This window comes from Hypomesus nipponensis, chromosome 11 (assembly GCF_054491055.1).
Source record: "Hypomesus nipponensis isolate SF chromosome 11, ASM5449105v1, whole genome shotgun sequence".
Taxonomy (NCBI): Eukaryota; Metazoa; Chordata; class Actinopteri; order Osmeriformes; family Osmeridae; genus Hypomesus; species Hypomesus nipponensis.
In genome coordinates this window covers 16,499,055-16,640,653 of record NC_140371.1, presented here as the reverse complement: position 1 = coordinate 16,640,653, position 141,599 = coordinate 16,499,055, and the positions used below count along the sequence as shown (strand labels likewise).

The window sequence follows — 141,599 nt, the reverse complement described above, 5'->3', positions numbered from 1 at the left end:
CCTTTTTCATCTTTCTCCCCTTTCCCTATTATTCAGGATTTATAGATAACAGGATGATTGGCCCTTATTAACGGGCCCTTTAGTTCTGGTTGACATAACCAAAAGAGAGGGAGTTCTGCATTATGAACACAAACAAATACCAGAGGGTAAAAGTCAGACAGCACCTTGGGGGACCACAGCACTATTGAGATATCTCTTCTGACTTTCAGCGTCTTTTAGGACGCTGAAACTCTGAACTCTGTTTCAAGTTTTAGATGAGCAGAAGTTACCGAAAAGCAATCGGAGAAGACATGTTGGCCTGCCTTAACCAGTAGATGCTATAGACAGGGGTTGGGTGCTTTGCTGGATTTTCACTCTGAAGAATAATCCAAGTGGTACAAGGATTGCGTTAAATTGAGCGTTCAAGGGAAGCACTTAAGGGTCCTAGTAAAATGTGGGTGAGAAGAAGTGATTGACAGTGATTGCACCTGAGAACACTGAGGAATGGTGAGCACAAATCATCATCTTATATTTATTTTCTCTTCTCAGCACTCTCAGGATTATTTTGTTTGTAGCATAAATTTGGTTAGAGCATTGTTTGAAAATCAATATTACACAGGTCTGAAGTCTATCTTGCAATAAAATACCATGTCTCTAGAAATGTTTAGTCAATGTCCAAAAAGGAATTAATAAAATTACAATTAGGAATATAAATTATATTAATTACATTCATACCACTTCCCCCCCCACACATACACGCACACACCACACAGACACAAAGCCCCATCTGTCTAATAAGGGCATACACAGGCCCAAATTACAGCGTATGCTATTATCATTGAAGATGATTAAACAGTTATGTTAAATTTGGCTCCATTCCCAGCTCGTCTTCACTTACAGATCTTTTGCATGTTTCTTGTCATGGAGGCACAAAAGGATCATTATCTTCCACAAAATGAAAAGCTGTGTAGCCTACGCCAATGAACTCTCCCATGAGTGCATGCTAAGGATAATTAACCATGTTGTATCAATAAGCGGCAAGCTACACCATCTTCTCAAATCTTTCACACGCAAATGTAACCAACAGTTGGCTCTGCGCCTCACTCATTCACATAACAAGCTCACTGAATCTGTGTAGATTCACCAAACCAAAGGAGAAGTGAGAAAGGCAGAATAAAAGAGAGCGTCAAAGACATAGATACAGAGGGAGAGATAGAGACACAGAGAGGGACAGACAAGAGAGGAGAAAGAGAGAAAATGAGAAAGAGGGCCAACCTCGTTTTACGCTTGATGGGTTAGCTGCAGAGAACGCGCCTCCACTAGGTAAATGATTAAGGGGGGGGGAGAAACCTTTGCTGCTCTGCCATTATGTACTTCAAAGGTCTCCAAAGGCAGGTTAAATGAAAAGCAAATGTGTTGCCCTGCTGCTCAAATACCTCAAATGTTTTAGCAGGTGCAAGCAATGAAGAGGTGGGCAGTGGCTGCACCTTGCTTGGGAAAGCTGTAGGATCCTCCTCTGTCGAGGGAGGGATAGATAGTGAGGCAACGTGACCAGGGGAGGCAGAGGAAAGATGGGTCCTGCGTCTGCAAATGCGGGGGAGGCCAGTCTCTGTTCAACGTTCTCACCACACTGACCTTCAGCAGGACACAGGTGAAAAGGCAATTGGGTGTAAGTGATATAGCTTATGTGTTGAAGACAGAGCTCAGGTCTGCTCATTTACTATCATTAATCAGTGTGATAATTGCCACATTACCAACATATTCAAGAGTGTTTCTGTCAAGGCAAACACCATTACAGAGCTAGCCTCATTACCTTCATAAAGACTGAAGATAAACCTAGTGAAAGTTCATGTTAATTAAAGAACATTTATTTTGATCGATATCATATGTAATTACATTGGTAAAAAAAAGGCAAAAGAACAAAAAAGGCACACATCAATTCACTGATTTCAACACAATACTGTTTTACATAATAATTGTTCAGCATAATAATTGCTAATGGAATTAGTTTGCCCCCAATTTATTCTGTCATTTTATACAGTACCTATGAGTTTGTTACAGAATCCACAATGTTTTGGAATTTTCAGATATATGATTCATGCTGTTCACCAACAGTTGGCACTGTTTCTCAAGTCCTGTGCTAATCCGTCAACTGAAATTATGCCAAAAGAGTTCACCTGTTCCATCTATCAGCCACGTCAATTACATTATCATGCCATTAATGCTGATTACAGGTCTCCTACTGGCAAAGTAATTACACAATTGCTCAGTAAATCCAATCAGACAAATCTCATCTATTCCCACCAGCAGTGACAACATACATTTTCTTGTAAAGTATGTAATGCTACATATTAAATGTATGGCAAGTGGTAACAATGTAATTAATTTGACCAATTACATGCTTTATCAAATAATAGATTTTAATGTGTTCAACCAATAAACCAAGTGATTTAAGGCTTTAGACAGGAAGTGCCCAACAGAGCGCATGGTTTATCAGCAACATCAACAGATCTTTATAGGATGGATCTTTTTGAGTCTCTTGTACCACTTCTTGTACCCTTTGTGCACTAAACTTGAGTAGTTTACAGTTGTTTACATTGACAACATTTTCTCAACATGCCAAAACACAGATTCTCCAAGACACTCTCACATTCTGTAGACATTGACAAATCCCTTGGAAGAACCTGATCTCATACTGAACATGACTCATACCAGTAATTTGTGAGTGATGCTGTCTACCCAACCCATCCATAAAACAACCTGTCACATCCATCTGTGTGACACAACCCTGTGCGTGGCTGGACCCATCCTTGTTTTCTTTACATACTGTACACATTAACCCTTCCTTCCTGAAGCACCTACATCCTCACAGAGGTTGGGAAAAGGATGAGTGATAAACAAATACTTTGCCCTGCTTTCCAGTCACACCCCAGCAGTTTACACTAAAGTTTGTTCACTCCATCAGCCTAATGGTAAAAAGGAGGGTGCTCTGTCTCGTGGCTGGTCTGTCTTTGTTTAGTTTGTATTAGTCTTACTGCCATTTGCAAATCCACACCCGAGGAGTACAGGTGTTGATTAATCCGCTCGACATTTTCCCAAGACATTCTTTCATTGGTATTGACATTCTTTCTGCTGCTGGACGAGCGGGGGGAAATGAAAGAGGTGGCCTGGTATTTTGGAATCCCCTCAGAAGTGGGACTTACACGGGCTAGCTGCTGTGATGGCCTACATTATGGAGTTTATGGCCAGTGGGGGGCTGCTCCCTCCTGCCAGACAGGAGGAGAGTAAAATGCCTGTTCCTGCCTGGCTCACAGCATGATAGCTTCCACATTACCGCTCTACTTGACAGTTTGTCAGACACAGAGATATCATTGTGGCTACCATATAGTGGAGACAAACAGATTATTTAATTACCAAGAAACTCTTATATCTCTGTATCACTGTGTAAGAACATAGACACCTGACAGAAACGTTACATCTTTGTGGCACAGTTCTCAATATGTAACTCTATATAATAAACTATCTAATCTCTATTTAGAATAATATGTCTTAACTTTAAACTTTCACTAGTTCTGTCCCTACCATCATTTTTAAGCAAGGTGGGTGTTATGTTGGGGTTGTGCACTGTTCTATAGTGCACTACTAATGAGTTGAAATGTGTGCAGTAGCTCTTACTTTTTGTAACTATGATGTGCCTGACTGTGGTTGACTCAACACAGAAGCTGGAAAGGAATTTCATGGTGGTGGTTCAGCCACAGATAAAGGCTTCTGTTCATTAAAAAATAAATAAATTAGGGAAGAAAATGATCTGTCAACACATTATTTATATAACACTTTTTTCTTTCTCATTACGATTCCTGAGCCGTGTTTTCTCCCAAAATTGTGACGGAACATTGTTCTTAAACTAATTTAAAAGTTTGATCGTGTGTTGTAATGGTTGCTTTGAACTTCTGAGAGAACTGGTGGAAAACAGGCACACATGCACACGCACTTACGTGGACATCTGAATATTGAGAAATTCTCATTCAGAATCATAGTTTCCAGGCTGTTATATTCATGACACCTGGAAGCATAATTCTAATATGGTGACAACAACACCACGAACAACCATGGATAAAATCTCAATTCAACTTGAACTGCAATTGCTAATGATCAGTTTCACAGTAGAAATCCAGGCGTAGCTTCTGACAGACCGAGCCATGGCTCAGTTTTAATGTACACATTCTTGATTTGCTCTTACCTTGGATTGCAAAACGTTGTTCTGTCAAGTATCGTTGTTCAAAACTATTCTGAAGGATCGATTATGTCTTCCCTGAGAAAATTGTGTGCAGTTGGAAAGAGTGTGCAGCTAGGGGCTAGATATTATGCAAAGAGGCAGCCACCCCACTAAAGTTTTTTTAGGGTCAGGTTGGGAGCTTACTGATGGAGTAGTGAGAGGAATCTTGGCTTCTGCACTTATCTAGTGTATGGAGCGTGGGGTATTTTCCTCCCTCTCTCCTCCATTTCTTCTCTATCTCTGGCACCAAACTTATCAAAATAATGTGGAGTAAGATCATTTTTGGCCTGTGCCTGACGCACTGATATAAATTTCAATCTGACTCTGACAGAAGTTTTCGTTTTGCCAAGAGTGCTAAAAAAAGCAGAGAGGAGGGGGCAGTACACTTCATTTAAACACAACTTACTATGGGAAAAGAAAAGTTGGCAGAAAATATTTTTGAATGGAATTACGTCCTAAACTGTAGCAGACATAATTTGGAGTTCCTGACAAGAGAGTTAAAACTTCAAATTCTTCCTTAATTACCCTTCACGTTAGCCAAAACTAGAAAAAAAATAGGTACGAATCTAGGAAAACATCAAGTTCACAACCTATCATATACTGTACATAATTAATTATTTGATTATTATTTGATGTTGTTTGTAAAAGATGTTTAGCATTACCACCTGTTGTAAACCTATCAAACACTCCAGAGTATTGTGAGAATATTCAGTGAATTGGATCCAGGCCCTCAGTATTGTGGCTTCGTTTCTTGATTCTGTCTTTTCAGAGAAAGTCCGTCCAGCTCAGAAGAAGAGGCAGAGTGAAACCTGTCGCGGTGGCAAACCTCTCTGGCGAGCTCGCCAGTCCATGGTGTGTGCCACTACCGTCCGGGTCCAGTTTGGCACTGGTCACAAGAGGGGGAATCTTGCACCCTCATTACACCTCAGCCACTCTAATTACAACCTGCTCAAGAGCTGTTATCCTACACCTTACGGTGACAATGACAGGGCCTCCTCTTAGAGGCCTGGCTGGGTTTGTGTGCCAGGTTCTAAGGCGCCACACAACACCTTTGTAAATAAATGAAGCTTCTCCTGGAGAGGACAGCAGTAGGCACTTTGTTTGGAGACAGGAGATTTACATCAATATGGTCTTGTCTTTGTTGATGACCGATGAGGATGATGATGATTGTCATTATCATCATCACCATCATCATCAACGTCCGACTTTCCATTCTTTTGGCTCTGGAATGTTTCATTTGACAGAGAAATCAATTTTCACAACAGGCCTGGAATTGCATGACAAACGTGTTCTGTGGTGTCCTATCACACACACATTATTGTTTGAGATCCTGTGTTATGCTGACAAATCCTCTTGTGGCAGCAATCACCTAAGCGTCTTCCATGAAAGGGATGTACGTATTCCTCCACTTATTTCGGAATTCATTGTGTTCATCACTAATCCAAAGATGGGTTCTTTATGTAATACCCGCCATCTAATCATTCTTAGCATACCAGGGGCTTGTTAGACAAGATACAGGAGACTGTAATTGTTTTGATACCCCAGAAAAGCAAAGACAACCCAGAGAATAAGCACGGTAAAGAAAATGTATTCAAAGGTACATTTCTAAATGAGGTACGCATATATGGGGAAGTGGTGCAGATGACAAATCTGTCCATTGCTTGAGTAGAATCTCCAAATCCATAACAGAAAATGTCCAAGACAGTATTTAGATGTTTTGTTTAAATAAAGTGCTGGACTTGAGTATGGTGGAATGACAGGCAGTGGTTTCCTCTGTCCTCACTGAACCTAAACATATTACACAGCATAATGTTTTTATGAGAGCCAACATCAGACTGCTCAGCTCTTAAAAGGTTTATGACGACCATTTAGCATCACGAGAGCGAAGCTTAACATGGCCATGTCAAGATAACATGCTAGCATCCGTGTTGTTTTCATTGGCTGTCAGGATAGATTTTACAGTGGCTGGAGGGAAGAGCGGCATGTGTGCTTAAGATGCTCTGGCGAGGGTTGTCACCATAGGAGGGGGTGGACAGGGACAGTGTCCCAGAAATAGAACAGGAGACAAGTTATCCTGTCTAAAAGGATCATGAAGAAGAATGGAGCCAAGAGTCAAGGATGCATCTCATGCCAAACTTTCATGTCCTTCTAGCCACCTTTCCTAATTTATCTCTGCTGATCTGATGGGACATCATAGGTGACAGCTGTATGGCTGAAACTAGATGGAGCTATTGCTTTTATGTGTGTCTGATAGTCTTACCAGATTGTTCAAGGGGAGGGAACACAGGTGCAAGGAGGAGGGAGTACTGTTCGGGAAGTGAATATAAGGTTCCTTTTTTTCTCCCTATAGGATCATGGGTGTGGATCAGGCTGGCTAGTGCCTGGCTTTTAAAAGCAAAGATAGAACATAGAATATGAAAAAATGTTGCTTTCATCTACTATCTCTTTGGTGCCCCTTTACTCCTCCTAAAGATGACACACAACAGACATTAATCTATAGGAAGATTGGGTTGCAGTAATGCTGAGTTGAAATTTGCAGACTAAATGATTACTCTTTGGCTGTATCTCCCCCATCATCCATGCATAATAAAAGAGGGTTTTGGAGAGATGAGTTATCTGGTTTCAGCATGCCTCTCCTCAGCTCCCCTCATCCCACAAAGTCGTCAGATGGCAAGGCAGCTTAGTCAACCCTGTGCTATAGGCCAGCATAATAATTGCTGTAATAATTGGTGTTGTCCAGGCTAGACAGAATATAAGAGATCCCATTGGGGCTAATAATTAATGTTTTTTTCCCTCCCTCTCTCTCTCTTTCCCGCTCCTTCCCAACCACCCCCACCCACTGCCTCCCTCTTTATGTGTCTGTGCTGTAGTATCATTAAGAGAGGGCCAATCGAGCAGTTAGTCGGTAGAGTCTCTCAAGAATATTTTTAGATAAGACATGATCAACAAGAGTACTGCCTGTACTCATTATGTTTATTTAGATTCTGTAATCTTGGGCTTCAGAATAAAAATTGATATGTGGGTATCATGTGCACCTAGCTGTTCACGGTTGTCTATGGGGATGAGGGCTACTGATAAGACCTGCTGTGGAAGCCTGCGCTAAATTAAATTATGCAGCCTTGATGGAAGCACAACTGTAGTCTGGTCAGTTACATAACTCTAATGCGAGGAAAGCTTGTGATATGGAAGGAATCACAGCTTTAGGACGGATCCTGATCCTATATTACCCTCATGTGAGTTCAATACTGCTGTTGTTGAATGGATTTCACATCATGTGTGTGTACACTTTTACAGGAGTTCTTGTCCTTCCCATACAGTAGCATGCCCATGAACATTATTAGTGGAGAGTAGAGACAAGAGACTGTCGTTTCTGCAATCAAGCTGCTTAATTTGCTTAGGTAAGAAGGATCCAGCTGGGTAAATCGGTAATGTGGAACTACAGTATAAGCTTGGTGAGTCAGTCTGAGCGAGTGTCTGCCAAGGGAGAAAAAAAGACAAACATTATGAAACCCATACAGAAGCTCATGGCATTTATGGGCAACCCACCACCTTCAGGAAATGGATAATTACATACTGTATCATGAACTGTAGCATCATGTTTAAAAGGAAAGTGACTGCACAGTGTTACCAAACATACTATTAGAGTGTATGTTCCAACAGTAAATTATAATTATACTGTAGGATCTTTTTAATGTCAGATATGGGGATTTTTTCCTTATCTTGTATTAAGCACACATCACAGCATGGAGCACATGTCTTTCTACTTACTCAATCTCAGGAATTATCATCACAAATGGCACACTTGAGTATATATTTAACAAAAACTGCATGGAGTGGGACAACATGGAGTGGTAATGTATTATATATTAAGTATGTTAAGTAAAACAAATGACGTGAACAATAAACCGATTTAGTTACCTTTTCTGCATAGGAAATATGTAATCCCGTACAATCAACATGCACACTTGTTGTGCAGTAACAATATAATTTAGCAAACTAACATTTAGGTACCCAGGGACCTAAAAGTCTTGACATTTTGGGTAATGATTGCAGGTCAGTCAAATCACCACCCTTAATAACAAAGATTAAGTAGAAGTAATTAACAAGCTTCTTTACAAATCATTTGAGGTCATATCTGCTGTTGAAGAGACATGTTCCTAAATGTCTTCCTCTCCCAGCAGTATATAATAATAGGACATAATTGTACTCACAGCCCTAATAATGCAAAATCAAGCCTGTGTAAAATAACAACTCCTCTGTAACAACGTGCACAGGGAATTGGCCCGAGGAACACAGGTACACTTGGCTTTCCCTCTGAAATAGAGGGGGGAATTAGGACCTTGTTCTGATCCCACTTTGTTAACAGTCTTTCCAGGGTTATTTGACCATCTGGCTTAATTACAGGTACTGACACACTCACAAGCTAATGCCTAGGTGTCACCCATACAGAGGTGCAAATGAGTTTCCACTTGAGTGGAACTAGGGTGTACTGCAAATCAAACTAATGGTATTGATGCCCCTCAGGCATCACATAATCAACTAAAGTGACCATGCCAATCCCTTTTTAATTTCTAGTTTCATCATCATCATCTTTCATCTGAATCACCCTTCTGATTTACTACTATATTTTTGACAAACATTGTAGATTTTTCTAACAGGGTAAAATGTAAAAAAATAAAATAATCTAACCACCCTTAAAATAATCTGAATTTTGGGGATCCCGGTGGCTCACCACAGAGGCAAAGTACCTTACCACAGTGGCCTGGGTTTGATTCCAGCCCAGGCCCTTTGCTGCATGCCATCTCCTATGTCTTTGATACTGTCATCATCGTTAATAAAACAGAAAGGCCTTTTTATTTTGAACGTATGTAAGAATATTACACCATACATAAAAATAAATATTTACATACTGCATATAATTTACTAACTTCAATAGAAAATGTCTACATCTTGTGCTGTACATATCAGCCTGCTTTGAAAAGTTAAGTTATGCCAACTTCAGACTAAGTTTGTTAGCAAGATAAACACGTGCAAATTTAAAATATGTGTAATAAACTTAGGTTTATATGTGAACACATGCACACTGTGTTACCGTCACACTTGGTATTGCAGAGATCAAGATTTATGAAGCCCAAAAGCCAAATCAAAATGCTGCATTCCCAGCATGCCTTGTTTTGCTACATACTGACATTTATGAGACTAGATCGGAGGGAGGGCAGGATTCTTCATGTGTGCTGACCTACCACCTCAATTCAGACCAACTTGACAATGAAACTACAATCACACTCGCCTGTGAATGTTTTGTTTAGGTGACACGTATACAGTCCTCCTTTAATAAAAAAGCTAGGTTTCCATCCCCTCAATCTACAGTGACCTAGTACATCTGCAGACATCATGCCTTAAAGAAGACATACAGTATTACTTTCCACATTTCACCCCTACTCACCTCAGACTTCTGAGCGCAACCACTAAAACATCATCAGGTATCAATCTACCTTTAACACATTTCTGTGCTAACTGTTTCAGTTGAGGAGTCAGTCAGTCTTTCAGTATGAGGTAGGTCTATAGAAAGGAGTCACCTCAATGGCGTAAGGTCTAAAATCAACCAGTCATTAGCAGATGAACAGACTGTCCTTTCTTCCAGCTCCTCTGTCATTCAGATAAACAAGCCTGAGTGCTGACATATGAGCCCCTTAACTCACACAACCTGCCCAGAACTGAGAACTAAAGGCAGGCATTGTAATTAGGGAGGAGGAGTCACATGGATGCGTCCCTATACCACATGTCAAATGTTACATTGCACTTTAGAAACTACTTAAAGATTTTTCTAGCAAACTGCACAAAAAATAATTATTAAGAAACAAAAAATCTAATAGACATGTATGTTGGAAAATATTTCCTTATAGTCGATTTTCATCAAAGCAAAACAATGTCTTTGTGATCTGTTCCTGCAGGAGTCTGGTGTTCTGTCAACCGCCCAACCCAGGCAATAACTGTCATTAATTAGTCTGATAAATTACGTTCAAAACAATGACATGTTTAAATAGTCCAATTTAGCTCAAATCCTAAATGAGATATTACATCAAAAGCCAACCATTTTTCCCTTTTCCCCTATTTAAAAGGCACACTGCCTTCCTGAAAGCATTTTAAAGGTTACGATTTCCTCAGATGATAAAGCAGTACCTTTTAATGAAATTCTAATTAGTAATTTCATGGACTTTGTTACCAAGCGTATCTGATTAGCGCACATTTTCACAGCCCTGCTTTAATTAAGAACACTTACAGTACAGTTTCAAATAATTTCCCTTTCAAAGATGGAGGAAATGCGTCAAAACCACACTTAGTAAACAACAAATGTTGCAGTTTCAGATTTAATTAAATCTAATTTGACCCCATCAATTTTTCCCCAACAAATTTGTATTGTAGTTTATTATGCTTGTCTGTGCACATTAACGCAGTCCCAATTGCTCACCTAAGATTTAACACTAATAAGAGCCACAATTTTGATCATGTATTCATCATGTGCTTTATACATCATGGATATGGCATATGCATGGAGGACTCATTAGATATATTTCTTAGGGGTGAAATACTGTTACAATGTCCTTTAGCCTTTCAGATTTATACCAGTTGTTTTTATTGAATTAAGTTGAAGTGTATGTGGATAGTCAGGACAGTTTGCATTCTGTCTGGCAAAGTTGGTCTTAAATCTGAGATAATTATGCATTGGCTTGCAGTGGCTTTAAGACTCAACCACAGCCCCAAGACATAATCTGATTTCACTTTCATTCAAATCATTTTCCAGTCTGAGATTTTATCCTGGTTTCTCAGAATGAACTATGGCCCTGAATATGAACTGGACTGGAATTAGTATTACTGTTCATCAGACCTCTATGTGGGAGTCTTTCCCTCACACTGTAGTGCTTTTGACACAAGCTTCACCCACTGGCCCCAGAGTGGGCCTCAGTGGAGCCTCTTTGGTCCCTAACCACAGAAGTGTTTCCACGGTGGCGAAACGGTTTGAGTCTGACTGACATCCTAGTGTTGGGGAACACATTTAAAAAGTGCTAAAAGCGTGACAGAACACCTCAGCCCTACCTCCCTGCCCCATCTCTCTTTTTAAGCATGGAGTCCACCTTGTCAAGTCACATGCTGGGACCATAATTTGGACTAATAATTACCAGACATCACCACAATGAAACATCAGTGTCTGAACTTCTTTGGGCCCAACTGAATTTTAATACGTTTGGAAAAGGTTGGCCGGAGGCAGGAACCCTGCACACTAGGAAAAGGAGCGCACATGTGGAAGCACTTTGGGAAGTGATAAATGATTTGAAATCCACAGCGTCCCCCAGAATGGAAATTAGGGCGAACAGGTGTTAAATGGGAACCACTGGTGCATTTTGAACAGGGAAAGAAAACGTCCTGGGTCTTTGGGGCCAGATGTGGGCTGGGCTGGGCCGGGGATGGGGCTAAGTTGGGAGTCGGTGAGTGGTCATGGCCTGAGGTGTGTGATGTGTAGAAGCCCTATGTTCCTGACCTCTCCACTATGAAATAACGGATCACTTGTGTCAGCTGTTCACCCTTGGAAAGCTAACCCGTCCTATCACCTCGACCACACTGCTCGAGTGCTGCGCCGTAATCAGATCACTTTTACTTTATTTAGTTACAATGGAATTATGTGTAAACTAGTTTCCAGTCCTAATCCAGTTCTAGCTAGTGTTTTAAGGCTAAGATTATGATAATAAGAAAGTCTCTTCTAGCTCGCTCTCATCACCTCGGGCAGTATTACTAATTTGTATTAGTATCGTCCATAACATGGATAATTGCCATAAATTGGATCTTTATCCAGAGGGTCAGGAAATGGCCAAGTATAAATTATCTACTATAGTTTTCCCACTAGTGAGTCCTACTTAACTGGAAATCTCAGTCTGGAGAACTTGACCAATACCTAAATGTCTATGATTTCAATCTGTTCATGCCCAGGGTCTATGTTAACCTCAGGGAGCTTTTGAGTTTGATGACTCATTTACGTTGTCAGAGATAATGAAGAAATAACAAAAAGGCAAATGTTACTGCCTTTACCGAAAATAATTCAAATGTTTGAGAAAAGGAGAGGAAAATGGATCATGTTTCGTTGTTAGAGGCTCAATAAATGTTCTCTAATTTTGGACAGCCTCAATCCAAGGATTGTTAGATTTGACAGTACAGCCTCCCTATAATTTCCACTGATTGTTTGGTCACATTACACCATCACCAAATTTTAAGAATCTCTCTCCTTCTCTCTGTCTCTTTTTCACGCTTCAGCTCTCTCACTCTGTCACCCTCTTGCTTATTCACTGCCATTTTATCTAGCTTACCACGCGCACACACACAAACACAAACACACACATACAAACACACCCGAACAGCACATTTTCACTTTTTCTTGGTAAATGTTCCTGCGTTTTCCTCCCTACCCTGTCAATCTCACTTTCACTATTGATTTCATGGAAAGTTTCTCAGCCATTGCTGAATTGTCCACTTGTTTTAGGTCGAAATACTCTCAGGTTGTTTGGTCCCAGCTGTCAAAACAAGAGGAGCCGACATTAGGCACGTTTTGGGGCTGGACCGAATGATGTTTCTGCGTTCTGTATTGCTTCATCCAGAAAGGATCCCAGAATGCATCACTTGCTGGTCCTTTATGTTCAGCTTTAGGTCTGAGGGAAAATAGCCAGCTGCTGAGACTATCTGTTGTATTTCAAATGACTTGACATGATACCTGTCGGATGGCATGGTGCTCAGATGGGGACTTAATCCTATCTTTACTCATACATACGTTAACCATTTCATTAACGGCGGATGACCCTCCAGCTCTGCTCAGTGCTTGGGAAGGCTGTGTATCTGTATTGTCTTGCAACGACACTGCTTTATGGGAGTCTAATTGGCTGTTCCGTTAATAACACGGACAAACTAATTTAGCAGAACCTGTCCTCTTAAAACCTGGGAACAAAGAGTAGGAGGGTGGAAATCAATCTTAGCTTTATGCTGGAGCTGCTGACCCGTTCATGCTTTGAAGATTGTTGCTATAAAAAAAGCATCTGAGAAGTTATTTAACTACAAACAGAGCCCACCTTCCCCATTCCAGCTGCATAATCAGGCATAATAAGTGGCTGCAAAGGTCCACTTAATGTATTTCTAACACTGGAGAGCTGCTAATCCTGTCAGGGGGAATGAAATGGGGGGAGAACGTGTGGAAACCTAGCCAGAGCGCTGAGCGTTTAACTCCATAACCATGCAGGCAAATGCCTGGGCGCCTTTCACACAAAAAGAGAAAGAGAGGAAAATAAGCCCAGCTTCATATTTCAGCCCAAAGTGGGGATCCATTTTTCCGCTTTAGTGGCCATCGAGGAACAGTGGCAATAACAACAACAGAAGCTCCGGTAGTAACAGCCCCTCTCATTGGGCTGAGGCCTCATAAACCTGTGCCATTATCACACTCTTTATGGGCCTTTAAATAGGCAGCCCTTCAAATCAGCCATGTGTGTTCTGCAAGGTGAAGCCACCTTAGCCTCACACGTTTCATAGATTTAGCAAGCTGCTCTTCATGGGATTTTGGGAGGATTGCTCCTCCAAATGTATGATGATTTTAATGTTCCCTAATGTGCTGAAACAGATGGTGCATGTGTCTGAAGAATTGATCCATAATATGCCTGTGATTTTGTTTGTTGTTGGTCAATATTAGGTAATGGCCATCTGCTTTAAATCTGTTCAGAATTTTCTGTTTATGTTAAGCATTGTCATTGTGCAAGAATTGTGCAAGAATAAGCAGTGGTTTGCCATTGTATTATAAGGCTGTAATTTGACATTTAAAGTGAACATTCAAATGGCTTTCATTCTGGACAGATTATGTTGTGCTTTGTGTGCCTTTAACCATGCCAAAATAAATATGAGTCATTTGTGTAAAAAAAAAAGCATAAAAAACTTGCTAACATATTTTTGGGGGATTATCTAAGCAAGCCCACAGACAGAACCCCTGAAGGGCAATAAAACAAACATAAAGCCACAGATCAACAAACACACTCAAATTCTTCAGGTATCACATTTTCCCTCATTGTATGTGAAAAAACATAATTTACTGAGGTCTTTAAATTTCCGAGGCCCATTAACAGTTCAAGCATATAATCACATCTCCGTAATGAGGTATTAATTAAGCGAGGGCTATCTATTGGCCCACTAAACAGCCTCATAAACAATTGACAGGAGATTTGTGATTTTTGACTCCCTGACACTATTAAACAAATCAATATTGGGTTTTGCAGACGTGTTCTCTGGCTGGCTCTCCACAGTCTTTGCCAATCAGCCCTGTGGAATACTAATGAGGGAATTAACGGCCTCATATTCCGCCTGTGTCCCATCAAATAGATCCTTATCAAGGGGGAGTTGAAGTCTCATTTGCATGGAAGAAGACTCTGCTTTGTAGGTAAAGATTTCACAATATGTCACTCATTATGCCCACTCCCTCCCTCACCCATCTCTACTCCCCCCACTCACACACGCAAGCACACACTCTCCGACACAAGTACTGTAGTTTAGACAACATTCATGAGGCCTTACGAGCTGTATTGTGCTGTAAGGAATCCCTCTTGATGATGCATCATAATGCATCAGCTTTATTGCAGGCACTGTGTTTATCACGCGTTTACCTTTTTTTTCCTGAGGTAATTTTTTTTACTTTTATGTCACATTACTGTGATTTCTTTAAAATATTGCTGTCTGTTTGCTGAGAATCAGGCTACCTTTCATGGCATTCTGCTCCTTTTGATTGTCGTGGTAATCTCATTTGATGAATATTGCTCTTAGGGTACTTAATGATGTTTGCTGTTCAAATCACAATTGTGAGCCTTCCAAGCCTGCCTTTGAGTCAGATATAATACCACTGAAAATAGTGTCAAACATCACTGAGACTGCCTTGTGTGCTGAAGAGAAGCAACGCCTGATTAATTACCTAGACACCAGCAAGCTCAATGCAATATATAACTTATAGGTTTTGGCATATTGGGAGTAGAATTGTTGTCATGGGCATAATAAATTACATTTCATTATTCAAATGTTGCATTGATAATAAAATTACTATTATGCCTGGGACTTGACATCCCAAAAGAAAAACAGAGGTTAGTGATATAAAAACATACTAACTCCCCAGATCCTGACAGTGTTTTATTCCCCACGGTTTCAGTTTCACCAGGTGAACCCAGAAGGACAGAACGTCTCATTTAATCTATCTCAGGAGTGCTTCCCTCACTGAGCCTCTCACACTGATCACCCCCAGTGAAATGAGTGACAGGGGACGGCCTGTTGTCTTTGTGCTGTGTGTGTGGCTGGGGGGCGGCGAGTTAATGCAGGAGATTGACTCTTAATTGCGGTGGGGAACGCTCATCTTTTCTCATTAATGAGACGGAGTGGGAGCCTGGAGATTTTCTCATCACACAAAAACGCTCCTCCATCGGCCAGGTTAAGTGCTGTTTAGATTATTGGCTTCCCCCACATATAATTTTTCCATGTGCCCCGTCTTAAATTGTTGAACTTGAGGAGAAGGTGGGGGGCTGGAGAGTCAGGCAGGGGTTAAGGGCGGAGGGTGTGTATGTGTGTGGGGGGGGTGGGGGTGTCTCTGAAGTGAGGCAGTCACATGTGTGATAGGTCTGGGAGGCCAGAAGGGGCAGGGCCCAACCCACAGGCTATAGTGAGACCTCTTCATAGCAGCTAACGAGGCAGATGAGAAGGCCATTTATGATATCGTGTTTCAATTGCATTTTGTCCAGCCTCTAGATCAAAAGACAATCTTTATTTGAGGGCTGCTCCAATAGAAACCGAGTTTCTCCTGATGAATACAGATGATGTGTGTGAGGCAGAGAGAGAGGGGGCTGAGGACTGAAGTGGAGTGGTGCTGTCTGTGTCTGTCTGGAGGTGGGGGTTCACCTCTGTGTGAGGAAATGACCACTGGCTCCCCATGATGCATAACCGTAAGGGATTAGGGAATACAAAGCAACAGACTGTTTGGTGGAGCACTAAAATGTGCTCCTCTGGGGCTCATTGAAAAATGATTGCCGATTAAGTGTTTGAAGTCTGCCAAAGACGAGTGTGCGTTTTTAGTGGGATGACGATGAAACTCTATCTTTCCTGCTTATGCAGGCAATTTTCCTTCGCTTTTTTCCACTAACTGTACCATGATGTGTGTTCTCTTGTCGCGCCTGGAGTTGAGGTTGCCAAACTAATTTCACCTCTTGGACCCCAGCTTGACTCCAAGCCAGACAACCAAAAGTGATAAGAGTGAATTAAGCTGCTACTCTCCTGCGGGAATGTTATTATACCGCCAGAGAGAGGCATTGATTTCCTTATGAGAACAACAGGTGAGGTTGTGTAAAATAACTAGGGAGCCTACCTAAATGGTAGGTAATACTGAGTGTTTGAAGATAAATTATGTTTATGGAAATAAAGAGGATTATGTTTCCCCCTTCTATTTGAATTGGAAAAATTGGGTCATGTCACAATGTTAAGAGCATCATTATCATGACTTGGAAACCACTACAGTATGTAAATAACTGCTAGTCCAATTCAATCTTGTGTAGTATTCCTATGTTTTCCTAGCTCGCTTGATTAGCATTTGTGCACTGGTGCCGACAGAACAAATGTATTCAATGTAGCATTCTGTATTGAGGTCATTTAGTTTTGGCTGGCATTAATGTTAGTGACTGTCCTGAGACATCTTGGTTGTTTCCTATTAATCTATTTTAAGATAATTTTTTTCTGAGAACAACTACATACATAGTTTCCTCTGGAGACCATACAGGGAGTGATGACAAGCATAGCTTAGTGCTTCCTTGGTTGCACCTCAATTCCCTACCATGTCAGCTTTGAAACTGCTGTCCTCCCCAATATATTATCATGTTACACTCATTTGTTTTCATTATCGCATCAAAGAAGGACTGGTCATGTGGCAGCCATTTTCCACCACACAGCGCATGCAGGCCTACAGAGAACAAATGTGATTCTGAAGTCATTTTGGGGTTACGTAAACAACAAGGAATCTGCACTTTAATAAAAGGTTAGAATCACATTCTAATGTTACGACCTAAAGAAAGAGACAGCCACTGGACTCAAAGAAAAGGTTCTTCAGCATTGCCCCATTGTGGGCAAACTTTTAACTCCAGAGCTAAAGTGGAAGTTTATTCAATGCTAAAATCAAGCCACACTAAAGAACATAAACTCAACTCCAACCACAAGGTCCTCTCTCTTGTTTATTTGCTACAATAATAAGGAGGCCTGTTTCCTTCCCAGGAGCATGTCGGTAAACCATGATAACGTTTTGTTTAACAGCAGTAAAACGACCTCAGTGGGGTATGTTAAGTAGTCTGGTGTGGGACACACAGAGAGGATCTGGAGGGCGAGGGGTGAAGAGAGAGCCTGGCCCCAGTGGACAGGTGGAGGTAAGCTGAGCCCCATACCACCCAGGGGGAGGATGAACTTGAGACGTGTCCCTAACCGTCCTGTGAAGGTGGAGGTCAGACAACAGCATTCGCTGATCAGCCAAGCTTCCTCAATCAGAAGGAAGGCCACCCTCTCTCCCCTAGATGAATTGCAACCACCAAAAGGCAGGTCACTCACAATTAGGACTCATAAAATATAATCAATTCCACAGGAGGCAGGCTGCAGTACTCAGGTGGCCAGATGAGAACAGAGACCATCTTTGTACTTGGAGAAATGGCCTTCATGCGTTAGACAGAGACACCTTGTTCCACTGACAGACTTGTATCTCTCAATCACAAGCGAACCGTCTTTTCCTGTTAACGGGTCGACAAACCCATTTCATGGAGTTTTATGGGATTCATGAAATTGATACAACACATGCACTTCCTCAATATTTGAGAAGTCTCTTGAAGACATAGGAATATGAAGATAACCGTCAGTAAACCCACAGGTTGTTTGTTTTCCACCAGCATCTCTATCTAAGGCAGGGTTATTGTTTGTTTCCGAAATCCGCCAATTAAGGCAGCCGCAAATGTGTATTTCTGTTGTCTGAGGCCTTGGGCCAGGATTAACAGCGTTTAGCATTGTAGAGTGTACCCGCCTCCTCCCCCCCCCCCCCTTAAATAGCACAGATAGAAAAAGCTCGAGGGGAAGAGTCTGTGGCCGCATAATCCATACAGAAAAATAAGTCATGTTTTGGAGCATGTGAAATAGGTCAACATATTGATCAATAATTATAATGCATACCGATAACTAAACAGACAGGGCAATAAAGTTGTGTCGTGAGATCATTTTAAGAAGTGTCTGTATACATCTTTGTTGTCACGTAATGTAACTAAGTTAATTCTGACCTCGCCCTAACCCTAATCCTTTCCTTAGGGCATTATGTTCCTCATGTGTTCCTCATAACATCCAACATGAATCAACCTTTGGGAAACATGTCATGCGAGAAAAATCACTGCTCAACAATGACTTACAAAGATGCGGATGAATGAAGATTAACTGAATTATCATTTCTGGTATCTCAGCCTTGACATTCAAACATTGACAGCATTACTTAAACATTGGGGAAACAATTTCAAACTACACCTGTGCTTGGATTGGCATTTTGTCACAAAAGTGTCTGATGATGCCCAGTGTTTGGAATGGTCTTTGGTTCATGACACTCATTAGGTTCGGATTACAAGAAGATGTCAAGCTTGAACATATTTCTCATTTCTGAAGCACCTTGAACAAAGAGTTACATTATAGCCCATGAATCCTTAGGCATCTACAGGACCTTCCCTGCCCAAGGCAGCACCCATGGATGACATGTCAACTCCCAGGTTTATTAAACCTGTCCATCAATCCTTGGGTCCCAACCTTTATTTGACAACAAACAAGACATGAGAAATCAATCGACATGACTTGCAGTACACAATCACTCACATTTTTACACTTTTTTTTTTTAAACCTCTTTTGTGTTTCCATTTGTGCACTGACTGGAGTGAGAAATGCGTTTGATCTTCTTGTTATTTATTTATTTATAGTGAGACTTTAACTTGTATTTTTCTGTATGGTACATTCAAGGGGTCATTCACATCAAACTTTTTACTATCCTGAGTGGACAATGAAGTGACGTGACGGTGACACAGTGATGGCCTGTGGATGTACAAAAAATGGAGACAACGGTGGTCACTTACCTGTGCGGTCAAATTGTACTTAATGGTTGTGAACCAAACACTCCACAGTATGTCAGAACTGGATTGCTACGGGTCTTCTTTGCAAACAAATCTCTGTGACATCGCTGGGAGCAGGGCAGAGCCACAGCTTCCTTCCCCGCCAGAAGGTACAGTAGGATATTGGTGGGGATTTGTCTCATTCTTTTTCCACGCATCCAACCACCACACATAATTTTTTGTTGTTGTGTTTTCGAGTTCCCGCCCTTTTGAACTCAGGAAATGCTATGAACAACGGGAATGTCTGCCCAGGGGTCAGGGTGATCGGGTGTGGGAACCTACTCAGTGGAGGTACAGGGCAGTAAGTGGCCAATCTGCCTAGTACAGAGAGGGATGGGAGATGGAAGGAGGGAGGAGTGTGGGAGTTTCGGTAGGGCTTGATTTTGGTATGCCCTACTGGTCACATACAATCCAATGTAACCTGGAGTTGCTGAAGCTAGTGAGGTGTGACCAGCAATAAGGAAACTCTCTCTTAAGTCTCATGAGGAAACTAAGGGTGGAGCCCGTATCCCTCGACTGTCACATTCAATGTACTGTAGGTGAGGCTTTAAAGTACATTTGGAAAATGTAATTAATTGATCCCAAAGGCTACATAGAACAGTTTGGGTGTGGGGGGTTCCAAAGTAAACAACAAATCCAATGGTATTCAAAAGCATGTTTTGGATAACTAATTGATGAGACACCATAACAGCAAGGTCTGTACTGTGGTCTGAAAGCCTGTATGAAGTCAATTTTGTGTACTGTGTAGCCCAAAAAATAGAAATCTGAATTTCAATTTGGTTAGCATTTTGTGAGCGAGACGTTTTTAACCATTACCAAAACATTGAAATTATAATTGTATGAAAAGTTCAATATCTCAGTATAACAAATGTACACATTTGTTTTATTTACAATTTAAATAGTTTCCTTCTCGGAAATGCATGAAGTCTGGCCACATTGTGAACCTTTTACGGTATGAGAGAGAGTGTGTCTGAGTCAAAGTAGATTTTTTTTTCTTCATACATTCCTCCACCTTAGCACTGTCATAAGCTATTTTCTGCTCCAGTGCAAATCCTAATTGATCGCGCTCAATCTTAGCTTTACATTACATGGGGAGATGACATCATTTGATACCGATATTTTGCACCGCTCTTGCAGGCTAATGTTGTTTTGCCAGCTTTACCGCAACACACTGTCTAGACAAAAGCGTATGTACACAGAAACAGAGTGGATAAATGTTTAGACAGTCATTATTTTAATTAAAAAATGTTAAGGTTGACTTACCTCTAGAAGCAGGTGTCACTGTTGAATTGTGGTTCTGCCAGTGTTCAGTTGAGGCCTCCAGCGCTTTGCTCTCTTTCAAGCTAAACGCCTACATGCTTCAGGGGAGTAAGTCAAATGGGAAGAGACAATAGTGTAATTCATGAGATAAATAAAGATAAGACCTTGCTGTCAATCCATTTGTACCCAAGCCTGTTTCAGTTGATACAAATATTGACTGTTGCCTTTTCAACCCACACTGATGACATGAAGTCCTGTCAGCAGTGCTTGAACCTGATACTTGCTTATAGTAATTGCTTTTTTTATTCTCACCTCTCAATAGTGAGTCTGGTCGTAGGAAACATTATCTAACAAACAGTGTACTTTTTGGGGGTTGATCTTAATATGATATTAAAAGCCAATTTGGGGAGGAGTAATGGACTGTTGCAGGAATGCAGATCGGGAAGTTTGCTTGATCCACATAATGGCCATGCCTGGGCAATAAGTGGGACAATTATGACACCAACAGACATCACTCCCTGTCAGCTTTCATAGCTGGTCATCACTTAAACAGCACTATCCCAGCAGGGCTGGTTAAATCAACTTTCAAACCTAGGCTAAGCCCTCTAACCCCTCCTCCAACCTCCTGCTGCTCCCCCCTCCTCTCAGAGGTTGTCCTCAGGCGCTTACTAATAAACAACAGGTCAGCACCTGTGATGGCAGGTGATTTATTTGACCCTAAACTGCAAAGAAGAGAGAGCAGGAGCGAGGAAGCGAGGGGAGGAGGGAGGGGAAGATTTCCAGCAGACACACCAGCTCTAGCCCTGCAGGCCTGGAAGTCAACACCCCCGTTGTAAACCACTTACCGCTCACTTCGTTCTGCTTCTCATGTGACTGTTTTCTTTATTTCCTCAGTAAAAGACAGCTGAATCATTCGAGTTTATCACCATGAGCTCATAAAGGGCCCAGAGGATGAAATAATCGTGTTGAGGGGGTGGGGTGGAGCTGACATCCCCTGTGTGTGACATCACAGATTTGGGGCCTTGTCACACTGGCTCCCAGACCTTAGGCCCGTGGCCTCCATATGGTAGGCAGGTCACAGAGGGCCACCATGCCGACAACCAATGGCAGGGTATTAAAGCATGTTTCCCCCAGAGTCTGTCCAATGGATTGAGCTGATCAGACAACGCGCAGCACAGGATGTTGTCCAAGGACCTAACGAGAGCAGAATTATTGAGTAACAGGAAATTAAAAAATTCCTGCAATGCCGATCCACCATTCAAAGCAATTCTGGCGCATTCAAGGCTGCCCTCTCTCTGAACTCAAGCCATGGAGGTTTGGTTTCTTTTATTGTTGGTGTTTTTCATGTGGGCTCCCTGAAAAGGTCAGAAAAACAATGACATAGCACGATGATCCTTAAGTCAACTGTATGTATGTAAAGTCAGCATATTTTCAACTATAACATAAAACTGAAACAATTTACAGGTTTCATAGAATTACTTTGATACAGTAAGTTATCCATTGCCATCAAACAATGATCCCTGCTACTGTTTACATGGCACTGGTTTAGGTGTATTATGAGTCTAATGATTCCAACACATCTTACCCATGAGTGACGAGAAGATTGTCAGCGCAGTGGAGAGAGCCAACCCTATATGAGCTGTATTACACAATAGCCAGGTTAAACAAGCCTATTTGGCTTGGTTGTACTACAATATACCCTTGCATGATCTGAATAAGTTCTGCAAACACCTTTATGTCAGAGCAATGTGTGTCTGTTCAAGTGTACGCAGTAGGGGAAGAAAGGTGAAGGTAGGCATCCCAAACCTTTTAGACTCTGTAACAGTGACTCTAAACGAGCGTGTCAAATATTAGTGAATAGAGGAAAAATTACAGGTGCGTTACTTGTAATATTTCAACAGCATGTGGAAATGGTTAACACATCTCTAATGTGGCCAGCCATGTTACTTTTGTTAACGGATGGTTGAAGTGTGTGTGTGTGTGTGTGCGCATGTGTGTGTGTGCGTGGGGAGGGGGGGGGGGGTGGAGGTGGGGATTGGTCACTGGATAACTGAGAACATTAGTCAAAACCAGTCTGGATTTGTTAAAACTTCAACACATCTAAATGGCTCCCTGTTACCATAGTCCTACTGTTCTCAGAGGCATTAAGGCTTTGAGACCAGATTTCGAAAAATTACTCAAATGGCATTTAAGTCAGGGAGTCAGGTGGCTGAGCGGTTAGGGAAACGGGCTATTAATCAGAATGTTGCCGGTTCGATTTCCGGCCGTGCAAAATTAAGTTGTGTCCTTGGGCAAGGCACTTCACCCTACTTGCCTCGAGGGAATGTACCTGTACTTAATGCAAGTCATGCTCTGGATAAGAGCATCTACTAAATGTAAGTCCTGCTAGAGACCTCGTCTTTTATGTATCATTAAGTACTCTTAGAGTAGTCTAAAATGCCTATTAGATGGAACGTACCACAGACTAGTCCAATGCATAGCTGCCTTCTCCACGATGCAACGGATGCACACTTCTCCTCTGTCAGAGATGCAGAAACCTGAAGGTGTCAAGGGTGTTTTTGTTTGAAAGGCATAAACCTGCTGAGGCTCTTTAATTTCCCCCTCTTCACTCACATGAGGGACGGTTCAAAGGGTGACTCTCTGACATGGCGTGTGATCACTCCTCCGTCCTTTATCTGCCTCCCCACATTAGCACGTAAATGAGGCTGCACTTTGGGTTTTAGGAGCTGGAGCAAGCTTGCCGTAAACACGGCTTGTACTGTTATCGTTACCAGACAGATTTCTGACATTCGAACACCTCAGTCTCATTAACATTCAAAAGGTCTGTGTATTTGACACTGTTTTTGTTTATACAAGTTTGCTTTTGGATGGGTTTTTGTATACAAAAAGCATATCATACCCTCAATGTGTTGAATGACGTTTGGAAAGTGAATTTGTTCTTCATCACGGAATTAGAGTTTACTGGGATTCTTTCTTCATGAAATCTGGCAATTTAACTTTCATTTGTGGATAGAGAAAGACTTCTTTATGCAAGAACACAACAACACTGTACAAATCTATCCCATTTCAACCCAAATGTGGAAAAAAGAGACACGGACTAAAATGCTATTTCTTTAATAGGTTCTGAAGCATGTAGTATGATCGCATTGGAATCCAAACATGTTTTGAATCAATTCTATAAGATTTAAAGGTATCAGTAATCATGAGTATCAACCTACTGATGTGAATGACTTTTTTTTCCATAGCTAATTAGCTGCAGTGCAACATTTCGCAGCAACCTGCATGGTGTTGTTGTGGATGCTAGAATGTGTCTCAAGCCTGCAGTGGGGTGACTCTGAGGTCCTGAAACTCCATTGTGATTCAAGCAGAGCTTATCGCATGGGAGAGAACTGGCAGCCTCTTAAAAGGTATTATATGTGCTCTCGTTCTCCTTCCCTCTGTCTGACTGGAGCCCTTGGGATGAAAGGGAAAAGCACTGGAAAAAGAGACATCGTTTCCCTACATGGGGAAGTCTTTGTTTCTATTCTCTACATCCAAAGTCTCTCCAGGAATCCTAATTTTCGCCATTCACCCACCTAGCGGCAGATAAAAGCTGGTTAAAGGGGGGGATTTCCTCAATGAGGACAGCTTGTAACCAGTCTGCAGAAGGGGACTTGTACAAAGCTGAAGAGCAAGAGGAGGCTGGAGCACAGATTTCAAACCTCTTAGAATTTCCTTTGACTGTTGAAGGATGCATGTTTTGGCGACAATTTTCCAAGTACCTTATCAAAAAGAAGCCATAGCAGTTGCTATAAAGAGTTTTTATAATCGAGATCCTTCTGAGAATGTGAAAACAAAGTAAAACAGTATTGTGTTGATATGACAACAGATTATGGAGTCAGGGATATATGACATCAATGACTATGATTCAAACCAGGACAGCATGCTTTGCCAGTATTGGTTTGTTCTACCAACTCTAATTAAGCCTGTGTTCTTTGGGGGGGGGGGGGGGTGCTGTTGGTGATGTCCGGGTTCACAGAATGCCAGACTTGGCAGCTGGTGTTCCTGAAGCGGGTGCTTGGCATTAAGACGAGGGAGGGGAGAGTCCATGCCAGTCCCTGGGGAGTGGGAGGTGTTAACTTCTAATGGCTTTCTCCGCCACAGTCCTGACATCTGCAGGGCTCCCAGAAAAGAGAGCGAGGGCTTTTTGAAAAATTAATGGAGCTGAATGCATCTCACAGCGAGGAGAGGCCGGGATTAATCAGCACATTAAGGGCTAGCTCCGGATTGGAAATAATTATGGGAGCTGACAAGGTGCAGAGGTGCCAGTGCCAGCTCCTTTCAGGAATGCATTTTAAAAAGCAGTTTAAAAAGCCTTCAGATGTTGGCATTATCTTGCGTGACCAAATTAGGGGCAAATGAGAAAAGTTTATCTGGCATTTTGGAGTATTGAAAGAGCTTAGGCTTTATAAATTATGCAGTGTGTGTATTTGTGTGTGTGTGTGTGTGTGTGTGTGTGTGTATGTGCAATGTGCATGTGTTTGTGCATATGTGAATATGTCTGTTCATGTGGGGGGGTGTTTTCTGTAAGTAGAGGAAAGGATATAGACAGAGAGAATTGTGGGTAAATCCTATTTTGGAGAAAAAGTATAGGTTTATGATTAAAAGTGGGAGGTTTGTTTTTTGCAAAGGGCCGAACAGAACTGGCAAGTTGGATTAATTTAAATGGTGCTTGAAACTATTATACTGTTTGTGTAAATGAAAAGTGAATGTCTTAACACCCTGACGGAGCCAGACGGTAAACTGATTACAGTTGACCACCCATGAAAAGGCTGAGAACCAAAAAAAAGAAATGATTTAATAAGCAGCATGTTTTCTGACTTTCAGGATTAATCTCCTATAATTTCTCTAGGAAAGTGATTGGGCATGCATCACGGTAATCCTTGACAATCTTTCATATTTGAGGCATCATTTGTGAAATCATAGCAGTTTTAATCTTAACAGAATCATTGTGAGGTACACTCTGTCATGGATGTCTGTGTCTGTCCAACTGCAAGCAATTGGCATAATAATTTTTTTATATAGTTAAATTTCATAGATATAATTATTTGTCACAGGAGCGAAAATATGTTATTAAAATAAAGTATTAAAGCAATGTATTTTCTAGTGTCCCCTATATTATTGTATGCAAAGGAGAACTGTGTCGTTTTTCTGGCCATTTTACCTCTTTATTTAAACAATCCATACTTGGTCCTTGATGGAATGGTTATTGTTAAGATCAAATCTTTAGATAAATCTTCAGATCTATGTATCTTGTTTGAAGTTTGAGACATCGCTATAAAAGGGTATGGCTTGTGTTACTTTTGTGAAGATGTCTACCTGTCTCAGCAACACAGTTTCAGTGGATTGGTCTGCGTGGACACCATTTTGCTTCTATCATGTGAAAAGTTCTGAGTGGTCATTGATGTAACTCTGTGTTGAACTGAAGAAAGGATAAATAAGTACCCTGTTCTGGAAGCAATCAGAAAATGCATAAATTGATTACAGGTCCTAAAGTTTACATTTTCATGGCAATATGAAAACAATACCTTTGACGAGAGGCAGTAGAAGGCATCAAAAGGAGTATTGTGTGGATTGCCAACCATTTGACTGACCGTTTGATCTTTAAAGGCCCTCTGTCTGAAACGTTCCCTTGGATAAAGATCTCCATTGTGGCTCTGATTCTCTTCTAACGCAACGGCTCTCCAGGTAATGTCAACACAGCCAATAACAAATTGAAGCGTCTCAATAGCAGAAGCAAAATGCTATGCCATCCACAATCGTTACCATGCAGAACAAGAGTCAAAAAGTTCAGCCAGCTATACAAACTTTTAGTCTGAAGATTGAGCAATTGCCGTATTCAATATTTGAAACATAATGTTATCATGAATTATTGCAGTGACCTCTCTGTGTAATATTCCAATTGTTGAAAGTTTCTCAAATTGCTACAGCTGTGCTCCTGGCCATATAATTTTACAAAGCATGACTAAAGTTAAACCCAGGAAAATAGCTTGATTTACAGATGTAATCACATTCTGAAATTTTCAATTCAAGGAATAGAAATTTGATTTAACTACTTTATCGCTACTGTATTAATGAAAAGGTACCTAAATTGAAAAAAATAATAAGAGTGAGATTGTCTTAATTGCCTTGAAATGAGACTCACATTACACGGTTAGGAGTAGAAGAAACTGGCAATGTATTATATACATCAGCTAATGTTTATCAATGCAAGAGTTGACTATTATCATAGACTGTCAATGATTGGTTCATATTTCAGATTAGTAAAACTCACAAAGATTCTTGATAGATTACCAGAAAGGAGGTGTATGACAATACATGAGCAGAGTTCCGGGTTCAAAAATAGTGTAAAATATGGAATGAAGCTATGTGCGTGAGCACCTGGTAAAGTGTTTGTGCATGTCTCAACTGTGTAAGTGTGTGTGTGTGTGTGTCTGTTGCTCTTAGCTTGTGGGTATAGTGCTAAGCTTTCATATTTTTATAAAATCAAGAGGAAATCTACTACATGTAAATGCTTACAATTACTAGGAACAATAATTCCTGAAATCCATGAGTGTATAATTCTGTTTCCGAGACCACACATTTTCCCCGCTGCTTCAGGGCTAAAATGGTTTCTGTTCAGTTCCGGGTCTTTTGGGAGTTTTGCCCACCCTACATTTCAAAGTACTCCCTCTTTGAGTACTTACCATCAATACAAGTCATAAAACAAATAATCATAATTTGTCAGTTAGTCTAATACTTTTTTCAGAAGCTTAGTGACACAAACAAATACTGTTGTTTGACTAAAGGCACGTTCAAATCAAGCCTATTATAGTGTGTACCTTAAGGAGTTTTAACCAAGTTCACAAAGGTGGAGTTTAAGAGGACTAGGGCTTGTCATTATAGTCTGCCCCACCCTCCATTTCCCCTGTCTGGAGAGGAGTCTCTGTCTGGCCTGGGGGACACTAAGGAAATGTTGGTGTTTGAACACACCTCTGCCTCCTCTGTTCAGTCTGTCCACTCAATCAGAGGAAGAGGTGTGTTCAAACACAATCTTTTCTTGAGTAAGGGGGTTTTTTATAGTCCCCTTTAGGTAGATTTCATGAACACACAGAGATACACTAACACGCGCACACACACGCTGTAAAATATTACATTCAGTATAAGGACATTCTTTGTAGCCTACAATGTTGCCGCAGCATGCAGTTGAGACCATTGTGATGACAATGTCAGAACAGAACAAATTGATCCAATTTGCTATACACAGCACCTGGTGACTGGAGTGTTACTCACCAGCCTTCTAATGAACTCTAAAGCTATAGCAGGGATCCCTATTATCTGGCAATTTCTCATGAGAAATTACCATTCTGGCCCTTATTACACATACTTAGTCATTAGGTGATGGCAGCAAGGGGAGTTAAGCTGGGGAATAAGAGCTATATCTGTCTAGATGAGTTGGCTGTGCAAGTCCACACATTATTATGCTGTTTAACCGACACTGAATGACCACTTTCTCACCAGAGCTGTCACTGTGCCGAGAAGTAAATCGAGAGGGTTATGGCACAATTCAAAAGGAAGCCCGTATTACAAATGAAAGAACGTGTTTACGGCTTACAGCTAAATACATAAACTGAAGACAAAAAATGATAACGATGCCTTGATTTCACCCTTGATTTTGTTAACAATGAAACAGAATAGGCAAAAGTCAGTAAGTAAACAGGAAGAAAACTTTTGTTAAAAAATGGTGTGGGGTGGAGAAGTATTCGCCATTTTTTAATGGTGAATGAAAGTGATTTGGTTGCGTAGTGCCCAGGTCAGGGGCCACATGCTGGCAGCATGGAACTGTGGTTGGCATGAGTGCTGTTAGGAAGGTTATACCATTAACCAATCATAGCCTAATGAGGGAGAGCTGAGATAAAGGCCAGCTCCTGCAGATTTAATGAGGTAACTGGGAGGCTCAGGGACACAGACCACGATGGCGACTCACAGCCACTTAATGACACCCCTAATCCCTGCAGAGATGGCGCCGCTGCACACACAATTGGCTTGCCTTCCATGTGGCGAAATATCCCAGCAACACCTCTGCTATCCTGGTGACTCCAGTTAACAGTCCAGCAGCATTAGAACATAGAATCTAATGTTCTTTGAAAATAAATGTGGGCCAGGACCAATGGAGTAGAGAGTTAGCTGGTTCTTAGAGATGGGATTTTGCCACATCTCCTTTCTCAGACCCTTATACTTGTTAGCATTGTCACCTTTTATCTGCTTTAGCTGTGTAATATATTGTTGAGAAAAGTGTGAAGATTTCCCACCATTTCCTAATACAACCAAGTCTTGGGAAACCAGGTGTTATTTGGACTGATGTGACGGATGTACCGAACCTTCATGTTCCTTCCAATCATCAAATAGATGTGGCACTAGGTGTATATATTGAACAATGTGGACAAGTCACTGAGGTTTTTCGGGCCAAGAACTATTGAGACTGATTAGTCACATTCAACCACCCTTAAATGACCCCTAGACTTGATTTGCTTTTAACATTGTAGTTCTAGTTGTAGTGTCATATAAAATAACATGGATCGTAAATAGTTATTGACATAAGCTAGCTTCTTACATTCTATTTTCAACTGAATTTTCCAATTTCTATATGCAAACATAGGTAAAGACTCATCAACAACAACAATGCACTGTCATGAGTAGGCTATATGATGTCAGCCAGGGAAGAATTTCCTATATTTCCAGTCTCCACATGTATCCCTCAAGTACCTCAACCCCTCAGCTAACAGCATCAACGTGCATGTACTTTAGCACAATCATCAAAGACAATGATTTCCAAACCCCTTTTGTTTATATATGGTGTGTGCAATTCTCTTGTTTATATTTGAACAGTGCCTCATTAGAATGAGAGAGAGAGCACAAAGATGGCTTGAATTCTTGATCTACTCCCCAGACTCAATGGGCCTTGATGTTCAGGAGAACAGTAAAACATATGGAAAAGGATTTGCGAGTATAAATTCAAAAGCATGAGAATCCTGACCGCGCTCCACAAAAACATTCCATGCTTGAGTTGGTGGTCTCAAAAATGAAGTACATGGTACATCAAATTTGGCACTAAGAGATACCAACAAACTATTCATTACAGTAAAAATAGAATCTCAAACAAGACTGCATACAATATAAGTATTATATATTGACATTGGTTTAGGTAAGATTAGAATAGTTCTTTATATATTTTTTATACATTCAAATATACACTATGTTTGTAATGCACAACCAAACAGTTAGGGACAAAATACATATTTTTCTATTCAAGATAATCATTAACAGATTTGTTGTCTCAGAGGGCACATTTGTAGTTAGACAAGCAGTTACTTCAGTCTCAGCAGGACCCAGAGAAACAGGAACAAAATCTTTACGAGGCTTTGCTTCTCCATATGTTCTTGTTCAGGAGTAGCTACAGTATACCTCTACCTGAGATTCCCCTGCCACATGGAACCGCATTGTCAGTGAACACAAGTGCTTTCTATGGAGAGCCAAGTTCTCACCAAAAAGCGCCTCTACTCTGCAGACATATTCACTCTCTCTCTTGCTCTTTCTCACTCTCTTTTTTTCTCTCTCTCTCTCTCTCTCTCTCTCTCTCTCTCTCTCTCTCTCTCTCTCTCTCTCTCTCTCTCTCTCTCTCTCTCTCTCTCTCTCTTGTTCTCCTTCTCTTGGTCTCTCTCTCCCTTTCTTTCTCTTTCTTACAAATACACATACTACGTAACACACACACACACACACACATCCAGACAGACCAGACACACATGCACACAGATCAGACAGCACACAGTTAAACATGCACACACTCACAGAACAGATGCACACACCCTTCTTCTTTCTCACCATCCTTCACTCTGAACCCCCTAGATCCAGATGTGCTGTGCTCCCGGCACAGTCTGAGCTGCCAGCTGAGGAAAGAGAGTTACCCTGGCGAAGAGAGACAAGGCCAGATGAAAGACAGGCGGAGACAGAGAGAGGGAGGGAGAAGGAGGAGAGGAAGAGAAAGAGAGAGGGAGGGAGAAAGAGTGTGTGTGTGTGTGTGTGTGTGTGAGAGAGAGAGAGAGAGAGAGAGAGAGAGAGAGAGAGAGAGAGAGAGAGAGAGAGAGAGAGAGAGAGAGAGAGAGAGAGAGAGAGAGAGGGAAACGGATGGAGAGAGAAAGAGAGGAGAAAGAGCTTTTTTTGCCTGATGTCTTTATTGGGATACTGCACTTGCAGCTCCACATGACTCAGACTCATAAAGGAGCTCTATCAAGCTGACCCCACAAGCGTTTACCCTCTCAGACATCATAATGGGCCCCCCGCTTGCCAACCGTCCCATCGCATACCTCATGTTCCCCTTCTCTTAAAAGTTGGTGAAAACCCAGAAAAATTCTTCTGAGCTTATGGCTGTAAATTAACCTTTACGTTAAAATATGGTGATGGTCAGAGGTATATTTAGAGGAGAGGGAGTTGCAGTTTGCTTGCAGCAGAATGTGTACCCGGGTATTTTATGGCTAACAGGGGGTGTTTCATCCTGCCTGCTTTATCAGGCAAATAACGGCCTATGGTGATGGCACAGAAGAGTTTTATAGTGTAAGGAGTGCAGAGTCAGGCCAGGGAGGGCAAACCTCGAAGGGTGGTTCCTCATCTCTCCAAGAGTATTAAGGGGCGGTTTATAGACAGACACCTCTCTGGTCCAAATACCAGTCACAGTTAATCAAACCACAGCAACAATGTTATTACTTCTGATTCTCATTCTGTGTGGAAACACAATGCAAATCAGACACTTCTCTGATCCAAATGTATGTCAAAGTGAATAATACCACACCAGCAATGTTATTGTGTTATTCTCGAAAAAAAGAATTGCGCAATCCAAGTCTGTCATTGTGCTGTCTTATTAAAGGAAAACTGTTGCCATACTTCCATGAAACTGTGTAATACAAGACATGCGTTAATCCACCCTGCAACCTATTTGTATTCAAACTCAACTTGAACAGGTCAAGAGAGACGCATCATTGTTAACCATCTACTTAAACACACACTTTGGGCTGCTGTAACCTGGCGGTGAGAAGAACACATGATGGATGCCAAGTAACAACAGAAACAGAGTGCAGCTCTCTGCTCTGTTAACTCCATCGCTTTTGACAAATGGAGCAGTCGTAGAAAGCCCTTTCTGAGTGAGTTGTAACTTTCAGCAGCCCCTCGCAGGTGTGGGTGATCTTTCATCCTCCTCCCCCTCCCTCCTCCGGTCCGTCCTATCTCTGGCCTCCATCAAAAGTGAACGTGCTGCCCCAGGTTCAGATTAACTCAGGACTGACAGACCAAAGGGCTCTCTTTCCCTCATCCTGCCCCTTTCCACCTCAACTCACACATCTTCTACAACAGGGGAAATTAGGGCTAGTTTAGCAGATCTCAAAGCACCACTAAACACCGCACCAGATCGTTGACTGATTGTCTGCCTCAATCCATTGTCCAAACCTTGGCTTATCTTTGCCTTTGGCCAAACTGCTGCTTCTCCTTTGTGAGTCTCTCCCTCTCTCTATTACACACACACCTTCTCTCTTCAACTCTATCAAGCTGTCCAGATTTTTTTTCACTGAGTTACTGTTGAGTTAACTTTACAAGGTGAATAGATAGCGTTGGCTCAGATATTTTCCTTCTCACAATGTTTACTCTGTGGTGTTCAAGAAAAACATACAATGAGTTCATATTTTTTTTAATCGTGGATTCAAAGTGAGAGTAATTTTCTAGACAAACTGTAAGAGGTCTTAGGTTATTGTTCATAGCTTCGCATTTAGCTGTAACAAATTGACCACCGTTGATACTTTGTTCCATAATTCTCAGATACATCAGATCATAAGCATCTAAATGAATGCTAAATCAAGAGAGAGCACTTGAAAATTAGGTACACTCAATTACTTTCGAAGTGTGCTCATGAGTGTTTGAGTGTTCAAGTAATTGCCTGAGGCAAGTTCTATTTTAGAATTAAATTCAACTCATAAGCCCTATCATTTAAAGACTTTTCTAATTATTACTAGAGCAATTATAGATGATCAACCCTTACCAAAACCCCTTGGTTGGGTGAGACCTATCATTTGTCTCTCTTGTCAGCTTCCTGTTTTGCCGAGCAACTCCTTTAACCTGCCCAGCAGTCCTGCCACGAAAAGCACTTTCCCTCTCTGCAAAACACGAGGGAAGGCATGGGGGGACGGGGGTCTAACTCAATCTGACCCATTGCTCAGGTCAGTGAGCCGCTCACCGGTTCTATCCAAACAGAGGGGTTTGTTTTGCTAAAGCTGTGGAACGAAGAAGGACCCTCTTAAATCAATGCTTTACATAGAGCACTGCACGTGCAAGGTTCTTATGCATAAAACCACATGAAACCACAGGAGGCAAACCTGGCACTAAACCAGACATCTCTCCCTTCCTCTCATTGCCCCCCCCCCCCACCCTATCTCTCTTTTCTTTATTTTTGCATATCTCTATCTCTCTCTTTATTCTTTCTATCATACCAAAATATGTACTTTCATACTGGCTAAGTTAACGCTGCATGCACAAGTGAAATGATACGTAGCAGTTTCTATACATTTGTCCGAAATGTTCATGAAAAAAGTGGATGTTCTATAAATAAAAAGTAAACTGGCACTGTATCTGTCAACACGTTTCTCAGTTTCCATTAAAAGGACAGTATGATTTAAGCTTAGATGGTGCACTGGGGAGTCCGAGTCCATTGTTGGTAGATTTTGAGGTTTTAGTTTTGACATGCACAAGTGTCTCTTGGTTTTTCAGGTGTAATACAATCTAAAGAGGAATGTTGGAATAACCAACATTTATTGTTCCCGTTGGAGTGAGTGTTTGTAATGGCAAGAAGAGGAATGATTTCCTTACCTTGAGGAGGCATTTAAACATCTTTGAAGTAGTTGTGAGACTTTTGAGGCACCAAATTGCCTTGTTACATAAAGACCAGATGCACTTCAGATAGCAAAGGTGAATTGTCATTTAGATAGAATTTTTATGAGTGCCCGTTGGCTCTTGTCTGAGATGAACAAGATCTTTTACATTTCTCTCACTGAACCACAGCAACGTAGTTATTCTACTAGATATTGTTTCTCAGTTTTTGCCTTTGCTAGTTGAAACACCTGTCATGGGATTTTTCCCATATTAGACTAACTATATGAACCACAGAACTCGAGTCAACTTTAACCTATAAAGTCACTTTAAGGTTTATATGAGGCTTCTGACAGCCATGGCCACTGGTAAAAGGCTCTTGTTGTGATGGTAAACAAAAGCTCTAATTCAAGATAATGGTCCTCTTTGTAACATGCTCGGGGAGATGCAATGACCAGTCTCAGTAGCTTAATTATCTTTCTAATTTGTATTAGTGCTGGCTGTCCTCTCGGGGATAATTATGTATCTAGTGTGTGAGAAAGCTTAATGAGGTTAAACTTAAGTCTTTACAAAAAAAACAGCCCTGTTAGAAAAAAAGTAACTGTGCCTGAATGTGTTTTATAATCTATGACTGAAAATGTTTTTTTTCTGTAAATTATTTCTATAAACCCATTGGAAGCAACACCTCCATGCAACCTGATCTAATGTGCAGCTTTTGGAATGGCCAATGGCCACGTTACAGTGGCAAAACATTAATGTTGGTTATGCAATTACCGTAATATGATATTTTTTTCCTTTTCTAACCATTTGAAAACTGTACTGTTCCTAACTAAACAGGTTGTGCTTGTTGACCAGTAATCTCAAAGGAACACAGTAACTAAGAGATGATGTAACTCTGTTGCCACTGGCATTTATGCGCTGAGTCTGGCTGAAGGATCTATGGATCAAACAGTACAAGGCTCTATACATCTCAACCTGGCTCCTGAGTACACTGACCTGCAGCAGATATAAATCAAAGAATGCTCTTATCAGATCAATGACCTCCACCATCATTCACTGTGTTACTTTTCATCCACCCCAATGACATTTTGTAGGAACATTCCCCACCTATTATAGGCAACAACATTCAAAGCGCTTTGAATCTAATCGTGTTTGGTAGGTGTTGATGGTGATGAGAGGTGATAAGAGCTCTTGCCTGCATCTTCATATCATCTAAAGTAGGACACAGTATACTACTTAGCCATCATTTACTGGCTAAACCTCACCTATCTCAAGCTTGGTATCTGACTATTTTATTGGCCGTGATGCAAAACCATCTTATCTAGGACCAGAGGGATTTATTAGTGAGAAAAAGATAATTGCTACCCATAGGCCATGTGCGTTGATTTACTACCACTAATATTTAGGATTCCTAAAACCGTTCTTCAGCTTCTTTATCTCCAACTCTGCCTGCAGCACTCCAAAGAGAGGGGTCACTGTGGATCATGAAGAATGGGCAGGGCACACCTCCCACTCAAAGCATTTGGCTGAAACCAATGTGTGAGGAAGTAGCATACGTACAGCATCCTCCATGTAGGTCAAACCACAACAGACACCTGCTAAACGTAAGCAAAACACAGGCAGTCCAGACTACATTCCCCATTCTCAAGACAAGACGCTTCACTATGTCCATACCCCCTGCCCTTTCTCACATTATTATTATTATTATTATTATCATTATTATACAGATGTCGAAGGTACCGTTTAAATCGATTTAGCCTACACCTCACACATGACATTTTACAGAGTCCTTGGTCATTGCTTTAAACCAGCTAAACTGGTTCTGCTGTGACAACATAACATGTCGTGTGTATGTGTGTGTGTGTGTGTGTGTGTGTGTGTGTGTGTGTGTGTGTGTGTGTGTGTGTGTGTGTGTGTGTGTTGGTGTTGATGTGACTTAGGTCATACATTGGACATTTTGATAATATCACCTGAAAACAGGTAGAGTTTTTCAAGAGGGAGGATGGTTTGAGGCAAAGCAGGAAATGAATTGTCTTGGGCTTGTCTGTCCATGCTGATCCTTATGCTGACCGGGAGGCAGAAGGGCTTCAGTGAGCACACTCAGCTGTGAGGTCATGGGTTCAAAACCCAGGTGTTGTGCCTTGCAGCAGGACACTTCCAGTCTAAACAGTGTAAATGATTTTCAGGAATGCAGAGGTGAGCCCAAGATCAAAGAGCCTTACTAATAAGAGAGCAGTTCTACTGTATCAAGGATATACATCAATTCGGCCACCCCATGTAAATAGAGCAATCTGTAGCCATCTCTGATCTCCTGTGTAGTAACTTTGTTTGTTCTATTGGTGTCTTCACTGCGGGGGGCAGTACAATAAACTAGAGATCCCCAGGCCATCCATTGCCTTTATACTTTTTTTTACCAGTTTGTGCAGCTTAATCTACAATTAGTGACAGAAAATAGAAAAGAAAATATTGAAATGCTGGACATGTGGTAATGTCAAATATATTTTCCAGTGCCCAGCAAAGCCAAAGAATGTATCAGAACAGGCAAATTAGTGATAAAGACCATTCTTTCATACCAGTCATACCAAACTTAACAGCCCTGTTTTTCAAGTTCTGACATCTTCTGAGATGTCACTTTGGCATAAAATAAATGTATCCTGTGTATCGTGGCTCTTTATAATGATTATCTTTTGGCTGCAGCAGAAATTATATGGAGGGATAATCTGAGATAAATATAGTTAATTGAGGCCAGGTGAACTTCCTTTATCAGCGTCACAGTCAACGAATCTGAAGTAAACGTGATAATTAGAATGGAGCCGTCTTCCACAAGAACACAGAGTTGCCCTGTCTGTCAGCTGTTTGCTTGGTTTCATCCAATGTCTACAAATAGTATTCATTCTCACATTACAAATTCTCTGGAATGTATGGTCAATCACATAGCAGTGTACAACGTTCGTGTAAAAAATATTTTACAAAACAATGCATCAGCAGATAAGCTATAATATGAAGGCTACATGGCATACTCTACCACTGTATATCATTTGGGACAATACTTTTATTTGATGGTCCAAAATGTCTAAATAAATCAAAATAATTGACCGTTAACTGATCTTTGCTTGTGAAAAAGCATTGTGCTTTGCTTTCAGTTCATCAAAGGTCTTTCTGAACTAATTTCTCAAACGGTATTCATGTTTTAGAGGTCTACCTCATCTACCTACCTAACAGCAAGAAAACCCTTTCTCCCAAAGTGGACTCCGGAGAGCTGAAGTCATCGCAGGTGAAAACAAGCCCTCCTCCTTTTCTTTTTTCTCTTGGCCCCTTTGTAGAGGTCTGAAAGGGTGCTCTCCCTGGTCATACATGCAGCCTCTGCTCTGATGAGCCTGGACCCTTAACACCCCCAAGAAACCATGTGCTAATTACCTATTCAGCCTGACAGAATCTCCTTAATTACAAACTTCATTAGCTTACTGGACTTTGTTTTTCTCTGGAAAAGGAGGGGGTAGGGGATGGGTTGGCCTGGAGTGCAATGAAGGAGAATAAAAGGTCTGGTGTTTTAACACCTTTTTCCTCTGTGCAGTTTTTTTTTCTCAAGAAAATGTTAAGATCTCAGTCAGAGATCTAATTAGATTCATGGTGAGAATCAGACACCTTTTAACTAGCCTCTGGAGTCCCCTAAAAGGACAGCAAGAACCAGGGTAAGAGAGGTGCAGAGAATCAAACAGAGACACTTCCTTTCATGTGTGAAGTGGTCTGATTTGCTGTGTCCTCACCTTCAAATACAAAACAACCTGAAGCACTTATAAACTTATAAGCAATAAACCTCCTATCAACACATGGGAGACCCACTCATAGGAGGAATGCAAATGCTGTTTGAGAAACTTGAATGAAAACACTGCTTTCTGACTATAAGCAACTGTAACATGTCAACATTCCCTCAATTCATTTGCAAAAATGCAAAGAAAGAAATGCTAACCTAATACGAGTGCATGCTTTTTATCCTGGATATAATTGATAAAAAAGGGAATGGTGGTTTGGTTATTATTATGATTTACAAAAACCCAAAGCCATCTGGCCATTTCACTTTAATGTTTTGGGTTACATTTGCAGAAATAGTGGCAATGTAGTTGTGTTTTTTTCACAACCTGGAGACAAGTTATGCTTAAAAAAAACGTTGCTGTTTCAGCTTTAAAGTCCTCTTGGTTTAAGAATAGTGCTACAACAGCAAAGTCATTATTTCACCTTAAGCTTACATAAAACCCTTGAAATGAGTTGTGTTTTTTATTAATTAGAGGGTCCTCTTGGAAACTCTACTTGAAATCATTAAACAATGTTTGTGTCCCTCACATTCAATGAGTAAGCTTGGCAATGTAAATTGTGGATGTAGAGCATTGCAGACTGTATGTGAATGATTGTCGAGAATTTGTTTAGTTTAATTCACTTTCTGAGGCACTGCTAAGGTGCCTGTTATAGCTAATGTGAGATGTCATCACATACGTTACGAGGAAAAAATAGTACTCTAACATCAGCCTGGTTTTTAAGATCCAAGCATTCTTACTCATCACACAATGGGACTGATATCAACAAGCCATCTATTTTGCATGCATTGCTGTTTAAACACTGAAATCCTATAGACATAGAGTACTATCTGGCCATGCTATGACCTACCTGGAGCTTCCTCTAGCGGACCCTTTATTAAAACTCTTTCCAACAGTCCATTCATTCATCACCTGTCAAGTAGTCTGCTAATAAACAAATATTAGTTTAACAGACAGATCGCAGTCTGTTCTTCTCAATGAAGTGTTCCCCACTCAGATGTCTATGGGAAATCAATGAGATTCAGTCATCGAGGGCCATATGCCTTTCCATGGCTGAGTCAGCACAATCTATCTTTATAAACACCTATCCATCAACTAGTGCTGCTGAACACGTATACCAATGACTGTCAATCAATGACTGGATATCAAAAATTGACCATCAAATTGTCTTTAAAAAATAAGAGTAAGCTATTTTTTAAGTAAGTAAATTATTTCTTAAGCAGTGACATTTCTCGAGAATTTCTTGATTTCTTGAGAATTCATCATGTTCCTTATCGTGAACTGTCCTTTCAACATTGACACTTGACAAAGTGCAAAGCAGCACATCCTGCATAGTCCATTGACATCTATCTCTGCCAAGCATCGATTGCATGATATTACTTTAGCAGCCAGACCACTTGTCTCAATCCCTTTGCCCTCTCAAAGTTGGTCAAAAGCACCAGGTTTTGGACATTTCCATGTCTGCACTGGGCCAATGCCTCTCATGCTGAAGTGAATCAAGATGTATCCAGCATTCCCAGCACAGTCTTAGAGCAACCAACCATTTGTGCAACTGAGAAATTGGTAAACTGTTATGAATTTCTGAATAGTTCAATAGGTTAAATTTGCTAAGCTTTTGGATGGATTTTCTGAGATACTTGGGGTTATGAAACAACCAAATGCTGTGCAAGGTGGGGCTGTGGATGGAAGATGACTGGCCCTAAGCCACTCTGAGTTGCATGCCTCACTGTAACCCTTACAAAACCCCAAACCTATCAGAAATCAAATGATTCACCATAATGCAAAGTACTGTCAATTGACCAGATGAAGTTTTGCAACAAATAGCAAAATCGACATATGTTCGAATGCAACCATTTGCATCTATTTTTTACTTTTCTTTATTTAAAAAAAAATGATCACAAAAATGGAAAAAGGTATCTTGCCAAACCAGGAATGCCACAACACCACTCACTTGTGGATAGTTTAAATAAAGGGGCGAAACATTGTGCTGGTCCTTCAGTTTTTCAACAAGCTCCAGCGTTACCATGACCACTCATATCCATAAACATACTACAGGCAAACCAAAGGACATTTTTGGCCACTCTTATTTAATTGGGTTTATTTTGTGTAGACTGACAACAACAAAAAAATTAACACAAAGAGAGGTAGATACTGAGATACTACTCATATGCCATTATAGGTGCATTTTCTGTCAATTTTTTTGCATCCAAGAGTTTATGGCCCAACCTGGCCCTTTGTTGTCAGCAATCACATACACTTATTCAAGCTGATGATGTGGGAGGGGACTTGCAGGTCAAGTGAGACAAAACAGTTTGGCAAGCACATGTGATATATTTAGTGAGGCTATTGTTTGTTTTATTTAGGGAGCGAATTGAGGATTTTCCAAACTGCAAGGCCCCTGAGGTATTTTATCAGGTGTACAGTCCGGCCATATGTTACACATTAGTGCAAAGAGGGGAATGTTAGTTGCGAATGTAAGCTGCATAAAATGTTTTTGAATTCTAAAATTTAAAGTAAGGATAGATAATCTTCTATTTGACTGAATGATTAACACCATCAGAATATTATAAACTCCAATGAATCTAAAAATATTAAATACAATGGGCAGATTGAAATCCTATAGGACCTTTATACAATTGATGAATGTACCTTGGCAGGCCACCACATAAAAAATCCCAAACATGACACATTTAGGTTTGTTGATATGTATGAACTACAAGAGTAGAAAATGTGCTATTGATTTTTAGCTTACTTACCTGCGTACAGGCATGTACTCTGTAGCATTCCAATCGGGCCTTGTAGCGCGAGAAATTGCACTGAGTTGGTCAAGTTCAAGCAGATGCTGGAGCTGTACTCAGACTCCTCTGGAATCATGTTGTGGGCCTTTGGCCACGAGCCCATGTACACGAGACTGACAGGCGAAGAGGGATACGTCTACAGGTGGAAAAAGTTCCTGTCTTCCATCTCAACGAAAAGCTATGAATGTTTAATTATAAAATGGACAATTTATCACTGTTGTTCCATGTGAGTTCCAGATCCCATCTAGGCCTCATGTCGTTACAACCTGTTTTAAGTAAAAAGTTCAATAGAGAATGTCCATGTGCCGCTCAACTATTAACTCGTGTAGCCTGTGTTTACTGTGAAAACCGTTCATAACCAACATTATGATACACGTTTTATTGTCAGAGAGACGATATGAGACAATAAGAGTATTATCACTCTTTTTCTTTATTTTTCAGGCAGGGTCGGGGAGTTAGAAAGTCTACTGAAATTGACCATAGTTTAAGCAGATAGCCTTCAAAATATATTCACGCCTCAAATTATATACATGTAGTATTGTTCTGTATTTGGCGGCGAGGATGTTGATGAGGTTCTCTTATTCGGAAACTGTTGCTCTTCATGAAATTGATCTGTGTGTGTGTTATGTGCGCCCATTTGTGTGTATGCGTGCGTGCTTGACTATTTGTGTAAGAAAGTTTATCTGGGATTTAATCTAAGCCATAGACAATCATTTCACAAATTATTTCACAAATGAAAACTCTCACAAAATGAACATTGTTTGATGAAGTATTACATAAGTATAAAGTATTATATAAGGCCAAAGTATATAAAAGCACACTAATTAGTTATATAACACAATACACAAATATATTAAATGCAAGTTGCGCCATCATACATGTTCAGTCATTAGACCTCTCAGATATGTGCACGCAGTCTATCGAATGCAATTTATTTGTGTAGGCCTACAAGTAGCATTCGTATTCTGATTTCTGTATTCACAAAGTGTCAAGTGTGTGTGTCTGTGTGTGTGTGTTTGTGTGTGAGAGAAAGAGAGAGATAGATAGATCTGACTGGTCAGTGTCATTTAAAACGTCGTCGGGCTATGGTTCTTCAATCCGGATTAACACCAGCTGCTCTTGAAGCATGGAAAAATTGAAATGGCTGTGTTTGGAAAACATAATCATCTCATCATAGTAGTGCACTGCATACCGCAATTGCCGTTCTCTCGTTAATAATACAGAGAGAAACTGAATATGAGACAGTAGAATGTTTAATTCATTATTATATAGACCTAAGCTATTTGGAGGGTGATTATATGGTAATTGCTCATTAGTCGTGTATATTTATTGCTGTACCTTATGTCAAGGCCAAGGGAATTGTGTAGGGTTCATTCTCTAGTTTCGAGGATCAATTTCAGACTCAATTTGTAAACGGGATGGATCAAGTTTGTCTTGACGTCAGATTCTGACAGTCCGTGTACAAGCTCACCTCAGAAAGATTGAATTATAGACTCGAAGGTGATGATATAAAGGTCAGGCATTCAATGCCTGTGTCATAACATTGCCTGTGCTAGTCTAAAAGCGCACACTGAAGCCTTCCCTATATGCTTACAACTTTGGTTTTTCAAGGTTATAATATCTTAAACTACAATTTAAAAAACATATCAGCCAAACTAATTGTGCACCCTATTCTAATTTATCGGAAAGGTGAAAAGAGAGATTTGCATCAGTGCGTCATTCACGTGCAGGACAACCCACGCATGTAAGATATTTACAAACCCAAAGCGCTTTCATTGGATGCGCATAATGGACAACATTCCTAAGGACTCCATGCATGCTATCTTGCGCAAACTGGTGTCAGCGGACATTTCCTAATTTAAGGTAGTAATTGCTAGCTTTGGGTCAGTGGGGTCATTTGATAGGATACTCTTTTTAATGACGTATAATCATTTCACATCAGGTAGGCTAATGAGCCAAGTACAAACTCAGAACCAAAATACAAATGCCACTTCGTGAGCATTGAGGGGCCTTTAAAGAATATATAGGTACGGTCACTTTAATTAGAAACAAGTATGATTGATAGTTTACCTTTCTATAAACGGACAAGGCATAAAAACCATTTGCCCCGGAGCGGGCAGGCATTGCAAGGTTAGATAAGCGGGTCAGAAGTCCCTACACTTGTGTAACTGAAAGAAACTTTCGGAAACATAGGCTACTTTCATTAGTCTCTCTCGGGACAGGTGCACTCCAGATTTACATGATTTTTCCCTTTTCCGCTGTTGACATCTGTCTCAGTGCATGATAAAATGGTGAAATAAAGGGAAATTATAAAAAACATGACATCAAAATAATATGTTAAGGATCTCAACAGCTTCATGTGCCTGAAGTCCCTGGCTATATTCGCTGAAAATGTATTTGAAAGCCAATAGGCCTACATATAGAATGAAAATCATTTTCAAATGTTCAACAAAATTGAAATAGGCCTACGTGCTGTTTTATGGGCTGTAAAGACTTACAGTTATTCTATAATCTATGTCATTTGCATTGTCCCGCAAGCTCCTCAAATTTCAAATGTAGCCCACACTGTAATGTCAACTCAGGCGTAGATAAAACAAACTTGGTCAATATACCCCTAATAGCTATTTCAGGTACTGTAAAATATATTTCATTCCGTTTCATACAATTATCTGTCGTTGAATTCAAAAGCATAGCTCATTTAATCAAACGAGTGAAAAATGAATAGAAGGAGACCCATGCAGCCATAATGAGGGGACAGTCCTGCCTATTGAGTCACGGCGTGGGGAGAAAGTGCGCCAAATTTGTTTGCAGCGGATCAAGGCTCACCGCCTTCACTGCACTTTCTTTATCTTAATTCCAACTTGAAAAGATATAATTATCTAGTTTGAACAGGACTGCTATCAAATCCTTCTTTAGGCAGGGTAGGGAAAAGCTCGAGTGGATTGCGCGCTCTGAGCCGCTCGGTGTTGCCCGAGATAGGAGTAATGAAGTTGTGGAGTCCGGAGATACAAAGGGCATTAACCTCATTAGCATGAAACCTTTTCTTCTAACTATTGTGGGACCCTTTCAGTCTTCTAATCCCCTTTTTTCAAAGCTGGGTATGTAATAAAGCTTTTAGGGTTTTTTCAAAGCTAATGGTATTCTCTGAAGATTTTTATTGCTGTTATAGTCCATGGGCCGATTTTAAATTCCCCATACATAGTTTGTATATAACGTCCCCCCTCTTTGGAAAAGCGAATTTTCAAGCTGTGAAACAATTATAGAAACAAACACCACACCTCGGTTCATAAAATGCCTTAAATGAGATTAATGGAGGCTAATGTAATATACATTATAGATTATAGCACATGGTTTAGACTATTTTAGTTGGTTCAATTAATGTTTTAACCCTGTGCATTGACTTAAAGAAGTCAACAAAATAAGTCAATAACCTCCACGTTCATTTTTCCACACAAGCACACTAAAATACAAGTATTGGTTATTATTTTGTTTGCAATCAAGGCAGCGTGTGTAGCCTATATGGCTGTGCGAGACAAGATTTTGAACAAAGATCCCATTTTGCGGCACATTGCAACCTTCTCTTATCGCAACGTGAGGGGTAGTCAGATTGTACTAAATTATGTCCAACCAAGCCCCTTGGATCCACGGATTAAGAGATTAAAGTGGACCACTGGGCAATGCAACCCCTTTTCCCCTCATATTACTCGCATGATAATTGCCTAAACTGATTTGCACTTTCACAAAAGATCGTAGGACTCTTTGTAGCCTGAACAGACCAGACGCTGGTCCCTCTAAATAAAACTGATTAATGCTGCCTATCAGACTGCACCATGCAAAACAACCACTTGCCACAGAAAATGGCTGTTGTTAAACCAGCGTCTTCGTACCATCTAGACACGACTGTCATAGTTTCATGGGCGTCTTATTATGCGATTGACTAACAAAAATATCTAGGTCTTAGATAGAACCAAGATTAGTGGCCAAATTCTAAACAATGGAGAAACTCTGAAGAGCTTGTTGTGACATGATCCTCTTCAAAGATGCTCGAAAAACTGTTTTGAATCAAACCTCTTTGCTTTTAATTCTCATGTATCATATTGATAAAACTTTATTGACAAAATATTGACAATTACATACTTCTTGGAAGTATACTTTGTGTTAAAATTGTAGCAAACTTAACACAAACACAAAAGTATTTACATTCTGGTAAAAGAGGGTTTAACAGAAACATTAACTTTTAGTATCTCTGTACATGGAATACGCTCAGTGCTTGAAGATTTCTCGCCTCTACGGCTGTCAATTCTGTAATAGTCCTTCGTGGCAACTCTCATGGGAGGGTCAAGACCTGACAATGCTAGGGCCAGAATAACGGATACTTGGTAAAGCTTTAGATTAAAGGAATGTCCTGATACCTTCCTTTAAAGTACTTTATCTGTGGTATGATCAACTTTTATAAAGTTTTGAAATTAATTTTAATTATTATTTTCTTTAAAAACACTATAACGCAGCACCGCTACTTCATACTGTTTTCACAATCACTTTAACACGAGAATTATTAATTAAAAGACTGCACACTTTGTAAAAAGGAAGAAGCACAACATCTCTGAGATTGAAAATAGAGTAAAAACAAGTTATTTTTTAGAAATTTGTCAAATTAAAACAACTACCAGAAATTCTACCATGCAATTCAAGTTTTACAAAAACAGTTTTGTATTTTGGTATCTTGAGTGGAAACTTTTAACTTTCAGAAGTGCAAATGTCCAATGTGAATTGGAGATACATTTTTGGGTGATACGTGTGAAATTGTAGTGGTGGGTTGGTGCGTGGAAGGGGTCAGGTGGACTGCGACACTGTCAATCACTTTTGCCTAGGCAATTTGATACGGATTGACAGAACCATAGTAGTGACAGCAGTGCCACCAATAGGATCTATCTCACCCTCAGCTGCCGATCTCCGTAGAATCGAAATGTGACATTGGCTTTACCCTCTCTCTGTCTTTACACATCGTTATCCATGTCATCCTTCATGACAAGCTGATGTCCCATGTTCAAACAATTTAGTCTTTCAATCGTCTGACGTGACGTCGATTTCCTCTGGACTTCCTTGTTTAGTTGCGAGTCTCCATCGGTTTATGTGATGGGTTCCCTTCTTCTTCTGCTGCGACTCCGAACCCTCCTCTTCCAACTTTTGGCGTTTGAACTTGGTTCTTCGGTTCTGAAACCACACTTTTACCTAAAGAAAATAAATATGATTTTTTTTTTATAAATTCGACTTTGACAGAAACTTCCACTACCCAAGTCAATGCAAAACTAACAGAAGAACAATTGTATTTTGTATGGGCTATGAGGTTTTTACATGGCCTAGAGTAGCATATTGTCCGGTGCAGAGTAGCTCATGCGCAAAAAGTAGGCTATATATATACAAAATACTTTTTTTAAGCGTTTAAGTGTTTGGACAATTTGTATATAGCCTAGGTTAAACACATATGCCTGTAAAGGGCATGGATGTTTTGGTGGGCCTAATGTAGGTCAACAAAGTGCATAGTCTACTGTAGGCCTAACGTAGGCAGGCTACACTTTCATTATCTACATTTGGGACGATAGACAAATAACCATTTGCATTAAGGATAATTTTTGAAACATGACAGCCTGATACCCTAACAATTGTAGGAATTCACATTTCCGAAATAAATATTATATATATACACAAATTCATAAATGTAGGCTATTTTATTTCAGATACGTCCAGGCTACTACTGTATGCATAGGCCTATTGATACATTCGTCAGTCAGCTTTGCAAGTGAGGTGCATTTAATGTGCTTTCAGTCAGCTAATTGAAGTAGGTGATGGTTCATTTCTCCCTCCTACCCTTTTAAGAGGGTCCGTTCATAAAAGAACCAGCACTGACACTGGGACAATAGACATCGACTGATCCATATGCTGATAGGCTAAAACACGATCGTAATATGTCTCGGGAAATTCATTGAGTCCGCCTTATTCTTTTAAGTAGCATAGGGCCTATAGGCTGTCCCGTAGATCCCCTAAAATGGTTAACTGGTTAATTGCCCTCCATTTTAAATGGAAACCTTCCCCCCCTAACAAAGTAATTCAACCCTGCCTAAAACGAGGTGATCATTATGGGTTCCATCCAGAAATCCTTTGGGTCGATGGCGAATGGGCCACAATTATTTTCATGCAAGTCTCTCGGAAACTACGGGTTGCAAAAATAAATACATATAATAAAAGAAAAAGCCTCTAGAACCTACTTTTTTTTTTACTATTTCTTCCCATATAATTATTAGCAAACACTTAACTACAATAGACAATCCCAAACACGTCAATGTAGCCTACTAATGGACACTGCTGAATTTGATACGCTTGTGGAATTGATATTGTGGTCTACCCCGGGACACAAAAACAGTGCTTTCACTGTTAACCAAAAATCAAAAATATTTTTTACGAAACAAAATTGTATATTTGGGGAGTTGTAATCCGCTATAGCCTATATATGGTTTGATTATTCAGAATGGCTTTCTGTGCATAGGCTATATTCATGAGTTTTAGGCCACATTTTAATCTTAATTAAAGACGAATCAATGGCCTATGTTTGGTGCAGCCTAATTTGTCTTCAATTCAAACCCATGTGGATCGACGGAGGATATGTGTTTATTATGAAGATAATATTCTTACCTGAGTTTCTGTGAGGCTAAGGCTGTGTGCAAGCTGTTTTCTTTCGGCTCCTACGACGTAATGGTTTTTTTCAAAAGCGTGCTCAAGCCGCAGAAGTTGCGAGGGTGAAAAAGCTGTCCGAATTCTTTTGGGTTTTCTGGCCAGTGCATTGTGCAATAGGAAGCTCTCCGGGCTGGTTTCGTTTCCTGAAAACGAAATTGGAATGGATTTTTATTAAAACCGCCGGATGATTTCCATTGTGAAAATAACCATATGAACAGGTGCATTCTAGGCTGTGCTTTAGCCTGGGTCACTTCTCTTTTAGGTAGTATAGAAAGTTCCAAGACAATTGACACAACATCCTAATTGTTCCTATATTTTGTACAAATAACTGTGAATTAGGCACATATGTTTAAACAAAAGATAACTTATCATGTAGGCTAAATATAAGGTGTGCTTGAGGTTAAGTTAGGCTATTGACCATCCGGCATTAGCCTAATAGAAGCCAACAAATTCGCTAAGGAAATGTAGGCTGACGTTTCAAAATTCGCTCACAAAACACAAGCTATCGAATTGTGGCTTAAACGCATGAACGATGGGACATAGCCTATCAGTATTTGGTTTTAGAAGAAGCATTGCCAATGTCCCCTTAGCCTACATTTAAATCTCGTATTATTTAAAGCAATAGGCCTACAAACAAGAGGCTATGTTTACACACATTTCATTATAGGCCTAATTTATTTTATATTCTATAAAAACATCACACACACACATAGCCTATATATATAAAGAGAAAGACTATATTATATATATATATCATATATATATATCATATATATTTAGGGGAGATGTGTTGATATAAACACCAATGGGAGAAATAGAAATTAAAACTGCAATTATCGCAATTTAAATGAATTGCCTATAACTTCCCACCGCAAATCGTTACTGCACAAAGGATACACAGGGTTCAAACGAACTATTTTTTGTAACCTATTTTTAAGTACCTAAAACCGTTAGACAATAACAGTTTAGAAAATATTGTATCCTTTTGGTAGGCTATTGTGCAATTAGGCCGCGTGTTGAAAAAAATTAAAAGGTCAAACTTTCAAAAATAAGTGAAATTGTTAGATGCTATTTTAATTCACAGTTTTAATTTACGTCAAAGCATAGGCCTATAGCATACTTTCTTCCTTAAATATCACCCACAATTTTGACTACATCGATTTTTGTCATTTGCAGGCTATCCATTTCAATGTTCACACGAATCAAATGTTCATTTCTCATTTAGCAATATGAAACGAAAAACAGTCAACTCTGAACTTAATTAAAAAATATATATGAATTTTCTAACACAATCTAATCCGGTGTTCAGTTTGACTTTACCTACTTTGAACTCAACGTCAATGTCGAAAATTCTAATAACTGTGAAGTTTGATATAGTGAAGTCGCTCTGGAAGAGTGTCTGCTAAATGACTAAATGTATAGCCCAATAAGTGCGTAAAAGTAAAAACTAATTCTTACCTTGAAATCTGTGTCCCAAGTACCTATATCTATGTATTAACCATGGGTAAAAGGTTGAGGGGTCCCTTTGCTGGCTGGCAAAAAGAGGGTGCGGACTATGTGAGGATGAAAGAGGGTGAGCAGCCAAAGCATGTGGTGGGGGTACTGAATGCACTGGGACAGCGGAGTTTGTAGGATGTGAAACCGCCTCAGCGAACACCAAGTCCGGATTAGAATAGACGCCCCTGCCGCTGGAATGAAAGCCGTTCAGAAATGGATTCATTTGGCCCGAGTTTGCATAGCTGAGAGCCGCTGGTCGAATGGGTTCCTCGGACCTCGACGCCGGTAGAGGATTATCCTTCGCTACCAACGATTCAATAGTGAAACACCTCTTCGGTGTAGGTTGAAACATGGTTTGGTAGTCAAAATTCCCCAGTTTAAGTTGAAGAGGTGCAGGCGTTTTCGCTAGAAAATACTCCACACCCAAGAAAGACGAAAGTTTGTCAGCAATAAATAACTCTGAAACGGATTGTAGAAAGAATAGAAGCCGAAAGTATCAACAAATCGCCATAAAGATAGCCGACTGCTCCAGACAATCCATGGATGTGATCGGTTCCTCGCCAGTTGTGCAAGCGATTTGTTAGTTCATGAGCCTAATTAGCGCTGGAGTCACATAAACAGCTTCCTCTGAAGCCTGTAATGGCATGGTGATTGGTCGCTGCTACTCGCCTTAAGGTTGAGGGAAGAGTCTTTAAGTGCGTCAATGGGAACAGGCACAGAGAGGCGGACTCGAGCAAAACGGAACGGATTCGTTCAGAACCAGATCTTCAGAACATTTTACATACTCAGCTGAACCAGTAGAAAAGCTCAAGGTACTTACGTTTGCATTTATGTCTACCGACGAGGCCTGAGGACAGTTGAAGCCCTTATTTCCCATATGTATTTTTAAGTAGCAGTATACTGCCACTTTCCTATAGGATAAGTCCGTTGAAGATTCGACTTCATAAATTAGATCTATATGGCAAATTTAGCTTGTAAATACCTTATGAAACTAATGCATTGACTAGTCATATGAATACATCGTATGTGTGGATTTATCCATTCCACGCTTACATTTTAGTAACAATTGGTAGGCTATAGTGTTGTTTGGTTGCAGTCATTACAAAAAAGCATTTTTTATATTCTAGGCCTAATTCTAATTTTGTCCATCCGGGAGCTTTTAGTTTGCGTATTGAAATTAATAAGGCAAAATATTGATTCGTATAGGCTATGCTGAATCTATTGGATGATCGTTTATTTAATTCTCATTCAAATATATATGCTAAGTCAATAGGCTATCATACACTATATGTATATAACATTTTACTTAAAAAGTCCCTTCGGATGCCATAGTTTCAAATGTGTTGTCTGCACTGATGAGTTTGGTCACATATAGTCTGTAGCCACATTGAAGTAGCCAATATTTTAAATAGTTCCTAATAAATAAACGAGTTCAAATGTGTTGGTTCGATTCACCAACGCCAGCCATGCTATATCAACCAAAGAGAAACTGTAAAGGTCATATTTTTGACAACTTTAATACTTGGATTAATATCACAAATGTTTTGCCTGTACATTTTCTTTAGCCTATGCAATAGCCCAATTGGATTGTAAACATTATTGCTTAGATTATTAGCCAAGTAAGTCTTATTACCTATACCACATAGGCCCTACTAGGCCTACTGTTACATTGTAACATTCTTATTTACATTTCATATTTTCTTTCTGCATTGTTTATCTTATTATGCATCTTAATAGTTTTACAGTTGTTGTTGTTTTATAATAATTTGTAAAATTATACCACATTCACCCCAGTTGTACAGTACACCGTAGCCCACAAAATATTTGCTTAAGTTTAGATTAGTCAAAAGCTACTTAAGTAGCCTGAGAATTAACTGTATTACAACACATAGGGTGGTCAAAACCAAGGAGAAATGTTCAATGGCAAAATATATCCTAAAACTAAATTGAATATTAGGCTACATCACATGGAATATTGAAAGTTCAACATTGTGTTACATACCCCAACATTAGTAATTAAGGCCTACTTGTAGGCCAGATTGCCTGGTAGCTTTGCCTCATGGGTACACTGTTGGACATTTGGTCTTGTTCTGTTGTTATACCGGCTGTTTATCTTTAATATTATAGCCCATCTTATGTCAGACGTATTATAGAGACATAAGCTTTGCACCACGTTTGCGTCAACTGCTGCAAAATAGGCAATTATAACAATAGCTTAGTAGGCTTATATAAATTATAGTAATACAAGTCTACTATGAAAATGTATTTATTGTTTAGCCTACTATTAATAGGTTAATAGCGGCGTCAATGGTAAGAATCGTCTATTATAATTCAAAATACTTTATCAACCTTTTCGCTAGCAAATATATTATATTTAGGCTATTGATTTATAAAAGTGGATTAATGTTTGATAACAATTAGGTTTCATATAATATTTAATTAATGTTAACAGGCTACACTTGTCTCAATCTGTTTTGTCTCCTTGCTCTTTGTGAGTTTGCTGCATGATTCAGTATTGCGGCACCTATTGGTTGCTCTTTTTAAAAGGATTTTACTTTAGCCTTGGCCTCGATCCTGCAAAAGTATCCAGAGAAAGTGACTGGTTGATATTATTTTCAGTTATTTTTGCAAGTTTCTAAGCCGTATTTTGCATTTTCATTGCAGTTTGCTGCAGTATCCTTGACACCTTTGGGCTGTCTTGCTATCAAGTGATGTGTTACTGACCTCTAGTGGACAAATGGCAGAAGTGCAGAAATATAGGCCCCACCTAAGCTGAGGGTGTTCGGAACAGTTAAAATATAACTAGGGTCCAGACGCCGATTTGCAGTTACATGTTGGTACACTTTCATATGCGCATCGGGTCAACCAAGCAGTATTCAAATGATGGCGTGACACTTCAAATGTATTTATTTCTCTCTATTATAATAATTTAAGACCAGAATAGTTGCAATGTTAGAAATACAACCTAACCAAAATAAAATATTCGGTCAACATAATTATTTAGCAATTTCTTCAACTCAACATTATAAGTATTATATTATTTTTCCTAGAGAAAATAAAGCTATCATTAATTAAAGCCCGTAGATTTATATAATTAAGACTTCTGCAGATTCCTCCTTGAATTGGGTCTTCTGCCAAGTTATTTTCAGTTTAGTACTCACCACTGTCTCTACAAACATGCCTGTGTATGGCCCTGTGGTCGTCTGCATATTCATTCTTAAGGCATTCAAATCTTTACCCTACACATTCGTGAAAATTGTTTAAATGCACACTACTGACATTGGTGGCCTGTTCCGTTTTTGTATTTGGTCTGGGATTTACAACAGAGTTGCTGATTATAAACAAATACCAGCACTCTTTTTAAATAAGACAATCAGGGTTATAGAGAAAAATATTGTTAGCTCCTTGAACTACTAATTTACAATACAAATGAAACACGAATGGCTATTATTAACACATAGGCCATAAGCCATCAAAATAAGTACAGCTCATTCGCTTGACAGAAAACAGACCAGAGGATATTATTTGAGCAAAACGTATTTATTAATAAATGTTTTATCAGTCCACATGCAACACATCGTTTCAATTGTGGTTGAATGCTTTACGATAAGAGCCATACACTGGATACTGAGTAAGACCAATTTAATACCCTAAGCATGCACATCAAAATGGATTTTAAACTACTAGTTGAAAAGGTTAGGAAGCAGCTTAAACATTACACAATATTTGGCAGTCAGTTGATGAGATGACAGTTTTAACAATTACCAGTATCTGCTATGCCATAGTATTTATATTTAAGCTTGTGTCAATGTTTTATCCCTAATAGCTGGAAATCAAGAAATACATTTGCCCTGCTGGCCATTTGGAAAAAAAGGCCAGAGAATATGTGGGCTCAACGGCGGACTGTGGTCCAGCCATCATCATCGGTCTCCTGCTTGGTACGCCGATTTTCTTTATCTTTGTCAGAACGCCAGGAACTTTTCTCTCCATCTCCTTCACGCTCACGTTCCCGCTCCCTGGGTCTGGCTGGAGCCTCCTCTTTACGCTCCTCCCTCTTCTCGTCCCCAGCACGACGCCAAGAGCCTCCTGGGTTGTCAACATGCAAACAGTTAAAGGCAAAATTCTTACAGCTACTATTTTTCTACACTACAAGTTTTGCAAGAGAGCACTTTTGTCATGTGATCAGCAAGGGTAAAATAGGGCCATCTGCTGGCTGTTGCATCACAAATCTGGTTACTCCAAGATAAGCCAGACAGACAAATGATAATGATGTAATTTGCATGACATCCATTCATAGTTGTGAGATATTTTGTGTGGCACTTGGGTAATATGTAATAGTATGCCTTCTCGGCTGAAATAAGCCACAATTAATCGGTTCAATACAATCTAGAAAGGAAAACAAGCATTGCAGAGAATTTTAAACCAGTCTCACCCTCCTCTTGTTCTCTGGGTGGGGCTCTACTTTCTCGGTCATCCCTGCGGTCGATCTCGCGGCGCTCTCCGCGGCCAGCCTCTTCACGGCGCTCTCCGCGGCCAGCCTCTTCGCGGCGTTCTCCTCGGCCAGCCTCTTCGCGGCGCTCTCCGCGGCCAGCCTCTTCACGGCGAGAGTCCCTCCAGCTGGGTGCCTCATCGGTACCTGCCCTTCTCCAGGCTCCTCCTCCTCCACCACCCTCCTCTCGGTCTCTGAAAAGAAGAATATCCAAAGACACATTCATCATTATGAGCCCTCAAACAATTCTATGTTGTAAGGAGCAAATGCTGGTTTCTTCCAGTGGGCAAGGTGGTAGTTCACCTGGGAGGAGGACGGCGCTCCTTGAAGCTCGGTCTTTCCTCTGCTTCTTCTCCAGTCTCGTCGCGGCCGCCATCACGGGGCGGGGCCCAGCTCTCCTCCCTGGCCTTCTCTCGCTCCCTCCAACCACCTGGAGCAACAGACACCAGAGCTACCTCTGATCCCGCACAATTCGGGTAAACATTGGGACGACGGCAACACCCATCACCAATACATGCTATGTAAAACCACACAGTTAGTATTAAGCTAGCACAAATCGCTCAATAGGTTGCAAAAAAATCTGTGAAAAAGGAAATAAAGTGTTGAGAGTAAGAGGACTCATTTCATACCGGTTTTGGTCAGGGGTTTCCAGGGCTTGGCGTCCTCTCCACCATTGGGCCCATCGTCTCCTCCTCTCCTGGGACCCCAATCGTCATCCACCCCCCGTCGGGGAGCCCTCGGCTCGTCCATGCCTCGGCGGAGACCTTTGTCGTCATCGAAGCCGCGCCTGGGGGCCCGGTCCTCATCGAAGCCACGGCGGGGGCCACGGTCGTCGTCCCCTCCTCTCCTGGGGGCGCGGTCTTCGTCGAAGGCCCTTCGCGGCCCACGCTCCTCATCCAGCGCCTTGCGGACGGGACGCTCGTCCTCCATGGCGCGACGTGGGCCTTTCTCCTCGTCCACGGCGCGCCGAGGTGCTCGCTCCTCTACGGCCCGGCGGGGAGCGTCTCCTCCCCTCCGGAAAGGGGCCTCCTTTTCCTCTTTGTCGTTTTCCTCTCGGCCTTCCTGTCTCCACTCCCTGCATCGAGGTTGCCAATCACAGTCAGGTGAGAGGCTTAAGCCTGTGCATTTATGTATCAGAACAATTCACTGTAACGCTAGTATTACTAATACATACATACCACATTATATGAATGAAATGAGCAAGCATTTTTACCCACCCACAGGATATTCCTATTCCTTTTTATGAAATTGGTATTACAGCAACTCTGACAAACAGAACTAGTGCAATTGCTGCATCAAAAACACGAGCAGGGCAGAATGTTTTGCAAGATAAAAATCCCACACCTATCAGGAACAGGTCGTCGCCACTCGGATTCACCCTCTGTGCGCTTCCTCCATCCACCGCTTCCTCCTCCGCCTCCCTCCTCCTTCTCTTCTCTTGCCCATTCCTGAAGGGGAGAAGAAAAAAAAGAAGCAATTTTACATCTAGATTACAAATACATTTAGTCATTTAGCAGACGCTCTTATCTAGAGCGACTTACAGTAAGTACAGGGACATTCCCCCTGAAGCAAGTAGGGTGAAGTGCCTTGCCCAAGGACACAACGTCATTTTGAAACAGCGGGGAATCGATCCGGCAACCTTCTGATTACGAGCCCAACTGTAATCTGACTCCTTACAAATACAGTTCAGGTGTAGCAAACAAGCCGCTGGCAGAGGAAGAGATGTACCTTGGCTGGTTTCTCTTCGGGGGCTCTCCTCTCCTCGTCGCGACGGCGCTCGCGCTCCTCGATCTCCTGCTGGCGCGCACGCTGCTTCCTCTCCTGCTCCTCCAGCTTGCGAAGGCGTTCCTGGTACTCCCTCTCCTCCTCCTCGCGCTGCTCCTGCTCGATGCGCTCGGCCTCCTCGCGCTCTGCGGGACGACACAAGCTCAGTCAAGTGGCACGAACCAACTGGGAATGTGCGAGTAAGCGTACATGCAATCCTATACATAAAATGGCCCCAGATATCATGCAAAGCTCCATTCACTGGCCCACTATTCGGTACCTTTTTTGAGCTGCTCCTCATGGATGCGCTGGGCATCCTCCTCCTTCTGGCGGTAGAAAGTATTGCGGCGGTCTTCCTTGCGTTGTTTCTTCCTCTCCTCCATGCGCTTCTTCCTCTCCTCCACCAAGCGCTCCTGGAACTGCGCCAGTTTTTCCTTGGAACAGAAAAGAGTGACGGAATTGAACACGGCTCGCCGCCTTACCTCAAGCATCTGGGGCTTTCAACGACAACAACAAACTGCATGCGGGGCTATCGCGGCATTTACCTCGTAGATGAAGCTGCGGGCAGCTGTTATCTTGGACACAAAGTTCTCCTTGTCCTCCATCATTCTGGACATCCTCTGCTTGTGCTCCAGAGCCTTCTCACGCTCCACCTTCATGTTGCTGATCTACAATTTAGACAGGGACCCACAAACCTGGACATCAGCATTTACTGTGGTCATTACATTCTCTGTGAGACCTAACATCGAATGGATTGAGTTTAGTTTGTTGGGTTCCCAGATGCGTTTCCTTACCCTCTCCTCCTCCTGGAGCTCCCATAACTCCATGTCCTTGATACGCTGCTCATCGTAGGCCTTCTTGATCAGAGGTATCTCCTCTAGACGCTTGGCTCTCTCAAAGTAGTCAATCTGAAAAGACCCAGCCACGTGTCAGGACGGTGAGCGCTTTACGGATAAGATTATACTGGACCGTCGATACGTCGGTTTTCTGTTGAGTTCACATCCTCACCTTCTTCTCCTGGTTCTTCAACCGCTCCTGCAGCTCTTTCTTTTCCTTCTCCAGCTGCTCCACCTGCTTGGCCATGATGAAGTCTGGGTCCAGCTCCTCCAGGTCCTGTGGAAATGAAAAGAAAATTTTAACCCCCCCTTCCGTCTCCATTTTTTATCATGACCCATTTCAGCACCCCGTGAACCGTTCGGAGCGTCCTACCTCAATGTCGATGTCTTTGAAGGCTTTGGCTCCCAGCTCCGTCTTCTTGATCTGCTCCAACCTCTCGCGCACAGTCTTCTTCTTGATCTGCTCGTGCTCCTGCATGATGCGCTCCTTCTCCCTCTCCTTGGCCTCCTGGCGGAGGCGCTCCTCCTCCGCCTTACGCACCTTCTGCAGCTCCGCCTCCCGCTGCTCCAGCTCCTCCTTCTCCCGCTGGATGTTGAGGCTCTCCAGGCGCTCCTTGCGCTCCTCGATGGTCTGCCGGCGGGCCAGAATGCGCTGGTGCTCCTTGCGGGCGTTTTTCAGGTAGGCCGCAATGGCTTGCTGACTCTGCTCCTCGCGTTCTTGCTGCAAATGATTGGAAAGACTCGATTACATTTGCATCAAGGGTGGAGGGGTACGGGTATTCTTGAGCAAAATCCAGCAGAGATAAGTTCATTAGTGGAGGTTTAACTCTCAACAGTGTATATGGGTGTGTGCAGGGCCAGCCCCAGCCTTTATGGGGGCCTTAAGCAGAATTGATTTGGGGGCTCCTCGGTGATGCAGAGGGACATAAATAAAAAAATAAATAACGTGCTCTTGGGGGCCCTCTGGTGGCCACAGGTGCCCTAAAGCAGCCGCTTCGTTTGTTTGCCTTTGGCCAGCTCTGGGTGTGTGTTAACTCAATGGTATGTGCTCACCAAGATGGAGGCAGGCTTGATGACCTGGATGGCCTTGGCCAGGGAGGAGGACATGGCAGTCAGCTGGTTCCTGATCTGCTCTGAGGGCATGTTCTGCAGGAAAGGACCCACTGGAGAGTCTTCTTTGGTTGAGTAATTCAGGTCGGAACCAAAGCTCAAGGTTCGAGAGGTGTGGTCAATGCGAACCTACGAGGAAATTGTCTTCTAATAAATATGCAGTTTGCCATTGATCAAACATGTATATTAATGTTGTATTTGAACTGTGGAAATATTGATTTTGTATATTCTAACAGTAAAATGATTCCCATATTGACTACCAGTTGTATCCATGTGTTTGACTATCATTGTAATGTAATTCCATCTCCAAGACTGTACCTGCAGGTCGCAGTGTCGGGCAGCATCCACAATGGAGCGCTCCAACTGGAATGCATCCACAAAGGGAACCAGGGAAGCCAGGCGGCTGAACTCAATGCTCTGGTAGATTTGAGCGACCTACAATAAAAATAAAAATACAAATAAGGCACGGTCACTCTTATGCTCATGTTAAGCACATTCACAAACCTCTAACACTCAATCAATAAAGAACAAAACATCACCTGCTGCAGGAGCCTGAGGATGGTGTTGCCCTGGAGGTGAGGTACATACTGCTGAAGATCAGACTCCTTCTCAGCCTGGTCTCTTACCCAGTTCAGCACCTTTAGTTTAACGCAAAAAAAGATAAATACCACAAAGTACGAAATTACAGTGTTTAATTAAGGTGTCATTTAATATTGTAACTGTCCAAAAACCATAGTCCATTCATTACCTTAGTCACTCTCCCACTCAGCTTCAGTGGATGGAATTCCACCTCCAGCCAATTGTACACCTCCTTCACCTCAGGTACAATGTACTGCATCAGATTGAATCTCACCTGGAAGTAAATGCCACAATATAAACCACCCATTAATAAAGACAAGAAAACAGTAACTGTTAGTCCATGATTTTTCAAGCTAATATTTAAGTCAAACTGTTTTATCAACTATGCCAAAGTCACATAGGAAACGCAGCAGACAAACAGGTGTTGCTTTGTATTGTCAAAAGAAACTGAGTCTGTTATGGTACTCTATGGCAGTTAAGTCCTGAACACATTTTAATTATGATTATAGGCCACAGCTGCTCACAAATAATGCATGATACCAATTTCTATAATCAATATCATGATAATGTGCATTATCATGACGAGCATAAATGGACTACCATATCATTGATGAGGCTCTGTCGAGTTGGTGGTGACTGCAGGCCCAGAAGGGTGGCCAGCCTGCGGTGCTTCTCCACTATAATGCCATCCATGTCCAAAAGGCGGGCAATGTCCGTGCGCTCCGGGGTGATTGGGATGGAAAGGGTGGCTAGAAGGACTCTGGTGGACATCCTTGGGAAGGAAGAGAGAGTTATAGCGGGCGAATCTCCATCAGGAGACGTACAACACAAAACCGTTCATCCCGATCATCTGGACAATCCTGGCATACCTCTGCATCTCCTCCTGAGTAAGATTCTTGCGCATCTCCCGGGAAAGGTGATAAAGGCGGTGAAGGGTGCAGGCGTGGAACAGAGCATTTCCAGACTTCCAGAACACAGTGGACACCTTGTTGTAGTAGTTGGCCATCAGCTGGGGCTTAGGAGGCTTCTTAGACAGGGCAAACAGCCCGTGGATGTCTTCCACAGCCTTGAAAGCTTCCTATAGTAAGAGGAAAATTGGAGTTATTAAACAAGACTTGACATCTTTGACAAATGCTGGCGTATTCATTGCCATCATTACAAGGAACATGACTGTAACAATAGAGGAGCAAGGTTCCTGCATTATGTCCAGACCTGCCAGAGCTCCATGCTGATGGCACTGTCCAGCTGCACCAAGCGGGTCTCCAAGTGCATGGACTGGCTTTCGGGGTTGTTGAGGTTGATGGCCGTGCTCTGGTTGTGGTGGCGCTGGATTTGTCCCAGGTGCATACGCAGGTTGTCACACAGCTTACGGAACTCAGCCTTGCGAGTGTACTGCAGGCAGAACTTGAAAGCTGTAGAGTACATAGGGAGATTGTTAACATGAAGGGTTTATTATAGTGAATTAATAATTTCACGGGCAATTCTTTTTTTCCCCACTTTGAAATTGTGTGTGCTTTTTTTTCACCACACAAGTTACATTGTCAGTTTAATTTAAGTAAAAAAAATTAAAAAAAATTCAAACATTGTTATTTTGTTTAACAGAAGGCATGCTATATTGCTAGATATTAACACAAGCTGGGACCAAGAATCTCAGAACAAAGTGTTCTTACCTTGCTGGGCGATGTCATGGTAGAGACGCTCCACCTTGGAGTTGTTCCTCAGCAGGTCCAGGCATTGGCGGTAAGACTCCCAGAGGAACTTCACCCACGGTGTGAGCAGCAGACGGTCGGTACGATCCTGAGTGTCCTCACCACTCACAGCGCTCAGAAGCACACTGACGATACACACCAGAGAAACGCATTGTGTTAACACAACACAGTGTCACACAACAGCCCGGGACTGAGCTAATACGCAAGTATTTTACAACGTCACCGCCATCACTGGCAACCGTTTGTGTGACAAATAGTTAAGGTAATACACTTGAATCAGGACTAATACATGGAAAAGTCTGGTCTTGTGTGCCATTTGAGTTATCAGTGTTTTGTCATCCTTTATCTGTATGCACCTTTCGGGGGTCTGGATGTTATCCAGATCCTCTATGTCCAGAACCATCTGCTGAGACTCCCCCTTAGCTGTCTCTGTCTTCTCCTCTGCCAGCTTCAGGTAGGCACGAACCACATCCTCAAGGGATTTGATGTTCACCTGCAGCCCAAAATATTATTGTTGAGGTTCTGCTCAATGAATTAAAGAGTACATAACCTTGCATTTCAGGTGAGTATTCACTGACCTGCTGGCAGATGTTTTTATACTGGTAGAGCCCCTCCTTAGCCAGGTGGCTCTTGCGCAGATCCACGCAGAGCTCCAGGTACTTGAGCATGATCGGCTCGTGGATTTTTTGCCATGTTCGATGTTTCTTGCTCTTGATGACATCGTACAAAACATCCAAAGCTGGCTGCTTCTTACCAACCTCCAAAAACTCTGTAAATACACTGGCATTATTATAAAGACCAACACCGCCAAGTTTAACAATTAAATAACATAATTAGATTAACAAACATCAGTTCACATACCATATGGCCTGTAACAGCAGACAGAAGTAATATCAGTCTGCCAGTTTACTTTTCAGTTTACAAGTCAGGACATGAAGGTTAACTGACGACTATTTTATTTTTCTGACTTAGATAAACCAGCAGTGTGAACTGACGTATGGCAATGTAACATTAGCTAACGTTAGCTTGCGAGCAAGATGGCAGCCAACTACCGGTAAGCTAGCTAACTGGCAACTAAATACACTTGTCCTCATATCGCCATTCATCAGAAACAGTCGTCTTGACAGTTTATTTGTCTATGCCTTACGCAACAACCTTAAGATATTTATTCCACTCAGGCTTTTAGTCACTTAGATATAGTAATAATGCAGTCTTAATTATTTTTGGTGGGAGAAAGGGATGGACAGTCAAGGCGTAGATAGCTTTCTAGTTAGCTAAATTAATCTGTACCAATGGAACAGCATTGCAACATGGCTTCCCCGCCATGCTAGCTAGCTACATCCTAGCACGAGCCATCCAACAATGCATGTCAGGTAGGCTAACTGGCTAAGTTGACGTGTCTAAAGTAACGTCCTTCAACTCACCGTTTGCTCGTTTAAGAGCATTCTCCGGTCGTTGAAAATATGCCGGCATGTTTATGACTTGATCACAGACACAGTGCTGGGTTGACTTAGGTGAATTTTACTTATTTCACCAGTCCATCCGCGCCAGGCATTCACCCGCTCCGACAAGCTCCTGGGAAAGGACTGCCTCGTGAGCGGCCTACATCCGTGGTGGACTTCCGGTATGCGTTGGGGGTGCTAGATGTACATCAACTAGATTGTCAAAGATTGAAAAAAAGTTCTAGAATTTAAGGTTAGGGTAGTCAGTATAACTTGGTGTTTCTATTGTACCCTTACGTTTACTGATGCTATTTCAGCTAGGTAAAAACGCTTTGTTTTTAATTGAATAAATATAATTGAAGGTCCGTGAGTTGGATTATTATTTTTTTGTGCGTGTACTAGAGTTAGAGTTAATATTGTGTTGGATATAGATTGTTATTACACCACTACTACAGCAGGGGGAAGCATAGCTTCTTTGACCAGAAAGCGGCATTGTCATGTGTTAATCTCGTGTTCTTTTCGGTGCCATATATTAAAATGTCAACATTGACACATTTTAAATGTGTATTACTTTCTAAGGGCACCTTATACAAGTTTAAAATGTTGTTTGTTAAAATGCGATCGTAAAACTCAAATATTCAAATTTACCGTAGAAGAAGCAGATTCAGGAAGAAGGTAGGCAAGCTGGACTCAGAAAGTTGGACAACAAGCTATATTTACAATTTATTTACATCACTTGCACCAATTCGCTAAAGGAAGACAGAAACTTTTCAATATTAAATACGTTTATCTTTTTATTTAAGTTTGCGGGTGTTGACAATCACGTTCATCGTGTGTTAAAAGCCAGCTAGATAGCTCTACCCTAAAACATAATCTTCCTACATCTCCTGTATTAGATACTGTTCCCATAGGGATGGAATATGGCATCTCCTGAGGCACAGCTGATGCTAAGTGTTGGATTGATTGGTAAGGATTTTGGTAACGTAAAGTTTAGTGCTACTGTTAAGCGTGAATACCTTAACGATTGATACGTGTTGAAACGAAATCAGAAGCAGTAGCCTATACTGCTCTGCAGTCGGAATCACATGACTACAATGTGATTGAACTTTCACATTCATTCGACTAATGAAAAATGTTAAATCTTAGCTGTTAAATAAGACTATTCAACTATTTATCGGGAAAAATATTTGGTGTAGTGATTGCATACCTGTTTCGACCTTTCATAGAGAAGGATGTCAACGCAGACACCTTGTGGGTTTGGTGCTACCCATCTGTCAGACCCGAGTTGCGGGAGGTCTTGCTCAGCAAGTGCTGTCTGACACAGGGCGGAAAAGGGTTACACACTTTTGTTTTTGGCCAGTTCTGCCGAACCTGGTACTACATGTCCACTGTCGAAGTGCAAGAACCCACTGCCCTTAAAAAGGTAAGTATAGGGCCTCACAGGTACCATACACAAATACCTAGGTTTCTATACAGATGGATTACAAATAAGCCCATTACTTAATAGTTGATGACATATTTGATGAACACATTTTTTGCATTTAGGTCACCCATTTTTCAATGGTTGTCACATCTAAAGACTTCAACCCTGAAAAGTATGCAGCATTCAGCAGAGTACTATGCAGGTAAAGCTTGCACTAGTTTTTATGCTATGTCTCTTACAGCTTAAATCAAATTCAATGTCAACCATGACTATTTTACTGTTTGTCAGGATGTACATCAAACATGGCAGCCCAGTGAAAATGATGGAGGGGTACATTGCAGTCCTCACCAAAGGCATTTGCCAGAGTGATGAGAATGGCTCCTTTCTTATAAAAGATTACAATGTCAGAAAGGCATACTCTGCAGGCTCAATTAAAGGTAAATATCACACTTATAAAAAGATCAATTAAATCCACTTCAAGGAGCCAAATCAACTGAGAAAGGGATTCAAATGCACAGCTATAATTAAATAGTCAAATCTGATCTGATTATATTTCAGATGTGGTGTCCCAGTTTGGGATGGAGACCATCATACTGTACACAGCCCTTATGCTGAAGAAAAGGATTGTGGTCCATCATCCACGTGTTGAAGCACTTTTGGAGTTCACAAGGTGACTACATGGACATGCACCTTTTTTCTGCATGTTTACATTGTCCCTATTTGCAAATTAATGAGAAGTTATTTCTAATATTTAGAGTTCTTCCAGCCTTGATGTGGCACCGAAAAGACTGGTCCATCCTGCACCCCTATGTCCACCTGAGTGACATTGAGCTTGAAGATTTGAAGATGTGCACAGGTTAGAAAAGTTAATGGGTATCGTTATTGGAGATTCTCAGTCCTAGTGCTCAGTGATAAACCACGATCTGCATTTGGATTCTGAAAAAAAACATACTGAGGGGAAATAATTATATACACCCATATGCCCCCTTTCTGTGTAGGATATGTTGCAGGATTTGTTGATTCCGAAGTCAGCAACAGAACCGATTTGTTTGATGTGTATGTCAACCTCCCAGACAGCGAGATCACAGTATCTCATAATGCCAAAGGTTTGTGACTGTGCCCTTAAAAAATTTAAGTTAACCAACTTATCCACAAGTCAGCTCCTAACTAGCCGTACCGTCTCGTTGTATGGAGATATCAGTTGATTAGACTCAGATATCCAGACGTACATCTATGGAGGTTTCTTTTGGAACAAGTAGACCCCTGGTTACAGGATTTTGTGTTGAAATCTAGTTTCCTACCACAGAAGCCTTGGCTATGGGGAAGTTGCACAAGGACATTGGCCAATTCATTGTTCAGTCAGCAGAGGATGTCGACAGAACAGATGGGCAGGTTATCAAGGTGACATTTCACACAAATAATATTCTATAATCTCTTTGGTTGTATAGACTGCTTGACAGGACTAAAGTATGTTTTGTGTACATTTTGTGGCATTTTTATATTTTAGAAAACAATATATTCATTTTGTACTTAATTTTGTTTTCAGGACATTTCTGTGAAGACAAGAGAGATCCTTACCAATCTTGTGGCCCTTGCTGACGAGTCGGACAACTCAAAAATCACCCTGGACACTTTAAAGCGTCATCACCTCCCACCTGCAACCGAGAACTTCCTGTTTCACCTGGCAGCTGCTGAGCAGCTCCTGAAGATATGACCATCTGTCTTCCTTTACTTAACTACTGAATGCAATGTCTCCTAATATCAGCATGGGCATTCATCAATGTGAGAATGCATTGTGAACAAGTACTACAGACATAATTTTTCTTTCCAAACTCTTGAATTCCTTTGACAAGCTAATATGATATTTTATCTTTTAAAGAAGAGTAGCAGATCCTTAGAAAGTCATATCGATGTATTTAGTGCAAGTGATGTCATAGCGGAATGTGGCCATTTCATTGATCATTCGAGTAATAATAATGTGCCTACACTGTAGGTATGAGCAACATTCATGCTTAAAATCTCGTGCTAGTCCCCCAAGCACAGAAATGCAACACTGCAGTGAAAGGACAGTCTTGAAAACAAGGATGTACCTCTAAACATTCCATATACCTTTGATTATCTTATGATATAAATGTTTTACAAAATATATGGATAATGCATATTTTGCTACATATTTGGTCATTGCATACCGTATGCAATTATCATTACTTTCTTACAATTATATACATTAAGTAATGTTTGGAAATGTAAATTGCCAAAAGTGTCATAACCAATCTAATCCTCACACAGCCTGTTAATCACTTATTCACTGCTTGTGATTGTTACAATTATGATTGTTTGTTAAAAATGAAATTTGGTATGTGCTTTGTGCAGAACACAAAAGTGCCAAGTTTCTTTGTGGCTTATCCTACAATTGTTGCCAGAAGTTGTCTGTGAATTCCTAAGAAGCAGTCCAATATGTAAGTGCATAATTGTTTAAGTAGTAAGTTATTGTATTTTTCAGACATTTTACAGGCATAATGTGTATTAACAGTACTACTAAGTAGCTTATCACATTATTGGACACCACAAATTGTTCAAAGAGTTCATATTTTTCCAGCCCTTTACTAGTGCATGTTTCTTACAAATAAATAATGAGCAATAACAGAATTAAACAATCCTGCCAACATGAGAAACATCTTAAAAGATTAATTGTTGTACAATTGTATTTCATCGCTTGTATCCAATCGCGTCCTGAGGCATTTTGATTTGCACCCATTTATAATGCCCCTTCAAAGAAATAGAAGATTAATTGAGAGGTTCCAAACTAATACGCATTAGCAACTGGCCTGGTGATGCCAAGCTGTCATTATGTAACAATAATGTAAAATGTATTGTCTTCTCACTAAAAGCAAGTGTAATAACTCAACAATCAATGTTTTTCTTCATCAGTTTGTTACTGGGAAATATGACAAATGTATTTATCAGGTAAACAAAGCAGCCATAAACTGTGTCTTCATTTCATTGGTGTGATTCTTATTTCTACCCAGTCTACAGAGTTTGGTGATGATTTGATGTCAGGCCTTTATTATCCTTCCTCACAGCCCCCTGTGGTAGAATAGCTGGCCATCAATTGTAGCAGCCTGCAACTCCTTTTCTAGCTTTTCCCTTTTAATCTGTAAAACAAAATGTTTTATATTGAGTGTACTCCAGTGTGGCACATATAAGCACATATAACAGTTCTGTAAGACTTACAGTTCCAAGCTGAGGAAAGAGACTGAAGGATACTGGGATCATTAGGCCAAGGACTAATGCAGTGCTGATGTGACGAATAGGGGCAACCAACAGAGGGCTCCTGGTCAAAAGTTTTGCTCTGAAATAACAGTAAATTAGCACATTTTAAAATATACCAAAGATAACATTTATGAAAGGCTAAAGGCAATACATACAATCTGATATGCTGAGAATGTAAACAAATGCCTTTATATCATAATGCAAGACAATACAATAATAGCTATGTCCGTAGCAAAATTACAGAGCTGTTATAATAAAGACTCACGTTTTTGAAAAAAACACCAGGAGATTAGGAACAGCAGCCGTAGTGCCTAAAAGTATAGCTCTGGACAGAGCTGTGTCCTGCACGGCCTAAACAAAAAAACATAACATTTTAACATTTATTCTCATGTTTTTTTTAATGTATTTAACTTGAATGATCTTCACTTGCCTTTGCTCCAGCTTCCTTGGAGGTGCCAACAGCGTTTCCATTGGAATCAAACACCAGAATTCCATTTTCAGACTCCTCACTTCTGACAACACGCACATTAAAGTAGGCCAGGGCAACTACAGGATTACAACCATAATCAAGACACAGTAGATTAATATCACTCAAAATTAAGGAAGTGTCAGACATTGTTTGCCAGTATACTTATAACATGTATGAGGGTTAAGTGGATTGAAAATAGTTTCTTACATAAATACAAAGAACTTACCTGAGAGGGGCACTGGCAATACTGACCTAAAAAACACCTGGGCAGGTGGGTTGATCACGCCAAGGCGCTGTACAACTATTTGTGGAATTGCCTAAAAAAGACATGACAATGACACATTACACAACACTAAAAACCAAAGGCATTTGATATCCACTCTACCCTTCAATTGACAATACTGTGTCAAATAGTTTAATATAAGAAGTGGACAAATGACAGGACAACATACAAAAAAAAGAAGCTTGGTCAAGCTGTACGCACCCCTGCACATGTTGAATACGCCACTGATCCAACAAGCAATAAAACCTGCTTCATTGAAGGTTTTTTTCCCTGACAGTGAGACAACATAATCAATATAATGCATGGTACAAAACAAGGAAAACACGGTGGGACCTCTTGATTGAAAAAAAATAGTACCTGCTCAGCTGATGAGTTCCTGTTAGCAAAATTAAATCCAGCATTGTAACTCTGCAACAAAAACTAGAAAATGCATGTTTTGATTATTAATAAACTGGGCTGATTTTATGGTTTATCTTTATATGTGGAATAGATGATCAGCTGTAGATTCCTCACCTGCCAAAACAGAGCAGGTTTAACTCCACTATGTGGCAAAAAACTGGCCACAATCTGAGAATGGAACACACATTAGCAGAGTTAGCGGTTCTTGTTCATCAAATACTAAAAATATTACAGCTGAGTTCATAGTTAAATGTCCTCAATAAAATTGTTACTTACCAAAGGGGCTGATATAGGAAACAGTGCTGATAATAAAATATATATATATTGGGAAGATTACTTTAAAATAGTCAGGCATAATGCAGCAGTGACAAAATATAGTATCACTAGTATATCTTAATTAGGCAACCACACTTAATAAGCTTCCAGTTCAATAAATGCAGCATAGTTAGAGGTTTTTTTCTACAATACCTTGAGGACGAAAAACAACTGGTAGTGCAGCACCAGTATCAGCATGGACAGAAGACTGCAAATACAGGCACTGATAAATTCATTTAACTATTAAACAGGTACACATCAATGTCTTTCTAACAAATTACACGAATAATTAAAATAAATAAATATTGGTCATGAACTATCATCACTTACCAGAGAAAGCTTCCATGCATTCACTATCTAGAGAAAAACACAGACCAAGATGATGAACTTAACTTAATCAGTATAACGACACAAAATGCGTGGTTAAATTAGCAGTAAATTACCTTGTCATCATTCGGCAGTGTTTCCCCACTGGCAATGAGGACACGAGCCGTTTTTATTTCATCCTAAAAAAAAAACAATGATTACAACTATTTGGTTGACGCCACTGTAAGTGTCGGTGAGATAAATCCATCAACAGGGCCAGTAAGGATACTCACGTCGGAGGAGAGCAAATAACTTGGATCAAGAAGATCAAACCATAGGCGTAAACGACTAAAGAAAGACTGTAAAAGAATGCACATTTAAACCAGACATTAGCCGAAAATGTTTATCTCGGAACACTACGGTATTTTTGCCAAATATGTGTTGCAAATTAACTACCTTGCCTTGGCTTTTCCAATACAGCAAGTTAGGATCCATTTTTGCAACCAATCTTTATTGGTTGTTTATAACCCTATGGCATTATTTTACGGGAGTACAACTAACTGTTCAGTGGGGTCCTAGTCAGGAGCAGGACATGTGTTTGAGGTCAAGCTCTATTTACAAACTTCTTCCTGAAACAATCACGTGTTTAGTGGGCGTGTTTACACCAGATTCATGAGCGTCAAGCCAACATATCAGTTGCGCAGCTTTACGAAATAGGAGGGTTATTCAACAACCCTCTGCGCAAACCAAGTGTATGATGTGTAAAACTCCATTAAACTCTTCTTCTTGTCATATAGCAGAAAATGGCAGCCACCATTGGAAGACTACTGAGGACCTCTGTAAGTTCTCGTAGTCACCAGAAAGTAGATTTTGAAGTAAAAATTACTGTTATTATTTGTAATTGTCACAGTTGATTTTGGTCGCGTTTGATATTAGATGTTTACGCATATCTAGCTCCATTCAACGATTACTTTTTAACGGAGTCAAGTTTAGCATAATGGCTGGCAGCGAATAGCTAATGCTAGTAAGCAGTAAGATAACGTTAGTTGAATTAATTCCGCTTCTAGTGTCACAGTAAAACAAATATAAATACACATTGTTCAGTTAACAGTCTGCAAGATAACATTTAGAAACAGTCTGGCCATTCAAGTAATGCTCGATAATAATGCAATATCTGTGTTACTCATGCGTTAGGCAAGGCTTGCTACAGGAGTTAAAGTCGGCACCTGTCCACATGGAACATCATTAGTAAATGGCACCGCAGGAAGTCTTAGTTTTCCTGTTCTTAAAAAAGCCAGTTTTTCAACCAGTAAGTATGGGATGACGGTTGCAAACAATGTCCCACATATAATGACACATTCATTTTTAAATGTATACGTATATTTATAAACTAGTATATTGCTAGAGAAGTAGGCCTGCGAGTGATTACTTTTTGATTTAATCTTTCCTTTAGTCGCTTCCAGGTGGGCTCCAGCTGTCACTCAGCATGCACCCCATTTCAAAGCAACAGCTGTCCTCAATGGAGAGTTCAAGGAGATGAGCCTAGATGACTTCAAGGGCAAATACCTGGTCCTTTTCTTTTACCCCCTCGATTTGTGAGTGCTGTTGACTTATCTGCAGAAGTGCTTGATGTCTGTGTATGTTAAGGTATGTTAACTGGAGCTTTTTTCCATTTCAGCACATTTGTCTGCCCGACCGAGATCATCTCATTTAGTGACAAGGCCAATGAGTTCCATGACATCAACTGTGAAGTTGTGGGTGTGTCTGTGGACTCCCACTTCACTCACCTTGCATGGATAAACACCCCACGTAAGGTATGTTGAGAACCAGTCCATCATCAAACCCTAAATGGCAGACATATTGGTTGATAGAAGCAGAATGATGCTTACTTTTAACTCGCACACATCTCACAGCATTAAAAGAGGCAGAGCTTACATTGGTACATCTTGAAAATTCAAATTGAAATGACTTAAATGTCAACAGTATTTCTCTAATTGGTATTTTTTCCATTTGAAGACTGGAGGCTTGGGTCACATCCACATCCCTCTGCTAGCAGACCTCACCAAACAGGTTTCAAGAGACTATGGAGTTCTTCTAGAGGGTCCAGGCATTGCATTGAGGTAGAGCCTGTAGCTTGATGCAATTTAAGTTAACGTGTCAACAATAGACACATTCTGATGAAACTTGCATTTTACCTATTAGGGGTCTGTTCATCATTGATCCCAACGGTGTGGTGAAGCACATGAGTGTGAATGACCTGCCGGTAGGCCGCTGTGTAGAGGAGACCCTTCGTCTGGTGAAGGCCTTCCAGTTCGTGGAGACCCATGGTGAGGTGTGCCCAGCAAGCTGGACTCCAGACTCCCCCACGGTGAGAACACAGCTGACCTACAGCCGCTATTCTACCACAGCCTTACACTAATTGAAAACCATTTTTACAATATTGTTTCATGTGTCTTTCAGATCAAGCCCACCCCTGATGGTTCCAAGGAGTACTTTGAAAAAGTTAACTAGACGCCCATCCCACAACTGAAATCAAATGTATTTGGTGACACCGTCATCCTAGCAGTAGCAACCGGCACCTTTTCAGATTTTTTTCAGGTTTTCAGATGGGTAGTTCTAGATTTGCTACTTCTATGCAAATGGATGACTGGAGTCATTTGGCTAAGTTACTCTCATTCTTCTGGTTATCAGTGGGTGAATGCTAAGACTTCAGTAGTCTGTAATAGTTATATACATGTTAATTCTTTATAGAACCAAGCAAATTGAGATGCATTGTTGGATTTCAGATTATGGTCTAAATTCTATATGCAGACCTCTTACATGGAATTATATTATATATCTATACATCACAGCTGTTTAATTCTGTTCTTCAAAATATGACCATACAATGTCTCCACCCTCCCCCTAGTGTTAGTCTGGCTTGTAAAGAAAACAAATGTATAAAAAATGGTTCAAACATTCTGAGCCTGATAACACTCATTAATAAACCATGCCTATATAACCCCTGTACATAAACAAGTTTATTTTGTTTATTTTTTACAGCAAGTTAATATGCAGGTTCAAAATGCCAGACATATGGTACACGTGAGGTGCCAAAATCAACTTCAGTGAGGGGAAAAATTGAAATTAGAAAAAAAGGCATTGCCACTTCTCATACAAGGAACATACTGTATTTACACAACAAAATGGAAAAAAGCTTTTTTTAACACTCTGCAGCACTGTATGTAGCTATGAAAACATCTAGTTAAGTGTACATAAATTTCACTTTGTACAGTATGTTTGCAGAAATTCAGCAACTGCCTCATTCCATGACATTCACAATGATGTTTCAGTTTATGGTAACAAAAGATGAGAAAACAGCTGACCAAAAATGGAAAGCCTTTTAAAGCTTTAAATAAAATACATAACCAAAAGGACAGAGGTGTCAATACACCTCTTCTGGAAGCAGAGCAAAGTCAACAAAACTTGCCTTTAATTTCTGAACCTGCTAGAGAACAAGAGATGCACGCACCAGGGAATAAAAAAACAAAACAACTAAACTATAACCGGCAAAGAAAATACAATTTAATGAGCGATTCATGCAAGTTCAGGCAAGATGAAAGAATGCCCCCCACCCCATCCCCAACGCACCAAACCAAAATTGTTTTTGTTTATAACTGAATGATTCATTAAAAAAAACACCCTGTAGTAAATCTGTACAACCAAAATACATTTGGGATCTACATCTAAAGGTACATTATTAAGGTTATATACACATTTCCCCCTATCCATATATTATCTTTACAAGTAGACTTCATTCAAACCCAAACATTAAGAAAACATAAGACTAAACAGGGATTGGATCACATCAAACATCCATTTAAAACAATCTGTCATTTAAACTGTACCTCAAAAGCATTGATCCTGTTTTTATTGGTTTACTTCTTTTTATTTGTACAGTTAACTACAACAGAGCTAAAATATTTCTCCTTAGGTGGGATGGATGTCCACTACTGTATTTGGGAACTAAGATATAATTGTCAGTTTATGGAAATAGTGTCCACTCTGCAAATAACATCCAGATTTACCATGGATGAACATTTGATGAAAAGGTGTCAGGTGTAGCTGTATGTGGAGACCAACATACATGAACAACACGGAACTCTGAGTGACTCCGTAATACAAAATAGAATCAAAGCAGAGCATGGACGCAAACCCACCTTTCCAATATTCTAATACAATAGAACAAAGGCTTTCTATACACTTCGGCCTCTTCACTGAAGAGAGCTAGACTATACCATCAATAAAGATCTGTGTTCTCGGTGTTGGGTGGGACTGTTCGAAAGGTTTAAGAAGCCATGTTACATTTTCTCCACAATATTGTTTGAAAGAAGTTGATAAAAACAGAACCAAAGTTTATGTATTGTCTGCAAACATACTCTTGTTCATCAAGGTGGATTTCATTTTGCGACATCGAAATTCATTCAGAAAATGGAAAACTACATTTGTACAAAGTGAGATAGCACAATCTCTTCCTGCAAACAAAAAAATTATTTGTGCCCTCGGCTTCAGTTGGGAAAAGCTCTTAGGCTGATCCATGGATCTCTGTGGTAACTTGCTTCTTAGTCAATTTTCACATTTGTGTAGATCTTCCTCACAAAGGCACTTGTTCCCATATACCCAACAGCTCCTGAAAAAGTAAGGTACATAATGATTTCTAGATACTGAGTCATCAAAATTATTTTAGTTAGTGAAAACACTTCAAAGCCCCAGACATGAATAATAATCATGAATGCAGCTAGAATACTTGGCACCTCCCTGCCAGGCTGGGGGCCGGAAATTAAGTGAATAAAGGGCCACAGAACTCACCACACATGATTCCCAGGGAAGTGCTGAACACAGCCATGTAGCCAAAGTAGAAGGATGTCTGGAACAGACCATACATCCTGAAACAGACAGGGAGGATTTAGTGGTTAGTTACAGACAACAACAATAACTACAGTTAAAATTAAACACTGGGATTGAATATAATTATTCTAACAGCCAGAATATTTGCTTTACCAGTACAAATATAAAATAACTACTTTTCATGCATGAAATAAGGGAAAATTCAGTTGAACTCACTTAGTTTTGAAGAAGTAGTAGTAAAAGGAGTACATGTAAACATAAACAGCAGTGGATGCAGCAGAGAGGAAACTTGTCCATTGCCTGTAACAAAAAGACACGGAACATTCTATTTCAAGACACACAATCCTCTATTGATGAATTGATATTAATCTGCACATAACAGTGCCAATTTAAATACGGTGGGACAAGCAAATTGACTAATTATGATCCTTTACTCACCACCTGTAGTCTTCAGCATTGAGGAGAAAGTATGTGCAAACAATGGTTACACACACAGTCACGATGCACAGGATTACCAGGACCAGCATCATGAACCCGTACACATAGTAAATCTTGTAGGCCCAGAATGAAGTGAAGATGAAGTACCTGAAAGGTGAGCAGAAAATATACATTTCTTTATGTAATGTCTAATATACTGTAAATGTTGGGAATTGCATAGCCTATTGACAGGTGTAGGACTGGCTTACATTTCAATGAAAATGGAACCGAATGGGAGGATTCCTCCAAGGCAGACAATGACAGCCGGCTCCATGAACCTGAAAACAATTTGTTGATTTCTTATTGACCACAATTTGGTTTTGCATACACATGCAACCTGAATTTATTCAAAGTCAAAGCTGCATTCATAAGGCCTAAAAATTACATGGAAGATGTGGTCTGTCATTTATAGTCATATATACGTTCAATAAAAGAATAAAGGTCATATCTCATGAAAATAAAATTATTTTAGATTAAAGTTTGAAACAAAAACTCAAACAAATGACAACACGTCTTGTCAGTATGATCGTACCATTTCTTCTCTGGGATCGGTCTGGGCACAGCATTAACTCGACAGGGAAAGTTAGGCTGGCCCGACAAATTTCTTCCCAGAATGGTCCCCACAAGGTTTAGTGGCAGAATTACAAAGAAGCAGATGCAGCAAACAGCAATCTGAAGGGAAAAGTAGCAGATAAATTGATGAGAGCATCAAGGAAATACTCCTTTAGTGAATATTCCATGTTGACTTTTCCTGGAAAGGTTCATTTAAATGGGCTTCTTGCAGTTTGCGCAATCGTCATAACTGGAGGGGTTTGGCTTTTAATACTCACCATAGTACCAAAGGGGATGGCTCGGGAGGCATGGTAGTAGATGGCAATGAAGTTGATGAAGAAGGCTGTCCCACACACCATGGCTGGGATCAGGAAGGCTCCAATAAACATCTGTTTAATCCATCGCCTGCCTACACGATGACATGAATATATAAGGTGTTAGCTCAACTTAATTGGGTGTGAACTGTCATGTTTTCAAAGGAAAGTAAAGGTTTGGCACGTCGGAACTAATATGAAACCAACTCACCTCCTTGTTTTGCATACAAACTTCCACCAAAGTACCCATTCACTGGAGAGGTGGCGGCATACACAAATATGGCTGTGCTCAGCATGGATCCTCTCCTGCAGAGAAAAAATGGTATGTCACAGGGTTCATACAAGAGTAAGGAGTAAGATACAGCACCCATAAGGTTTTAATCCATTGTTTTTATGACTCACTCTGTGTACAGATCCTCAATCATGGCCACGAGGATGACGATAAAGGAGACAGAGAAGATCTGGCAGCCGGAGCCAATGAGGGAGGAGAAGATCATGGGGTGGCTGGAGGGTCTGAACACATCTCCATGGACCTGCTTCCACCCATACTCATCTCCTAAGTCCCGGTCCTATGATACAAAGTTATACTATCAGGTTATATTGAAGACCAATGACACACAGGAGGATTTGACATTGTTACTGCAAATAATATGCAATCATCAGTACTGTTTATAAAAAAACACAGTTACCATGTCATCCATCTCCTCCTCCTTGCTGTATCTGGCATAGTCTTTCCTGAGTGTTCTCATCAGGATCATGGATACCAGGCCCACCAGGAAAATCACCATCATAAAGGAGTTGAAGATGGAAAACCAGTGAATCTATATAATAAATGAATGAAGAATATATTACAAATGTTATTAACATTCAGAACATATCAAAACCCTTTCTAGCTTTCACAGCGGAGCAGATATTTGGCAGGCTGAGGATCTACATACATGCCACTGTAACAAAAGCAACTTACTCTGTGCTGGAAAAAGGATGGATCAAGGTATTTGTCAAACCGGTCCTCAAACTTCACGTCGGACTTCTTCCACTTCACCTATGATGAGATGGATGGTTGTGACTTCTTGCCATGTGGTACCATCCCATTTTACACAATGAATATGAAATATAACAACACTTACAGAATAAGACATAGCAATTCTTGTGTTTGGAACAAGCTTGACTTTGCCTTCACTGGTCAAGTTGACATCAACAATTCTATTTCCATTGAAGCCAATCTCCAGTTTCTTGTAAGTCCACAAGTAATGGTCTTCTCCATTTTCATCTGCCTCTCCGACAATTCCTGCAACACAGTCAATGCTGAATTAACTGGTAATAGCAAAGTGCTAGTATAAAACACGGCAACTGGATTTAGGGCCAAAGTCTATATTGATTCTCAGTGAGTAAACCATAAGGAAGTACTGAATTCCAATTGTATGTAATAACTAAACAAAAAGGCCTCTAGACCCACCTTCAGTTCACAAACATCCGGTTCAATAACAGATTAGAGTTGGGTATCGAGAACCGGTTCTATTTTAGAACTGGTTCCAAATTCCCAATAGCCTTGGTTATGATAAGACACTGCATTTTGATTCTACTTCAGTTCTTAACTTTACTACGAAGGGTTTTACGATTCCTTGGTGTTTTTTTCGGTACAAAAAAAAATATGCAAGAGGTTTCTTCTGCACTGTTGCGTGTTCTCCCCCAGTTGAGCCTTAAATTCCCCCATTCTCTTAAACCAGAATTTGATTAAATAAAATTTGAACAATATCCAACCCTATAACAGATACACCTACTGTATATAAAAGCATTATTGGTCATGGCTTTTGATTTACTTTGTCTACAAGTTAAAACAAATTTCAGATATGAGAAATATTTGGAGAATGAGGCACTGGTATGTTAAATGATCAATGCAATAAACTGTACCATGTAAAAGGGAACATACATAGTCAAATCCTACTTGAAATCTATAAAAGAAAATTGCTCATCTTCATTAGCTACCATTGTTAAATCAGCTTTACACAAGAACCACCAGTATCATGTTCATCAATGTTCTATGTCAACCACTAGCAAAAAAAGGTTATGATAAGCTCATACAAGAGCAAACAAGGTGTTAAAACTTAAAACGGTAGGTTGTAACTTTACAGGCCTGTAATCCAACATCACTCACCCCAAATAGGTAGGTCATCAATGTACATTTGGTACCAGTAATGGTTCTTGATAGCATACACAAAAGCATCCCGTTTCTCTCTGTCCAGCTCAATTTCACAGTATGTAGTTTGCATGACTTCATCTGTTGAGAGAAAAACAATGGTATAAGGTAATACACAAAATAGCACACGGATGGATTCCAATAATGAGTATGTATAAGACATGTTAATAAGACATACATTTACTGTAAATCTGTAAAGACTGACTTCATGGTGGAAAATTAGATACCTTTGAATTTGATGTCTAACCCACTGAATTCCAACTCCACTCCTTGCAGCGCCTCTCCGAGTGTTTCATGATAATGGCTAATGGTTTTTTTAGTGCCCACACAGAAGGGTAGGGAGAAATACTTGTACGTTTCTTGTCTGTTATGGTAAGGCCCCACTGTATTCATCCATAGAACCACCTCTTCTTTATCTATGTACTGTTGAAAAAAGAAAACATTAAATACATACACATACTGCACCCGTTTCACTTGTCTTTCTGGTTCCATGAAGCTTAAAGACATGTTATTCAAGCCATAATAACTATAGCATACTGTACAGACTCAAACCAAACTGTTATCTATTTTCTATTTCTTGATTTGCATACTGCGAACTTTTTTAGGTCATTATAAATGATTAAATATCTTATGTTTCAAATGTATGTCAACAGTAAATGCAGTTATTGTTGAACATGCATTCACGGGTAGACAAGCTACAGAACTGTTATGTATAATATTATCAAACACGCAACCGTTTATTCAATGTATGTAAACACAAAATTGTCTTAGAGCCTGTTTTTTATCAGTACTGGTCAAGACAGCAAATATAACACTGGATTGTGTTAGCGTTAGTTCTCCTGCAGCTAGCAGCAACCTGTAAAGTCGCTACACAAACTTGTCTTGACAAATCTGATAGAAATTGATGCTTCTATGGCTACACATCATAAACAGACGATCCTTGTGTAAGCTACCACCGTTAGAAGCACTCAACTTTCTCACACAACACAATGTATTTATATTGGGCTCCTGCAGAGGCTTTTGAGAGGGAGGCCTGAAGACCCGAACGCCTGGCTGTTTTCTTGCACTGACGTTCACATTGTGCGCTTGCTAATTACAGTAGTTTTCTTATGCCCACTAACGTAATAAGTTGGTTAAATGACAACATTTAAACCATATAGTTAAAGCAACTACAAGTGACTGTGTGCATGCATCTGGTTAAATCTGTGATGATTTCGAAATCCTTACATTCTACCTGTCAGTGCTAGCTAGTTAGCCATCTAGAAGCTAACATTGTCGTTAGCTAATAGCTACCGCTACAGTAACCCGACCGAGGTAGCTTACCGTCTAGCTAACGCGACACCCTAGCATGCTAACAAATCAGTTAGGGCAGAACTGTTTCCACTGACCCTTTGTAGACGGAGGATGTGACAAGTCACCAATTGCATTGCTTTAGCTGGCGATATACCGATACTTTTGCTAGTATCACAATCAAGCGAGTGTCTGTAGCTAACTACAGCCAAAACTGACCATTATTTCGGCACACGCAAGGCTTCCCATTTGCAATCGGCCTCAAATGTTCTTACTGTTCTTACCGTGTGTTCGTGTTCATCAGATTCGACCGGTATTAATAGCCCCGCAATAGAGAAGAAGACCATCACTGCAATCTTCCATCTGGAAGACCCCATCATTTTCTGGGAAAGTTTACACAGATTTGGGATGTTAGCTTTGTTAGGGCTATCCCACCTTCTTCCTGGTTGTATGACAGTGGCAGTTTTTTAGGATGCTTGCAGACGCATATGGCGTAAATGCCTCACACTTTACAATCGCACTCACTCCTGATTGATGAAATGATGTCACATGGTATGTCTCCTCCAACCAAAAGAAAAAACGTTGAGCAAGCTGTTGAATTTTGGAACTAGTGTGCTGCGCTGTCCACCACCTTCAGCCACGTCATCTGATTGCTTGAACTACATCGTTTTACCTTTGGTAAAGTGATTTTATGAAACCGGACTTAACTCACGCCACAACAAATAGGTTGATTATGTACATAGCAACGTTTGAAAACGGAGTTTTCCAGTGATCAAGACCGGAAACAGTACCTCTACAGACCTTCAAAATATATAAATAGATTCCTTGAGTCAGACATTCTCTCAGAAAAATAGTAATAAGTTATTTGTTTATAGGACACTTTAATTATTTTTTGGTATTTAATCCAGACACATCAAACTCCTTCAACAATAGAAGAGGGTTGCAGTTTTACCATAATGTTATTCTCAACCATATTTACACAGCATAATAAGTTGAATCCGAATGCTCTCAGGGCTGTAACTTGTTGACTACTAAAAGTTTGTTTAATCTGGTGATCAATGACACTGATACATAAGGGTTGCCTAGTAGTATAAAACTGTGCAGCAATATTTCACAGGCTGTGTTCTGAAATCATCTGAATCATGATGTCTGATGAGTCTTGTGTATTCACTGGTGAATTACTGGGCCAGTGACAGAACAAATTCCCTGTTGTGAAAAGGATAAACATTTACGTACATTGTAGGAATGCATAGCATTAAAATTACCACTTAAAATTTTAAAATGTTCTCACCGAATTATGTCTGGCAGGTGAAGGTCTTTGTATAATCCATTGTGCTTATACCCAAGGGATCCACTAAATGGTACCATTTTGACTTGATTCTTTAAGTTCTGGTTACTCTGCGCTATTTGATACAACTTTAAAGGAGTGTAAAAAGTAGCAGTTGTGAAGTTAGACAATATCAGAGTTTTATATATTTATATGAGAGTTTCATTTGAAGAGAGGCTAATTCAGCTTTAGAATTATGCTTATTATAAACATGAACAGATAGAAGACAAAAATAAAGACTTTGTTGATAAATGTTCATCTCACCTGCTCAGCCATGTGGATAGGGACTATGTGATCATCTTCCGCATGAAGAATTAATAGAGGACTCCTTATTTTTTTTAAACTGCAGAAAGACAGAAACCCAACTGTGATAGAAATATTATTATAAAAAAATATATAATTATTTTCAAAGTAAGGGTGAATTAAAAAATATATATATTGTGACAATCTGGCATGAAGCAATCATGCGGACGGAGATGTCTCAGTTTTTTCTAAGCAAACCGGTATGCCTTAAATGACAGGAATACTGTTTATTAACACTTTATTAACACTTTCAACTGGTAAACTGACCAGATGTAATCAATTCCCATCCCAAACTAGGTCATGGTGACATTACAAAACAGTCCCCAACACGTTCCTAGACATACAAATACCAAAACCCATACAACATGAAACACAACAATGACTAAAACGTGAACACAGCATTATGAAAACATAATTAAATGAAAACTAACAGCCCCAGAAACCCTTGCACTAATCAGCACATACTGTAAACAAATAGCACAACCGTTTCCTCAGGTTGCTACAATATTTTAAATGGTGCATGTTATGGTATATGGATCATATACGGAATTGATTTCTATATGTGCCTCTCAAAAAAAGGGCAAAAGGGCGGTGTTTGAATAAAAACGTACAATTCACTTACTTGTCATCATTAGGGAAAATAACATTGTTCTTTGACAATGTGTCCAGAAAAAAGTAATCAAAGCCTGGAAACCTCCAGTAAAACTAAGGGTGGAAAGATATAAAATATGTTAACAGACGGATGACATTAGAATTGGAACAAGTCCTATTTAACCCATATTTATGTATTAATATGTATTATGTATATATATTTTAATATATATATATATACACATATACACACACATTTTTATAAATATATACATATATAAATAATGTGTCTTACCCAGGTGAAAGGATGATGGGCACCTTGCTGTCGAACATTTGTGAATGCACCCTCAAGAATCACACCATCAACCACCACCCCTTTAAAATTTAAAATGTAGTTACATTCTCACTATCAGAAGAATAGTATTCAGGAAATGTATACTATGATCATTTATAACTTTTGTTCGGTTTTGTATTGTTTACTTTTTTTTGTGATGCCTTTCCATTTTGTAACTGAGAAAAAAAAAATCATAACGTAAGTAGAATTTCTGTACCTACCATGTTCCACTAGTTTGACTGCAGTGTTTGTGGCCACTCTGAATAAAGATAAGGAGGTGCATTAGGGGAAGTTACTTCAGGCCCTTTTCGATTATTCACACAAGTAGTGGTAGCCAGGGCAATCTCATTTTTGTTCATTTTGACCAATTCTGTATGCGTAAAAGGTAAGGTTCCAGGAAAGGACTTTTCAAGGAAAATGTGAAAAGCTCTCAATACAGAACCAGAGAACATTGATCATCCATTTGCTTGATTTTTTTTAAATAATGTATTACCACTGACCCAGTGCCAAGGGAGTGTCCCCAAATTAAGACCAGACTGCTACCGCTGTGGGCTTTCACCCACTGATACAAATGAAGGACATCAGTAGTCAGTCCAGCTTCAGTGGGTTTCCCTGAGGAATCTCCAAATCCTGACAGAATTTCCAATGTCAATGGCTACACAACTCGTATGACATAGTGTGGCCACAAGGTGGCAGCCAGTCAGATGGAAACCAACATCAGAAGGAGAGGTCAAAAATAGTAGAGTGGCAGCCCTACGACAGTAAAAATCTGAAATATCTTGGAGCAGTGTATCAAACCAAGCAAAAACATGTTACGTCATACAATAGCTTCACTAAATAGATTGAATTCACCAACCTCTGTAATCCAAAGCCAGAACATGGTAACCTACTGCACTCAGAACCTATAGACGTAGCAGCGGATAAATCACTTATTTTTAAATAGTAGGCTTATAATATGTAGTAGAAAACTGACTTTTGTAAAAAGCAGTCACTTACATTAGCTAGTCCCACACGGTGACTCGCTGCCCTATTTGAATGAACACAATGAGCACAGATATAGGTAACAAAGATCACAAACAGCTGTATAAGTAACTAACACTACTTAATTATCATACCTGTAGTGTCTTCTGAAAAAGTATTGCAATGTCTATCATATGCAATATGTTTAGCAAAGAATAGGCCTACAATCATCCTGATACCTTGTACCTCCATTTCCATGGAGGTAAATAACAATTGGACTTCCACCTCTCAAAGAGCTCTGATACCAGTCCAAGTCCTTCCCCTGAGCCTGTTTCCACTGATTTTCAGGAACTGTGTGCCTGAGTAAAATGACACATTGAAAATGGATTACATCCTGAATATTTAAATAGAGCACACACCTGGTGACAAATTGACACAGCATTAAATTTCACCTAAGATTATTAGCCTAGCAGTAGGCAAGGTGATGGACCACATAATCATCGTTACAAATAAGTAACTCACCATACACCCAGTGATACTCCTTCTTCAGGTGAAAGGTACAGGTTCACAGTATGATTTAGAGAAAGGTCAGCAGGTTGGCTGAGATCAGTTAAGAATGGGACCCTGACTGAAAGAGAGGAGCAAAAATCAGTGGGTTCAGTCACGTCTTCTTATTTTATTATGTTAATAGTAGGCTGATGTTTAAAATCTTACTTCTGTGGGAATATACTATATGTGTCAGCAAGTCAGGGGAGAGTCGCAACATTAAAGGCACGGATATGTATAAAACAACTAGTGCCAATAAACCTCTTTTCAACCACAACCAACAGCTGGAGCTGGGGAGAGAGAGAGGTAGAAGACGTTATTCCCAATTTAAATATTTGCTGACTTTGTTTAATTCATTTTGTGTCCATTGTTTCCAAAGATGAGTCTTAAAAACAATAGCTAGCATTTATTTAGAATACTTACGGTTTCACACTTGATGAGGCAACTTCCACAGGTTGGACCTTGGAGCCTGACGACTTGGAAACATCGTCACGGTCACTGGTCCTTTTCCTCATTTTGCTTTGACTTTTCAGCAACTAACAACTATCAGCTTTTTTTGTTAATTTGTAACTGTGAACTACAATTTTACAACAGTTAAAACTCAGACCATGCAAATGGGTTAGCTTACGAATAGACTGCGTCTTTGGGACGTGATCATTGCACTTACAACCCCAAATGAATCAATATCAACCAATAAGGAAATGATGCAAAGTCGAATGGATGGAAGTTTAAGGTAGTCCTTTGTGATTTGAAGATCCTAGATATAACATGTACCGAGGCATTTTGGAGTCCACCTTTACACACATGCCACTGACAAAGGAACTACATTTAGGCTGTATTTCACCATTCGCATGGCATTACACGACTAAGCACACCTGAGTACGGTCAATTATAGCTAACTTTAAAAGGAAAGAACCACATGACACGTATGCTCTACTAATTTTCACATTAAAAGAGCATATTGTGGTATGACTGTAATCACTTGAAGGTTTATTAACATTAACAACTATGTAAAGTGTTATTAACATAAACAACACACAACAATTACAATACTGAAGTCAAACGCTGACAATAATGACACTACAAAAGTGTGGAAGAAAATATCGAATAATAATAACATTATTTTAACATTTCAGGCATTACAGAAGAACCAATAGTTAAAGTATAGGCTTCAGTGGGATTTTCCTGTGATTGATGGTTAAGGTAAACACCAAAGGTCACCTGAAGAGAATGAACAGTATGAGTTTATGGAACAAAATATTTATTGCAAAAAAAGACAAGTTATCAAAGTATGAGAAGGAATCATAGACAGAGAAAGAGATGTATTTGCGTCAACAGTGTTTTTTCTGACCTTTCCCTTGTGGTATGCAGAGAGAGACAGAAGAGGTTCCTTGGTCTTTGCACCTGTGTCTTGATTAACCCCAATCACCTGGCATCTGCCACATCGACCTGCTACCTTTAAGATAACCATAAGCATGGTCATTAGCATGTTTGTTGTTTATCAGTCACACAGGTCTGACCCAATTCAAAATAAATCCCACCTGAAATTGAGTGTTTCCAATAATCAAGTGTGACCAATCATCTTCTTCAAAGGGTTCTATCCCATCAATTACTAAATTGGCTCTGAAGCGACCAATGAGCTGCTGGATATTGATCGACGGATGGTCCTCAGTGCTATCCTGCCTGTACCACAGTGAAAACAAACCACATAACAAATAAACGAACTATTGCCAAATTAGTATACGTTATGATGCTTACCAAACTATGTATTAAACAGGTTTCTATTTTGATTAATGTCTGCCTTAACATAGGCTATTGAACTGATTTCTGTACCTGCTGGTGATATTTTTCAGAAGCAACTCAACACTGGCACGGTTGATCAATAAATACTGGGCTTCATTCACCAATGAGAGGGCAGAGGGCATGCCTAATAGCAGGGGCAGAAAGCCAAAATCATTTTCAAAATCAATTACATAGGACATAGGGGAATAACTGAACAGATATGTTTCTATAGACACAACAATTCAATGCACCTTGTTCAATGCCATTTTTCATGTCACGAATGACATCAGAACTTTGTCTAATGAGGCGACAAGGCTGTCCAAGGAACTCTGATAGCCATGATGCTGCCTCCTCGCCACAATCCACTGTCTTTACCCTTGGGTATAGGAATGATCAGTATAACTGCAATGACTTGAAAGTTGTACATTGTGATTGTAAATCTTGTACAATAAAAAGTCTAACTCACCTGTCACCACAGACCTTGCTTTGACAAACCTTATTTCTCTGGAGGGTCTCATTGGGGATATTCAAGGGAACAGAAATTGAATCCATTCCTTACAACCAAAAAACAACAACTTTTTTTTGTAAGACCATTGACACAGAAAATCTATCATTAGAATCCATCTTTGTTGCTAAAGCTTTGTAAAAAAGAATGTACCATCTAACCTGAGGCATGCAGGCGGAGTGTGTTTGAGGGAAGGTGAACTTGAGGATGAATAAGACATAAGCGTGCCTCCCTCTTCTGGCTCAGACACACTCCATTCCCATTCACCACCATCCATCCTCTGTCATAAAGCAGCCCCTGAGGTCCCATAGGCCAGTCACAGACCTGCAAATGATACACACAGCTCCATGACGACACAGCTAGGCCAATACACATTATTACTGTGCATTTTGGTCTCAATTGGGACCTGCCGTGCTAAGGTTTTAGGTCATTTTGTGGACATTACTTAGTTCTATATCTATAGCACAAAGCATCCAACTAGAGACAGTTAGAAGATGGTAGAGACTTAAAGTGTATATCGAGTTATAGTATTGTTATGGTACACTATATAAAGACCGAAGATGTACACTCTTGTACTCCACGTTAAGACTTGATTACCTCATGCTGTACATTAGAGGGAAATAAGTCCATGGAGAATACATTTGTACTTCTTGACTCTATTCTTTATTAGTAACCTAGAATGAAATGTTCAGTTTTTCATTATCTTTAACTTGTTCATTCATTTACAACTCTTTGAAAAATAATTGGACAGATAAAGTGTTAAGTCACTATCATTTGGTTACCAAACATTTGACAACTGTGGAAGAAAATGTCAGTGCAATAAGCAATTCTTGAAATACAATCTGAAGGATCTAGCAATCGGAAAGATGTGATTTTGAATGTTCCAGATAACTGTAATCTCCCTGGAAGATTTACAGACTGCCCAGAAAACAATACAGAGAAGAAAAACGTACAGACCTGAAATGCTGCACAGGATTTGATGGGATATATGTAAATGTTCACAAGAGTGTGGCCCTTCCCATGGGTCCTGGTGTCTTTGGTTGTGGCATTGTCTTCAAAAGTGTTTACCAAAGGTTCTGTAGTGACATGTATCGATCCTCTGTGAACATTTCCAACTTTCTCCTCAGTTGTTCTACTAATCAGATCTGGACTGGAGTTTTCTAAGGAAGTGGCTGATTTCAGTCTTTTCCATCTTTTTTGATCCACCTTTACAGGTTTCTCAACAAAGCAGTCTACCACAAACTTCAGGAATGTCTTGCAGTCTTGAAAGGTTGACATGTAGCCAAAGGAAACACGTACAGATCCTGTTGGTCGGCCATCCACTAGGTCTATGTTATCTCCACACACATGACCAACCTTGAAGTAAATAGCAGAAGCAGATAATAATAATCTATAAAATATATGAAATATTTTACAATGACTGGATTGGACACAACAGGATTGGACCCCCTTGTGGCCCCCCTAAATGTATGATTAGTTATAGTCATGGTCTATTGCCTGTTCATGCCTGCAATACAGTGAAGAAAACAATATGACCACAATCATGTTTATTGTAACTGGTCTCTCCAACAGTACACCGCCCCCCCCCCCCCCCGCTTAAAGTGAAAGGTACATAAAAGGTACACTTCATGACTCACTTGTAAGTTTTTCTTCACCTCTTGATCTGATGTACCAAGGAAAAGCTGACAGGCACCTATATTACAGAAGCAGCCTGTGCGCACATGGATGTTGAAAAGGCTCGCCAGCTTTTCCACCTGAACAGAATAAGATATAGGAGGAATGCATCAGAAAATTGAATGACATTTTTGTAAGCATTCATGTTTACTGTTACTAAATACAGTATTTGACTAAACTTGGTGATAATTCTGTATGTAAAATACAGTCTACTGCCACTGAATAAAAACAGAACCACTTGAATGAACCTGGGAGTATCCAATGGTATGTCCATGACAGTCAATCAAGTTGAAATTGAGGATTGGTCCTTGTGTGCTTGGATTCTCAAACTCGCTGGCAGTGTATATCTGAGCCACTGGTTTACCATTGTTATGATAAAGACAGGATAGCAACATGTAGGTATAGCGTGCTAAACCAAATGTGTGCATCTGGATCTTGTCCATGTCACCTGAAGCAGAATATTTAAAATAAAAAGGTTGCTGTTTAACTGTGTATTCACGATGACAAATCTAGTGAATAACGGGTCATGTTATGACTTTGCAATACCTGTAATTGTCTGCAGAGCATCAAATCCATGATTTAGAGAAATTATGTCCAGAAAAGATAAAGTGCCATCTTCAAACCTGTACCAAGAAAAAGTAAAATAGACTTAACCGTTTGTAAACATTTCCAACATCATAATGAAATAAATGTTTTACTTATCTAATTTGCTACCTGTCAGAAATGTTTGTTGTTTGCACGTAGTAATCATCGCCTGCCAGGTAGGCTGCAGCCGTCCCCCCTCCAAAGTAACCCTTCTTCAGAAAGGCTGCAGAATCATTCCTCACCAGCAGAGCCCCCAAACCAGTGGGGAAGCCAAACATTTTGTAGAAGGAGATGGGAATGAAGTCAGCAGAGTGCTCCTGCAAGTCCAACTGAGAGCAACTGACATAGGAGGCAGCATCCAGCAGGACAAACCACAAGCCCTGGTAGTCACTTGCTGGGTAGAGCTCCCTTGCCTTGATGCCTTTCACATAACTCAGTGGATACTTTCTGCCTGAGAAGTTGCTCTGAGCTGGATAACAAAAAAGATGTGGAGTCTGGCAACCATTGCCTTTATTCTGTGGCCCATCTTTGGCTCTCGTCTCCACTTCCTGCGGTGAGACAGGGAGAGTAACTACCCCCAGGGCTGAAGTCACTGCTCTGATGCCCACCACTGAGGTATGGTTGTCAGTCAGGTAGCAGAACTGACTCTTGCCCCCTGCCTCTGTTGTAGTAGGAGACCTCCAGGGAAAACTCTCAGCCACTAATTTGAGTGCAGCTGTACAGCCAGAAGTGAAAATCACTGAGTATTCCTCAGATGTGGTGTTGAAATGCTGCAATACCCTGAAATAAATTGAAAGTCTATTTTAGAAAAATGACATTGAAAATTAGTGTTCACTTCTTATTACTCATTACTTATCCTAGTTAGCTGAGACATTCAGTGTGAAGGTCTGCTATGTAAGGCAATAAAGATACCTGTCTCTGACACGCTCCACTGTATCATATGTTAGTCTGCTGCTGGGGTTTTGGCTGTGAGGGTTGCCTATGGGGGACAATGTAAAAGCCCAGAAGTAAACATTCTGTTAAATTAAAAGATCACATAGTGTCATAGGCTCTTGTCTGAAATGTTTACAAGGCTAGACACATATGTACACCTACTGAGTGACCTTGTGAACATATTTACAAGAGCAATTCACTAGTAGTAAGAGCTGAAATATATTTGCAATACAAAGGTAGGTTATTTTCACAGAGTCTTACCATACACATTTGTGGAGATATCCTGGCAGAAGTTTCTCACCAGCGATTCAGGATATAAAGTGGCCGCAGCGTGATCCAGGTAAGTTATTCCTGTCAAACATGGGATGGAATCATTTTACCAATGTCTATATTTTCAATAAGTGTAAAACGGCATCGTTATGTAAGAAACAGCGTTGTGATCATTGGCATACGATAATACAAAACGAGTCGGGAAACGATTCTCCTCCAATAAATATTTCGTAGCCGTTTGGTCCAACATGTTTTTTCAATCAAATTGGCCCATGTCGATAAGCAATGGGCTGAAGCAACAGTCGGCAACACCAGTAGTCTACCTTTAATCCTTCGGAAATCCTTTTGTAACACATCAGACAAGTTACTTGTGTAACCGTATTTCTTCCAGACTTCCTTGTAATTGTCAAACGTGCATAGTTTTGAAAAATCCAACTGTTTCTCCTGCATGTTGTTGTCATGCATGATGTATGGTGTTGAAGTGTTTCAGTGTTTTTGACAAAGTTCGAAGTCCACCCATAGGCCCACCTCTTTGGTGCTCACGAGTTGAAATGTATCGAAACGATTTACTTTGGGTTCCTCTTTTGAGAAGGACATGGATTCCTTATTTTAACAACCATCAACATTAAACAGGAAACATCGATCTGTCCGATTCTGAAGTGTGTAGGCTATTATCTCGAAGGATTTAACTTGTTTTAATCGAATTTAGAAACTCTACAGGAGGTTCGGTAGGGGGCAATAAAGGAATTAAGTTCCATAAACACAATATTAGTTGTTGCACAGCCAAACAGTCAGTGCTCCCAAGACTCACGCATTTGCCGTGAGACTAACGCATTCCAGCCATGTCTCACGTTGAGAAGTAAGGGATCACTTGTCCCACTATATAATGGACGAGGCGCAGGCATACTGACATGATACATGTCTCGATATACAGGGTGAAATGCCAATCAAAACACACACACACACACACGCACGCACGCACACACACACACACACACACACACACACACACACACACACTCCCGGGAGGGTATGGTTACCCAAAAGTTGCCAGGTATGTTAATCTCACGCCAAACTTTGTATAAAACTTGAGAGCCCTGACAGTAATAACTCCATATCACCAATTGCTAAACTAATGGAATTGACGTCTGAAGGTATGTGGCTATAATTCTATAAGATGGGTCTCTATGGGATATGAGGACATAGCTTCTCTAGATAGAAATAAATGGTAAATGTACTTAAAATGTCTGTCTTTGCATCAGCCACTCATGTAGCCCTATCCATATATCCTATGGTCTGTCTTATTTCAATACACCCACACAGCATAAAACTGCTATGAAGAGGGAGCCTGCAGCCTGTTTTCTATGTAGGAAGGTTAAGCACATAGTCTGAAAGAGACTGACATGAATCTAACAAAGGATGTTGTTGTCTCCTTGCAGTGAACAGTAATTAAATATGCCACTTATGCTTCGCTGATTCATTTCCCTTTACAATTTAAGATCTCAGTTGAATGCATCTCTGGTGCAGAGTGCTGTATTGTGTCCACTATGGCCTCATTACTGGGTGGAGGAGCTTGGCGTGGGGGTGGGGCAGAGGGGGGTCAAAGCACCCCATGAAGACATTGTGTCATTCCAAACACACTAACTAAACACTTCATTGTACACTTCTGCCCTCATTTTGTTGATGGACATGCCCAGTGGTCTTTTGAACTAAATACAAATTGACATGGAGGATTTATTTTTAGTACTAGTGCCACACGTAATCTAAAGAGTCTGAATGGTTAGCACGCTAATGGTACAAAAAACTGTCACAGATCGACCCCTTTGGGTTACCCACTGTAGTTGGCTTGTTTGGTTTTGTTGACCACAGAAAATAGACCTCCATAGCTTTCCTTAGTGGCTGTAACTAGCACTGTATCTGTACTGGCCAGTGTCCAGACGAAGAGACAGTTTGCCCTGCCCTCAGGCCTCTCCATCAAGCAGATCCCTCTACTGAAGACCGCCTCTCTTGTAGCACTGACAGGGAGAATTAGGCGAGGGATGCGGGTTCACTTGCCCTGTGTAGAGGCTTATCTTGGGCTAAGCTAGGGGACGGACTAATAGCAAAGCCAGCCTCACTCCAGCCTGTCTGAGGGCACAGGCAGCCATCTGTCCACTCTCTGTGCAATAACTGACAACAAAGGGGGCAAACATTTAACAAGGACTGTAAAATAGAGGACTATTCATTCTTGAGAGACAAGGGGAGAGACGAGGGACCATTTCACTGTAATAGAAGGTCAGTGTTTCATGCTAACTGTTTTTGTCACATTACAGGCCATCCAATCCTCAGGACTAACAGGATTATGGCTCTCAAGTGGCTGTGTTGCCCTTGGTAATATTGTGTCAGAAAAGACTGCTAAAGAGGTTTGCTTCAACACATTTTATATTTAATCAATGTTGTTTAATAACTTTCAAGTGGGGCTGAAATATCTCAGACCTTCACCTTAAGGCAGAGTGGTCTTGGTAGCTTGCTGACTTGAGTTGAAGTACACTTAAACCACTAGACTGAGCAATCAATGGTCAGATCATCATTGTGAATGTTGTTTAGTAGTTTTCCAAATTAACATAAATAGGAGAAAAATATATGGTTTGAAAAGTTGTTTCTGCTCAGTTGAATTAATTAAATTGCATTTGTAAAAGTCAAATCTGTTCGCAACCAGGGTTTTGTAAAATATGTATTTTTAGATACAGTGCCGTAATCTGCCTCTATTTTATGAAAGTAATTTGTTACTACTAGGCCCTTTGTTTATGAGATCACAAAACATAGTCTATTTAGGTAATTGTATACCTCTGAATGTTTGCTGCAATATTGTGTAATCCTTTTTTCAAAAACGTTAAACGTTAATGATCAAATTCCCTCTCATTGTTCACAAAACCAGGGTTACAAAAAAGAGCACGTGCACACTGAAATTATGTTCCATTTCATTGATCATGATTATTTAACATAATTTGGGGGGCTGGGGATGATTTTGGTTGCAGTTGCATGGGATGTTAAATTAGATCATCTGAATCTGAAATCATGGTGATGTTATATTCTGAAGTCTTGAGTGGGTGCTGACATGCTAGAGGTGACAGAAATGGGTCAAAAGGGTCTTAGCATTAAGCAAACCAATCCAGGCCTATAGGATTAGGCTTGTGATGTTTCTGTTTATTTGATGCATTTAGTGTAACCTTATCATGCCATAGAGAAAGGAAGACACTAGTGAGGCCTTCTATCCCATTGCTCGTCTACAACCTCAAGTCCCTAATACCATTGTCTGGATTAAGGTCTTCTAGTTTGTCTGGCATGGTCAACAGTGACTGGTTTACGTTGCTTGCTGTAAATAGACTTGAGCTTCTGGTCATTCTTGCTTTAAGTTGATAACCTTTAGAATGCACAACATTTGCTTGTAGGAAAATCAATATTGGTTATATAATTTTTTTCATATATATATATAAGAAAGTAATGATTGTATTGAGAAAAAGGCGCCACATTTTCTTTTATTGTGTCATTGTCTCAAACATTTGGTCCAGTGTGTTAATTTCACGTATTTTTTAGGTGTGGCATGGCGGCAGAGAGTTATCTTCCTCCATTAGTTGATGTAAGTAACTGAAAAAGTCAAAGTCATGCATCACGCTTTTTGTTGTTTACAAATATGTGCAGTGTGTAAAGCAAAATTACATGGTGAAGGAAGAGATGGAATTATGGATTATATAAAGGAAAAATCCCACATCAGGTCAAGGAATATAATCACTTTTGTATGTGTTGTGTTCAGAGAGATTCCACTATAGCTATTGCAATTATGACAAATTACGCTAAGTGAACAGTGAGACATTGTGCTCTCTCAGTGTGATATTAGCAAGCTCTTTTTAAAGAGGGTCACACAGATATCACTTGATCTAGGCCCGATGGGCACAAGCAGCTCCTTCAGTTGTTATCTGAAAGAGTCACAAGTTCAACTTAGCCAGAACTAATGAGGAAGTCCCATGTGTAGAGAACATTAGTGGTCATGCTGATTTTACACAGGTTACTGGAACATCTACAATGTTTTAGTACCACCAAGAGGTCTTTACCATGAAGATGGAACTATTTACTATACATGTATCTAGGAGCAATTGACAGTGTAGTCTGCAGAATTATTGTGATTGATTGTGATACTGACTACATATGCATAAAACAACTGATTAGCAGTGATTTTACATTGACCATTATGTATATGGGAAATTTGGGCATACAGTACATCTGTTTGATTATGGAATAATTGATTTAAATGGTTCAACGGTTGTGTTAACAGAGCGTTTAGTGTGAATCTTAGCAGTCTCAAGACCTTTGTTGGAAGTCTGAAGATGTCTGACAAGGAGGAAGTGTGCTCAGATGGAGGGTTAAATGTAACTCTCACATTACGACTCCTGATGCACGGCAAGGTAAATGCACACTTTGAAAAAAGCAACAATAATTCATACTTTGAAATGTTTTCTTTCCTTTCATCTTTTGTTGTTCTTTTGTTCACAGGAAGTGGGAAGCATTATTGGAAAGGTATATGGATTTTATTGTGCATAATCAATTGTATCTTTGTGCCATTATCTCTATCTCACATTGTGTATCTATTGAATTCCTTTCAGAAAGGGGAAACTGTCAAAAAGATGAGAGAGGACGTGAGTAATGTTACATCTGTCCTAAAAAATTGAATGATCCTGTCTTCATGCCGATGTCTGGTAAACTTGATATATGTTTTTAGAGTGGGGCCCGCATCAACATCTCAGAAGGTTCCTCTCCAGAGAGAATAGTCACCATCACTGGACCAACTGAAGGCCTCTTCAGAGCTTTCTCCATGATTGCAGAGAAGTTTGAGGAGGTAACCAGTGGCACTGGAATTTGATCTGAACACTTTTATGTTCATTCTCAGATCACAGTTTCACTCAATCGTTTAAATTTAAAAATATATTTCAGGATATTACAGCTGCAATGACTAACAGCACAGTAACGAGTAAGCCGCCAGTGACACTTCGCCTGGTGTTTCCAGGAAGTCAATGTGGCTCCTTAATAGGCAAAGGAGGTTCCAAGATCAAAGAGATTAGAGAGGTAGGTGTCATGTCTTCTGTATCATGTACTCAATGTTGTCATGTCTAATGTCGTCTTTTTTCAGCAAGTTGCCATGTGAGAGGTTCATGTTAGAGTCATAAACATGCAAACATGGGGAGCAGAATGTTTTTTATTAGCAGGGATTGAACATTAACTTGGTGTCTCTGTTGAGTGAATGGGAACTATTTATGTGTGCACGCCATCGACGTATGCACAGAGTTGAATTTGTCAATATCACAGACATCCCGTATGTTCAAGCAAATACATTCTTGTTGAAGGTCTTGTCTCTCTCGTCTTCCTCCAATGGTGTTCAGACCACAGGAGCCCAGGTGCAGGTGGCTGGGGACATGCTGCCAGACTCCACAGAAAGAGCTGTCACCATTTCAGGCACTCCTCCGGCTATTACACAGTGTGTGAGACACATCTGCTCTGTTATGCTGGAGGTAAGCATTTGAATCACTTTGAATGACATTTAATGGATTACTTCATTCTCAAATGTAAAACTATTGAGACCTACTTACATGAACAAGTACTTATATGACTATATTTTACCTTGCTTTTCCCAGTCACCACCCAAGGGAGCAACTATCCCATACCGTCCTAAGGCTCCACCGGGACAAAACCATGCAGTATTAGCACATCAACACTCCGCACCAGTGAGTACCAATTTAATTTAGCCACTGTTGGTTATTATTGTTGTCTCTCTAACAGTTACAACATTTTTGCATAATAATTAGCCACATTGAATTTTTTAGTCTTGATGATTTTGAGTGTAGATTTATCAAATTGATCCCAGATTTATGTCAGTAACTATTTTCACATCGATGTTTAACGACTCCACCACTAGAGGGAGATGAGAGCATTTCCAATAAAGAAACCTTTGTATAAGGTTGTAGGTAGCCAGGGGTGGTGGAACCGCTGTAGCAGACAGATGAAATACAAGTCTATAGCCTTGGGTCAGAACTTTTGAAATAGATGTGTAGACAAAAGCAGCATGAACAAGTGTTTCTTCCTGTCTAGCTGCCTCAATGGTCTTCGGTGCTAGACAACACAAATGGCCACAAACCCTTTCATGCTGTCATGTGAAATCCTCATGGACTGTAACCCTTTTCTCCCTTTGCCGTTGGCATGCTACATTATGACCTGTCACACATATGCTTACGCAATTGAACATTCTAGCCACGGCAACATTTTTACAGATGACCTTTATAAAAAATTTAGGTGGATCGAACCCATGGATCTAGATAAGAGCTATTTGAAAATGGGACATCATTGAATTATATTTTCAGTATGTCAACTAAGCACTAATGAAGATCATGGATTCTACAGTATATTGATTCAAGAGATAATGTGGCATATTTTGAAATTATAAAAAGGAATATACATTTTTGTAATCTGAATTGCTTTTCAGGCCTTTGCTTTTCAAGGACAGTATGCTTTCCCCCATCAAGATGTAAGTGTATTTGTCTGATCAAATGACTCCTATTCCTATGATCCTCTCCTGCCCTCCACCTTCCAAGCCACTACTTTGCCCTCAGTACACCCAATTCAGCAAGGATGAAACATTAACACAGCCCTAAACCATAGTATTTAATAATGACTAATATAGCAGCCTACTTTGTAACAACAACAAAAAATGCTGGCAAATATTTGTCCAGTAAAAAGAAACACACATTCCTTCTTACTTCCTACTTCTGATAATTTCACATGCACTTTTGACATAACACCTTCAGAAGCCAGCATTATTTTGAAGGAACATTTCCAATTATTTCCAAACATAACACAGAACCACACACGCGCACACTCTTTGAAACCTATCTTTGTGTTTGAATGATAGATGGGCTCTGTTTTGTAGTTGTCAGCTCCTTTGAAATAATCCATGATTGGCTAGTTCTAACTTCCTTCCTACCCTGCAGTTGACCAAGCTTCACCAGTTGGCTATGCAGCATATCCCCCTCCCTTCCCTTGGGCAGAGCAACCCTACCTTCCCTGGTACGTACCCAAGGCTCCCTGGGGAAGTCCATCTATCCCTCTGTTTGTCCTCCTGCTCTCATCACACCATCAAAAACACCTTTTTTGCTTCAGAGAGGAACCCCTTTCCTTTTAGTGTCTCCCATAATTTTGCTCCTTGTTTTTTCACATAACAACAGAACTGGATGAGACAATGTATAGAGACACAGAAACACATCCTTAAAGTATCCACCTCATATCTGGACCACTACACAATGAACACACATTTTTTTTAGTAGTGGCTCTTGTCCCGGGTTACTGAGTTTCTTTTCCCCCTAACCTTCTTTTCATACCCTCTCATTTCACTAAAACCTCCCCTTGACCTCTGCCATGTCTCGCCTGTGTCTCTGGCATCCTCCGCACCGTCCCTGAGCTCCAACCATTCCATGATCTCTGTCTGCCAACTAACAATGGGAAAGCTAATGACTTTGAGCAAACAGGCTGAATTGTGGTCTGGCCATGATGTATGAAGAGTACTTAGTGACATGATTTTAGGTTTGTGAAAAACCTTTCTGCTGTGGAATGAACATGTCAAATAATACATTAGCAGTTTGAAATGGTCTCTAAATTTGTGTAGACATTTTATTTCCAGTTTGTATGGCTTTTTAGACAATGTTTAAAATATGTAATTATATTATTATTCATGTCCATGTCTACATGTCAATTTACAATTTAGCCTTTTACTGTTACCAGGACTAGATGATGATGCTTTAGTATTTTTCAGTGCATGTCTTGAGTGCAAAAATGAACTATTTGTATATTAGTAACTATCTCATGTCTCTTTCTATAGGAATGGATGCCTCTGTCCCCACTAGTTCCCAAGAGCTGGCTATACCTAATGACGTATGTCTCTCTTAATCTGTATGAGAGTTTGCATCACAAATCACAGAAATTGAAACTGATTACTTATTTTGATGAACAAATCAAATGCTGCCATTAGATAAGAGTGATAAAGCTTATTCCATACATGTCCTTTACTTCTGCTGTCTCTCCCCCTAGTTCATTGGCTGCATTATTGGCAGACAGGGCAGTAAGATCAATGAGATTCGCCAAGTATCAGGAGCTCACATCAAAATAGCCAGCACCACTGATGGATCCCCCATGCGCCAAGTCACGATCACAGGCTCTCCAGCTAGCATCAGTGTGGCTCAGTACCTCATTAATGCCAGGTAAGACCCGCCCTATTACCCACAATAAGGTCATCCATGAATCCTCGGATCTGCAATGTTGGGCTCTTGTAGTCAATATTGAAGTGAACTAGAATGGTTCCGTTCAGGAACTGACATTCAGTTCCCTGACAGTCCACTGTTCCATTCTCATTACAGCATGAAATCCCCTTTTGTTTTATTGTCTGTGTTTTTTAACACATAACATTCCTACTTTGATTCTTGTTTTTTCCTTTCTCTCATTTCCCCCCATGTCTTGCCTGTTTTCTCTTCTCCATGGATACACTCTTTAACTTTGTTGCTCACCCTTATCTCACCCTATCCTCCCACCTCCAACCCTCTCCACAATGCTATCTTCCCTGTATTTGTTTGCAGCTTAGAGATGGCTAAATACACCATGCAGACTGCTTCCGCTGGCAACCCTGTTGACCTCAACATGAGCTTCTCTCAATCTGCTCCTACTGTCTCCACACCTACCTCTATGGCTGTCCTGGCTGCCTCCACCCAAGCCCCCAACACCATTAACGTCCACTCTCCCTCCACCCTACCGGCCATCCCCACCCCACAGCACTATGCTGTCCCTGTCTCCAGTCTGCTTGGCATGAAAACCCTCCCTGTGCTGGCAGTCCACCCAGCCTCTGGTCTACCGCAAGGTCTATCCCCTTACACCGCTAAGATCCAAACTGCTGGGATGAAAAAATCTGACCGCCAAAAGTTTGCGCCGTATTGATATACAAGCTTTCTTGGTCTTTGTATTGGCCATGTTTCAACTGCAAACACAACCCGATGTTTCATTTGTACTGATCTTGCAAGCACTGTCTAGAGAGACAGTCAGAAACAAATTGCATACTTACCGGCATATTAAGGTCAGTAGGGCAATGCTTTGTTACCTGCTACAGGTAAAATCTATGACCTGCATAATAAAGGGAAAAGCAGTTATATGTCAAGTCAAGCATTTTTCTTATATAGACATGAACATGTATGGCATGGCAGAGCACAGGGACTATAGAGGCTCATCAGCAGCATAATAACAAGCACAGCTGATCTTCTTTATGTGCCTGAATTGTGTCCCACTGAAGTTTACAAAAATAATTTTTCATGGAATTTCTAGCTCAAAACGTTTTCTTATATGAGCTGTACTGACAATTTACTCAAAGTACTTTTTATTTTGTATTGGTAAAAAATAGTTAACCAGTCATTTAGATTTTAGAAAATGCAGAAAGTGTCATGTTAAATTACACTTCTACCTTTCCAGGAACGTATTGATGCATTTTTCTGGTAAATTAGTAATTACTGTGAAGTTTACTTTAATGACAGTTGTTCCACTCCCTTGTTCCTCTGTCATATTTCCTCCTGTCCTTTCTCAATAGGCTCTCCTCAGTGGTAGCAGGCTTGGGTGTTCTGTAGTAGCGTTTCACAGTTGCAGTTCTGGCTGGAATACCCTAAAGCCACATGGATTCTTGTGGATTTGACTCTACACAATAATCATGTAGGGTTGGACTGGCCAAACTCGTGCAGCTGTTATTCTCTAAAATCCATATGATTTGAGTTGCTACAATGCTATTCATATTTTGATCTGCTTTCAATGTCTATGGTTGATGCAGAACAAATTCTAACAAATATATGTCTTTGTGTTTGTAGCCAGTGTCTACCCTTGGTTTTGGTAATGAGCTCTCCATATTTGTTACATTTTGTCATATGCAGAATTACCTTGGAATAAATAGAGCTTTTTATGATTACAAAGTGTTATTTTGTATTTGTTTTGCACTGCACAATTGAACAGTTTTGTAGTTTACAAAAATATAATAATTCAAATTATAATAGTACATTTTAGATGTATACTGTGTAGATACTCAACTTAAAAGGAGTCAGTATATTACATTGCATGGCATAGCCCATCTGTATTTAACCTACACTACACAGTATAATCAGGGTGCAAAAATATTTCAATCATCCTGTAATCCCCATCAATAATTTATTAGTTATGAAAATCAGTTTTTTTTTCTTCGTTTAAAAAACTAATCCAACATGACCATGATTTGAAGACTTGAATTCTGTGGATTTTAAACCTTGGACCCAACTAGCAATACTATGACAAGATATAGAAGGGAAAACAAAGGACACTTTCCATGTTCAATTTACTTGCGCTATGTGATATGTCCCTTAGCATAATTTATAAACAGACACGGGGATGGAATTACTGGGGTGGAACGTTTGTATCTCGTCTAACTTTTGTTGAAGGGGTCCAGTGTCTTCCTTAACATTACAGTGGTTCACAACGTCAGGGAAAATATTTTCTGACTTTACCTCTAACTTTCTATGAACTTAGTGTGACCTTCATTCAGTAAATATTCAACACAGGACATCCTTTAGAATTTCCTCACAAGTGCTACAGGAACCCATTGAGGCATGGCCCTCGCTAATGGCCAGATAGGTTGCTCCTACTCCTCTGCCCCTTGTCTCATACCCCACTGCTAGCTTGCTTCCTGCCTGCTGCATTTTAAATGCCCCTTTCCCCAGTAAAGCTTTATCGACATTGAAATTTCTTACTCACAGTCCAAACCCATAAAAGCACAAAGCTCTTTATGTACATGTCTAAAATACCAATAGTGGGACATTACCACATTAAGGTCTAAAATGCTGTTGGAGATAATCAATAGTTAATAGGGATGGGAACATAATGACAGTGAGAGGTTACATTTCAACCTGAGGGTTACTGTGGGGGAGTTACACTGCTCCATTTCTGCAGTGTGCCTTGAGCAGTTATTAGTTCACAGACTCTCGCTAATGTTACATTAATGATTTAATCTTTCAAGAGCAAAGGAAGTTGAGCAGAGATTTAAAATGTTAGGCTACTGAATAAAGTACCAAATTTAGATTTTAATTGACCTAGTTTTTGAATTATTTGACCAACACATTCACATGTTCAAGAGGTTTACACACAGACACAGCCTTGTTCTAAATCCCTGAACATTTGGCTGTACACTACTCAGATGTATGATGTTAGACTTTGTGCCTTTGACGAGGTTTACATCTGTAAAGATGCTGTTTGCACAAAAAACTACATTTTTTCTTATTCTAGAATATTAAAACATTATATTCTAACGAGCGAATGGTCGTCAACCATGTTCTCTTCACTACAGTACCTATTTGCTCCATCTAGTGGTCAAGTCGACGGTCGCATTTTCATTGATTCCTTGGATGTGACGTAGGGTTCAACAGTTTTTTTTCACCCTCCCTTACAATAAAGTCACAATATAGACAAGGAAAAGCGTTTGCTGCTTCGCTACTCAGTAGCATTCACCGAACGAGGTAGGTCCAAGTTACGGTAGATGCTTAGATCACCGGAGCTAGATCTACTTTATTGGAGATACGTGCCAGATATCCTACCAGTAGTGATAATTTGTTGCTCTCGTGGGCACCTTTCCTCCTTTTATGTGAGGCTCTTTTATTTGTCTTCTACATCAACCCAAACAGTCAACTAACGGATACCGGTACATTTGGAGGACCACAGGTACTGAATTATAAAGCTATCACGTAGTATTCCTGTTGTTTAACAACTTTATTTGAAAACTGAAAATGCGTTAAAAATTAAATGCATGTTCCTCAAATGTCAGACTAAATTAGAGCAGATCATCATCAAATCAGCCTAGATTAATTTACCGTTAGTAAACGGTAAATGAATCGCAACATGTAGTGTACTCATCAGGACAAGTCCTAGGGGTATTTCAGTAATGCATGATTTCATTGTGTAGCCTATAATATCTTACAAAAACATGTATGCTACAAAACATGTACACGTACAAAAGCTGTTGAGTTTCTTCTCACACTGTATATACGTTTTTTACGTTTAACATGTATTTCATGGAACTTATTAGCAAACATTTAAATGCATTTAAATAGATTCCTTACCAAATGCTGATATCCGTACTACAGTAGGCTATGTGTCAACGTCGCTACAGGTGCTGGCAATGTGAAATTAATCCCATACTCAAAGCACAAAGAAAAATACATCGGTATATTGCCGACTTGCAGTAATCTTGTAATTGCAATAGCAATGTAGCTCGTGCAAACACGTTTCCGTTCATCATCATTATCATCATCTCCGTAATCATCTCCATCATCAACATCTGAACTTGTTAATCACATTTTTATTTTGTATTTAAGTATAATTATGTGTGTTGATTGAGAGATCACATGTTGACTATTTACCTGCCAAGCATCTAATGCACCAATGTGCATTTCTATTAAAAGGCACAGTTTGCAGGATGTTGCCATGATAACCTAGTTTCAGTGCCTTTGGAAAGTTGGTAAAGTTGGCTGTTTTTACACAAAGTGCACATTTCACATGTTGGATACATAGACCTCAAATACAATATGAGTGTGTGTGTACGTATGGGTGGGGTGGGGGTGGGGGTAGGAGGGATGCTGGCTGTCATTAGAATGGCACACAGTATTTGTTGCCTGCAGGTGTTTGGGTTGCAACACATTTTACTTTTTGTTGATGATTTTGACACATTGACTTAATTGGAGAGTCTTATGTTTATGTGTCTGTTTGGATTATGGGTAATCAGATTTTATCAATGTCAGGGATACGATTCTATTCTAGACAGCCCAAAGCAATATTTATTCACTTCCTGGCAGCTTTAGAATATCTTGGAGATTATCATGGTCATTCTTATTTCTGTAATTGGATTTTATTGTTTCAAATAATTAATTTGTTCAAATAAATGGATACTCAAGTTAAGGATCATTAATTCAATGCTGTTTTAACTCTGTCAAACTAGCCACCACTGTCTAAACGGTTTCAGTTTCATCTTTCTTGATCTGCATTGTCACTAAATGAAGCTGGCTTCAGAGCGAAATGTTGATCTGCTCCTATGTCATCTGTATAAAGATTATTCATCCTGGTAAAAAAAAACACATTAAAAACATGTTCTTGTATCTTTTAGAAGATTATAAGCACATAGATAAAATACATGCATTTCACTCTGAGAATACATTATGTTTAGGGATCAACATTAAATTGTATAGTAAACGTAAGAAGTACATTGCTCATGTCATGAATTCATTTAGAAGATTATCCTTAATTCTATGAGATGACATGGTTCTTGGCTGTGCGGTTATCTATCTTTTGCAGGTCTTGATAGCAGTTTCAGTTATAATGCTGGTCAGCTTGGAAGTTCAACTTCACAATGCTTATTCATTGACATCAATTTATAACAATTGGAAGAATTAGTCTATTGACAGCTGCAGAATATTTCAGCAGAAATAGGAACTCTACTCAAGAGAGAGTGAGATTGCCACTATTTACACTGGTGTTGACCCAATAAAGGCAACCCGCCACGGGTGAACCATATTAGCTGACACTGAACAAGGAGCTGAATGGTGTCGTTCCTTTTAATTGCCCTTGATTAATTGAATCAGTTGCAAAAGTATACATTTGTCAACCAATATATAATAACAATCAACTTAGTAACCATTTTACTTAAGTGGACGTCTTCTAAAAGCACTGTGTTCACAAAGTTGTGATTAACCTGGACCCCTCTTTTTGCGGTGAGATCTTTCCACCCATAAACAATGTTATTAGTAGTGACCAAAACGGTGTCAAAACAAAACAGTGTATACAAAAGTAGTTAACTCTTGAAGACGCTGTCAATGAAAATGTAATTAGAGATGACTAATTACAATTTTAAAATGTGATAGCAATGATTTAAAGTAGCAATTTAAATGCTATAAGATAGAAGTCTTTCACATTCAGTTGACCATCCATCTCTAATGAGACAGATAAGCTCAGGCAGTGGCCACCGTGAGCCTAGGATATGATGACTTGCCTGAGGGCCACACACAGTCCAGTTGGAGAAAAGGAGGACAGGCTGCAGCAGTAGCACTCTAACAAGCTGTAACTGCTGTTAAGATAGCAAGGTTCGGCTGAACAGAGCCAAATTATGTCCTTTTACTAATAAGGGCTTTTCTGGCACTCTCTCTTTCTGCTGCAATCGGTATGCAGCGCATTCACCTTCTTGCTCTAAGGATTCAGCCTCTAACATAGCAATTCAAATAAACCACCATTCAGTTACTGGCAGTGTGGCAATGTGGCAAGACAGATTCCCATCTCAATTCACTCAAGCCTTTCATTCTGAAAAGTATTGGAATTCATGGAGATGTTATGTTTCCCCTTGCTATGCATGAAGTGACATTTAGTTTTCATGTTCAGATTTGAAATGAATTGAGCTGGAATTTATCTAGCCTTTTTCTCCACATTGATCACGTTGAGGTGGCATTGTAGACTGTAGAATCCAACTCATTTCTTTTCATATTGATCATTTGTTGTTAATCCCCAGATACATGCTCACGGACAGCTTTAAGTATCGATAAACCTTATGTTTCATAGAATCATTTGGAAACCAGTTGTTGAACTGTGTTACCTATCCCTGTCAGTTTCATGTAGTTGACATATTAATCAATACAGAATGGACTGTGCCTAAATGAGCCAAGACAAGTCTACAGCTACTTCTCGAGTTGAAGTCAGTCTAACATAAAAGTACCTTTCACACCAGGCTGTACATATACTCTTCACGTCAATGTTGTAAGTGAACTCTGAAATTCTCCAAAATAGAAATAATAGCTTAAATCTTAGGCTATAGGCTTCAATTTTGGCTTTAGGTAGACATTATGAAGCATTGGGGACAGTACATTTTAATCAAAAAAACATAAAGCACATTTAAATATAACACCAAGTGGAATAATGAATGTCAGGGGTCTTGGAGCCAATGCAAGGGCTAAATTGGAGCCATTACTAAATATCTGTCTTTCTGTGAACTGCAGTCTGTGTTCTGTAGTCACTGATCATCATACATCATCTTCTGGTACTTACTTTTGGCTCCAGTAAATGCGTAAAAAGAGTTGTGATCTATTTACTAATCAATTTCTTCTCTATTATATACAGTTTCACTCATTCATTTAAAAAAGTATGCATTGATTCATCTTCTTTGTTCCAAGAAAAGAGTGTGTGTTGGACTCAGCCCCATTTTTAACCCATTTTCTTCTCAGTCTGTCACTGCTGGAAGCAATTGATAGAAGGTAGTGTTAGAGTTAGAAACCATATTGATTTCTTAACATAGGGCATGTGAATCCACACGCTTCTGGAAACCCATTTCTCTCTCTACCGCCTTCTGTAGGAGTTCTGTGACTTGACAAACAGTTTGGTGATGAGTGTTATTAAAGCCGATGTGTTGACACCAATGACTAAATGTGGCAGGGCAAATCTGACAAAATGCTATGGACTTAATCCTGGTTTAATCTTCTTTTTCCAGATGGACTGGCTCACACCTGAGATGTGAAGTGTGTTATGTGAGCCAAGGTGTCATCCCACCTCGGTGGTGGTGGGAGATATGCTGCTCTCTGTTGCCATGACAGCAGAAGTTCTCTTTGTTCTGTGGTTCCTGATGACCGGTGCTCAGTGCAACCCCATAGCGCCCTTGTCAGCCAGCCGGGAACGTTTGGAAAGGGTACTAACCCAAGCCAGGGAAGACAAACAGCAGGACAAGGAGACTTCCAACAGGCCACTGAACTACAGTTCCCTTGAGGAGATTGGCTCCCTTGGCCTGGAGGGCAGCAGAGAGGTCAACAGAACCTCAGTCAATAGGCCCAGGCCAAGCTCCCTTTACCAGAAACGAGGGGCCCAGGAAGAGAAATCCCTGGAACAGTTTGGAGAGGAGGACAACCTGAACCAGATAGACGAGGGTCCTACCAGTGATGTTAACCTCTCCTTAGATGCCATTGATGAGTATGCCTACCCAGACTACCGAGGGAAAGGCTGTATGGATGAGAGTGGCTTTGTGTTTGCCATCGGAGAGCAGTTCACCCCAGGCCCCTCCACATGCCCTTGCCTCTGCACAGATGAGGGTCCCCTGTGTGCCAAGCCTGATTGTCCCAAAGTGCACCCTCGCTGCATCAGGGTTGATACCAGCCAGTGCTGCCCTCAGTGCAAGGAGAAGAAAAACTACTGTGAGTTTCGAGGCAAAAGCTACGCATCTTTACAGGAGTTTAAGGTGAGCTCGTAACTGCAACCATTCATTTCTTTCTTAATCTGTTCTAAATCTAACATTTGGAAACTGCTTCTGTCTAAGAATACAGAGATACAGGGTATAATGGAGTTAATCTAACAAACACAGAAGCAGTGCTACCTTGGAGTTCAGCAACTAAGCAAGCACATTTACAACGGCAAAGTCTGCATTTCCTTCACTCGCACAAAAGCTTGAATACGATCAGAGGCTAAATCTACTGATTCTACATTCAACATGATACACTCAGTTTAGTTTTAAGTAGGGCTATTCAGTATTTAAGATCACCTTATGTTACCTGGAATAGCTCATCTCTCTATTTCTGTAAAAAGCTCCTTTTACAACTACAGTATATATCAGCCCTGCATTATGTTATTGCTATGTAGTATTATGTCACTACTTAACGCTTCTCTTCTTTCCTGCTAGGGTCATACCAGGGGGCTGTGGGTAATATGGGATTAATTTTTGCCAAACGCCTTAATACAAGCAGCTATTGAAGCCCAGCTTGCTGCTCTCACAGAAGGAAAGAAAAAGGGTAGGGAAAGGAAAGGGAGAGGAAAAGGGGGAAAACAAATTAATAGCTTCCACAGGGATTAGAAACAAAGCAACAGGCAGGGAAGTCTGGTTGATTGCAGTGTTCTTGGGTGGTCCAGTAGGTGCAGCGGATTCACTTCTCACTGAAGTGCCATGCGGCAGCACTTGCCATTTTGCAATCCGTTCCAGAGCTGTGTGGTTAGGATAAACCTCTGCACTCAGGTTAAGGGTGAAGCACCTAGTCACAAGGGGCTACAAAATACAGCTTCCTGCTGACACAGCTCCTCCTAAGGGGGATGTCTCGCTAGGAGGTTTTTTATCAACCTTCGCTGCTTTCCACTTTATTTTGTATACTTTCAAACACAGAAAGCTTCATTAAACAAACAATTGTACAAGTCTTTTCACAAGGCGAAGAAATTGGAAACATCCTTCTTCCATTTCCCATTCAGCACGTAGACAGCAGACAGATTTTCTCTATTTCTCTTGATTGTACTCTTTATTCTTTTTCTTTTTCAATTATTCCACCATTCATACACTATGTCCCTAAAAGGAAAGATTTGTTTTCCAATAAAGTTTTGTAATATGGAACTTCCCAGTGCTGTATGACAAACATTTAGGGTTATTACAATCAGCCAGACGTGTGTTTGTGTTTTATAAAATGCACATCTCCCCCTGCCTAGGTGTCTCCATGTGAGAAATGCCGTTGTGAGCCCAGTGGAGAAGTGTTGTGTTCGGTGTCGGCTTGCCCTCTGACAGAGTGTGTGGACCCTAAGTATGAGCCTGATCAGTGCTGTCCCATCTGTAAGACTGGTGAGTACACCTGATTTATATCCAAATACAGTAGCTTAACACAAAATCAGATCACACATTGCACAATGATATGATAAATCAGCAATGATAGGATTCAACCATTACATCAGTCTATTTCAGTGTGTGCATGCAAACAGCAATGGATGTTTGGTAGTCACAAAGACATCACTTGCACAGCAGCTTGGAAATAAACATGTTATTTATAGTTAGATTTCTTTCATTATTGTATGTTCAGTAGAGCTTAATAAGATTACCTCTCAAATTCCCTAAACAAATATTTCCACTGCAAGCATATGCTTCACATCCACCTCTGATGTGTATTTCTCTGGTTTGGGTAGATTTCTACTCCTGGGGTTTGTGTGAGAGATCCCACTGGTTTGAGAGCTTGGCCCTGTCTGAGCAGGACTTCCCTGGGTCACAGTGGATTATTTGAATGTGTTTCAGATCATTTCAGACAGCATGTCCTAGATTGTGTCTCCTTGTTTTCGTTCTGACTGTAATTCAACATGGCAATGTCAGCAACGTTGCCTCCTTCAGCAAAAAGAATGATGGCTAGAGATATGTATCACAAATGTGCCGTGGCCTGTTTACTGAAAATAAGAGGAATGTAATCTGCATAAAAAACAACAACAGGATATTTATCTAAAATGTTGCCATAGTGACCGCACCTCTGCTCTTGCACAAATGTAAATATGTGTTATTTAGTAAACAAGATTAACTGCTACTTGGGAAATTAACTACTGTTGTAAAGTAAGTGTGGCCTTACTCAAGGGGAGTATTACCTTTCCGGATAATTGCCCCTGACCCTAGACAGTTTAATTCTCAGTGCACGTTGACCAATACTCAATATTTCCCCTAGTCTGGCTCAATGTTCATGTTCATGGATGTGGGTCTGTGGAAGAGAGGCATGCAGCTGTGCACAAGCAGAGGATCCATGTGTATTCAAGGATCCAAATAAATCCATGTGCTCATTCAGGCAATAAGGATTCATGGTTTTAAGATGAATCAAGACCATGCAGAATCCATTTGGCATTACCATAGGATTACCATGTCTTGAATTGGGAAGTGTTACCTTCAAGCACATTTTATATATACATTATAATAAATGAGAGCATAAATGAGACGTATGGAATATGTAATCCAGTGCTTTAGTGAAGTAGAGCAGAATAGTATATCCATAATAGTCTAATTATTTTGTTCTATTGCATTCTTGCTGACCACTTGTAATTGACGTAAATAACGTTCTTATTCTTTTGGAATGTATTCAAGAACTGTTGTCAGCATATTGGATATCCATTTTGGTTCTTGGATCAAGCTCCAATATAGATTTGTTTTGCTTGTATCGGATAATGTTGCACATTCACTTCCATGCCAGCAGAATTAAAAGGGACTTTGTTTCTGCTAGAAGCTCTATTATTAGAGGCCTTGAAGTTACCATCTTTATGTTTATGACATTGCCCCAGGGTCGTTCTGTAGACTGTTGAGGTTGGAGTGTTTTTGATGTTGTTAATGATCAAAGAGATTAAAAAACATTAACATATGTTTAGTTCCAAACACCTGTATGAATCATTCAGGGTTATATTGATAAAATGTATCTCTTCTTTTGTCCTTCCATTACTCAAATGTCACTCAAATCAACTCCAGAGGTTCCTTATTCAAATTTTGACACGTTTTGGTTACACGTTGCTCACCACAGTAATTAACATCTATTTGAGGTTGTTTCAAACTTTTCTTCTGCAATAGTGGTTAGTAAATCTACAGATGTTGTTTGAGGAGCAGACAGCTGTTGAAGCCTCCCAAGAGTTTGGTACATCTGAAGTACAACATCAAAGCCTCTCTCCTTGCTAATGGCCTCCATGGAGGAGACAGGAGAAGAGACTCAGAGATCCAGGATCACAGTTCAGGATTGTACCTCTGAATTGGTGAAGGAGTTCAGAAGAACTCTGTGGCATCTAGAAAAGAGGTCACAGTTAACCCATCATAGAAATCTTTAATGTCAATGCCACTCTCTTTTGATTGTTGGATTCTTTAAATCCAACAATCATCATCCATCAATTTCTATCTATTCATATTATGGGAAGGCATATGACAAAAGGTTAGTGTTATGCCGTTTGATAACTTTATCAATTATGCAGATTGAATTTAGGGATTTTCCGGCATGCAGCGCCTTGTCTGCTGTGGCTGAGCAACATGTCTCAGATGTGTTGTTCAGGCTTTATAAGAGGAGACACTTGAGGAAGAGCCAGGGGGGGTGGGGGGATGAAAGGGAGAGGTATCGCTAACATCCACCCTAGACAGTTGTTCATGAATATCAAAGAACATCTGTGAATGTCACCTCAGTGAATGAAAGCAGGTTCACAACATCTTTTACCTGTTAATGTAAACAGAACCAATCAATCTAGACTTGGATATATTATTATGAACGTGTTTTATAGACCAGTGTGAATGACATTTGTGGTTTGACCACAGTGTTATAAAAAAAAGTGTCACAGTCTCTGCCCCCATGAACACGAGAAGAAAGCCAGATAAGAAGTTGATGCTGGCTCTCCATTTCCTCCCTGCCTGAGTGCTAGCTCCTCCCTCTCGACCTTAGCTCATGCAGGGCCATCGCCTTGGCAACGCATGAGGAAACAAGTGCTGCTCTTGAAGTCTCAGACATTGGGGTCGACACTAATCTGAGGAGGTTGTGATAAACAGCCTGAACCGGAGCCAAAAGCACTTCAAATATCGCAACACAGAGGAAGAAGCTTTGCTGCCAGAGGGAACCAAGATCTCATTTAAAACCAGGGTGGTTGAGAGAGGTAAAAATATTCATAGAGGAGCCTTTTCAAATCCTGCAAAAAATACAAGTACACTTTGAAAGGTGCAGGAGTGTGTAAGTCCAGTTGTCCGGTAGGGTTGATTGATTATCCATTTGAGGCAGCACTGGACTGTCCTGATTGTAGACAGAAAACAATAGGCTTGCATGATAAACACACCTCATACCATCTTAAAATGACATTATGGAAATAAAGGGAGCTTGTGAAAAGAGATCAGAATAGGAGAGCAAATCACTGTTATAGGTAAGAAACTCTTGACTGTACCACCACCATAAGAACATGCCACTAACATGTCCAGCTCATATTAGTGCCCTAACTGCACATTCATCAGGGTGCGACAAATAGAACAGTAAATGATTCATGCGATTGCCAAATCACTGTTCCCAAGTCTCCCCTCTCAAAGCACTTCCACCTAGACTTTTCCCAAAACCAGGGAATTTTACAGTACAGCATTCATAATGAATGTGTACTAAAGAACTGCATTAAGATAACTGATTTCCAGCCATTCAGCGGTTTCCATTACTCTAGCGCTCGCCTACAATGGGTGTGACAGCAGTGTTAATGATAAGGATGTGTCCCTGATGTCTCACCATCTTATCTTTCACAACCAATGCAGAGCAACAGGTGCAAATGACTATTTCCTTTTCACTGTCCAACCCAGCTGATCAGTTATAGACTGATTGAGGCATCATTATGCACATTAAGGAATGTCAGTTTGTGGTTTCTCTGTCTGAAGCTGGATAATGGCAGCTACTTAGTAGTCTACTAAATTATAGAAGCTGCCCAAGAGAATAGGGATATTGTATTAACACAACTATGACTAAAAAGGTGGGTGTTGAAGTGATCCGCTGAATAATAGGGTGACAGCAATGAGTAAGCACACTGGCACACTCAATGCATAAATTAACAGATGCCATGCAAATCATCTGTGTGTAAGTGGTTGACAGGCTTTTGCATAACATTAACTCTTGAGGTCATTTCTTCTATTAATTTGGTTAATATATATGATTATTTGCTCATTTGTGCAATCATGGTTAAGTCATTATCAAACACAATATGTGCAACTCACATACATTAAAAATGAGAATATGTGATGCAGTATGTTGTTAATAGTTGAATCAATTGATGAATCAAGTGTGACAGATGCATGTGATGAGTTGTTATTCATATGGAGTCTCTGTCTGCTCATCCGAAGACTTATAAATGTGTGAGGGCTGACATTTTGACAGCCTCTGCAAACTGTTCACATTGATTGATGTGCCAACAGGCTCTCACATGGCGCTTGCGTCCAATGAAATGTCTTAGGTGCAATCAGGGGCGTAGCCAGAAAAATATTTTTGGGTAGGCCTAGAAAAATACGGATAGGCATCTTTTCAGTTTTTTTTAAACTTATATTTACTTTGCGATGTGCACCCAGTGCATAATTTTTCTGAGATATTTTCGTTTTTTGGGTAGGCCTTAAAACAAATTGGGTATGCTTGTGCCTACCCAGGCCTACCCATGGCTACGCCCCTGGGTGAAATTGAAAGACCACCAATCTATCAGCACCTTGTTACCACAAACGTGTGTCTGAAACCCTTGTTTAATTAATGATTTGTTTCCAGCTAAATCCTATGTTTAGGAGGAGTTTCTGCACTGTGTTTTTGTGAGTGCTTCCGAGATAGTGGATGATTTATGAGAATAAAATGTTGCCAGTGGTGGATGACGGATGGGGTTTCTTGAGACAATTGCCCCTTATATCACTTTGGAGAGCCAAAGTAGGTTATAATGTAGGTCATAGAAAACAGGTGAACACGGTAACTCCCTCTGCATCAGCCTCTCACCATTTTAACCAAGTTCGTCCTCCTAGCCCACTCAAATATATTCAGATAGTCCCAAAATGAACATATATGTTCAATAAGTACAATATAGTCCAGTGAACGTTGTCTGTTTGAAAGAGAAAAAACTGCGCTTGCTGAGCACTTAATTAGAGTGAGACTTATTGAACATGACTCTTTATTTTTCCTTAGGGCCTAACTGTTTTGCGGACACAGCAGTGATACCAGCTGGACGAGAGGTCAAGATTGACGAGTGTACAATCTGCTATTGCACGTACGAGGAGGGCACATGGCAGATCGAGCGTCAGGCCACCTGCAGCAAGAATGAATGCCAGCAGAGCTAGAGACTTGCCTCGGGGGGTGGGTGGGGGAGGAGGATAGGGGCGGGAGGAGTGGGGGTGGGCCTGGGCCATGAGTGCTCTCTTAGTGCCCACGCAACACGCTGCCTTTGGAGTCCACCAGACAGCAGGGTCAGAGCCCCACACTAGGATCATCTCTGCATTTAATACCACATGTACCACTGAATAAACCTTTGTAAGAACATTTCTAATCCATGTACAGAATATCTATTTATGTATGTATGAAATTATTTATGGACATCTATAAGAAAAACTCTGAATTAGTGGAAACATATTTTTTATATAGGCACTGTATTTTATTAAACTATATATGGGGTCAAAGGTCAATCCACATCATGGAATGTATAGAACACCTACAGCTGTCTTTGTCAACAGGTGTCACTCCTACATGATGTGACACAAGTCCTTATACCACCAAAGTGAAGACTAGACTATTGCTATCTGATGTAAAACAAAAAGCAAAGACTTGAGAACACAATTAAGAAACTTTATTGATTACATAAATATGTAAAAATATTTAGGAAATTACTCGACTGTTTAATGATTAACTGTTTTTAATTTTGATATTTGTATCAATGTGATTTAATTTGAGGTGCATTTTGTAAGCAGTTATTTTGGTATGGTGTACTTGCATTTAAAATAAATACTGCACCACCTGTGCACTGCAGGTGTTCAAATGTTAATTCAAGATAGTTCCATTCTTGCTGATTTAATTGAATCCATACAAAAACTGTTGACAATGACAAGAAAATCAGCAGTTCAAGCACTAAAATTATTATGTTGCCCCTTTCTGTAACTGTACTGACATTTCAGATATCAAAGCATGTTTACATTGAACCACGCAGGCTTTGTGCAACCCAGTTTCTATTTTGAAAATACGGTATTTTGCTACTCTTGGCTTCGGAAACATTTTTTATGTTTTTTTGGTAAATATTTTATTTATAGTCAAGAGTCTGTCAGATCATTTATTAATTGTGCAAATGAATGTGCACCAGTTAAGCATTATGATGACAAGGCCCAATAGAAACTGAGAATTTCCATATTTGCCCAAGGACAAAAGCTGTATCTGTGCTATTTCCAATAGAATGAATAAGCAGTAGCCATAGCCCCCCAATTACATTGTTTCACATTTTCCCATTGCTGGAATTCCAGTCTGTAAAGGTCAGCTGACTTGAATATGTCAGTTCAAAATGTTACCATGCTTCAGTCATGCCAATTAAGACAGAAGGAAGTTGGTCTTAATCAGAGAAACAGTGAGGGTTTAATATCCATGGCAGAGGTCCAAACACCAGGCTTTTTAGTACAGGTGAACACACACTCCTCTGCACTACAGGTGAGAGACACAACAATCCATTGGTTTGTTTGTTAGAGTAACAGTTTAGCACATTTCATGATCAGAGGATGCAGATGGGGGTTTGTTTATCGAGGGTTTTATTCAGCTTGGCTCTCAGTGCTGTACTCCCTAACGTGCTGGTCACACAGCAGTACTCTTTGATCAAGGGTTGCCAGACAACGACTCTGCGCCTCCAGCAGTGAGACGTGCCTCTGAGCCAGCCTGTAGGATCGAGGTAAATAGGACTGGTTGCGTGCACATACATGACGTGCCTTGCTCAAGACAGCAGCAGGGAAGCAGTGTCACACGTAAGCATCTCAACCCACCGCAGCTTTTTACCATAGAATACTACTACCATGCAGTCAAATCTCAAATTCACAAAATATTTATTTCATTTTCTTGCTTTGGTATAGGTGTGTGTGAAATGCTTCAAATGCTGATTTTATAATCTTGTACATAATGGTAATAAACTGTGTTAAGGGTGTGCCCCCCGCAACACACACACACGTTCTGTCTCTTAGTGTAGGCGAAGGGGAGAGAATATGGTCTTGTAGTCTAGTGTTTCCAAGGACTCCAGGTCCCACAGCAACTCTTGCTGTGTAGAGGGTACTGTTGCAGTGTATGCAATCAGACCGTACTTAATTATAACTTTGGATGTACTGTATAATTCTTATTTTGAAACGGAGATGGTAGCATGATTAATCGTTTCACTAAAACCATATTGAACATGTCGCTAAAAAGACATCAGAATGTGATCAGAAATGTTTATCTTTGTTTACATACTTAAAGAGTAAATAAATGTATCTCCTGCCTTGAAAAATTATTCCCAGTGTCTGGCTTCCAGACTGACTGGTCTCCCTTCAAAGAGAGTCAATTAATTAGACACATCTGTCTCAGAAAGCCAAGTGAGATTACCTTAAATTTACTAACAGGACATTGACAATAAAGGCCTAGTTTTGTACAATACATGGTTCAGAAATATGGTCTGTGTCTATGATGTCCACCATGTCAAAATGATGAAATTCATTATGCATTACTGCCATTTCAGTCAGTGCCTGCAGGGTCTGAAGCATCATTACTGCCGTCAAGTGTTCATGGAGAGAATCATTATACAAATATTAGAATACATTCCTTAAATCTCTGCTTGGTAGCCATGCATTTTAAAGCTGAATTACTTTTAGACATTTCCGTTTTGTTGTTACCCCAGAAAGCTTCATAATCCAGCGGTAGGAACAACTCACATTCACAATAGTGTCCAATTTCTTTTGAATAAAACCTATTACCGTAAAATTTCACTGGTGTTGAAAGCAAGATATTATTGGAGACCGGGAGCTCTTATATCCATTCAATCAAAAGGACATTGTATAGCTGCAGATTATCGGAAGAAACTACAGTTCAGTTCACTGGGGGATTTTCTACAGACTGGCCTGAACATGTTTGTGCAGCCTTTTTATATGCCAAGATGTGTCTAGGCAGTTTGTTGAGAAAAATGGTAGAAGTGCATCTCATGCAACTTGTCAGTTCTCAGTATATGAGCCGTAACGTTGCTATACTCTGAACATGCTTGCAGCTGATATATTTAAAGGAGCTTGGGGCTATATTTGTAGTTGTGTTTATGCCAGCCATTTCCACAGATTTGTTTTTCTGTTGGGATTCAGTTTAAATAACCAACATGTGCAACATGTGTAGGCGGTTCAGGGAAAACCATAACATGTTTAAATCATATCATCTACAATATAACTAATATGAATAAAACAAACCTTAACTTCATGGCCACTCACCAGTACAAGTATAAGTAAAATCATTGCATTCATCTCAAGTTCCTACATATGTGTCTTTCACTCATGTATTCTCTTTGTTCTTAATACACTGTGTAGTACAGTACCTTGATGTCATCAGACAGCTGCTAAATGCGGGTAAAATGCTTGGAGAAATCTATTTGCTCCTTCTTTAATGATTTCCAAGCACATCAGTTCAAATCTTTTAAATCCAGCCATGCTGGTCCTGCAATGCCCCATCTGAGCGTCATGTAACATTCCCATGTGATTACAAGGCCTCTTGATCAATCTAACTGATTCATTTCATGACTGAACGCTGGGCTCCCAAGAGTTTAAGGCCTGAAATTGTCCTTTATAGATTTGGTATTATATCTCCTCCACTGCCATCAGCCAGACATTCACATTTTCACAATTTCACCTTTCTGCACTTGGCTCCAGATGAGGTTGACAGTCTCTGTAGTGAGAGTTGTGTTTCAATTCCAACATCATTGAAACACACATTACCCTGGACCATGGCAAAAAGTTAGAGATGCACCTTAAAGTCTCAGCTTCCAAACAGGATTTGGATTGAGCCCGTTGGTTGGGTTATTGGAAACACACAACCTTCTACCTCCTTAAATCAACATCCGACACTAATAAATACAGGGCACACTGAAGGGAGAAAAACAAATCTCCCATTTGCAACAGACTAGATTAGGATTCTATCTAGCCCTATCCATCATAGGCAGTGTCAGTGCAGGTAGGTGAATGATAAGATAAGAGTTAACTTCCAGGAAATGCCATCTCACTGTCTCACAGCAAACTCCAGTGTGACCTGATTATTCAATGCATTCCAGGGGGGTTCAATTGAGGAGAGCAGCGTTTTGATACGCACATCTGCATAACTAGCTGTCAGACAGTCAGATGGCAGGATTGTGTTATCATAAAGAAAGCAGCTTTTGTTTTTACCCTACTGAATACCAAGTGTTTGCAACAGACCATTCATCTTGGGTATTTTTCATTTTCCACAGACTCTTTTTTGTAATTTATCATCCAACTCTTGATACCAGCTGTCAGAGTGCACAGTGCATGCATTAGTTGACCAATAGTTAATCTACGTCACTGGAGGACTATGTCATTGCCATGGTCCTCCTGTGTCCATTGCCTGTTAACACCAACCAAGGGATCAGAGGGAAACCAAAAAAACACCTGGCACCTATTCTAAAGGAGCTCCTGCCCCAAAGCATGTCAATCTCAGATAGCTCTGAGATAGCTCTGGATAAGAGTGTCTGCTAAATGACTAAATGTAGATAGGTGACAGCAATTATAGGTTCTTAGCTCAAACTCAGACAACCTTATTTAATGAAAATGTTTATTTAACATTTAAATGAAAAAGTTAAAAGCAGATCATTTCTGCTTTTGTCCAATGGAACAAACACAGCTTGATTACATATACCGTATGTGTAAACATATATACACACATATAGAAATGTATACAATATAGGTCAGGTGGCTGAGCGGTTAGGGAATCGGGCTAGTAATCTGAAGGTTTCCAATTCGATTCCCGGCTGTGCCAAATGACGTTGTGTTCTTGGGCAAGGTACTTCACCCTACTTGCCTCGGGGGGGGGGAATGTCCCTGTACTTACTGTAAGTCGCTCTGGATAAGAGCGTCTGCTAAATGTCTAAATGTAAATATATTGTATATATACATATACACACAACACACACACGACAGCGTTAGTTAATAATGTAAGTCAAGGTCTCAGGGGGGAGACCTTTTCTCTAAGCTACAGAGAAAGTCCATTACCTTCAGTGTTTCTTGGTCTAATGCAAAATTGGATTCGTAAATGAAAAATCAGAGTTGCATTATAGCAGGCAGATAAAGAGCCTGACCAGAGTCAAAGAGCCTTTTACATCTGTGCCACCTTCAGAAAAGGCTAAATATATTGTTGTGAGCAGAGATTAGATCAAATTATTAAAAGAAGAGTACTCCCCTTTCTAGCAGTTAAATTGATTTTTTTTTTGTATTCTCTGTAGGTATGATTGTGTGCTTTTCAAATGTTTTATGTTTTTCTTTCTTTAACATTTGGTTGACAAGAATGAAAAGGCTGGATAACTGTCAACATTGGGTTGCAGGTGTAGCCAGTGTGAATTGGTGAAACTCACTCCTCAAGTATGTAAAAAGCCAACCGCATCATTGAATAGCTAGCTTTTCTTTGGCGTAGTTGGTAGTGGTCACGCTTGGCAGGTCGGAGGTCCTGTGTTCGAGCCCAGTGAGTGGCAAACAAACCTTGTCATGACGGAGCGTGGCTACAGCTGTTACACACCCGTCACATAGGTGCCGTGACCCGGATCTCACTAGGTTAGTGTCAGCTAACTGCCAGAGTGAGTTTCAGAGGGGTGAATGTAGCCGGTGTGAATCAGTGAAGCTCACTCCTCAAATATGTAACAGGCCACCCGCGTCACTGAATAGTTACATACCCGTCACACAGGGATGGAGTCCTTCCCCCCAAAGCCAAAAAGAATATGTTATCCAAATCATGTCTCAGTCCAATGTTGGACTCCCACAACCTTGTACTGGGAGAGAAGACTCTGCTGCTAAATAACTGATGTGTCTGATGATGAGCCTTCATGAGGTGACTCAATACCATCCCCATGCTTGGCACACCTCAGTGTCTTCCCTCGCTCATGTATTTGGAAAGGAGTAGAGAGTCATTATAGTTTGATCCCTGATATTTGTGTATTTGCAACAGTCCTATAGTCATCATTAGGACTGATACTGTATTCTGCTGATTCTCTGTAATATTTTCCCTTGGGCACTGTTTGCAGTAGGCATCTTGCCCATGCAGCATCATGATAGCTTCAAGACTGGTTTGCAGGAGGAGTGTGTGTGAAAAGCTCCATATTAGAAGTATTATAAAGTGCTGATTTTTTGCCCCCACCTCCCTCATGAAAAATGTACAGCGGCATATTCATGACTCCATTGAGCTAACTGAGTGTGACAAGCATGGAGCTGGAGAGACTGAGGACATAGAAGCAGTGGCACAACAGAGCCCTCGGCCAGTCTCAGAGGACATGACTGCCCCTGGTGATCATGGGAGGTTCATCTCAACATTCTGTTTGGATTGTTCTAAATGCTTGGAGGTGCTTTACCCAGAATGAAACCCAGTTTACTAAACCTACATTTCCCTCCATGCTAATGTACATAGAGCAGTTGATCATTTCTCACTGTGTTGGCTGTGTGATGCATACTGCCCATAAGCAAATACTTATGTGGCAAAAAGCTATAAATGTGACCATCCATTTTCATGGGTTTACAACACTTGCTTATGGGCAGTATGCATCAAAATGGATGGTCATAGGTAGGCCTATAGCAGGCTGTACCTCAACGATCAACAGTTCCTCAAAAAAGTCAAATAGTTCACTCCGAAACAGAACTTAACTTTATTACTATGAAACATACACCAATAGCAGAGTAAAAAAAAGTTTCTGAACATGTTAAACTTTTACATGGCTCCAACTGTTCTTCGATTAAAGTTAGCTCAGGCCTACTTTAGATAAATGTGTTCCAGTTGTAGCCTACTTATAGTATAGAATCTGAGTGTGTTTATTTTGGGTTGGCTTTAGACTCTAGAATCTGGTGATTCCCAACCCCCCCCCCCCCCCCAGTTCCCTTCTTCTCCCTCTCCCCTTTCGAGTCTGATCCTGGGGTGTCATTTTGGGTCAAAATCAGTCCAGCCAGTTTGGCTGAAAACCCAAAATAATCCTTACCCAAGGAACGTCTTCCATCCACATTTTCAACAACAAACAAAAACAACACTGAAATCCCGACACTGCTTTAATGACCCTCTGTACCACCAAAGCTCTACGATCCAAAGCTCCATGTTCTTCTAGATGAATGCAGCCTGCTCAAATGACTTGCAGCGGCACAGCAGTGTTAGGTCTGGCACCATAGGGATAGATATGAGATTTAAATAATTTCAGAGACTGCAGAGGAGAGGCAGACAAGCTGACTAATAACAGAGAATCCAGTAACAAGGACTGCTTCGACGGAAATAATTTCTCACTCCAGAAATACCCATGTCCTTGCCAAAAATACTTTTATCCGGGGGCAGGGGGAAATTCTTTCAACATAAATGAAAAAAGCTTGATTAATTGGAAAACAACAGGCTACAGTTCGAAGCATTTTGATATGGGAGTAATTAAATGGGTTGCAGATGCAATAAATCATTAGATCTCTGGAGCAACTGCCATCCACAGCATTTCTCACTACAAGTATGCTCAGGCAAATAGGACTGACGCTACACCATTGCTCTACTGAATGGCTCTCAGTGATTAGAAATGACAAGTGAGGTACAAATAGTAATGGTAAGATGCTTACTTAAGTGTAGGATGCCTTGTACTGAATTCACAGTCATTGGAAATATCCCCCTGTGAAGGAACAGTGAGTGGGAGGCAGTGTTATTCACAGCACTCAGTTATCAGAATAATTCTAATTAGGCTATTTTTAACACAGCAGTTTTTAACTTAACACTTGAGATGTTTAAATTAGCTAATGACGGCCTGAGCTACTCATACTTCAGTAGACATCAACATCATCACTGACATCTCCTTGTAAATATTTCACCATTATGTACATTTATAAAATAAACTGTAATCAATAAAAATATTAATATAATTGTACAATGTGATTGGCTACTTAATCATTGTCCGTGTATTTAGCGAAACATTTAGTGGAATTGACTATTTAAACAAACATCCCTTATTATTCTGTGCACTGAAGCACACTGCATATGACATTTGCTTCAGTGCACTAACAGTCCTTTGCAGTCAGCGCAACCGGAAGATCAGATCTTGCTCTAGTCATTTCTAACCGAGCTGTTGTTTGTAGAGTTTTCTATTCCGATTTAATTAATGATGACTGTGACTTAAAAACATTCAGTCAGTGAGAGCCAAAAGAAACATCAACCTTGAATATAAAATATAACTCGACACACAGTAGCGTATTGCTACACTGAATAGAATTTCGTTATTGTTTTAGCAAGTGTTGCCATCCTTGAAAACAGAAAATGTTAAAGTTCCCCGTGAAAAAGTACCAAGTATCATTTGGTACTGTACAGCACATGCCATATACAAAGAGACGGTTCTCTCTATGGCTCTGCTGTAGCCTACTAGCTAGAGCTAGCTAGCTCTACTAGCTAGTAGTAGCCTACCGCAACAGCAACTGGCTAGAATGCTATACCGTAGCTCCCTCCAGCGACCACTTTAAGATATTGCGCGGATGTTATTACAGTACAGATGCAATCAAGTGAAAGTTGACGCAAAGTAGCCTACGTATGTCACACCCTATATACAATTCCACATTTCAGATTTTTTTTCTTGAGTGATCATTTTAGCGAACTGTGGTGTGTAGCAGACTTCTAGATACACTAGCCTGTCTCAGATAGCACTACCCTTCTTGCCCAATCAATCAGTAATTTGAAACCTGCAGCCAACAGTATCCAGGCAACCAAAGACGCGAGTATGCCCTCTACCTTGCTTCTACTTCGTCATAGTCTGGAACATTAAAACCAACCCTAATCAGTGATGTCAACGCAATCGCTCGGTCCATGGCTGTCATGACTGAAGTGTGCGATCCAGTAACGTCCTCTGCGGATTCACACCGGGTCAGACTATTACTGAATGCAAATGCAAACCGAGTTGGTGCAAACAGATGCGTTCGCTGTCAAATGAACTTGCCTTGCGATCGTGGCCCAGAGGGAAGATATGACGTCGAAAGTTTACTTCAAACAACTGGGACGGCTTTCTCAAAATTCAATCCACTGGCCTTTCCACCTGCTAGTCACGCACCACTGGCACCTTTACGAGACGAAGTCGTTTTAATAGATCCGTGCTCTGGTCATCTAAGTGCTGGTGCAGAAGTAGACTTGGCAACCAAAGGTAGACACAGATTCATAGACTTCTATCATGTGCCGTCTGGTTTACGGGTCCCTCCAGGTTACAGAGAAAGACCCCAAACGCCACCTGCAAGGCCATCAGCTGTTCCTTGTGACCTGTCGGGAGATAAGGCATGGAATTCAAGGAAAAAAATTGATTCTGCTCTGAGAGCAGACCTTGGAGGTAATCTGATCGTTGTGTTCTAGTAGGCCAATTGTAGGCCGAATAGACCTACATAAGTTGTCCTTTGTAATATACAACATAAGCCTCCAACGAGTGGATTCGGTAGTCTTATAAAGTAACTGTTTTGTTGTAGAATAATTCAGGTCTAATGAATTTCAGTATAATGTCGTCATAGGATGGACTAGCCAAGCAAAACTGAGGCCAGCACCACACAAAGTTCCATGTCCTCTGAAGTTCTTCAGTTTTTCCCCTGGACCAGAGACTACATCGGTAGGCCTATGTCCCTTTGGCCAACATTTTTGTTATTGCTATTACATTTTCTGTTGTTATTTATTATTACATTGAGCTGCAAAGTTTGCACAGCGACTTTAAATAATTATTTGACATTTTAACTTGTGATCGATTTTGAAGGATGTCAGTTCGTCAGGTCCGACTCAGTGGATCGACAAGGCAGCTCTCCGCTTCATTTACACCTCTTCAGCCCAGAGGTGGGTCCTTTCTTTCTAAGATTATGTGTGCACTTTACAAAAATGCAACATTTACGAAGCATTTTAATCTAGGCTGCTGTATGTATGATCTTGTACAAATACATCATAAAGTAATGTCTTTCAACCAGTCTAATAGAAGTGATCTGAAACTAACCTGTATCTAGTATAAAATGAGAGTGCAGGATGAGTCATTTGGCTCTCAAATATGGACTTGCAGAAGTTTTGAAGATGTTCGTTGGGACATCAAGTTACCTCAGCGTCTGAAGCCCCCAGCTACCACACTTGAGAAAATGGCAGATCCTGTGAATCAACATTTCACTCTTAAACGTTACAACAGCAAACCAGAACTTTGGCAGGTGGGATCATGTAAATAAACATAACAGAAAAGGGTAATAGTTGAAAATTGAGATTGATATATTCCTCTCTCCAGTTACACTGATTGAGTTACAGTCATATACAGACATATAATTTCAAGTGGCTGTCTTGAAAAAAAGCAAATGTTAAATATTTAGTTGACAGAACTGAAAGTATTGTTAACCTTTTGCCTCCTTACTTCTTTCTAAGAGTGTTGAAGCCCAATGGAAGAGACACCAGCTTCGAGTTAAAAATGATGTCAGGAAGCCCATATCGTTGTGAGTCCTTTGAACTTTGTGATGTATCTGAATACTGTAACAAAGACTGTTAATGCAAACTGTCACACATTGTACCAAGAAAGTAATGTGTGAAAAATAAGGCATTTTGTGATAATGTTCTAAGATTTGACCTTGTTTTAATTCACAGCACCAGTCCATGTCCAAAATCTGGCCAAATTCCACTATACAGGTAAGCAGAGTGCTCAAATAACTGGATTGCATAATTTTTGTTTGAGTTTGAACTATATCCACTGTGTTGGTCCTCTCTGTATCTTTGCAGTGGAGTTGTCGCCTTTAAGAACATTGATGATATAGACGACGTGGACCAAGATTTCTATCCCCTGACTATGCAGAGGACCACCTTACCTCCGTACACCCCAACCACACAGTAAGATAGACATGACCACATACAACACCAGTGTGTAACCTAATGTATAATGTATGTTCATCAGGCTTACTCAATAATCACTACATGGCCAATAATGTGTGGACTCCTGACAATGGGGTTGGCATTTCCTTTGCGGCAACAACTGCAGCCTCATTTGTGGGCAGGTCCGCAGAAAGAAAGAAAAACAAGTTAGGCTGTCCACAAAATGTTGGGGTGTTTGTAGGAATTTGTTCCTATTCAACCAAAAACAGCATTAGGGAGGTTGAGCATTGATGTTGGATGATTAGACCAGAATGCAAAGACAGGTGTAGAAACAGTGATTTTGGAATGAAAGCAAAAAGCAGTTGTCCGTTTACAGACCGGTGTCCACATACCATTGGACACACAGTGTATGTATTACCCCTGATTGATTTAAGGACATTTCTATGTATTTCCCCTGTGCTCAATGTTAATATATGAACTTCTTTTTCTATCTTCTGTTAATGGCAGTCGTCCTACTATCCCTGGGTACACTGGCAAGGCCAACTACGACGTTGTTCTAAACTCTGGCTTTCGTCTCCCAGTTCTACCCAGCTCTGCACACAACTCCTGGTCAGTCTTTATTAGTTGTACTGCTCAGTTCATGACCCTGACCAAATACACCACCCCATCTGTTTGACAATGGTAAAAAATATGTAGAACAATTATCTGACAGTAAATGGTTTTATTCACACTGGACTACCACTGAAATCCATTAGAGGGCATACTGAGCACAAAAATTGCATGGGGTACCCTAAAGATTACCGGAGCTGTAAATGGTTGCCTGGGTTGATTCCCCTTTTGCAAAATTAGTTAGTTTTATGAAGATATATTTTGCTAGAGGCACCATGCCCCCCCTCCCCCCACCATTAAACCATATACTTACTCTGATCCCTATAATTTGTGAATTATTATTTGACTTCTGAAGTAGTACCATCATGCAGTAGCATGTTATTGTTTTAATGTAGTTTTAATGTAATGGTGAGGAGTAATGCAGTCATGCCACTTTGACGTATTTTAAAGGTTGGTTGAACTACATTACTTCATTGTAGTGGTGAGTTCATACTGTTATAGATAGCGTTAGGCTTTTCACAGGGGAGCAATTACGTAATACAGAAAACTAAATTCATTAAATAGCAGATTAAAAAAATTCCCTAACATAATTTACACGATGGAACAAAGATTTAGTGTATCCATTACATACTTCCTTAAAATGTACTAGCTTTTAGGAGCTGCACAGACCATTGCTTATAAAATAAGGACTGCAGGTTAACTCAAAATCAATTTTCGCTCTTTTGAATAGTATAATCTCAGCTCTCCTCAGCTTCTGAGAAAAACATTTTGGGGAAAGAAATTGGGTGGATACAATAAAACACCGTGACACCTTGTAGTGGACATATGACATCTGTTGTGAATGCAACAGTGGGTGACATTGGCTCAGAGGGAGCAGAAACACACCATGACAGAGGGAAGTATGGGACAAAATCAGGAAGAAATAATCTTTTATCTCTACACCAGACTCATGTCTCCAGTGATATAGATGTAGTGAGGTGTTAAAATGTTTTAATGTCAAATGAGTCTTCCACTACATTTTTCTGTTTTTGGAAAATGTCAACAAACAAAATCAAATTAGTATGAATAGGGCAATAGAACATTTCTATGATATAGAAAATATATATCATACATACTCTTAAACTATACTTGCAGAGCACCAGAGGAAAACAGTCCCCCAGGGACAGGACTTTTGAGTGTCTGTTGAGTATGTGGAAACCTGTTTCCTAGTTGGGCCCCAGTTGAGCGAATTTTACCGACTTTTGGAGCACCTCTCTCCAGATGGTTGAATCCAGAGCAGCTCGTGGTAATCGTGGTTTCCACAACCCAGATCCATTTTCCTGGTGCCCAACACCCTCTGAGATCTGTTTCCTCTGAAGATTAAGCTGGCCTCCCATATTTTTTCCTTTGAAACAGAAAAAGACAAGTTTTTTGGATTGATTCATTATCCCCCCTAACGTTCATTGTGGCCATTGTATGCTCTTTTTACCAAGGTTTTCTTGATGTTCTTGCTAACAGAAAAGAGTAGTTATATTATAAAGTATAGTCTAAATGGATGGACAGCATCAAGCACATTTTACCTCTTGTAAAATTATACTGTTTATGTTCCTAACTACTAATGTATTGGCTTGCACAGGGCCACTCGGGATCCATGGGTTCCTGCTTATGGTCGAACTGCACCTCTTTCCAAAATGGTAACCACTGTCCACCCTCATAACCCATTCCGGCATCCGAAGCGACCAGTGTTTCTCATTTAATGGCCCTTGCATGAAGAAATATTAAACAAAGCATATGAGAAAGTTTTGAAGGTGCCAGCTTCCCTTCTATGCCATTCAATCTGTATTTATGAATAGATCTATAATGATGTGATGTCAGTGACGGATTCTGGGTGAGTTCGCGAATAATGAGATGCTCTATTAGCATAATTTCCCTGATTTAGATGAGTGGTTTTGTGACTTTGGGCTTGTGAGCTCTTAGATCTTGCAGTCATTGTTTTGGTAAACACTGTGTGTGTATGCATATACAATACATTGTGTGTGTGTGTGTGTTTGGCAGTTTTAAGGTGTGTAAGTGTAAATGTGTTTGGGGAAAAGACAACGAAACAAAACAGGATTTCAAGCAGCACATTTACTTACACATTATTGTAATACTTTAGAGACTATATTATTGTATGTAGTACCCATATACAACTTTATACAGTATATCATAAATGAAAACAAAAAACTGCTGACACGTGACACGTGAAAACGTGACAAGAATGATTAAACAATTTACACAAAGATTATTGTTTTTATTTTGAAGATACATTTTCATTCTGAAGATACATTTTTATTTAGGTGATCAAGATCATTTTGAAGTGCATGCCTAATGCATGCACTACCCTAGACCTGTGGTTTCGTCATTAAAGACAGAGTTAGTGCAGCTTCCTGCTTTAACAGGAAACATGGATGAGCTAGTTTCCTGTCTCTCCTCTTCTATGTAAAAATTATCTCACCAGAACAGATTTTAAAATAGTCCACATTAACCTCTTGAAAATATTTGTGATATGTTTATACTAGATTTATAATAAGAACTTGTGATACATGTTTAACACACATCCCATAACCCATCGACTTCAGTAAAAGCGGAAGGAGTTTGTTATCTAGTGATTGTGGGGCTACTGGTGTGGGCATGTGGTAACCACAATCCCTTCTGATCCACCCAACACCAAATGCTTGACCCATTCTCTTAGGAACCCAGGACCCAACACAGCATGAATGTCATGACCTCATGTAGAGGTAAAATGATTTCACAAGACTCTCTCATCTCTCAGCAACAAAAATGAATTTCTGTATAGACTTATTTAAGAATGTTGTTTTATCACTGGTTTGACAACAATCAGACTAGCAGTCTGCTGAGGTCTACTTCCCTTACTAAGTTCAAAGAGCTAGGTGTCCCGAAGATACTCATTAAAGCTATGGAAACTGTTTACTCAGAAGATACGTCCCCCACTTCGAGAAATAAATAATTGTCATTGTCATGTGTCTTCAGTGCTATCATATTTATATTTGGGCTTTATCCTCCCCTTATTTTTTCCCCTTTCCCATCTCATTGCCAATGGCTTGAATCTCATTATTGGCTTCCTTTTCAATACAGGGTCACAATAATGATTGGTTCAGCCACTATCCTTTAGGATCTCCTGAATGGCTGCCTGGCCCCGAGATTAATTTCTCTCCCTCATCTTAATTTTTACTCTTCGTTTCTCCATAAAAAGGGTAAATGTCAAGCATGCCTGACTCCTTCTAGTGACACATCCATTCCAGCAGATAATTACCATAAGGAAATTGATGCTTTAGTGTGCAGAGGGGAATTTAATTTACTCTGACATCCTGCAGTATAATGCATTCCAAAAGAAAGAGTTTCCAATTGACTTTTTAGATAAATTGGACTATTTAATGTGATTACCAGTCTTGAACGTCTTTGACTTATTAAGGTGTTGAAACCAATTAAGGCATACATGCTGTTCATGCTTCCAGATTTGAAAGTGTGAATACTGCTTAAAGATCCATGAAATAAGAAACGGGCTAAACCCATTGTTCATTAGTTTACTGGCTAGGTTGCATGATGCTGCTATGATGTAATCCGGGTAATGATATTAATTACAACATGTGTCACCCAGGGACGAACCTTCCACAATAGACAACAATGTTTGATGTACAGGATGTGGGTTCCTGGTCATTCTATGAGCAGCTGACAATTCATATGCTTGGAATATATAGTAATGTCTTAAGTACTGGCATTGCACAAAAAAGGCACCTGCAAAACTGGACTGTCCATGATTATATGCCTTGGTCTTTTAACTGTTACATGTTTTGTCCATGTGTCCTGATGTTGCCTCATGTGTTCTCAGCGACAGAACACGCTGTGTCACAGGGATAGGGTGGTATCTCTGGGGCTGGGAAGGCCATGCAACTCTGCTGCTAACGATTGGAGAGGACGTTTTGCTGAGTCACTGTTCTGCTCCAGTATTCCCTCAGCCTGGCCTCAGGAGTTGGCCTATAGACGGGCCATCCAAGCTGCTGTGACACACTTTACACATACACAGACTCAATTACAGGTACCATGTCTGACTACTGGGAAAACTCTGTTCAGCGTAGAGGAATCCATGTTTCCATGAGGACACAACTGACCAAAGTGCTCTTGCCAAAAGTTCCTCTTTTACACAGAGACCAACTGCCTGTGAATGTTGTGCTTGTGCAAAGATAAGGGTTGCCTCCCAGACTAGGTGACTTAGCATCTCCACAGAGTATTGGGAGAAAAGTCTTGTCACTGCACTTACAGAAAAGATTCACTGTACCAGAAACTTCATTTAGGATGTAATGACAGTACATGAATGAAAAATGTGTCTATTATATAAATTAAACTGGAAATATAACTCATCATTTATTGACTATTTCCATAAATATTAATCCAGAAATGATATCTCAAAAAATAATTGGAAGCAAAATTGCATCTGTGCACTCAATACTGCAATACACCAATGCGTTAACAAGTTAAGATTTAGGTAGTTAAATATGCACTTGAATGAATTCCTACCAGAACAAAACTGAAAAGTATTCATTTGGTCAGTTAATAGGCCCTCCAGTATGCTGGCTGGCTCTGTTTCTGCTTAGTATGTGGTGGTGGTGGTAGAGGTGGATTGGAGTGGGACGGGGCAGGGAGCAGGGGGAGTCTACACAGAATAGTCTTAAATGAATATAGATGTTAGAGCAAAGACTGTTTTTTCTGTCTGTATCCTCACTGCCTTCATATTATTCTGCAAGTCCTCAAGTTTTTGAAGTTTTTGAAACTGTGTAAATGAATATTCTGTCATATTGTCACATTGACCTTAAATGAACAGTTTAGGGATGCTATATATACATCATAATAGCCAAAATGTGTAGACACCTGACCATTACACCTATATCAGCTTATTGGACATGCCATTCCAAAACCATGGGCATTAATATGGTTTTGCCCCCCCATGTGTGGCTATAACAGCTGCCACAAGATATTGGGAGTGTGTCTGAGGGAATGTGTGCCCGTAAGCCACAACAGCATTAGGGATGTTGGGCACTGATGTTGGGTGATAAGATCTGGTTTGCAGATGGCGTTACAATTTATCCCAAATGTGTTTGATGGTAGGTAAGTCAGGGATCTGTGAAGGTCAGTCAGGTTTTTCACACCAAACTCAACAAAACATGTTTTGTTTGTCTGTTTGGACAATGGGGGCTGTTTTTTCATGGTTTGGGCTAGAGTCCTTAATTCTACTGGTAGAAATATTAAGGCTAAAGCATAAAAAGTAAATCTTGAGAACTGTGCTTCAAACTTTGCAACACAAAGTTTTTTCATGTTTCAACATGAGAACCCCACATCAATGTTCCATTGTCTATTGGAAAGCCTTTCCAGAAAGGTAAAAGCAGTTATCGAAAACAAAGTGAACCAACTCCATACTAATGATTTTGGAATGTGAGGTTCAACAAGCAGGTGTCAGTATACTGAACATTGTCCACATACAATTGGCTGTAGTGTATCTGTGTTCATATGCAACAACAGTAACAGTTAACAGTAAAGATAAGGGAATACAGGAATTTTCAAGGATTATGACCTTTAACTGAGACCCGAAGACCAGGGTTTATAATATAGTCTATCCTTCATTTTAGCTGCTGAAAGAAAGTACAAAATGCAATCCAAGTTTGAATCACAGAAGGAATTGTTTTCCCCCCAAACAGAAGTAGTGGAATGATATTTTAATTTTACACCGATGATTTGTGAACCGGTAATCATAGTGTGTAAAAGTGAGATTTATAATAGGTTACTATCAAAGATAATTATAAACATGTTATGTGTCAGTGTAATCAGAACTGGTCTAGCGTCCCAGAACAGGTGACAGAGGGGGAGCTGCCCATATGCAAGTGAGGAGTCCCCGTCAGTCCCTCTCAGAAAGAAATAAATAAACAATGAATGGTCCAGTCTCCCGCGCGCCTCATCCCATCTCATGCATGGCTGCCAGTAATGGTCTACTGGGTGTCAGCTTTTATTGGCACGATACAAAGCAAGTGCCAAGGGCTGGTGCCTCGACTCCCTGAGCAGAGTCGGCCTCTGGATAAAAGCAAGCAAAATGTCTCACTCGAGCACAGAGACATAGAAATGTTGGGCTGGAACGAGGAAGTACAGTGGAGAGGGGAGGGACCGAGGGCAGAGTTCCATGGTGCTGCCGCGGCGCTTCGAACTTCTGCACATGGAGCGGGGGAGAGTTGGAAGAACTTCATATTGCAAACTCAAGGAATAGCAGGTAGAGTGATTTCCACGCTGATAATGAAACGAAACTTATTTTAAATTGTTTATATTTGTATAGTACAACAAAGGGCCTTACTTTTGAGATAAAAACAGTAAGTATACCTTGATGGAAAACATTATCCAAATATCGGAGCAGGTGCGCGAGCGTCTCTAATATCCAGTAGGGCGGATGTAACGGACTTTGCAAAAAAAAAAAAAGATAAGTGCTCTGCGTGTACATTTTAATAGGTAGTGTGATCACTTCAAAAAGTATGTAAAGATTAATATTAATTATAGCAAAATAATGGAATATTTTCCTATTTTTCCTTACTTTTTCTCCTTGGAAATGTGGGAATACGCAGGACAGCACTTGAAAACAATAAATATTTTCCCTAATATTTGACTTCTGATTTAAAAAAAATCTTATTGTCAAAAAGGGCAATGTTTATTTTGATTTATTTTAGTACAGGATAGCTGGATAGGGTAGCTACTATCAGTTTCGGAATTCTTGTCTACCAGGCCACCTGTTGCAACTATTCGCATCCAGAATATTTCCATTCAAAGTTATAGATTTTAGCTTTCTGAAGCTAAATAAACATGAAGCCTACGTTAAATTCAAACTTTCACTGAAAGATTTACGATTATTAAACATACGCCAGCACATATTTTACAAAACCAGGAAATGACCTATATCGTTGATTATAATTAGTCAGAGTGATTGTAACCCAAAGTTTCTTTGTAGAAATAAAATCCACTAGCTTCTCTTTGATGCTTTCAGTCCACTGTTCTAGTCATTGATTGGTTTGATCTGAACCCGTGTGTTGATACTGTAATAACTTTTCAGTGGGCAGGACTCACTATACTTTTGCTCCGTTGTGAAACTGAGATGAGTAGCAAACAATATTCCATGAAACAGCACCCATGAAATACTTACTTTGAGAGAAAATAGGACAAACGCGTTTGCCCAAAGTAATTTTCCTTTTTATTGGCGCATGTTTAGACTTTTTTTTTACACATAGGCACCCTATGCAGACTTTTAGACAAAATGCTCGTGTTATTCATTGAAACAACAATTTGTTGCACAATATTACAACTACACAGGCTACAACTTACAATTTGCCTGCGTCTCATAGTTTTCAGTTTTCAAGTTCGATTTTAGAGCATAACATAAGTAAAGTGTTTTCGCTTGAATAACAAATTATTCTCGGGAAAAATATCAATGCACATAGTAGGGCACAATAGCTACAAAATATCTGTATTTAATCACAGTACATACATCACATAACGGACTCGTGTTCAATGCAAAAAGGTACAGCAAATACATCTAGATGGAGGCATCAGCTTCCTTGTCAGTGATAACAGAAATAGGAGGGGGCAGAAGAAGACAGGCAGTTATTAAAATGATTGTGAATACCAGACTGGTGAAGTGTGTAAAATGCAAATGAAGACCCCTTAAGGAAACTTAAGGCCTCTATAATTTCTACAGCTATTCCCACAGTACTTTCACCTCTGTTAAAATACCTTCCTATTTACATCTTAAATTTCATGAAAAATATCCGTGGATGGATAGAGGTAGTATGGAAATCATTCAGTCATATTAATTAAAAACCTACAAGTGGGTCACTGATTGTTTTTTGTGATTTTAATTAATCTTAGTTATGACAACAGCATGTACAGCACAAGTACAGCAGGGTTTAATATTGTGGTTTTGTTAGATGGATTGAACAAGTTGTTGGCTTAGGATATGCCTTACAACAGATATATATATATATATATATATATATATATATATATATATATATATATATATATATATATATAATTAGTTTTAGGAGGAAGGAACAGCCATGACTCAGATGTAATCTACAAGTATTAGGTAAAAGGGAATTTTGCTGTATTTTATGTAGATGGTTCAAATTTAAACCTTTAAATAAAACATTCCCAACCTGCTTTCAAAACTCTCCATCTGTACTTCTAGCAAAAATAGGTAACAGCAAAAACATATTTAAAACACATATATTCTTTAAAATATATAAAAGTATCAACATGCTGTCTAAAGCCAATATGCTCTGCTTTAGTAACTTGTCATGTGTATAGGCTTCATTGGACTTGGCCCCTTTGAAGAAGTGGGATGTTCTATGTTGATACCCTCTTTTCAAGCTCAAACTCAGTTAAACTTTTTTTTTTAAGGGATCCACATTTAGGGATAGCCTTTTTATATATTAATTTGTTCATGAATACATATGCCAAATTCCTTCATAAATCCAAAGTCTTCTTCTGTAGTCCTCTGTGTCTGACTGTTTAACGGTTTGCTCTGTTTCTGGTCTCCACCCTGCTCCTTCATGTAGGTTTGCAACCTGATTTGAACAGCCCCCTCACCCCCACCCCAATCCACCCCTCACACACACACAAACTTACACCCTTGAGTCGGGACTAAGAGTGTTATACCACAACCCTCTTCCTGTCTCTTCTTGAAAAGAGAGAAAACTTAGACCCACGGCCAAGACTCTTCCTGCCATAACCAAGCGTACTAAGACCCTTTACTTTAGAAGCTAACACCAGCAATGTCACAATAAACAAAAACCTTGTCTCTAAAAACCATCTACATCCAATACAATTTTACTTGTGTTAAGATGACATTTTAAACAACATTTTGTTATGCTTTAATGCACAATAAAAGTTAAACAACATCTTGAAACAATAGAATAAAAGCTACCATACAGTAAAGACATCTTATGTTTTATGTAACGCCTTAAACATTTAATTGTAGTCCAGTCATCTATGACAAAAACTGAAAATGCTGTATTTGGATTTAAATAATCTACTTCCTGAAAGTTGCTGTGCACCTTTCTCTCCACATGCCTACACAACTGGGTTGTGGTTGAATATAGGAATTAATGTTTTGCTTCTGCCACAGCCCCCTACAAACACAGTCGCTATTTCCCCTCACGCCATCTGCATAGAAAAAAGGGCACATGAGAATATCACCCCCTCCTGACCTCCCAACTCCAGATGCTTAAGAATGGTGGTACAGCACAGAGTCCCCTCCTTCAGCATAGTGGCACGCAACGCCCTCTGTGCCTTACAAATCATCTGCACCAGTGACCTTTGCCCCTTCTTCCTCTACCACTTGGGCCCTGGGTGTCTGTGGCTGTCAAACATCTGACTTAAGTCTCTGGTCCGTACAATATTGTGCGTTGCGACAGAAGGGTCTGGTTGCTTCCCACTATTTGTTCCAAATGTGTGGAGCCATCTGTCAGTAAAACAGGAAGGCCTAGGTTCCCCTTCTCCCTCGGGCTTGTTTCGCTATTTTAGGGAGCTTCACTTCTCCCTGTGTGGCTGGCTGGGCTGGGCAGGGGCTCCACCAAGGGCTTCTTGAAGTGGTGGAGCTGGGGCTGAGGCTGTTGGGCCCATCTGCTGCAGGCTTGAGGGCCATCCATTATTAATGGGGCCACGCGCACTGGTGACTCCTCAGATATGCAGGCCTGGCCAGGATGCGCTGCTCACTAAATTGCCTCGTACAGAAAAAAAGAAGTAACTTTGCCGACCCTTCAGCCTGCTCCTTCTCTCTTTCTGTTCCTGTCCAACCTCACTCTGTTTCTTTGTCTTGCCCCTCTCACACACTCCCTGTCATGGTCCCCTCCCTTTTCTATCTCTCTCTATCTTCCTCTCACCCCCCACCCCCATCTCACCCTTCTTGCACACTCATTGACTTGCTTCCCTTCCCTCTCTATCTTCCTCTCACTGCCACACCATCTCTCTCCTCCCTCCCTCTCTCTCTTTGTTTCTGATTGGGAGTCACACACGTCTGTGTTCGGGCCGCGGGCTCAGTGATGCATGCTCAGTAAATTAGAGTGAACACGGGCGCCGATCAGCTGGGCACAGCAAACACCCGCATCCTCAGTGACCTGGGGCCAGTTAATTTTCTGCTTAATTTTGCGGCAGTCAGTTTGCATTTTTGGATGATTACGTGGCAGGAAATTAACAATAAATAACAAATGTGGTCTGAAAGCTCATTCCCAGCAACCCCAAACAGCCCCCCTTCCAACACCCCCCCCCCCACACACACACCTTTACGCCCAGCCACTCTTCTACCCAAGCCTCTCTGTCAAGACTCGTAATGAAAATGTCTGTAATTCTTTGTAATGTAATGTGGAAGATAGTGGTCTGTCTGCAGATGAGACAAGAGTTATCTTACTTGGGTGACAGAGTTGTACAGAGAAAAGGGAACCCCTTTAGTTGGCTTTGCCTTTTCTGAGAAACAGTATTTTCTGTCTGTTTGTTGCTTAATCTGAATCACACCTACATGTTCCTTTCTCTCCTATAGAGTACCTGCACCGAATGGAGACGGAGGAGGCCCATGAGATGTCCCAAATGCCAGGTACACCACACTGAAACACAGAGACAACAGTCTAATGCACATCGGAACCGATGACTCACAAAGTGGATCAAGTTTGTTTTTTAAGTTGAGGAATTGTTCCATTTTGTGGTGAGTGATTAATTGTACTTGATGGGCCTCCTCCCAGGCAGGGACAGCCCCCCTCCTAATGAGGCATCTGAGGATGGGGAGGAGGCCATGCTTGTTCCAGAGGACCTGTCTGCCAGCTCCGCCCACCAACAGAACAGGGACAAGGGGTTGCAAGGTGAGTGACAGCTGCTGTCTGTAGGTTTAAGCCTCTCACAGTCACACCATACTCCCACAACTAGACTGCTTTGTGCACCACTATTTCCTGAAGTCAATACCTGCATTTTTATCAGAATAACCTTATAGAAGGTTGTCCTCAAACAGTAATAATATGCACAACAGCAATAAATGGAAAGAAAACAAAAACAATAATAATAAAAATACACTTTTTTGCTTTCCTTTATTTTAACTTATTTGCCCTTTCTGAATAACTTTAATAATGTTCCTATCAAATGGGAGATATTCAGTGGCACAAATCCCTTGGTGTTACTGATGGAAAAATATTAATTTAGGTCATTGGCATTAGAATAGAAAGTCCCTCTCATCCATGTTCTGTTAATAATATACTTAAACTTAAGGAATGACTAATGAGTCTTTGATAAGATGATGTAGTAAAACCTTAAACCAGGGAATACCATTGATATTATGACAATTAAGTAAATATATCAATATAACAGCTGTCCTGATATGATGATGAAGGAAAATCTGTTTATCTGACAAATGAAGCTGGAATATTCTTCCAGTGTTCACATGTGGGCAGCCACTACAATCTTGTCATGAAGAAGCTTCACTTAGTGAGAAGCAACAGGAAACAGAAAAAACGATGTGCAAGAGTTTCCTAAGAACAACTTGCCATCAGGCAGTTTCAACACTCCTGGAGATAAAGTCTTCAGGAGCAGAGCCAAACTCGGAGATCATTACAGACACACACACTCACACACCACCGCACAGGCGATGCACCTGCACACACTCCCTCACTGCCGCTTTCACTCTTCAACTGTTGTACTTTTAGCACACAGTCATCTCCACCCCTCACCAAGGCTCTTTACATGAAGTATTTTTTCAGCTGTCTCTGTAACATCATTCTCACCTGTTCCTTCAAGCTCTCTGTGAAACATAATTCTAAACTCTAGAAACTAGACTTTGACTTGAGAAAACCAGAGAATCTGGTATAGTCCTTTTATGGCACAATGACTCCCTGCTGTTTATTCTCCGTAACATTTGCTGAATTGATTTGACATGAAAGCAAGATTTCTTTCGAAAGACTTACATGTACATCCTGATCTAAATGACACTTACTTGACTTTATTCAGTCCATCTGGGTGAGAAAGGAACATACATGGAAGCAGATATAGGCAGTTGTGGTTCAGCCAGTTGGTCCTTGTTTTCTCCTTATGACTCTTCTTAAACCTGCGATGAGTCAGTGACATTATCAAAGCTAAAAACTGAAATGCAAGTGACGCAAATATTTATCAAGATTTCCTGGGAACAATGAACAAAACTTGGTAATCTGTGTGAACCAAATATGATTGATTCGAGTGTCCTTACAACTTCCAAGTTAATTTAACAATTGTATTTATCAGATATTTATGAGCATGGAGGGAGAAGTAACAACTGAGGGGTCATGACAGCTAAGTAGGCAACCCTGTGGGTCTGTGTGTGTGTGCAGAAGCTTTTGCAAGAATATATGTCAATAATTAGTTTAAGATATAGACTATGTAGGTTTTGTATTACTGCTGAAATGCCCTTTTTGTATGTGAGAAAGCAAGTGTGAGAAGGGTAATGGAGGGTATGGTTTTGTGCATGCGTAAGGGTGTGAATGTGTGCTGTTCTAGACTCCCTGCAGATCTAATCACCAGTGCGAGAGGAAGTGACTGTTATATATCTGCACTGCATCACTGGGGCTTTGATAAACCCCCGAATGCATCAGGGAGGTATAATTATCTCTCAGGATCCTGAACTACGTAGGCCTTGATGAGCTAAGGATGCTGAATGTGGGCTAGGGAGCCATAATGTGGAAGCTCAACACCCCGAAAGCCAGGCCACTTTTTTTGTGGGTGGAAATATGTATCTCTAAACAATCCAGTCAATGTATCAAATTCACGTATCATATGTATAGGCATGACAAGTCATGTATATTTTTGGTGATACTATTTATGTAGTGTATATAAGTAATTTATGGACTATCTTTTATCACAGTTGTTGCTGTTTCGGTGTCTGCAAAGCACAGTTAAAAAAGAGTAAGGAAAAGTGCACTCAGTTTTTTATGTTTGTCATCGACAATTTGTAGCATTGGGGTTGAGTGGTTTGACACATATGTGGTTCCCCAGCCTAGCTAGCACGCTAAGGTATTTTTAAGGCAGTGAACACAGTACCAAGTTTACAGGAACCTCCAACTTGCTCTCTTAACTTTCACAATACACACATTGTGTGAAGTTCTTTCGCTAATTTGTATCCTTTAGTTGATTATGGCATTTCCAAAGCTTACATTTTCATGTGGTTTTAAGTTATGGTCATTCATTCTCTCATAAGTCAATTTCTGACAGTCATACATGTTCATCTTGCAATTAATTTGTTTTGGTGTTTCATTGTTTGTCTTCCCTATGCAATATGACACGCTTCCCAAAACGAGTAAATCAGGATGTGTTACTGTGTGACAAGCATGATAAGTAAAAGCTCTTCTTCCCATCCCTAATTTAGTCACAACTTCCCCATATCCCTGAGAAGTTACCGCCTGGTATTCGTAGTTCCTCTGTATGGCTGGCAGGGGTCAATAGCACTGTCTACTGCAGCTATTAGCGTGTGGGTCAGAGAAGGACTGAGAGGGACAAATTCAGGGTCGGCATAGACCACTGAAGCTGCAGTCTCTCCCCAAAGAACCACTCTGACACACGGCTGTAAATACCTGGAGCCAATGCGCTCTTTTAAGCGAATAAATAACTGCTCTGAGAAACAAGAACCAAGTTATGTATAGTATCTGTAGTGTATTTTTTCTGTTATCCTTCAGCTTCAGGCACTGTTAAATCGGGTAGCATCTACAGCAGTCATGTTTTTCGAAAGATCCAGGATGATAATACAGTTTTAATAGAAACATTATTTTAATCGTGTCCAGCACCCCATATGTATCTAGTAAGACAATTTGAGTTGTATGTGACATATTAAACTAGTGGGGGCGGTCTTTCTGTGTTCCCCAGTGACCTCTTCATCCCATGTAACAAGAGGTCGAGTCCTGGATTTCGTATCCTGCCTGTTGTTATATTTTCTGCTAATAAAAATACTGTGTTGTTTAGGTTCTCTTCATCACACATGTGCAGCAGATGTATGTGTCCATATGCTGACACAACTCAGGCCAATCAAGCAGGTCCAATTATTGGGACTTTTATTCGATGATAATAGACCGCCAAATTGATTTCAGCAAGACAAAGTTAGTACTAAGTACGGTATCTCGTTCCCCTTTACATTAGTTCTCACATACACGCACACGTCCATTGCACTCTTACTTGGTGAATCGTGCATGATGGGAACATTGTTCCCTTGTTGTTTCAGAGAAAACATGCTTCCCACAAAGAGGCTGTTTCAGTTACACTGTTTTACAAATCCTTGTATATGCTTCCCTTTCTGTCACTTCTCCATAATTCTTAGTATTTCAGTTAGACAGGCTCTGTTTCAAATGCTTCCCCTTTTCCTTAGATTCCTATATTTCATTATTTCCACTTCTTCCTCTTAACTTGTACAAACAAAGTTAGAGACATGAGGAAATCAGGCTAACGCCATGGCATGCAAACCTCAGGCCAGTAGTTGGGTTTGCAAGATAGGGAACCCAGAGTTCTTGCTTATGGATTGTCCTTTCATTATGGTGATAAGAATTAAATCTGCCCCCAGTATGATTTGATTGAACCTTAGGACAGTTCAGTTGACTTAAGTAGACACAGATACAACATTTAACATACCACAAATTGACTACAAATCAGTCATCCTTTCTTCATGTAACACTTGACAGACATCTTAGGGTATGATTATGTGCATCCGAAAGTTTCCTTGATCTTAAATTTCAGAAGAATGTTTTAATGTTGTTTGGGGGTTATTTATGTGTGTCTGTGAGCTTGTTTGTATTTCTCTGTATGTGTTCGGGTGTGCATTTACCATACTTTGTTTTTGGTTTACACCGCTGCTGTCCCTAGTTTCACACTGTTTCCTGTGTCTCTGTTTCCTGTTTATCTGGCTGTCATTTGTTTCACAGAAGTGTGATGATGAGAGTGAGATCTCATTGCTTATAGATAATGAAGGATCACTTGTATGGCATTGCTGTCATTGCTTAAAGCATTGCTATAGTACTTCACTACGATGATGTACTTTACACCACTATGCAATTACAGTGTCACTATATAGGTCATTTTAATATGAAAACATTCAATTGCATCTTTTGATAAGAACTGATACCATATACCAGTTCAAGTTGGGGAAAGGGATATCTAATTAAGCTGATTTCCTTGTTCGCTAAACAATAGCGTAGACTTAAATGACAACAAAATATACATATATAAGAGGAATCGAGACATTCCCCAAATAAAATAACCATTTAAACAATTGTCCATAAGTTTCATAACATAAAGACATATTATACAATCATGCACTTATATATCATAGTCAAGTACAGCTGTCCAGAAGCATGCTCGTATTCTAAACAGGCCCACTGCCCTCTTTTCCAGCCTATAATATTAAAGTTGAGGCTCGCAGTGACGAGGAGAATGGGCTCGCCTGTGACATGAATGGCGAGGAGGAGGAGGGTGCGGAAGACTTGCGCGTGCTCGATGCTTCGGGGGCCAAAGTGAACGGCTCGCACGCAGGCCATGACAGCAAGGCCTACTCCTCGGCGGGGGGTATCCGCCTGCCCAACGGGAAGCTCAAGTGCGATATCTGTGGGATAGTTTGCATTGGTCCCAATGTGCTGATGGTGCACAAGCGAAGCCACACTGGTAAGCCATCTGCGATACTTATCCCCCTTCCTTTGCCCCATGCTTATTGCTAGCATTACAGGGAGTTGCTGTATGTGTGTGGTGGAGTAGTCGTAGTAGCAGAAAGTGTTGTACTGTGGCTTCTGTCCTGTAGAAAGTGACAGCAAAGTTTTCTAGAACATTCTAAGGGTTGGTCTGGCTCACTCCTTTTTTACTTTCAACAATACAGCTTACTGATTCAAGTCCTGTGTAAATTTGTCATTACTGATTATTAGTTGTTTATTTATTTATTCCACAAGTGTATTTGGTGATGGTCAATGATGATGCTAATCCCTCAGTTTTGGGGTTCTCACTTTGACATCCATTAAACTACAGAAGCACAACTATTAAGTCGCAACGTTCCAGTCAAGTTGAACTGAATTTGTAGGAATAAGTGGTTGATGGAGGCAGCACTGTAACTTACCATTACCTTGTTTGTTTTTTTGGCTTAGAAACATCAGTTATATTAGCAGGTATCTTGAAATCATTTATTGGTTAGGTTTCACTTACGTGATAGATGAGACTATTTGTGTTGAGGAATGTATCCTCTGGCTTGGAATCCTGTTGAATAAGTTGTCAAGATTGGAAGTACAGTTTTTTATACAAATAACATATTCTCAATGAGTAATAGTTTTTACCTTTAACAAATGTGAAAAATATTTTGAGGATTAAGTAATTGTTTTTTTCAGGTTATCCCAAAAGGGTTAGCTTCGATACATTTGTCAGATCAATTTTTAAGACTAAAAACGATCTATACATTTCCATATTTTAAAGTTGAAACACAACATATTCACCAATTAAATGGAATCTTCAGAAAATTACAATTATCAGAGTACTTAAAGTTTTTTTAAATTTCAAAATTGATATTCTATTGTAATGGATCCAAACCAGTGGGGGGGAACACTTTTCAAAAAGGCACTTAACTGCCAAGCTTTAGAAACTAATGAAACCCAAAATGGAAGAAAGGAACACTAGACTCATGTAAATGCAAAAGAATATATAATAAAAGATATAATGAAGTGCCTCCTATTTAAATAGAAAATATTCAGTGGTGAGTCTCTGCTCCTGAAATGCATTTTTAATGAGTTTTCTTTTTTATATATTTTTGCTGCTTCACTGGTGACTCTTATTTTATGGGTGCCTTTGAAAAAAAAAGGCATATTAAAACGTTCTCACAGAATGCCACAACACTCGGAGAGGCTGGATATTGGTTTATTCCAGAAGCGCTGATCAGGAAGACTGGCTCTCAACACAAAGTGTTTCCTTCTCTTTATTCAAATGAGGTTGAATTTGCATTGTGATGTGCGGCTCTTATTTTAGAGACGAAGAAGAGGAAAAAATGAGATTTTCAGATCAAATTGACCTAGGCAGTGGTGCATTACGGAGCTGGCAGCCTGAGTCTGAAAGGCTCTTGTTCGATCAGAGCGCCAGGCGGCTCACAGGGGCAGAGAGAGCATGAGGAAATGGAGTGTCACTCCGCTCAGCAACCCTCTCACACTGTTTGATTGGGCTTTGCCCCGAGTCCCCCCCATCATTGAGGATGTCCTGGTGCTTGGGATTCGTGTAATACAGTGACCCCACACTCACACGGCAGTGGTACAGTAGGGGAGACGGGTGGTTGTTTAGATCGTGCCTCTGCAGAGTAGGATTCAGACAATGGCCCTACACCTCACTGAGTATTGTCAGGGGCTTCTCTGTTGAGCTAAGCTAAAATCTTGAGTGGTGTAAACAAACTCACAAACAATGTGATTCTTAAAAAAAAAAAAAAATATTGTGTTCACATTAGATTCTTTACTACAGAATGATGTAGTGTAGTGTAGTGAAATGTAGTGACCAAATGTTCCCATTCAAGAGATGTTTATGTCAACATTATTACCATTTGCTCACCTCAGGTTCTATTAATACCTGCCAAATTTGAATTCAAATTGGCCATATAGACTTTACGTTCAACATTTTAATGCAAGCACTCTTTGATGGTACTAACAGCATATTCTGTGTTGTTCCTTGTCTCTAGGCGAGCGACCATTCCAGTGCAACCAGTGTGGTGCTTCTTTCACCCAGAAAGGCAACCTGCTTCGCCACATCAAGCTGCACTCGGGGGAAAAGCCCTTCAAGTGTCACCTCTGCAGTTACGCCTGTCGCAGGAGGGATGCCCTAACAGGCCACCTTCGCACACACTCTGGTGAGTACTGGCACCATGGTAGGTTATGTTTGACGTGTATGATTTATCCTTTAGATTTATTGCTGGATTTGATGTAATCAAAATGAATAATTTACCCCTGACTTATTGAACTCAGTTTTGAATCTGTCTATCTTGTTGCAGTTGGAAAGCCCCACAAGTGTGCATACTGTGGGCGGAGCTACAAGCAGCGCAGCTCTCTAGAGGAGCACAAGGAGCGTTGTCACAACTACCTCCAGTGCATGGGGCTGCAGAACAGCATCTATACAGGTTAGTCAGAGACGCACAGGACCCACACATACACCCACACTCCACTGATGACCTACTTTACCCTACACTCACTCTCCATGACAGCAACTTTAATGTATGAACTATGTTGCAATTGCTAATTCCACCTACAGGTCAGATTTTATGGTATTTATTTGTGTTGTTCTACTTTCTATTTTATTAAGAATTTAACTATTTTTGAACTAAGTTTTGGGAAATTCATCTTAACTTAAACTATAGGTGAAAAATATGAAGGAAGAAAAAAGAAGAAAAAAATAAACACTAAATACCCTTGGAGTTAATGAATCTTAATGAGTTTAGCAGAAAGTGAAACGTTTGTCGAGATATGTTTGTAAATACAGAGTTTGATCCTCCTGCTTTGCTTGTACTGTAATCATCAAAACTGTTGATGACTGTTGCAATGCAAGGATGAGTTTTCTTTTCCACCTGTACAACTGGGTTGTGTTGGTGGTATTTAAAAGCACTTTTCCAAATTACCTTGACACATTCAATTTTTAAAAAATCAGTCATTCCTTATCTGCTCAATGAAAGAACATGACACATAATTTTAACATTTTAGTGGGTCAGATTCTCTAATCTTTTGACTCTGAAATCTACTTCTCTGTCTTGCTTTCCAGTAGTAAAGGAAGAAAGCAACCAGAATGAGCAGAGGGAAGACTTAAGCCAGACGGGATCTGACAGAGCCTTGGTGCTAGACAGACTAGCTAATAATGTAGCCAAACGTAAGAGCACTATGCCACAGAAGTTTGTGGGTAAGGGCCAAAATTTGCTTTCTTTGTGTACAGTCAATAGCCTTTATTTGAAAGTGTGAACAATCTTTGTGGACAAAAAAAGTTGCATGTACATAAGTAGCATTACTTTTTTGCCACCTTGGCTCTGCAGAAGTACATCCTGTGTATTAAAATGGCATCATCTGATCATGCTCATGCTTTTAATGTGTCGAAATAATTGCTTAAACGTGTCATTTTATGAAGAAAACTATTGTTTTAGCTTGCTCCTGAAGAACATGCCCCTTCAATATTACCCTATCCAGGAAAAAAAGTGTATTCAAGTTTTCAAGTGTATCAAAAACAACAAAATATCACAGTAATACCATGAATTACTGGGGAAAAAACATAAAGTGAGGATTCTCATCAGTCAAAATAAGATGTTGTGTGGATGTGGATTTCAGGGCCTGTTGTGTCACATGCCAGCCTTGGTGTAATTTTCATCCTCTCTCTCTCTTCCTCTCAGGTGAGAAGCGTCTGTCGGACCTCTCCTTTGAGGCGGGCGGTGGGGGGGAGCTGATGCAGCCGCATGTCATCGACCAGGCTATCAACAGCGCCATCAGCTACCTGGGAGCTGAGTCACTGCGGCCGCTGGTGCAGACCTCCCCAGCCTCCTCCTCTGACGTGGCCACGGGCCCCATGTTCCCCCTCCACAAGCCCCCCTCCGAGGGCCCAACAGCCAACCATGGCCTGTCAGCTAAAGACAGCGCCGCAGAGAACCTGCTGCTGTTGTCCAAGTCCAAGTCGGCCTCCAGTGAGAAGGATGGCTCTCCCAGTCCCAGCGGCCAGGATTCCACCGACACAGAGAGCAACAACGAAGAGAGAGCCGGTGTTGGGGGCTCGGGGCTCATCTACCTGACCAACCACATCACCTCCGGGGGCCGCAATGGCGTCATGCCCCTGGTGAAAGAAGAGCAGCAGCGGCAGTATGAGGCCATACGGGCCAACATGGAGATGGTCTCTGAGTGTTTCAAGGTGGTGGGTGGGGATGGGGAACAGATAAGGGCATACCGGTGTGAACACTGCCGTGTCCTCTTCCTGGACCACGTCATGTACACCATCCACATGGGCTGCCACGGCTTTCGAGATCCCTTTGAGTGCAACCTCTGTGGCCACCGCAGTCAGGACCGTTACGAGTTCTCCTCACACATGACGCGAGGGGAGCATCGCTACTGAGATGGACACACACACATGCACGCACGCACAAGCGCACGCACACACAAACACAGATCATGGATAACCCAACAAAAACCACTCAGATACCCTTTGAACTGAGTGTTTTTTCAACAACATGATTCATGATGCATGATTGATACAAAACTATGTTTCAGAGAAAACTAAGTTGAGAACCAACTTTTTTAGTGGAGTAAAAGGGTATTAAGATTATTCTTCAGTGAATTCAAGAGAACCTACAAAATCTGTGTGCCTCAGCAGTAGGTATCATGTCACATACTGTATTGTTCATACATTCATTTACCTTTTGAAAACTTGTATACAATGTATAAATGTCACCCAGGCAACTGAGTTGTGTAATTGTGAATAAAAAAATAACATTGTCTACTCTTAAATTCATTTTTCAAGGAACTGCTTGAAATGCAAATTGTTATTAAATAATCATTTCTAAACCTTAAATGCAAGATGTATGTAGGTTTACAGTAAAACTTACTGTTGGAGATTATATAGTACCCTTTTAGTTTGTTTATAACCTCTTGTTCTTTTGTATTACATTTTATACATTATTTATGCTGTGTAAATGCATGTCTCTTTTTGTAATTTATTGCAGTTGGTCCATGTATCCTATATCGTAAAACATACATCATGTTTCAGCTCGTTAATGTATTCAGTGGACTTGAGTTTTAAATACCTAGGTGGCCACTGTTCACTGAAAGATGTTTATTTTTGTCTGCAGTCTTTTACAACTGGTCTTTTTGAGGTGTTTACATTTTTTGTTTGACTCATTAATGCTTGCAAAATATCAATAAACGATATTTTACATATACAAAGTATACTGATTGCTTGTTCTTGAAAATATGTAATGGTTGGCCAGCACAAATCTACTTGTACAAAAGTACTTGCATCTTAATTTATGATTACTAAAACAATGGTACAATTACTAATGAATTACAGTACGTGTGGTTAGACATTGCCTGGACAAGGTTGTACTGTGTTCTACTGTAGCACCCTCAGAAAAGAAGCACAAAGTAACAATGGC

General features: G+C 40.3%; 12 protein-coding genes across 19 annotated transcripts; 6 read left to right on the top strand and 6 right to left on the bottom strand.

Annotated features, from left to right (window-relative positions):
• Positions 1-44,347: 44,347 nt before the first annotated feature.
• On the bottom strand, positions 44,348-49,233 carry emx2 (empty spiracles homeobox 2). Its single transcript, XM_084709736.1, has 3 exons — positions 48,464-49,233; positions 46,964-47,148; positions 44,348-45,505 (listed from the first exon to the last, which is right to left on the bottom strand). Exons 1-3 carry the CDS (start codon positions 48,852-48,854, stop codon positions 45,338-45,340), a joined length of 744 nt encoding a protein of 247 aa, XP_084565862.1. The 5' UTR covers positions 48,855-49,233; the 3' UTR covers positions 44,348-45,337.
• A 2,790-nt stretch (positions 49,234-52,023) lies between these two features.
• On the bottom strand, positions 52,024-60,590 carry eif3s10 (eukaryotic translation initiation factor 3, subunit 10 (theta)). 2 transcript variants are annotated; one of them, XM_084709686.1, is made up of 22 exons: positions 60,414-60,590; positions 59,568-59,758; positions 59,346-59,482; positions 58,951-59,114; positions 58,493-58,692; positions 58,150-58,358; positions 57,881-58,052; positions 57,450-57,554; positions 57,241-57,339; positions 57,020-57,136; positions 56,645-56,830; positions 55,965-56,312; positions 55,764-55,868; positions 55,550-55,663; positions 55,301-55,423; positions 55,036-55,189; positions 54,720-54,901; positions 54,336-54,439; positions 53,621-54,066; positions 53,295-53,421; positions 52,935-53,185; positions 52,024-52,588 (listed from the first exon to the last, which is right to left on the bottom strand). In XM_084709686.1, the coding sequence occupies exons 1-22, from the start codon at positions 60,460-60,462 to the stop codon at positions 52,395-52,397; spliced, it is 3,777 nt and encodes a 1,258-aa protein (XP_084565812.1). In that variant the 5' UTR covers positions 60,463-60,590; the 3' UTR covers positions 52,024-52,394. The 2 variants fall into 2 exon arrangements, with proteins under 2 accessions (XP_084565812.1, XP_084565811.1); XM_084709685.1 differs by having other exon boundaries at positions 53,295-53,448; positions 60,414-60,589.
• Positions 60,591-60,920: 330 nt separating this feature from the next.
• dennd10 (DENN domain containing 10) lies at positions 60,921-64,267 on the top strand. Of its 3 annotated transcripts, XM_084667201.1 has the most exons (10): positions 60,921-61,106; positions 61,328-61,397; positions 61,658-61,854; positions 61,977-62,056; positions 62,143-62,291; positions 62,413-62,524; positions 62,610-62,710; positions 62,853-62,960; positions 63,161-63,255; positions 63,401-64,267. In XM_084667201.1, the coding sequence occupies exons 2-10, from the start codon at positions 61,352-61,354 to the stop codon at positions 63,566-63,568; spliced, it is 1,056 nt and encodes a 351-aa protein (XP_084523327.1). In that variant the 5' UTR covers positions 60,921-61,106; positions 61,328-61,351; the 3' UTR covers positions 63,569-64,267. The 3 variants fall into 3 exon arrangements, with proteins under 3 accessions (XP_084523327.1, XP_084523326.1, XP_084523328.1); XM_084667200.1 differs by having other exon boundaries at positions 60,921-61,397; XM_084667202.1 differs by having other exon boundaries at positions 60,921-61,397; positions 63,148-63,255.
• Positions 64,268-64,426: 159 nt separating this feature from the next.
• On the bottom strand, positions 64,427-67,536 carry sfxn4 (sideroflexin 4). Its single transcript, XM_084667203.1, has 14 exons — positions 67,356-67,536; positions 67,193-67,258; positions 67,037-67,099; positions 66,924-66,950; positions 66,747-66,801; positions 66,555-66,580; positions 66,393-66,446; positions 66,237-66,299; positions 66,081-66,149; positions 65,823-65,913; positions 65,558-65,673; positions 65,393-65,478; positions 65,089-65,206; positions 64,427-65,009 (listed from the first exon to the last, which is right to left on the bottom strand). The coding sequence occupies exons 1-14, from the start codon at positions 67,392-67,394 to the stop codon at positions 64,932-64,934; spliced, it is 951 nt and encodes a 316-aa protein (XP_084523329.1). The 5' UTR covers positions 67,395-67,536; the 3' UTR covers positions 64,427-64,931.
• Positions 67,537-67,584: 48 nt separating this feature from the next.
• Positions 67,585-69,917, top strand: prdx3 (peroxiredoxin 3). The gene is made up of 7 exons (XM_084667204.1): positions 67,585-67,738; positions 68,094-68,208; positions 68,353-68,494; positions 68,578-68,713; positions 68,916-69,019; positions 69,102-69,267; positions 69,360-69,917. Exons 1-7 carry the CDS (start codon positions 67,703-67,705, stop codon positions 69,408-69,410), a joined length of 750 nt encoding a protein of 249 aa, XP_084523330.1. The 5' UTR covers positions 67,585-67,702; the 3' UTR covers positions 69,411-69,917.
• On the bottom strand, positions 69,905-77,097 carry tm9sf3 (transmembrane 9 superfamily member 3). The gene is made up of 15 exons (XM_084667199.1): positions 76,901-77,097; positions 75,554-75,749; positions 75,285-75,407; positions 74,257-74,417; positions 74,094-74,171; positions 73,819-73,950; positions 73,532-73,698; positions 73,341-73,435; positions 73,094-73,224; positions 72,796-72,935; positions 72,473-72,541; positions 72,225-72,371; positions 72,003-72,086; positions 71,748-71,824; positions 69,905-71,568 (listed from the first exon to the last, which is right to left on the bottom strand). The coding sequence occupies exons 1-15, from the start codon at positions 76,994-76,996 to the stop codon at positions 71,501-71,503; spliced, it is 1,764 nt and encodes a 587-aa protein (XP_084523325.1). The 5' UTR covers positions 76,997-77,097; the 3' UTR covers positions 69,905-71,500.
• Positions 77,098-77,477: 380 nt separating this feature from the next.
• On the bottom strand, positions 77,478-81,342 carry LOC146268384 (lysophosphatidylserine lipase ABHD12). The gene is made up of 13 exons (XM_084667291.1): positions 81,101-81,342; positions 80,846-80,967; positions 80,654-80,759; positions 80,371-80,490; positions 80,168-80,198; positions 80,028-80,073; positions 79,672-79,801; positions 79,393-79,430; positions 79,133-79,212; positions 78,869-78,951; positions 78,208-78,286; positions 77,908-78,032; positions 77,478-77,822 (listed from the first exon to the last, which is right to left on the bottom strand). Exons 1-13 carry the CDS (start codon positions 81,190-81,192, stop codon positions 77,795-77,797), a joined length of 1,080 nt encoding a protein of 359 aa, XP_084523417.1. The 5' UTR covers positions 81,193-81,342; the 3' UTR covers positions 77,478-77,794.
• Positions 81,343-81,646: 304 nt separating this feature from the next.
• On the bottom strand, positions 81,647-87,097 carry mocos (molybdenum cofactor sulfurase). Of its 3 annotated transcripts, none has more exons than XM_084667297.1 (15): positions 86,750-87,000; positions 86,418-86,507; positions 86,136-86,202; positions 85,353-86,003; positions 85,185-85,261; positions 84,887-85,086; positions 84,602-84,718; positions 83,922-84,320; positions 83,126-83,288; positions 82,926-83,013; positions 82,711-82,835; positions 82,511-82,604; positions 82,219-82,360; positions 82,029-82,133; positions 81,647-81,898 (listed from the first exon to the last, which is right to left on the bottom strand). In XM_084667297.1, the coding sequence occupies exons 1-15, from the start codon at positions 86,889-86,891 to the stop codon at positions 81,797-81,799; spliced, it is 2,562 nt and encodes an 853-aa protein (XP_084523423.1). In that variant the 5' UTR covers positions 86,892-87,000; the 3' UTR covers positions 81,647-81,796. The 3 variants fall into 3 exon arrangements, 2 of the variants coding, with proteins under 2 accessions (XP_084523423.1, XP_084523424.1); XR_014724689.1 differs by having other exon boundaries at positions 81,769-81,898; positions 82,029-82,129; positions 86,750-87,054; XM_084667298.1 differs by lacking the exons at positions 81,647-81,898; positions 82,029-82,133; positions 82,219-82,360 and having other exon boundaries at positions 82,514-82,604; positions 82,940-83,013; positions 86,750-87,097.
• Positions 87,098-88,584: 1,487 nt separating this feature from the next.
• On the top strand, positions 88,585-96,569 carry LOC146268382 (poly(rC)-binding protein 3). Of its 2 annotated transcripts, none has more exons than XM_084709180.1 (14): positions 88,585-88,700; positions 90,003-90,045; positions 90,739-90,868; positions 90,957-90,980; positions 91,067-91,099; positions 91,183-91,299; positions 91,395-91,526; positions 91,841-91,969; positions 92,093-92,182; positions 92,938-92,979; positions 93,443-93,518; positions 94,327-94,379; positions 94,536-94,705; positions 96,073-96,569. In XM_084709180.1, exons 3-14 carry the CDS (start codon positions 90,791-90,793, stop codon positions 96,107-96,109), a joined length of 981 nt encoding a protein of 326 aa, XP_084565306.1. In that variant the 5' UTR covers positions 88,585-88,700; positions 90,003-90,045; positions 90,739-90,790; the 3' UTR covers positions 96,110-96,569. The 2 variants fall into 2 exon arrangements, with proteins under 2 accessions (XP_084565306.1, XP_084565305.1); XM_084709179.1 differs by lacking the exon at positions 96,073-96,569 and adding an exon at positions 95,078-95,432.
• A 5,527-nt stretch (positions 96,570-102,096) lies between these two features.
• On the top strand, positions 102,097-109,092 carry vwc2 (von Willebrand factor C domain containing 2). Its single transcript, XM_084710211.1, has 3 exons — positions 102,097-102,756; positions 103,983-104,112; positions 108,941-109,092. Exons 1-3 carry the CDS (start codon positions 102,097-102,099, stop codon positions 109,090-109,092), a joined length of 942 nt encoding a protein of 313 aa, XP_084566337.1.
• Positions 109,093-118,304: 9,212 nt separating this feature from the next.
• spmip7 (sperm microtubule inner protein 7) lies at positions 118,305-122,666 on the top strand (the record flags this gene model as incomplete). Its single annotated transcript, XM_084709850.1, has 9 exons — positions 118,305-118,319; positions 118,479-118,589; positions 118,731-118,807; positions 119,025-119,163; positions 119,372-119,439; positions 119,588-119,629; positions 119,720-119,827; positions 120,317-120,418; positions 122,034-122,666. Coding segments are annotated over 9 exons (783 nt in total), but the record flags the coding sequence as incomplete, so codon positions are not given.
• Positions 122,667-126,550: 3,884 nt separating this feature from the next.
• On the top strand, positions 126,551-141,393 carry ikzf1 (IKAROS family zinc finger 1 (Ikaros)). Of its 2 annotated transcripts, XM_084710089.1 has the most exons (8): positions 126,551-126,710; positions 131,022-131,075; positions 131,221-131,337; positions 135,869-136,135; positions 138,168-138,335; positions 138,477-138,602; positions 139,238-139,372; positions 139,854-141,393. In XM_084710089.1, exons 1-8 carry the CDS (start codon positions 126,566-126,568, stop codon positions 140,561-140,563), a joined length of 1,722 nt encoding a protein of 573 aa, XP_084566215.1. In that variant the 5' UTR covers positions 126,551-126,565; the 3' UTR covers positions 140,564-141,393. The 2 variants fall into 2 exon arrangements, with proteins under 2 accessions (XP_084566215.1, XP_084566217.1); XM_084710091.1 differs by lacking the exon at positions 135,869-136,135.
• Positions 141,394-141,599: the final 206 nt, after the last annotated feature.

Bases quoted from the DNA above. Each gene is read 5' to 3' on its own strand.
- emx2 (XM_084709736.1), bottom strand. From the start codon at position 48,854: ATGTTTCAACCTACACCGAAGAGGTGTTTCACTATTGAATCGTTGGTA. The intron at 47,149-48,463 runs GTAAGAATTAGT...TTTCGTTTTCAG, and splicing joins CTTGGGACACAGATTTCAAG to GAAACGAAACCAGCCCGGAG. The intron at 45,506-46,963 runs GTAAGAATATTA...TATTTTCTTTAG, and splicing joins TTAGCCTCACAGAAACTCAG to GTAAAAGTGTGGTTTCAGAA.
- eif3s10 (XM_084709685.1), bottom strand. From the start codon at position 60,462: ATGCCGGCATATTTTCAACGACCGGAGAATGCTCTTAAACGAGCAAAC. The intron at 58,053-58,149 runs GTATGCCAGGAT...TTCCTTCCCAAG, and splicing joins ACTCAGGAGGAGATGCAGAG to GATGTCCACCAGAGTCCTTC. The intron at 57,340-57,449 runs GTAATGAATGGA...GTTAAACTAAAG, and splicing joins TGAGTGGGAGAGTGACTAAG to GTGCTGAACTGGGTAAGAGA.
- dennd10 (XM_084667201.1), top strand. From the start codon at position 61,352: ATGGCATCTCCTGAGGCACAGCTGATGCTAAGTGTTGGATTGATTG. The intron at 62,292-62,412 runs GTAAATATCACA...ATTATATTTCAG, and splicing joins CTCTGCAGGCTCAATTAAAG to ATGTGGTGTCCCAGTTTGGG. The intron at 62,525-62,609 runs GTGACTACATGG...TCTAATATTTAG, and splicing joins GCACTTTTGGAGTTCACAAG to AGTTCTTCCAGCCTTGATGT.
- sfxn4 (XM_084667203.1), bottom strand. From the start codon at position 67,394: ATGGATCCTAACTTGCTGTATTGGAAAAGCCAAGGCAAG. The intron at 66,300-66,392 runs GTGAGGAATCTA...TGCATTTTCTAG, and splicing joins AACCTGCTCTGTTTTGGCAG to TTTTTGTTGCAGAGTTACAA. The intron at 65,010-65,088 runs GTAAGTCTTACA...TTTGTTTTACAG, and splicing joins TCTTTCCTCAGCTTGGAACT to ATTAAAAGGGAAAAGCTAGA.
- prdx3 (XM_084667204.1), top strand. From the start codon at position 67,703: ATGGCAGCCACCATTGGAAGACTACTGAGGACCTCT. The intron at 68,209-68,352 runs GTAAGTATGGGA...TCTTTCCTTTAG, and splicing joins AAAAGCCAGTTTTTCAACCA to TCGCTTCCAGGTGGGCTCCA. The intron at 69,268-69,359 runs GTGAGAACACAG...TGTGTCTTTCAG, and splicing joins GGACTCCAGACTCCCCCACG to ATCAAGCCCACCCCTGATGG.
- tm9sf3 (XM_084667199.1), bottom strand. From the start codon at position 76,996: ATGATGGGGTCTTCCAGATGGAAGATTGCAGTGATGGTCTTCTTCTCT. The intron at 73,699-73,818 runs GTAACTGTGTTT...TTTGTATCATAG, and splicing joins AGGAGGAGATGGATGACATG to GACCGGGACTTAGGAGATGA. The intron at 72,936-73,093 runs GTGAGTATTAAA...TTTTCCCTTCAG, and splicing joins CCATCCCCTTTGGTACTATG to ATTGCTGTTTGCTGCATCTG.
- LOC146268384 (XM_084667291.1), bottom strand. From the start codon at position 81,192: ATGAGGAAAAGGACCAGTGACCGTGACGATGTTTCCAAGTCGTCAGGC. The intron at 80,491-80,653 runs GTGAGTTACTTA...CATTTTACTCAG, and splicing joins GGAGTATCACTGGGTGTATG to GCACACAGTTCCTGAAAATC. The intron at 80,074-80,167 runs GTAAGTGACTGC...CTACGTCTATAG, and splicing joins ACCGTGTGGGACTAGCTAAT to GTTCTGAGTGCAGTAGGTTA.
- mocos (XM_084667297.1), bottom strand. From the start codon at position 86,891: ATGCATGACAACAACATGCAGGAGAAACAGTTGGATTTTTCAAAACTA. The intron at 86,508-86,749 runs GTAGACTACTGG...CATGTTTGACAG, and splicing joins GGATTTCCGAAGGATTAAAG to GAATAACTTACCTGGATCAC. The intron at 86,203-86,417 runs GTAAGACTCTGT...TGTCCCCCATAG, and splicing joins TATCTCCACAAATGTGTATG to GCAACCCTCACAGCCAAAAC.
- LOC146268382 (XM_084709179.1), top strand. From the start codon at position 90,791: ATGTCTGACAAGGAGGAAGTGTGCTCAGATGGAGGGTTAAATGTAACT. The intron at 90,869-90,956 runs GTAAATGCACAC...TTTTGTTCACAG, and splicing joins GACTCCTGATGCACGGCAAG to GAAGTGGGAAGCATTATTGG. The intron at 94,380-94,535 runs GTATGTCTCTCT...CTCTCCCCCTAG, and splicing joins AGCTGGCTATACCTAATGAC to TTCATTGGCTGCATTATTGG.
- vwc2 (XM_084710211.1), top strand. From the start codon at position 102,097: ATGCTGCTCTCTGTTGCCATGACAGCAGAAGTTCTCTTTGTTCTGTGG. The intron at 102,757-103,982 runs GTGAGCTCGTAA...CCCCCTGCCTAG, and splicing joins CATCTTTACAGGAGTTTAAG to GTGTCTCCATGTGAGAAATG. The intron at 104,113-108,940 runs GTGAGTACACCT...ATTTTTCCTTAG, and splicing joins CTGTCCCATCTGTAAGACTG to GGCCTAACTGTTTTGCGGAC.
- ikzf1 (XM_084710089.1), top strand. From the start codon at position 126,566: ATGTTGGGCTGGAACGAGGAAGTACAGTGGAGAGGGGAGGGACCGAGG. The intron at 136,136-138,167 runs GTAAGCCATCTG...CCTTGTCTCTAG, and splicing joins GCACAAGCGAAGCCACACTG to GCGAGCGACCATTCCAGTGC. The intron at 138,603-139,237 runs GTTAGTCAGAGA...CTTGCTTTCCAG, and splicing joins GCAGAACAGCATCTATACAG to TAGTAAAGGAAGAAAGCAAC.